Source organism: Acipenser ruthenus, chromosome 9, assembly GCF_902713425.1.
Source record: "Acipenser ruthenus chromosome 9, fAciRut3.2 maternal haplotype, whole genome shotgun sequence".
Taxonomy (NCBI): Eukaryota; Metazoa; Chordata; class Actinopteri; order Acipenseriformes; family Acipenseridae; genus Acipenser; species Acipenser ruthenus.
Window position 1 is genome coordinate 26,708,648 of NC_081197.1, and position 144,179 is coordinate 26,852,826.

Sequence of the window (144,179 nt, forward strand, 5' to 3'; positions counted from 1 at the left end):
TTAATTAAAATCAAATCTCGTAATCCTTTGATTTTTCTGTAGCTTCAAAGTGGTATTTCCCCCCCATATTCTCCCCCATTTCGGAATGCCCAATTATGTTTCCTTTATCACAGAAATCCCCACAACTCAGAAAAACTTCAGGTCAGGGGGCATCCTTATATTTCCTGAGCAAGCCAGTTGTCTCTTTACCCCAAGAAGCTCTTCAGTGGAAGTAGTTCTTCCAGCGACAGTGTGGGCGGGACATCGTGTGAGAAGTGCATCGTTTTAAAAGTGCAGAGCAGTTAGAAGCAGTAAGGAGAAATTAAAACTGGAATTGCTTTCATCAGAAAATACATTAATTGGGAAATTAATGCAGCTTAAATTCTAATTCTGTGTGTCTCTTTCTGATCACAAACTGAAATTCAGAGCAACTGATTCAAATTCAGCGCTGTTCTGAGACAAGGGGGTGGGGCGGAGCTACCAGTACAACAGAACACAACAAAGTGAGGTAGTTCTTCCAGCGCCCCTTGTTAGTTGGTGAGTGTTTGTGAGAGTGAGAAGACCTGTATGAGAGAGTGAGTGGTTCTTTTTGGTATAGTTTGTTTAAAGCCTGTTTTTGTGTTTGTCTTTTTGGTTGGCCATTGTGCCTTTTGTTTTGTGTATTTTGTTTAATTAGAAGGGCGTTCATGATTGTTGGGGAATCCATATTGAGAAACACAGCAAGTTCAATTCGCAGTCTGGACCCCCTTGCTGCCTTCCAGGAGCCTTTGTCAAACACATGACTGAAAACGTGGACAGGCTCCTAGAACAAACAGGAGACGACTCGGTAGAAGTTGTCCACATCGGTACAGACAACATTGGAAGAGACAGATCAAGATCCCTGCAAAACAAATTCAGAGATCTGGAAAGAAATTAAAAGACAAGACCAAAACTGGTATTTTCTGGGACATTGCTGGTACATTGTAAAGTAGCATATGGACAGCTGGAAATAATTAATCTAAACACATGGTTGAAAACGTGGTGCACACAGGAAGGCTTCACCTTCCTTGAACACTGGACCACATTCTACAACAAGGACTATCTATGTAGGCGGGACGGACTGCACTTAAATAAAAAGGGAACCAATCTACTTGGAGAAAGGATCCATGGGTAGGTTCAGAAGCATTTAAACTAGAAAGGAAAGGGGGAGAAATCAACAAAAAACAGAAGGGAGACTACATCAAAACAAGGGCAATAACTCAGGAAAGACAGACATTAAATGTATTTATCTAAATGCTAGACGTCTCAGAAACAAAATGTTAGAACTTGAAGCTACTGCACTAACAGGTGACTACGAAGTGATAGATGTTACAGAAACTTGGTTATCCGAGAGTGATGGAGACGAATATAATATTAGCGGGTATACACTGTATAGGAAAAACAGGCAGGACAGAAGAGGCGGAGGGGTAGCGCTATACATCAAAAATAATCTTGAAGCCCAGGTCTTAAATCTGGAAGAAAAAAACAACACAGAATCAATATGGGTTAGAATAATGGACAAAAATTCAAAGGGCATAATAATAGTGGCATGCTATAGACTGCCAAATTCAGGCACCGAGCAAAATAATCTGTTATACAAGGATATGAGAAATGTGTGCAGCAAAGGAGAAGCCATATTAATGGGGATTTCAACTTCCCTGTATAAAATGGTAAAACCCGGAAGGGAGCACGACAGACGAAATTGAAATGGTGGAAATGACAAATGACTGATTCCTAACGGAGTTTGTCAAGGCACCGACTAGAGGGGAGGCATGTCTTGATTTAGTCTTTTCATATAATGAAGAATAACTAAAATAGAGGTCAGAGAACGACTGGCAAACTCATACCACAACATGGTCTCCTTTTGAAGTGCTTTTTAAAACCCCGAAAGTAATGACTAAAGCTAAGGTTTACAATTTTAGGAAGGCAAACTATGACGGAATGAAACAGAGATTAACAGAAGGAGATTGGAGTAAAATAGAGAAAACATCCACTGAAAAAGTATGTTTTTTTTTTTTTACAAATGTAGTACTGGACAAATCTAAATCTAAAACAAAGAGAGAGATAGAAATGAACATTGCTAAGGGGGCTAAAACCAATTCCAAAAAGTTTTTTCCAATATTATAACAGCAAGAGAACATTCAAAGAGGAGGTAAAATGTCTAAGAGATACAAATGACAAAATCATAGATGAAGAGGAAAAAAATAGCAAATATATTAAATGATTACTTTTCACAAGTTTTTACAAAGGAGGACACGGACAACATGCCCCACATGTCGACCTGTTCCTATCCAGTTTTAAATAACATTAGCATAACAGAGGCAGAAGTGTTACAAAGGGACTAGGAGCTCATAAAATAAACAAATCCCCTGGCAAACAAGTTCTTATTAACAACATATGTTGTTTACAGACAATTAATATTAGTATTTACAAGTATGTTTCAGATATGTGTTTACTTTCTGAAATGGCATTAAACAGAATTATCTCTGTACTGTATGTCTCTGTACTGCCTGGAGCTAAACTCTTACAAATCAAACACACAGCCCAAGAGCAATTTAAATTAGAGATATCATATCTGTGAGACATACAGTACCACACAACACTTTTCTTCTTATCTGTTTAAACACAATGCTGTTCCAGAGCCTCACATAGTATAGAGAGGTAGTATGGGGGGCTTATTCTATAATCCACATGAGGTCTCTTTCCTTTTGTGTTCTTCCATAGATCACAGGTACATAGAGGACAGAATTTTACTGCTACTGTAATTGAGCTGCACAAGTTGAATGCTTTGACCTCTTGAAATAAGTGTTTTTACAGCAAAATGACGTGCCCCATTTGCAATGTTATAATGATAGAATCAAAGGGACAGGTCTCAAATGATTTCCTTTTTTATCAGTTTTTAATTTATTGGAAGTGGGGGTATATAAACGAAATAAGTTTAATAAAAAGTTCAGGAGGAGGGACGGACCCCATGCATTACGTCATCTAATTACATAAGAACATAAGAAAGTTTATAAACGAGAGGAGGCCATTCAGACCATCTTGCTTGTTTGGTTGTTTGTAGCTTATTGATCCCAGAATCTCATCAAGCAGCTTCTTGAAGGATCCCAGGGTGTCAGCTTCAACAACATTACTGGGGAGTTGGTTCCATACCCTTACAATTCTCTGTGTAAAAAAGTGCCTCCTATTTTGCCCCTTTATCTAATCTCCATTTGTGACCCCTGGTCCTTGGTTCTTTTTTCAGGTAAAAAAAGTCCCCTGGGTTGACATTGTCTATACCTTTTAGGATTTTGAATGTTTGAATCAGATCACCGCGTAGTCTTCTTTGTTCAAGACTGAATAGATTCAATTCCTTTAGCCTGTCTGCATACGACATGCCTTTTAAACCCGGGATAATTCTGGTTGCTCTTCTTTGCACTCTTTCTAGAGCAGCAATATCCTTTTTGTAACGAGGTGACCAGAACTGAACACAATATTCTAGGTGAGGTCTTACTAATGCATTGTAAAGTTTTAACATTACTTCCCTTGATTTAAATTCAACACTTGTCACAATATATCCGAGCATCTTGTTGGCCTTTTTATAGCTTCCCCACATTGTCTAGATGAAGACATTTTTGAGTCAACATAAACTCCAAGGTCTTTTTCATTGATCCCTTCTTCAATTTCAATATCTCCCATATGATATTTATAATGCACATTTTTATTGCCTGCGTGCAATACTTTACATTTTTCTCTATTAAATGTCATTTGCCATGTGTCTGCCCAGTTCAGAATGCTGTCTAGATCATTTTGAATGACCTTTGCTGCTGCAACAGTGTTTGCCACTCCTCCTATTTTTGTGTCATCTGCAAATTTAACAAGTTTGCTTACTATACCAGAATCTAAATTATTAATGTAGATCAGGAATAGCAGAGGACCTAATACTGATCCCTGTGGTACACCACTGGTTACCCCGCAACAATTGCAACCTATTGAAATATTTAAATACCCATGTAACTCACCCTCTCTCGCGTTTGATCCATTCACATCCCTCCACCCCTCCATCTCCACCAAGAACTTATCTTAATTACAATCATTATGGGGGGTGTCCTGCCTCGTCCAAATGGCCAGGTAGTGCTCCCTCAAACCAAGCAGGTTTGATGCCAAATTGTTTTTCCAGTCAACCTTCACATACCTCACATTCTTAGCATTTGCATTATCATAAATAAATCTTTAAACTGTGTTGGGGGGTTTGTCCTGGAACTACTGAAAGACATTATTTACATGATGGTTTTGTGGTCATTTCTGTCACATCCTATCTTAAATTGGGCTCTCAAGTAGACATTTTGTAATCTCAAAGTGACCTATAAGTGTCCTAGTTATTTATTTTTTTAAAAGCATACTTGCAGTCTTACATTCTTTTCCAATATTATAACAGCAAAAGAACATTCAAAGAGGAGGTTAAATGTCTAAGAGACACAAATGGCAAAATCATAGATGAAGAAAAAAAAAATAGCAAATATATTAAATGATTACTTTTCACAGGTTTTTACAAAGGAGGACACGGACAACATGCCCCACATGTCGACCTGTTCCTATCCAGTTTTAAATAACTTTAGCATAACAGAGGCAGAAGTGTTAAAGGGACTAGGAGCTCTTAAAATAAACAAATCCCCTGGGCCGGATGAGATCCTCCCAATAGTACTCAAAGAAATGAAAGAAGTTATTTACAAACCGCTAACCAAGATCATGCAACAGTCTCTTGACACAGGGGTTGTACCAACAGACTGGAAAATAGCAAATGTAATACCAATCCACAAAAAGGGAGACAAAACCGAACCAGGTAACTACAGACCAATAAGCCTGACTTCTATTATATGTAAACTTATGGAAACTATAATAAGATCCAAAATGGAAAATTACCTATATGGTAACAATATCCTGGGAGACAGCCAGCATGGTTTTAGGAAAGGGAGATCATGTCTAACTAACCTACTTGACTTTTTTGAGGATGCAACATTGAAAATGGATAACTGCAAAGCATACAACATGGTTTATTTAGATTTCCAGAAAGCTTTTGATAAAGTCCCGCATAAAAGATTAATTCTCAAACTGAACGCAGTAGGGATTCAAGGAAATGCATGCACATGGATTAGGGAGTGGTTAACAGGTAGAAAACAGAAAGTACTTATTAGAGGAGAAACCTCGAAATGGAGTGAGGTAACCAGTGGTGTACCACAGGGATCAGTATTAGGTCCTCTGCTATTCCTAATCTACATTAATGATTTAGACTCTGATATAGTAAGCAAACTCGTTAAATTTGCAGACGACACAAAAATAGGAGGAGTGGCAGACACTGTTGAAGCAGCAAAGGTCATTCAAAATGATCTAGACAGCATTCAAAATTGGGCAGACACATGGCAAATGAAATTTAATAGAGAAAAGTGTAAAGTATTGCATGCGGGCAATAAAAATGTGCATTATAAATATCATATGGGAGATAGTGAAATTGAAGAAGGGAACTATGAAAAAGACCTAGGAGTTTATGTTGACTCAGAAATGTCTTCATCTAGACAATGTGGGGAAGCTATAAAAAAGGCTAACAAGATGCTTGGATATATTGTGAGAAGTGTTGAATTTAAATCAAGGGAAGTAATGTTAAAACTCTACAATGCATTAGTAAGACCTCACCTAGAATATTGTGTTCAGTTCTGGTCACCTCGTTACAAAAAGGATATTGCTGCTCTAGAAAGAGTGCAAAGAAGAGCAACCAGAATTATCCCAGGTTTAAAAGGCATGTCGTATGCAGACAGGCTAAAAGAATTGAATCTATTCAGTCTTGAACAAAGAATACTACGCGGCGATCTGATTCAAACATTCAAAATCCTAAAAGGTATAGACAATGTCAACCCGGGGGACTTCTTTGACTTGAAAAAAGAAAAAAGGACCAGGGGTCATAAATGGAGATTAGATAAAGGGGCATTCAGAACAGAAAATAGGAGGCACTTTTTTACACAGAGAATTGTGAGGGTCTGGAACCAACTGCCCAGTAATGTTGTTGAAGCTGACACCCTGGGATCCTTCAAGAAGCTGCTTGATGAGATTCTGGGATCAATAAGCTACTAACAACCAAACGAGCAAGATGGGCTGAATGGCCTCCTCTCGTTTGTAAACATTCTTATGTTCTTATGTTATCTGCGCTCAAATTTTTTGCATTAATTGGCTTAAACTCAATGCCTACCAGGCATTTCTTACACATTTTATTCTATTAAATTTCCACCAGTCAAGTCTCATCATTTGTTCAATTCTCACCAGCACTGTGACTTCATTTTTTTTTAATTAAATGTACTCACTTTTCTAGTTTTCAGAAGTTAAATGTTATCTAATTTTATATTTCAACAGAAATGTATGTTCTGTTTTATTCTGTTGACCGGTTTCCTGGCAAAAATGTCAGATTCCCTTATGTAAAATGTTCTATGCATGGAAACCATACTCACTTAACTTACAAAACACCATATATTTGATGTAGTAGACATAAAGGCAAAATATGTAAGATCACTGCAGATTACCACCTCCAGAACAATTTAAACACCTTGCAGACTTACCGCATGAAAAAAGTGCCTTCCTGGCTACCCACTGGATATGCGTTTTAGAACTGGTGGAAATGTCACACTCCAGGCATGTTTAAATATATACAAATTCGTCATTTTGTGTGCATTTCACCATCAAAATATACACAGATCAAGTGAGTTTCATAAGGAATAAGACACAGCGGCGCAAAGTCTAAAAATATTTATGTAAGATTCAAAGCAACAAGACAACGTATTGACTACGTCGCAAATCAGATGTACTGTCCTTGGATGTCTTTTTAAAATAAATACAAATAAAATATATTAATCTTCGGCACTAAAATGCTTTCATTCTATTCGACACGTTTAATAGGTCTATTCACACATTATAAATCGTGCTGGTCTCGAACTTAACACAGATCAGACTTGAAAACATGTTACAGACACCCACCCATGCTAATCGGGAAAGTTCCGCCTTTAGTATATTGGTTGTGTAGACGCATTGGGAAACAAAGTTACAGTTGTAAAGGCAGCGCGCTACTGCTTAGCATTTGGTAGCAACTGTTACTTATTAATATAGGGTTGGTAGATTTTTACGTGTATTTACGTTCTCTCTACCTATCTTTAAAGCTGTAATTAGCCTCGTTTAACCATGGGCTGGATTAAATCGAGCTCAAATATTTTGTAGCTCTACATTCCTTAATGAAAACGGGTGGCTTTCCTCTCACTGTGAGGAAGATGTAGTCACTACACTACACACCGCTGATTTTGTAAAATACATATATTCTGTCTGGATACACACGACTTGTTAAAATTAACAAACAGCAAAATGTAGAATTAACAAAGAAATGACTTGAAGTATTAATGATCTTATGTGTTTGCATTAAAAGGGGCGCTATTTAAATCGCAATCCGAGGATACAGAGCAATAAACCTGTTAGCACCCACTTCCTCTATTATAAATGCCTTGCATCCCTCCCTGCCTTCTTTTTATATACGTCTTGCATTTCTTTTTTACATTTTGGAACCCCCCCATTACATCGCAGTCAATTACAAAATATTAAACTAAAAATATAACAAACAACAATGGTCAATGGAAAAACTATTTTCTACTGGAAGCTAAAAATGAAAATGGCAGTTTGTCATGCCGTGGCAAGTTATCCATCCATTAAAACAGACTACTTTCTCTACTTGAATGATCCATTCTAAAACAATCTCTAATTCCAAATACAGTACTAGTATGAGCCTACTAATTGAAATTATCGTGCATCATTGGCCTGGGCTTTGCAGTAACAGTTATAAAAAGGCATAGTGAATAAAAAAAAGAGAACAAAAGAATACGACACAGAGGACAGCACCACTAAAAATACAGTTTAGAGTACGATTTCTTTGGTTTAATTCAATTAAAGTAAGTGGAATACAGAACGTGGACTGGTTCTTACTACTAGTACTAGTAAAAAGAAACACAGGACCCCCAGCACCCCCACTTCCTGTAACACTCAAGTCTCGCGCAATTAAAATGTAAAAGTAGCATTCAGAAACTGTGAAATTAAACTCGAAATTAAAAAAAAAAAAAACAGTACTATATGCAATACCGTAGAATGTACCGGAAATAGAACACATTTATATAACAGACCTAATGTATTACACAGCAAAAGGTGAGTGCATTTACGACCATCACCACCAGAGAGTACAGTTGTCTTGACTACCCATCAGTTGCCGGTTCCATTCCACATGAAATCACAGCTGGAGTGCCTCTTTTCTCTCGCTCCTCTCCCTCTCTCTCTTTCTGCGAGTGGCTTCAAAGAGTCTCCGTTCAGAGCAGATATCAACAGCTGAGGCCTTCAGAGTCACCATTCTCATCAGATCAAGAGAATTCCGCATCTCTCAGAACCACTAAGACAGGAAGCAGTCTGCTAGAGCCAAGAGGAAAGATTACACATGCCAGACGATGCTGATTGCTAGAGAGTGCATTTCTCACAAATTAAGTGTTTGAAGTTGCTTGCAGAATTTCAGAAACTTTATTTAACAAAAAAAAACGTATAAAGTAGAGAAGACTAAGTAAATAGTTACAGAAAATACTGAATCAGTTTGTATATTGAGCTTGTCAGGTTTAAGAAGAGTAAAAGCGAAATGGAATTACCGACGTTGGACGGGATATCCACAGCGGTCATAGAGTGCATGGTGATACAAAGCAACTTCTCTTCTAATTACACAACGAATTTGACTTTGTATTACAACACCACCACCTGTGGAAACGGCTCTGTGACAAGGACAATACCACCTCAACGTCCTAAAGGTAAGAACGAAAGCAAATTCGGTGCAGTTACATTTCACATTAGATTATCTTACAAACTACTGATAATAAAATCCACAAATGCATTTTGTCCCTCTTGTTTGGTGCGTTCTTTCACGCTTAAATCTATATCAAAAATAAGTTTTAAAACATGATGCATACAGCTTACCATCAAACAATATATATTTTATGTTTTTATTAATATGTCTTTTGAAATCGAACGTTTAAAAATATATATATAATACCAGAGTATTACTGAAACAGACTTCCAAAACACTGCAGTACAGATGAAAATTTGAAACCAGGAGCAATTTTTATGTTGGTATAAAAAACAACTTCTAGTTCCGTTATAAATGTTTGCTAAGTAAAATATACATTTGTATATGGCTCTTAGTTATGTTTTGCCAAAATATTCCTGTCATTCGGAATAAATAAAATCACATTTCTAGGGCTAGTTTGACCTAATAGTTTGTAAAAGTAACTGTGGAGTTAAACTAACAGTTACATTATGTTTTAATAACTTGCTGCACCTATTTTATTTAATTGGTTATTTTAAATAGTATATACAACATATACAAGTAGTTAGAAAAACAAATCCATCAAAAGATATCGCTAAAATAGTTGAACAAAATGTATTGTTGATATTTGTATCTGTTTACATATACATCGGGGGCATTTTGACGCAATAACTTTGCGAATTTTAACATACTGAGCCTAGTATAATGACATTTTATTTGCCGGGAGGTCTGTGGTCATACAGTATACTAAGTGGCAACAGCATTTAAAATTGATTTTTTGTCACCGTTTATGAAAGCAATGTTCGCAATTCAACACGCCATTGAATGCAATTTATCAAAATCTGTAGGTGCTCGGGTTTTTTCAAATAGTAGAGCCTTGGATTTATTGGATTTATCGAGTAAAGCAATGTATCTTAACACGTCACACGTTGTTTCAGTCCAGCGGACAAGGCTTTCATATTATGTGCTGTATTTAACAGATCCAATAACAGATGTATATTTTTTCACCAATCTATTACTATATATATATATATATATATATATATATATATATATATATATATATATATATATATATATATATATAAACTGAAGATGAATATACTGTAACTAGTTCAGTTATTTCAAAATGAGCTAAGCTAGCTAAACTGCTTTTTCAATAGAAAGGCAGTTGTGTAACCTAAAGAGGCAAGATAAGCATTTCCCCTGCATGTAATCCTGACATTGAAATCTGGAGTATTTACCAACTGCCTTCTGCATAAAATAAAATTTAAGTATAGAAAACTAACAAGTGCTCTAACAACAAAACTGGAAACTGTTTTTTAGAAAAAGGCTTTAACATATTCGTATTAGTTTTAAAAAGGATTTTAGAACATTGTTAGAACTTAACTTTTATTGTCATTAGAATTTTAACCTTTTTCCAGTCCCTGTTGCACATGCAGCCGTTGCCTCACTCATCTGTTTCACTCCACTTCTTCCTACAGGATTTTTTCTGGACTAGCTAAATAAATCAGTAAAGCAAATTGATAAACTGTAACATGTGCAAGGATAGCAAAAAAATACAAAGTCTTAATTTTATTAGCAAGTCGAAATTGGTATCACACTGTTTTGTTGTTTTCACCTGTTTAGTTGATAATGGCTAATTTAGAAGAGCAGGGAAAATGACCCCGCTAGACACGCCCATGTGCATAATCCTTTCTTCACTTTTATTCCCCCTTTTCAGCATAATTGTGTTTGGCAACTGGAAGCAATGTATACCAAATAGCTATTGGACATGACATTAACTATGTACGTTAGCCTTTAATTATAAGGTAAAGGTTTCTAAAGATATGAACCAAATATCCAAATACAAACAACATAATAAATAAGTATGTTTGTAATTCTGAACACAGCCATGGAAACTTATCATTAAACCACCAGATGTGTACTGTATATGAAAACATATTTTTTTAATAGGATTTTGTGAAGATTATTCTTGTCCAGTTGCCTTCATAGGCATGCAGTGCGTAGATAAACAAAAGAAACATAGAAATAAACAAACACAGTAACATACTCATACACTGTAGCGTATAGAAAACAGAACACACAGATGTAGCGTAAACCACATAGTAGGTATGTGCTGTCTACACAAGTACACATGCACATATACACAATTGTATATGCAATGAGTGCACACACACATATATATAGATATAGATAAATAGATATATACTTCAGGGCTTGAATTTCATTTTTGTGTGCTGGGGGGATTTCCCCCGTAGGCTGCAGACAATAGGGGGGATTCCAAAATTTTAGGAGGGAATGGCAAAAGAAAAGGCACTTTTGCATATACTATATATATATATATATATATATATATATATATATATATATATATATATATTACTGCATCATCATTCACACTGGTGTTGCTTTAAAATAAGCTGCTTTCAGGAGACCTACAGCTGTTCATCACTGTGAGACAGAGCACTCTCCATTGTTTTTGCCATTGTCTGATGTGAAGTTTTTGCATGCAGCAGAAAAAAAGGTGCTTTTCTTTTTAACCAGCGTTCCATTTTTTTTTAACTCTTTACACTCAGCCCTATTTCCTCCTGTTTTTCACTGTTTTTATTTATGTATGTTTAACTACTGGATAGTTTGTATGCATGTAACATATCAAATGAAAGGCCACAAATTGTCCTTTCATATTATGTAAGTTGCAACAGGTACTATATGTGCTAGAAATGAGAAAATATGTAAAATAAATAAATAAATAAAAAAAATTGAAACGTTTTTCCAAAATAATCATGTTTGGTCACTGCTATATTTATATATTGTAATCATAGATGGCTAAAAAAAAAAACCAAAAAAACCCCAAAACACTGCACCATTGAACCGCAATATGAAATTAACATGGGGGGAAGCTGAGCTTCTAAGCTTTCCAACGATACCACCCCTTTTTATCTAGCTGCTACAAAGCAATAGGCTCAAAACGAAACCTAAGCTGTGAACTCTGTCACATAAGAGGCTTAATTTTAGGTGATTGTATTTCCGGCTAGGAGTACCACATACACACACTGAATATGTCTTTGGAAAGCCCTGAGTCTGTACTTTTAAACAAGTAGGTGGCTTTTATGGTGCCCGAGTAATATGTGCATAACCTTCGGTGCCCTGGCACCCCACGGGGCTGAGTTTTAAGAGTTAAAGCGAAAGTCACCACTACAGTTAATCGTGACACAAGCGCAGTGTTGTCCAGGTTTGGTGCTGGCCTTTAGCGACAGCTCCAGATCATGTTAGCCGTCTAATAACAACAAACAAGTATATTTTAGACATGACATAACAAACAAAACACTCACGATAACAATACGGTTCTCCTTCTGGTTCAGCGTTAACCATAACAAAGGAACAGATCACCTCGCTATGTCCCCTTATATACCGTCAATCACGCCCCCTTGGTTAAAGATTGCAACCGCTCCTCCAATCCGCGGTTGCCACATCGATTCTCATCTGGGTCAATGATTTAGTGTACCGTAGCTCCGCCCCCTTTCTAGATGGCCGACTTCCGCCTAACCCTGGGAATGAATTGTCTGGCCATCCAGTCCAGGGCACTCGGGGGGGGGGGGGGGGGGGGGGAGATTTATCACAATGCTTTATGATTTTATTTTATTGTATCAGAATATGTGTTCTTTCTTTATAGACATGTACACATAAATTCAATTGTAAAGGTTGAAAAACCAAATGTATCATCTCAATTGAAGATGTGCAGCTAAGATAGGTTGGTTGGCTCAGCGTTGGTCATACACCTTTCGCCGACCGTGATGATTAGCCAACCTTATGCCAATGCTGGCCCAACGTCGTTGTGCTGTCTGGGGTATATCCAAGTGCTGACTGTAAATACATATGATTTGCAATAATGCAACAACCTTCACACTCAGTTTACTAACTTTCTCAAGTTATTATCATAAATATCAGCCTCAATCAAGACTCCAACATCTCGAGGTGAACCTATAATTTTGAGAGTGTTCTTACAAAGCATTAACAAACGCATATTTGCATCTGCAGCTGATTCTCTGATTTCCCGCTGTGAAAATGCACATCACATTCATGCAGAGCTTGCTCGGGCGCTAGTGAATCTACTAGTAGTACAGGGTGGGCGAGGCAGGCGTCTGACGGCTCGGTGATGCTTTGCAGTTTTCAACTTGTCATATAATTGAATACTAATCAGTGAAGCACAATCTTTCTGCATTATTTAGAAGTATAAATACTTTGGTAAACATAAATAAAAATCACAATACTCATACTTTGACAGTTTTTGTTTTATTTCTCTTTTAAAACATGGCCATTTCAGAAATATCATCATCTTAAGCGTTTTGAAACTGGTAAAAATGTAATTAAAATATTAATTTAAAAGTTGAAAGTAAACATTTAAGTATATAGTATACTAATTGAAGAAGACATACAATGTGCATTTTTTTTGCAAGTTTATTCATATGACTTCGCTCGCACGGCTCTGCTGAAACTCAACATGGCAGCTGCACCAACGTTTCAGTAGAAGACAGCTAAAAAAAACTGATTATCTGTATGAGGATGGTGGGATACTATTATTAAAGTTTTGCTGTCATTCCATTGATCATGTATGAGTCTAAACCATTAAAAGATCATATTGCCAGTCGTAAACATGTAGAGAACAAGAAAGCAAATAAGATGGCAGCAATGGCAAAGCACTGCATTCTTCTATGCTGGAAAAAATAGATCTAAGGTACTTGTACAGTGCTCAAGGCAGGGCTTTCCCGAAGTAAATGAGCCAAATTTATAGCATGTTTAATTATTGTTTAGTTTATTTAGTTCCATGCTACCTGCCTTTAATAAAGTCATAATTAGCAATGTTAAACTGTGGCTGTTTCTTAATTGAATTATATTTTCTGACAATGAAGAAACATTTCTAGCTATCCATTCCTGTGGTAGAAATACAATGATTCTTGGTTGTAAATCACCCTCCCAACCTGTGAGGGCGCTAAGCAGCGAGAACAGAATTCTTTGGATGGGCTGGGCTGACAGTTTCCCAGGGTTCAAGGGAAGTCGGCCAGCCAGGAAGGGGGCAAGACCCTGTTGCAATAACGCATTGACCCGGAAGGGAAACGACGTAGCAGCCGCAGATTGGAGAGGCGGTTGCACTTGTTTACCAAGGGGTCATGTGTGACAGCATAAAAGGGGACGGAGAATCATAATATGTTCCTTTGTTTTGTTTTGTGTAAATAAACTGAGAAGGACTGTGAGAGACCCCATTCCTAATCATAAAAAGTACCGTGAGTGTTTTGTTTGTTTTGCCTTGTAATTGCTGCTGGAGGCGATGGACAGCAGACGGGAGACAGAGGAGAGAAAGAGGGAGAAGCGCTACACTGTGCTCATTCAACAGGTAGGGCTGGCGTTTTCCACAGCACCAGCCCCTACAGGAACACCAAAGATTTGGCCACGGGAGTTCTGGGCGAGTCAGCTGGGACCCTGCCTGATCGGGGAAGCTCAGGCAGTCTACCAAGCTATGAGCGACCTCAACGCCGCCAGTTACGACCTGGTCAAGCTTGCCATCCTCCGTCTCCTCAACATTACGGCAGAGACCCACCGGGTACGGTTCAGGGAGTACCGAAGATCCCCAGAGACATGCCCCAGGGTGGTTGCGGAGCAGTTGTGTGACCACTTGGTATACTGGCTGACCCCCGAGAAGAAAACCAACCTGCAAATTGGGGAGGCAGTGGTTGTGAAGCAATTCTGCCATGTGGTCAGCGCTGATACCCAAGCCTGGATACGCCGTCACAACCCACACACCCTAGAAGATGCTGTGAAACGGGCCGAGGATTATGAGGACTCCCTAGTCTCCACCCGGACAGGGATACTGTCGGTTCCCGCCCTTCAAAGCAGCCGAGCCCCTCCTCTCTCTCCTCCACCACCATCACCATCAGCCCCGGGACCCAGACCTCCAAGACCACCGACCCCAATGGGCCCCCTTGCCTCCCCTTCATGGAGACCAAGGTTGGTCCCAAGGTGGGATAGAGGTGCTGCCCCTGCCCTGTTGCCATACCAGCAATGGGACATATCTAACCAATGCCCCCTCTGTCCCCCCAACTTGTTTTAGGTGTAACCAATCGGGACATCTGGCCAGGTTATGCCCCGCTGCCATGGAGTGTGATGAGGCCATGTGTAATTGGGGAGGACCTTGTATGATTGATGTGGTTTTAGGAAATGCCAGTCAAAGGGAGTTGGAACGCAGTGTGACCGAGAGGGTGAGGTTACTGGGCCATCCAGGGCAGATGCTGCTCCAGCCCCTCTCAATATACCGGACATGTGGTACTCAAGTGCAGACATAGTGTGGGGCCAACACAATGACCCGTCTCTAGTGCACGCTTGGGGGCAGGTCCGGTCGATTGAAGGTAAGGATGTTGATGGTGCTGGAGCACTAGTATTTCCACACTTCAGTATCAAGGGGCAATTACTGTATAGGGTAAATCTAGCTGCGAGCACAGAACAGCCTGTAACACAATTATTGGTTCCCCCAGCTTGTCGGACCGAGGTCATGAGCCTGGGTCATTTTATCCCTTTTGCGGGGCACCTCAGAGCTGACAAAACAAGGGAGCGGATATTGGCTTGATTCTATTGGGTAGGTCTTCATACTGATGTGTCGAAATATGTAGCCACATGCCCAGACTGCAAGCGAGTAGCGCCGGGTTGAGTGCGCCCCACCCCTTTGGTTCCACTGCCAATTATTTCCACTCCCTTTGAACGCATTGCAATGGACATAGTGGCCCTTTGGATAAAAGCGCTGCTTATTTGTTATTGTTTTTGTGTTTTTAAAAACCTCGTGCGGATGAGTGACTGATCAACTAGTGATTTATTTAGCTGGCTGACAGTCACGCATCCTTATTAAACTCATGCAGACGGTGACCATCTCCCGAGTTAATTCATTGATTAATTGTTGCTAATCGGGAGATGGTCACTGTATATAAACCTGCAGCTCTCTACCCTCGGGGGAGAGTGTATTAGGAGTGAGAGCGGAGAGAGCGAGGAGAGAGAAAACGAAACTTAAAAACAACTGCTAAACCTTATTTGTTTATTTATTTGGCCCTTGTGCCTTTTTGTTTGTTGTTGGTTTAAACCTTTTGTTTTATTATTTAATAAAACACTGAGCGCCGTTGCGTTCAGCTTCACCATCCATTCCTTGTTTTGGTTCCTGTTTCTGGTCCATGACGTCATCGCAGCAACAGCTGCCATCGCCTCCCGAGGGTGTCCTGCGTGGGACAAACATCGCCTCCAGGAGCCAGGCCAGGAACAGCAAAGGCCGTTTTTTTTGTTGTTTTATTTCAAAAAGTGTTTTTTTGTGTTTAAAAAAATAAAATAAAATAAATAAATAAAATAATGGAAGGCTGGAGCTGGAGAAACGGCTGCAGGGAACTGGAGGACCTCCTCGGTGGTCTGGAGGACCAAGGCTGATGCCTTGCTTGCGGGGTGTATGGGCACACAGTAGCGATCTGCCCCTTCCAGGACGAGGAGGAGGAACCGGCCCAGGAGAAGAAGGCAGGGAGAAGGAGCAGGAAGAGAAGGAGGAGAGGTAAGCCGCAGCAGCAACAGCAACCACAGCAACAGCAGGAGGAGGTCGGGAATGATGGCTGGGAGGTATATGTTACAAACCTCGTGGCGGAGTTATGCCCTGGCTGTGGGGCATAAGGGCACACGTTGGCCATATGCCCCACACAATACGAAGAGGGGGAGCGCGAGCAATCAGCACCCAGAAGGAAGGAGCGCGAGCATCCAGCGACCAGAAGGGGGGAGCCCGTGCATCCAGCACCAAGAAGGGAGGAGCCCGTGCATCCAGCGCCCAGAAGGGGGGAGCCCATGCATCCAGCGCCCAGAAGGGTGGAGCCCGTGCATCCAGCGCCCATAAGGGGGGAGCCCATGCATCCAGCGCCCAGAAGGGGGGAGACCGTGCATCCAGCGCACAGAAGGGGGGAGCCTGTGCATCCAGCGCCCAGAAGGGGGAAGCCCATAGGTCCAGAACCTAGGCCTCCAGCAGCAGAGGAAGAATACCTGCTGCCTCTGCCTCCGCCACCTCCACCACTTCCACCAGCAGGAGCAGAGCAGCGGGAGCTGCCTCTGCCTCCGCCACCTCCACCGCTTCCACCAGCAGGAGCAGAGAAGCGGGAGCTGCCTCTGCCTCTGCCACCTCCACCGCTTCCACCAGCAGGAGCAGAGCAGCGGGAGATGCCTCTGCCTCCGTCACCTCCACCGCTTCCACCACCAGGAGCAGAGCAGCGGGAGCTGCCTCTGCCTCCGCCACCTCCACCGCCAGGGGCAGAGCAGCGGGAGCTGTCTCTGCCTCCGCCACCTCCACCGCCAGGAGCAGAGCAGCAGGAGCTGCCTCTGCCTCCGCCACCTCCACCAGCATAGGGTGAATGCCTGCTGGTTCCGCTTCAACTGCCGTGGGAGGGCTGCTTGCCCCTCCCACCTTCACCAGCAGAGGGTGAATGCCTGCTGGCTCCATCTCAATCGCCGTCAGAGGACAGCTTACCGCTCCCACCTCCACCAGCAGAGGGTGAATACCTGCTGGTTCCGTCTCAACTGCCATGGAAAGGACTGGTCCTGCCCTACCTCGCTCTGCCTAAGGATGTCTGCCTCGCTCCGCCCAAGGATGCCTGCCTCGCACTGCCCAAGGATGCCTGCCCCGCATCGCCCGGGGCTGCCTTTTGCTCCGCATCGCCCGGGGCTGCCTGTTGCTCCACATCGCCCGGGCCTGCCTGTTGCTCCGCATCGCCTGTGGAGCCACCAGTTACAGGGTACGAGGGAGAAGTGGAGCTCCCACTGCCGCCTCCATGGCCAGGGGCTCCCCTCCCGAGTTCGCCTCCGGAGGGTCTGCTGCTGCTGCCGTCGCCTCCCGAGGGTCCGCTGCTGCTGCTGCCGTCGCCTCCTGAGGGTCCACTACTGCTGCTGCCGTCGCCTCCCGAGGGTCCGCTGCTGCCGCTGCCGTCGCCTCCCGAGGGTCCTGCTTCGCCTGGGGTCGTCAAGAGTTCTGCTTCACCTGGGGTCACTACCAGTCCTGCCATGCGGCAGGAAATACTGTGGCTGGAGCCCCCGCGGACGGGAGTTGCCGACCATGAAGAAGCGGGGAAGGTCAGGAGACCAGCTACCCCAGCCGCACTTTCGCGGCAGGGAGAAACTGTGGTCGGAGCCCCACGAAGGATAGTTGCCGGCCATAAAGACGCGAGGGAGGTCAGGAGACCAGCTCCCCCAGCCGCACTTTCGCGGCAGGAGAAACTGTGGTCGGAGCCCCACGGAGGGGAGCTTCCAGCCATGAAGAAGGGGTGGGAGGTCTGGAGACCACCCCCAAAATTTCCTTGGCCGGAGGAGCCGGCCGGAGGAGCCGGCCTGTGCGCGGTCCACCGGTACGCTACAGCTGTTTGGGTGGGAGGAGGACATCCTGCCGTGGCCGCCCCCGGAGACACCTTGCTTCCCCTGTTCCTGGTCCAGGACTGCTAGTCGGGACTTTGGGGACTAAGGGGGGAGGTGGCCTTTTAAGGCCATGTGTGCTGCGCACAAGGGGGGGGGGGCATGTGTGGCGATATATAGAGTGTCCTGCCCCTATATATATATTTGTACACTGTTTTATTATTATTTGTATTATTGTTTGCGGCACGGATAAAAGCGCTGCGTATTTGTTATTGTTTTTGTCTTTTTAAAAACCTTGTGAGGATGTGTGACTGATCAGCTAGTGATTTATTTAGCTGGCTGACAGTCATGCATCCTTATTAAACTTGTGCAGACGGTGACCATCTCCTGAGTTAATTAATTGATTAATTGTTGCTAATCGGGAGATGGTCACTGTATATAAACCTAAAGCTCTCTACCCTCGGGGGAGAGTGTATTAGGAGTGAGAGCGGAGAGAGCAAGGAGAGAGAAAACGAAACTTAAAAACAACTGCTAAACCTTATTTGTTTATTTGTTTGGCCCTTGTGCCTTTTTGTTTTTTGTTGGTTTAAACCTTTTGTTTTGTTTTATTATTTAATAAAATGCTGAGCGCCGTTGCGTTCAGCTTCACCATCCATTCCTTGTTTTGGTTCCTGTTTCTGGTCCGTGACGTCATCGCAGCAACAGCTCGGACACAATCGTCCACAGATGGACGGTTTGGTGGAATGATTTAATCAGAACTTGAAGCAGATGCTGAGAAGTTTTGTAACACAAGAGCAAAAACACTGGGCATCGCTTCTTCCCTACCTCACTCCCCTTTTTGCAGTGAGAGAGGTGCCACAGAGCTCGACAGGATTCTCCCCCTTCAAGCTCTTGTACGGCTGACAGCCTCACAGCATCCTTGATCTGTTGAGTGGGAGGAGCACAAAGGCTCGTCCAAAAATGTAGTGAAGCATGTGCTCCTACTGAGAGATCACCTGGATTTGGTCAGTCGTTTGGCCCAGGACAACCTCAAATTGGCTCAGCACCGGCAACAGCAGCAATACAATAAAAATGCACTAATTCTGACCTTTCGACGAGGAGACAAGGTAATGCTGCTGCTTCCCTCCTCAGAATCAAAATTTTGTGCTAAATGGCAGGGGCCATATGAAGTGATTCAGACTATAGGAAAGGTGAATTATGAAATTAGACAGCCCATTCACCATAATGAAAGTGAAATTTATCATTTAAATTTATTAAAGCCCTGGCACGTAAGGGAGGTCTTGTTTATAACCCCAGGTAATATAGAGGATGATTTATGCCCCTGTCCAGAGAATCTGAGCATTAAAATAATTTCGATGAGGGAACAATTGGTTCCAGATCAGCAATGGAAACTGTGTAAGCTTATTGAGGAGTTCAGCGATGCTTTTTCTGCCGTGCCTGGCAGGACTAACTTGGTTGAATATGACATTGTCTCTCCCTCAGGTATCACAGTACAAGAGAGACCTTACCGGATCCCGGAAAGTCGACAAAGTGTCTTTCGCAAAGAGGTATGTGACAAACTCGAACTTGGGGTGATTGAGCCTTCCAGGAGCGAGTGGTGCAGTCAAATTGTCAGCGTGGCCAAGAAAGACAGCACCAATCGCTTCTGTGTGGACTTCCGGAAGGTAAACGCTATTGCCAAGTTCGATGCGTACCCTATGCCTCGGGTCTACGAACTTCTAGATAGACTGGGAAAGGCGAAGTTTATCTCTACTCTGGACAGATACTGGCAGATCCCCTTAACCCTCAGTGCTAGAGAGAATACTGCATTTTCAACACCAGAAGGGCTGTTTCACTTTAAAACCATGCCGTTTGGGCTACATAGTGCACCCACTGCCTTTCAGAGACTGATGGACCAGGTTTTATGCCCAAATCATGTATATGCAGCAGTATATATTGATGATGTGGTGATTTACAGCTCCACCTGACGAGAGCATTTGGTTAGGGTTACAGCCATCCTTCAGTCTCTAAGGGTAGCCCGGCTGACAGCGAACTTTAGAAAATGTGTGTTTGCCAAGACAGAAACTCAATATTTGGGATTTTTAATGGGAAATGGAAGGGTGAGACCCATGGTCACCAAAATCCAGGCTTTGGTCGGTACGGCGATCCCCAAAACCAAGACTCAGGTGAGGTAACTACAGGGATTAGCTGGTTATTACTGCCGCTTTATCCCCAAGTATGCCACAGTGGTTAACCCTTTAGTCGACGTCACCAAATTTAATTAAGTGGTCAGCTGAGTGTCAGGGGGTGTTTGATACTATTAAGCGTAAACTGTGCCAGGCCCCCACCCTTATCACACCTGATTTCAACAAGAGCTTCATCCTCCACACCTATGCGTCGGACGTGAGTTTGGATGCAGTCTTGTCCCAAAAGGTAGACGGAGTAGAACACCCAATACTGTATCTCAGTAAAAAGATGCTACCTTGGGAGCGCAACTACTCCTTAGTCGAAAAGGAGTGTTTGGTCATTAAATGGGCTACTCACTCTTTACGATATTATCTGCTGGGACATTCATTTGACCTTGTCACAGACCACGCCCCACGCCCCACTCAAGTGGTTAAACACAGTGAGGGACAGCAATGCCCGGATAACTCGGTGGTATCTGGCGTTGCAACCCTTCATGTACCACATGGTACACCATGCGGGGAAAGACCACCAAAATGCAGATTATTTTTCCCGGGATGGGGGAGCAATAAGAAAGATAGATTCAGCCGAGTGTTCCTTCGGCTCCACTCTGAGCAGTGATTCTTGATTAGCGCCCTGTGAGGGCGCTAAGCAGCGAGAGCAGCGTTCCTTGGATGGGCTGGGCTGACAGTCTTTCCCAGGGTTCAAGGGAAGTCGGCCAGCCAGGAAGGGGGCGAGACTCTGTTGCAATAATGCATTGACCCGCAAAGGGAAACGGCGTGGCAGCCTGTCACACGGCTGGCTGAGTGGTCCCGTCAGATCCAGGAAATGAGTAACACACAGGACAGATGAGATGAAATGATGAAGGCGCTTGCTTGCGCCGGTTTATTGTAAAATAAAAGGTTTGAACAAAACAAAACACAGGACATGGCACTTTAGCCAAAATAAACAGACAAACAAAACGAACAGACACTGCCACACAGGGACGAACACTAAACAAACACGTACTGTGCTGGTCCTCCAGCACCACGTAGAAATTGATTATATTTTCTCTCCTCACTCTCTCCCGTTCTTTCGCCCTGAACGCACAACCCCGAGTGAGTGAAACGTGCACCTATATATACTGTTGTGCCGGGATTCAATTACTAATTAATTATTCACTTGAATCCCAGCACGTGAATTAATTATGTGCAACCTTGTGCTCTCATATTAAATACTTTAAATGCACGTGAAGTGATGTGCAATCCTCGTGCTTAAATACAATTATACACTTTAAATAACTCGTGCTGCACACAACCATTTATATCCCGTGCAGCCATATCTATACACCAACATTAACACACCACACGCAACATACAACACAGAAATGCACACAGGGGCGGGGCACATTGCCACACAGCCGCAGATTGTAGAGGCGGTTACACTCGTTTAGCAAGGGGTCATGTGTGACGGCATAAAAGGGGACGGAGAATCGTAATCTGTTCCTTCATTTTGTTTTGTGTAAATAAACTGAGAAGGACTGTGAAAGACCCTGTTCCTAATCATAAAAAGTACTGTGAGTGTTTTGTTTGTTTTGTCTTGTAATTGTCTTGTCTTGCACATTACCAGACAGCTAACACAGTTCCGGAGCTGTCGCCTAGAGCCAGCACTAAGCCAGAACTTCACTTCACCAACAGTCACTAAATAACCTGTATCACCCACCACGAGCACTACTGCACGCACCCAGAACTGGTGACCATGTATGTATCATTGTGGGTCAGATATTGTGTTTTATTAGTTGGGACTGCTATCCCCTTATTGGTTACCGCGTGCAGTACACATTGTTGCGTATTGCCGGGGATTATTGTTTAGGTCACCAGACCTGGAATATAAAAATAAAGTTTACTATTCCAAACTGGATTACAAGGCTCTGTCTGTTTAATTACCGCACAGTATTACTCCTGCACCTGTTCTCACTCACTTTGTCACAATTACTTAAAGGAAATAGATTGCTTTGCTGTGTATAGGATGTAGTTACTACACTACAGACCATTTGTTTCATAAAGACATTGTCTGGAGACACACCTCTTGTTAAATCTTGCAAATAACAAGGCAGAATTAGGGGAGAAACAACTCGGAGGATTATTCGATGCGTTTACATTAAAATGGGCACTATGGGGTAATACACAGCAGTGAACCTGTTTAGTGCAACGATTCAGCCAACATGCTTTTTTTATTTTTATCTGTGTTTCATATGACACCCTGGGATCCTTCAAGAAGCTGCTTGATGAGATTGTGGCCAAATGGCCAAACAAGCAAGATGGGCCGAATGGCCTCCTCTTGTTTGTAAATTTTCTTATGTTCTTATGTTCTTATATTTTAACCTGGTTATTGTAATGCCAGTAGTAGGCCACCTATGCAGGCCACCAGTTAAGCATGCAGTCTATCTATTATAACAACTGACAGGGCTGCAGTTATGATAGGATCTCAGGCAGGCTTCATAACGGTAAATATACGCTTCATAAAAATTCTGTATTATATATATATATACAGTGCCTTGCAAAAGTATTCAGACCCCTGACCAATTCTCTCATATTACTGAATTACAAATTGTACATTGAAATTTCGTTCTGTTTGATATTTTATTTTAAAACACAAATTCAAAATCAATTATTGTAAGGTGACATTGGTTTTATGTTGGGAAATATTTTTAAGCAAAATAAAAAACTGAAATATCTTGCTTGCTAAGTATTCAACCCCTGTGCTGTGGAAGCTCCCAGTTTACACCGATGAAAGAAATTGCCCTAACAAGGACACAATTACCTTACCATTGGCCTCCACCTGTGAACCATTAAAGTTGCTGTCACATTTTCTGGATAAAAACCCCACTGTTGAAGGATCATTGGTCAGGCTGTGAATCTGAAGGAAAAAAAAGACCAAAGAGCATTCTACAGAAGTTAGAGATAAAGTAATACAAATGCATAGATTAGGGAAAGGGTACAAAATAATATCCATGTGTTTGGATATCCCAGTGAGCACAGTTGGATCAATAATCAGGAAGTGGAAGCTGCATCACACCACCCAGGCACTGCCAAGAAAAGGCTGTCCCTCAAAACTCAAACAAGAAGGAGACTTGTGAGAGAAGCCACAGAGAGGCCAACAATCACTTTGAAGGAGCTACAGAGTTCAGTTGCTGGGAGTGGAGTAATGGTGCACCAGTCAACCATATCAAGAGCTCTGTATGGGAGGGTGGCAAGAAGAAGCCGTTACTCAAAAAGTACCATCTGAAAGCACGTCTGGAGTTTGCCAGAAAGCATGAGAGTGACCCAGCTGCGATGTGGGGAAAGGTTTTGTGGTCAGATGAGACCAAGATAGAGCTTTTTGGCCAAAACTCAAAGCGCTATGTGTGGCGCAAACCTAACACTGCCCATGCCTCAAGACACACCATCCCTACAGTGAAGTATGGTGGTGGCAGCATCATGCTGTGGGGAAGCTTCTCATCAGCAGGGTCTGGGCATCTTGTTAAAATTGAAGGAAGAATGGATGGAGCAAAATACAAGGAAATACTGGAAGAGAACCTGCTTCAGTCCGCTAAAAAACTGAAGCTTGGGAGGAAATTCACCTTTCAGCAGGACAATGATCCCAAGCACAAGGCCAAAGTCAGTCAAAGTCCTGATCTCAATCCCATTGAGAATCTGTGGCACTATTTGAAAATTGCGGTCCACAAGCGTCGTCCAAGCAACCTGAACAACCTGGAGCAAATCTGCCAAGAAGAATGGGCCAAAATCACTCCGACACTGTGTGCAAAGCTGGTACATACTTACCCCAAAAGACTTAAAGCTGTTATTGCAGTGAAAGGTGACTCTACCAAATATTAATGTGTGGGGGTTGAATACTTATGCAAGCAAGATATTTCAGTTTTTTATTTTTCTTAAAAATATTTCCCAACATAAAACCAATGTCACCTTACAATAATTGATTTTGAGTTTCAGTGTTTTAAAATAAAGTATCAAACAGAACGAAATTTCAATGTACTATTTGTAATTCAGTAATATGAGAGAATTGGTCAGGGGTCTGAATACTTTTGCAAGGCACTGTGTATATATGTATGTACAGTGCCTTGCGAAAGTATTCGGCCCCCTTGAACTTTGCAACCTTTTGCCACATTTCAGGCTTCAAACATAAAGATATGAAACTGTAATTTTTTGTGAAGAATCAACAACAAGTGGGACACAATCATGAAGTGGAACGAAATTTATTGGATATTTAAAACTTTTTTAACAAATAAAAAACTGAAAAATTGGGCGTGCAAAATTATTCAGCCCCCTTAAGTTAATACTTTGTAGCGCCACCTTTTGCTGCGATTACAGCTGTAAGTCGCTTGGGGTATGTCTCTATCAGTTTTGCACATCGAGAGACTGAAATTTTTGCCCATTCCTCCTTGCAAAACAGCTCGAGCTCAGTGAGGTTGGATGGAGAGCATTTGTGAACAGCAGTTTTCAGTTCTTTCCACAGATTCTCGATTGGATTCAGGTCTGGACTTTGACTTGGCCATTCTAACACCTGGATATGTTTATTTGTGAACCATTCCATTGTAGATTTTGCTTTATGTTTTGGATCATTGTCTTGTTGGAAGACAAATCTCCGTCCCAGTCTCAGGTCTTTTGCAGACTCCATCAGGTTTTCTTCCAGAATGGTCCTGTATTTGGCTCCATCCATCTTCCCATCAATTTTAACCATCTTCCCTGTCCCTGCTGAAGAAAAGCAGGCCCAAACCATGATGCTGCCACCACCATGTTTGACAGTGGGGATGGTGTGTTCAGGGTGATGAGCTGTGTTGCTTTTACGCCAAACATAACGTTTTGCATTGTTGCCAAAAAGTTCGATTTTGGTTTCATCTGACCAGAGCACCTTCTTCCACATGTTTGGTGTGTCTCCCAGGTGGCTTGTGGCAAACTGTAAACGACACTTTTTATGGATATCTTTAAGAAATGGCTTTCTTCTTGCCACTCTTCCATAAAGGCCAGATTTGTGCAGTATATGACTGATTGTTGTCCTATGGACAGAGTCTCCCACCTCAGCTGTAGATCTCTGCAGTTCATCCAGAGTGATCATGGGCCTCTTGGCTGCATCTCTGATCAGTCTTCTCCTTGTATGAGCTGAAAGTTTAGAGGGACGGCCAGGTCTTGGTAGATTTGCAGTGGTCTGATACTCCTGCCATTTCAATATTATCGCTTGCACAGTGCTCCTTGGGATGTTTAAAGCTTGGGAAATCTTTTTGTATCCAAATCCGGCTTTAAACTTCTCCACAACAGTATCTCGGACCTGCCTGGTGTGTTCCTTGTTCTTCATGATGCTCTCTGCGCTTTAAACGGACCTCTGAGACTATCACAGTGCAGGTGCATTTATACGGAGACTTGATTACACACAGGTGGATTCTATTTATCATCATTAGTCATTTAGGTCAACATTGGATCATTCAGAGATCCTCACTGAACTTCTGGAGAGAGTTTGCTGCACTGAAAGTAAAGGGGCTGAATAATTTTGCACGCCCAATTTTTCAGTTTTTTATTTGTTAAAAAAGTTTGAAATATCCAATAAATTTCGTTCCACTTCATGATTGTGTCCCACTTGTTGTTGATTCTTCACAAAAAATTACAGTTTCATATCTTTATGTTTGAAGCCTGAAATGTGGCAAAAGGTCGCAAAGTTCAAGGGGGCCGAATACTTTCGCAAGGCATTGTATATATACAGACGTGCTCAAATTTGTTGGTACCCTTACAGCTCATTGGAATAATGCTTCATTCCTCCTGAAAAGTGATGAAATTAAAAGCTATTTTATCATGTATACTTGCATGCCTTTGGTATGTCATAGAATAAATCAAAGAAGCTGTGAAAAGAGATGAATTATTGCTTATTCTACAAAGATATTCTAAAATGGCCTGGACACATTTGTTGGTACCCCTTAGAAAAGATAATAAATAATTGGATTATAGTGATATTTCAAACTAATTAGTTTCTTTAATTAGTATCACACATGTCTCCAATCTTGTAATCAGTCATTCAGCCTATTTAAACGGAGAAAAGTAGTCACTGTGCTGTTTGGTATCATTGTGTGCACCACACTGAACATGGACCAGAGAAAGCAAAGGAGAGAGTTGTCTGAGGAGATCAGAAAGAAAATAATAGACAAGCATGGTAAAGGTAAAGGCTCCAAGACCATCTCCAAGCAGCTTGATGTTCCTGTGACAACAGTTGCAAATATTATTAAGAAGTTTAAGGTCCATGGAACTGTAGCCAACCTCCCTGGGCGCGGCCGCAAGAGGAAAATCGGCCCCAGAGTGAACAGAAGGATAGTGCGAATGATAGAAAAAGAACCAAGGATAACTGCCAAAGAGATACAAGCTGAACTCCAAGGTGAAGGTACGTCAGTTTCTGATCGCACCATCCGTCGCTTTTTGAGCGAAAGTGGGCTCCATGGAAGAAGACCCAGGAGGACTCCACTTTTGAAAGAAAAACATAAAAAAGCCAGACTGGAATTTGCTGAAATGCATATTGACAAGCCACAATCCTTCTGGGAGAATGTCTGTATATATATATATATATATATATATATATATATATATATAATCTACACAGTGCACTCCATTTATAAGAATCAATGATATAAGAATCAACCGCATATAGTGATCAAAACCACTGGGACAAAATCATTCCTTTACAAACCAATATAAAATAATCTGCTTGTAGGAATCAAGCAATCCACTTATAAGAATCATTTCGGGGCAAACTGACCACATGTAATACAGTGCTTGATCAAGTGCAATGACGTGTACAACCAATAAAACTGTTTTTGAATTTGATCACATCTCACGTGATTAGGCATGTATGCAGCATGGGTAGTGCAATGATATAGGAAACACTGCATTGTTTGTAATCAGACAGTGACTAGGTATGTTTTTTGTGTTCTCTGTAAGTGAAAATTTGTTTCAATAAAGTGAATACACATTCATTGAATACATACACTTTCACTGAGTACAGCAGTGTTATTGTGTGATATACATGTAGAGGGAGTGGGATTGCGTAGCGGCGCGGTGAGGGGTGGGGGGGTGGGGGATTGCGGAGCTTTGCATCTCTTTTTAATAAAAAACTGTGAGATTTGCATTACAACAGCAAATAATCAAGCCACAGATGCTTAAATGCAGTGGCAGTCCTGACAGTAAAATACTGTACTGTAATGTCATTTTAATTCAAAGGCCATTATACGTAATACTGCACAGCAGTTAAACTAGGCATCCTCACAAGACGATTGCTTCTGAAGTTTACTGTAGTAAAATAGAATTCTGCAGCCTTGAGTAAACATAATCGTGAGCATATAACAAGTGCTTACACACGAGGACTTGTTTTGATTGTTTCGATGTATTGAGCACCATTGACATTTGTATACTGTATTTAAACTGTTGACATGTGGAGGCGCTTTTGCTAACTGTAATGTGACCTGGCCGAGGGCAGTGTAAATGATCAGGCTGGAGTCTTTATTTACAGCTTAAAACCAGTGTTGGTTTTATTTTTCTTACAGTATGGTGGGGAAACAACTGCTAATAAAACAAACAAACAAAATAAACCTAGCTTTCAGTGGGCGCTCTAACTAAACAATACTTTGTGTGGTCCCTGTGCATATACAGTGTCGTGAAAAAGTACTTGCCCCCTTTCTGATTTTCTGCATTTTTGCTTATTTTTGACACTGAATCTTATCAGATCTTCAACCAAAACCTAATATTTGATAAAAGGGACCCTGAGTGAACAAATAATACAAAATTGATACATATTTCATTTATTTATTAAAGAAAGTTATGCAACACCCAATGCCCCCATGTGAAAAAGTAATCGCCCCGTTAGACTCAATAACTGGTTACGTCACCTTTACCAACAATAACTGCAACCAAACGCTTCCTGTAGTTATTGATTAGTCTCTCACAGTGCCGTGGAGGAATTTTGGCCCACTCCTCCATGCAGAACTGCTTCAACTCAGTGACATTTGTGGGTTTTCAAGCATGAACTGCTCGTTTCAGGTCCTGCCACAACATCTCAATGGGGTTTAGGTCTGGACTTTGACTAGGCCATTCCAAAACTTTAAATTTCTTGTTCTTCAACCATTCTGATGTAGACTTGCTTGTGTGTTTCGGATCATTGTCTTGCTGCATGACCCAGCTGAGATTCAGCTTCAGCTGACGGACGAATGGCCTGACATTCTCCTGTAGAATTCTCTGATGCAGAACAGAATTCATGGTTCCTTCAATGATGGCAAGGCGTCCAGGTCCTGATGGAGCAAAGCATCCCCAAACCATGACACTACCACCACCATGCTTGACCGTTGGTATGAGGTTCTTACTGTGGAATGCAGTGTTTGGTTTTCACCAGACATAACAGGGCCCATGTCGGCCAAAAAGTTCCACTTTTGACTCATCTGTCCATAGAACATTGTTCCAGAACTCTTGAGGATCATCCAGGTGCTTTTTGGCAAACTTGAGACAAGCATTCATGTTCTTCTTACAGAGCAATGGTTTCCGCGTTGCTACTCTGCCATGAATCCCATTTTTGCCCATTGTGTTTCTGATGGTGGAGTCATAAACACTGACCTTAGCCGAGGCGAGAGAGGCCTGCAGATCCCTGGATGTTGTTCTAGGGTTCTTTGTGACTTTCTGGATGATTTTACTCCTTGCTCTTGGAGAGATTTTGGCAGGAAGGCCACTCTTGGGAAGATTCACTACTGTCCCAAACTTTCTCCATTTGGACAATATGGCTCTGACTGTGGTTTGGTGGAGCCCCAGAGCCTTAGAAATGGCTTTCTAACCCTTTCCAGACTGATAGGCATCAACAACTTTTTTTTCCTGAGGTCTTCAGGAATTTCTTTTGTTTGTGGCATGATGTGCCTCTAGAACCTGTGTGCTGACAACTTCACTCTGATGGTAAGGGCCAAAGTTAGTCAGATTTATATTGGGCAGGGCTGGCCCAAATCAGGCCTGGTTGTTAACCAAAGTACCCAAACAGCTTACCCTAATTATCCCTTTAATTGGGTTGAGTTAACTAGAGAGGGGGGCAATAACTTTTTCACACCTGAAGATTGCATGTTTGATTACCTTGCACACCAAACAAATGAAAGAAGCACCAAACTTTGGTGTCATTTTTTCTCTCAGACTCCCTCTATATACTGGGGGCAGCAGTGTGGAGTAGTGGTTAGGGCTCTGGACTCTTGACCAGAGGGTCGTGGGTTCAATCCCAGGTGGGGAACACTGCTGCTGTACCCTTGAGCAAAGTACTCTACCTAGATTGCTCCAGTAAAAAAAAACCAACTGTATAAATGGGTAATTGTATGTAAAAATAATGTGTAAAAAATAATGTAATTGTATGTAAAAATAACATGATATCTTGTAACAATTGTAAGTCGCCCTGGATAAGGGTGTCTGTTAAGAAATAAATAATAATAACAATAATAATAATAATAATAACAATAATAATAATAATAATAATAATAATAATAATAATAATAATAATAATAATAATAATAATAATACACTACTACAACCCACAAAAAATCTGACCAAATACAATGTGAAAAATGTGCAAAAATGCAGAAAATCAGACGGGGGGCAAATACTTTTTCACGGCACTGTATGTGGGAACTCAAGACATCTAATAGTCAACCCATTACACTGCAGGGAACAAAGCTTTCATTCTCAAACTAACATACTGATTCTGCAGCACTTCAGCACAGTAATCATCTCGGTCCTCTTTTAAGAATCCACCACTTATAAGAATCAAATCACCCGGAATATATATATATATATATATATATATATATATATATATATATATATCAGAGGATGATTCAGAATCAGAGGTAGACCCACAATACATTTCTTGTTCAAAATTGTATAATGCAACAAAAATAATACATTAAAAAGGTTAATGTGTGGCCAGAGGTTTCTCACTGATAATTTACACATTCTCAGACAAAACAGCAAGATTGTCAGTATCTAAATCCATTATATTGCTCAGAACGCAGGCAGAGACAGCATAGCAGCAGGGGCAGGGGGGCGTGGACTCTGTGTGTGTGCCTTTATTTCACAGCAAGATGTTACAATATGTAACATGTTAAAGTAGAAAAATATCGCAGGAGTAAAGAATATGTTGTGTAGGCCTTACTTTACCCCAGTGAATTAACTACAAAACAAAGGATGACTGTGGCAATGTGCCCCGCCCCTGTGTGCATTTGTGTGTTATATGTTGCGTGTGGTGTGTTAATGTTGGTCTATTGTAGTTGGTACACGGGATATAATGCGGGTAATGAGCACGAGTGTTTAAAATGTATAATTGTATTTAGGCACAGGGATTGCACTTCACGTGCATTTAAAGTATTTAATAGTATGTAAGCACGGGGTTGCACAAATGAGTTCACGTGCTGGGATTCAAGTGAATAATTAATTAGTAATTGAATCCCGGCACAACAGTATATATAGGTGCACGTTTTACTTACTCGGGGTTGTGTGTTCAGGGCGAAAGAATAGTAATAATAACAGTAAATAACAACTGCTACGAGTGCTGGAAGCACCAGCACCGTACTTGTTTTGTGTTTAGTGTTCATCCCTGTTTGTTAGTGTCTGTTCGTTTAGTTTGTCTATTTATTTTGGCTGAAAGTGCCGTGTGCTGTTTTTGTTTAAATCTTTTATTTCTTTCAATTAAACACACTGAGTGCCGCAGCGTCTCAGTTTCACTGCAAGTACTGCCTGTCTGTGTGTTTTCTTTCTGGCCAGCCTGTTCACAATGACAAATAGCAGTTCAAGTTAAACGTTGTTTTGATTATTCCCAAAATAATTAGTACAGAAAGTTGACACTTTATTTATTTTAAACTTTTTTTTCATTCCTTGCCATTTCTTCACAGTAAACAGTGGCTATAGACACATTTTCATAAAGTAATAACATGAGGTTTACTTGTGCCTTTTTGTAACTGAACAAACAAACGAAAACTGAAATTTAACTTTAACACTTTAACGTGGAAATGGCGTTGGAATACAAAGGGGAAAAAACTCACCATTTTGCTTCTTGTATATTACATTCCACATAACAGAAAGTTGCAACAAAAAATATACAACATTTCCAAAGTTTAAGCGAGGCATTTCAGAATGACGTGCTTGCCTTTTTTTCTGGCCCATGAGATTCTGACTCACTCTAAAGCAGCACAATGCTTTTTTGACCCAGATAGCCTTCCATAGCAGGGGTGGCCAATTTGTATCGCCTGACGCCCGGGACAACAAGATTTGTAGGATGGACAACAAGTTTTGCCGTCGGACAAGTAGTTTTTATTGATTTATTTTTCCTAAGTTCGCTCTGTTGCTAGAAAGGCACTCTGGGTATATTTGTAGAGAGCCACGCAAGTTTTTGAGGTATGAATTGCGGAAGTCTAGCACATACACACAAACATTTTAAAAAGTGTTTACGTCCCACCCCTATTACTTCTGATTGGCTAGCTGTGGAAGAAGCTGATCTTCTGTTGGTTACAAAGAAACCCAGAAATGGCTGTCTCAGGATGAGAGCCTCTGTTAAGACACACGTAACTTAAGGTATTATTTACGTTTTTTGTAAATGAGCAAATAAATTATACTGCTTTCTTACATGAACCTGACATTTAAATCCAGCAATCTAGTAAAGTTACAAAAAACAAATACACCATAGTCGTTATCTAGTAAAGTTATTTATTGGACATGCACAATCCATCGATTTGTGAAACCTGCATATTCTACGTAACATTGTTGCTAGGTGATTCACTCCCACTGGCTCTAACAGTGCAAGAGTTTAAGATGCTTTGTTGGGATGAAGATGATTAATTATTAAGTAATTCATTTAAAGTCAAATTGTATTTTTTTTTCACAAAGCTAGTCATTAAGCATTTAACAGCCCAATTTGTGTGCTATCAATTTAATTTCGAGTGTTTTTTTTGTACCTGTGTGAGTGCGTGGTAGTAAGGAGAAGAGAGAGTGAAGAAAGACAAGAGTCGGGTGGTTAAGACATCACATGTAGTAATGTAAATACTGTTGAAGAATATTAAAATATCCACAGTTAAAAGTGAATGAAGAGTCAGTTTCACAAAACGATACCAACTAAAAGGAGTAAAATAAAACTGAATATCTGACAACTGGATCCGACCGAAGTTACAGAAAATGACTGGTATGTACTACAAATAAAATAACAAAACAGCGTTTTGTTTAAAACAGCAAACTGGGGAACTTTGGGTGTCGTCACCATCTTAATGGCTGCTTTCTAGCGTATCTCCCGTTGTAGCTAAAGTCAATCCGCCCTCATCCTTAAGAACCCCAGACACAGTATATGCAAGAACAAATAACCTCAGCAAAAATGAGTCAAACTGCAAAACCAAAAAGAGAGAAGCTTAAGACAACCCTGGATGAGAAAACAAAAGATGTGAATATGCGCGGCACATCTCCAGTTGAACCATGAGTCGTCCCCGTCAACAGACAAAATGAGTGAGCTGGCGACTGTTCTGGCTGAGTTAAAAAAAACTCCGCAAAGATGTCAACACCAGTCTTGAAAGAGTATAAGAATCCGTGAAAGAAATAAAACAATCAGTTTCAAGACTTGACAAAAGAACTGGGGAAGCCGAAAGCAGAATTAGTGAAATGGAGGACAGTCGTATCAGAGGTGAGATGCTGTTAACATATTTGCTTAAGAAGGAAAGGTTACTGATGGAAAGCTGTGAAGAAATTGAAAATCAAGCAAGATGTAACAATTTACGAATTTACGGGGTGCCAGAAGGAACAGAAAGGGAGAACATGATTCAATTTACTGAAACCTTTCTTAAAGAGCTCCTAAAACTGCCACCTGATCTTGAATTAAACATCGAGAGAGCGCACAGATCACTATTATCACGGCCAGCCGACCCAAATGCACCTCCAAGGTCAGTTGTCTTGAAATTTTTTAATTTTCAAAAGAAACAACAAATACTTTTCAAGGCATGGGGCGAAAAGGAGCTAAGGTACGAAGGGAAACGAATCTCAGTGGACCAGGACTACTCTACAGGATTGCAACTTAGAAGGAAAGAGCATGCAGATATCAAGAAACAACTCAGAGAGCATAACATCAAGTTCCAGTCTCCCTACCCCGCCAGATTGAAGGTGTTCCTGGACGGCGGCATGAAAATATTCCACTCTGCCTGGAAAGCCCTTGAAGGTCTACAACATCTGGGCATATCAGCAAAACTTTCTGAACCTGAACGGTTCGAGAGAGAACTGCACCGGAGAGGATGGCAGGCAACCGGGAAAACTCACCGCAACGGAAGCAGCCTAACAAGCAGTGTGGTTCGTGACATGCATATCTTGCTGGGAAAGAAAGATTGAAACATGCGACTGCAAGTATCACAGTGACTCAATCCAGTAAGATAGTATCAATGTTTAGGCTATAATAATATTGAGGTTGTGCACAAGATCTTATTTTGTACTATTACTACTATTTTTATTTTATTGATTATTGTTACCCTATATGATCCTGCATTTTAGGCATTTTTTAGATTTTAACGTGAGGCCTTAGAAAGTTCAGTTAGTCTCTTGAACTTGTAAAAGTAGCACAATATACAGCAATAGGCCTACACAAGGATCTTGTATTCAGTAAGACATTTTCTTTTCTTTTTTGTAAACTATAATCTCCAACTAATCGGGGAGGAACTAAGGCTTTTTTTTTTTTTACTTAAATGGAGGCTTTATTAATTGGAGGTAGCTTCTGCCGTGAAGTCCTATGGAGCCGATCGTTTTTTGTTTTTTTTCCCCACCCCTCTGTTATATTACTTACTTTGTGGGAAACTATTTATGCTCAGGACAAACCTGGTTAATAGGCAGTGTTAACTACTCCGCTTACAGTTTAAATTCTTACTATCAAGGAGTTAAGAGCAGATAATTTGTGAATGTTGTTGGAGCGGGGGTTAGGTGGGGGGGGGGGGGGGGGGGATTGCTTAGCAGCGGTTATCTCCTACGTGGAAGCGGTCGTGATTGACACGGTTTCTGAGCTGAACTTAGGTTGAGACCCAGACTCTGTGTGGCTGCTTTAAACAACATGCAGCCAAAGGCCCGGGCACTACAGTTGTTGCTCTGGCTATTCCTAATTCCCTTTGACACACAAGATAAATGGCAAATAGCATGCGACTGCTTGCAATTAGTAGGCTGTCTGGGTTATGAAGGACTGTGTCAGGGGAGACCCACAGTACTGTGGGCCAACAGTGTGGAAGTCTGTAAAAAAGAGTTTACAGTGTACATAGTTGTTTTATCGTTGACATTTATGTTAAGTGTTACATATGTTATCTTGAAGTTAGGGGTTGTACTCAGTACGCAATTGGAATGCAATGGAATTACCTTTGTATGTATCTCATGTAAAAATATTTGTGTTTGGTTTAACTGCTTGATTCCCAATGCCCGACAGGGGAGGCACGCATATTTTAGTACTGTTAATTATACAGTGGGGGGGATAAAGATGGCAAAGACAATCCTTGGCATCAAGAACACACTATGCAAGGTTTGAAAGTAGTAACGTATAATGTAAAAGGCCTGTATAGTCCTATTAAAAAGAAAAAGATACTCACCCAACTTAAACAAATGCACTGTGAAGTGGCCATTATGCAAGAAACCCATCTTTCTAATGCAGAGCATTGTAAATTATCCAAGTCTTGGGCAAATCAAGTATTTTTTTCCTCCCATCACTCAGGCAGAAGGCGGGATGTGGCAATATTAATACATAGCTCAATTACATTCTCCCTCCACTCACAGTTTAAAGATAAAGAGGGGAGGTTTGTGTTGGTTAATGGGACTTTGGCAGGAGTAGCAGTTTCCCTACTTAATGTCTACGGTCTGAATGAAGATAATCCTCACTTTATAAAAACATTGTTTGATCTCATAACTGTAAAAGCAAATGGGATCTTACTGGTAGGGGGAGACTTTGTACTGTCGCAAGTCGTGGCTAGGCTTCCAGCTTGTTCAGCCCCCCTCCCTAGAATGAGCACTTAAAAATAACTGTGCAGAGTTGGGGTTAATTGATGTTTGGAGATACTCAAATCCAAGAGGACGCGACTTTTCTTTTTATTCTCACCCACATTCTTCCTACTCCAGAATAGATTATTTCTTTTTGTCAAAAACAGAAGCCCATAGAATTTTGGACTGTAAAATTCTTAATATCACCTTGTCTGATCATGCCCCTGTGGTTTTAGACTGGGATCTGGGTAAACAGAGCACTTCTAGCCGCTGGCGCTTAAACACCTCACTATTGGGTGATGCCATATTTCAAGATTATGTCAATAGTGAATTACAACTGTATCTAGAATTTAATGAATCCCCTGAGGTTTCTCCTGTTATATTGTGGGAGGGTGCAAAGGCTTTCTTAAGGGGGCGTATAATTGCATATACATCAGCAAGGAAGAAAAAAAGAGGCGCTGAGAGTAGAGTTAGAACAAAAAATACAGAAACTGGAACAGCAACATAAACTGTGGCTGTGTTGACTGGAGCTGACCAGCCCCAGTGTCTTATGTTGCTTTAGTGAGCAGCTGGTCAGCATCACTGTGACAGGTGAGGTCTGTGCTGGCTATCTGGCGCATCCGTGATCCTGCAGGTGGAGATCAGAATCCCTGTTTTGACCCGCCTGTCAATAATGGCAATGACACAAAAAGGTTGAGCAAGGGTGTGGTGCGGGGATCTCTTTGATTGGTTGAGGTGCGGGTCCTGGGGGGATGGTTGATCCCATAAAATGTAGTATGGAGAAGGAAAAAGAAAGACCACAGAGACGGTGGAAGAAGACAGCCATTACATTTGTTTTACTTACACAAACTGGGATGTTATTTAGTTTAGCTCGGAGAATCTGGGCAATCCCATTAGTGATAGTGAGGGAGTAGGAGAGCATTACTGGAATTCGGGTCTCACCGATTAGCGGAGGCTGCGAGACGCTGCGTGTAGCAGCACCTTTTATTTGTAGTTTTATTAACAGTGTTTATTTTCTCTTTTGCTTTCGTCTTTTGTTTTTTAATATTATTTTCAAGCACGTATGTGCTTGCATCATTGTGCACCCGACTACCATTGTTGGTAAACCCCTGGAAACTGTGTAAAATAAAGTCTTACCGTTGCCGGTATTGGAGCATGGCACAAGAGTGCCACCTTTGTGGACTAAACAAATCAGTGTGCTGAGTGGTGTTTCAACTAAATGTTCTGACTCCCTAGTCCCTCAGTGAATCACCCACACACCCTACCACAGTCATTTTATCGAAGGCTGCTAGTAAGGAACTAGTTAGCTGGCAGAACCAGGCCCCTGCCAAGTGGCATCCACAGAACATTCACCTTTCTGCACCAACTGCCTCCACGGTTGGTTCGGTACCGAGGCCGTACAGATCGGCTCTGAACCCCGAGGCCGGCCCCCTAGTCCGAGACCAGTCACCAATCGGTTATGAGAAACCCTGTTCGGTACCGATCAGCCACCGAACCTGTCCTCCACAGACATTTGGCTATTGCATCTGGTTCTCAGCCAGCACCCGAATATAAAAAAGACAGATTGCTCTTTATTCCAGTACATCTCTGCATGTGCTTCAGTGTGTCTTTCAGCACCTGGACAGCTCTGCAATACATTGTAATGCTGGGTGATGCACACTTTGCGTCTCGAATGAACTGAAGAAAGAATAATAGACAAAAATGAAAAGAAAAAAGTAAAAATAAACACAACACATTTATTATTTGTGTTCTCTGTATTCTTTCATGTTTATTATTCTTTGTTCTCTCCCCTTCTCTCTCTTCAGTTTCTTTGAGCCTGCATGTTCACTGCAGGACATTTCATCATATAGAGCGTATTTCGATCACTTCGATTGAAAGCCAGATGTACAGTTCAAAGTGAATTTCATAATTTTGAATTAAGTGCTTGTTCGTTTCGTGGAGACAATGGCACTGAGCAAACCCTCCACGGGTAATAAACAAAAGTATGAGGCTTTAAGCCAGAATGGGAGGAAGAGTTTGCTTTCACTGAAAACAGTGGTAAACCTCTGTGTCTCATCTGTAACAAATTGCTTACACACTGTAGTCTCTACAAGGCGAGCAACCTCAAATGTCATTATGAAACAAATCACAACACATTTTCATCTGAATATCCTCCTGGATCGGACTTGAGGAGAAACAAGCTGCCTGAGCAGTCAGCAGATGCTCCTTTTGGCATTGATTAAAGAAGCTGATGTAACGACTCAAACGAGTTTGGCATAGATAGGGCTCTTTGTTTTCGGTTTTTTTAATTAAGAGCCGACTCTTAATTAAACTCTTGGAAAAGCATTGATTGTGAAACAAGATCTCTTGTTTTTTCTCCTGCAACTTCAATGAGACTATGATTCTGTTTCATTGATAATGTTAAAAAAAAGACAGCTCCTTATTTGAATTAAAAATAAGGAGCTGCCTTTTTTTACATTATCAATGAAACAGAATCACAGTCTCAATTAAGTTACATACTTTATTCAGGTGAATAAATATTTGTATAAAATTGGAGTGTTGGCACTACACTAGAGAATGCATGAGTATAACCGCGGCGGTTATACTCGTACCTAAAACCGCCGCCGGCAGTCATTATGACGGTTACATTTTAAACAACATCAATATTAAAACGAGAGACAAACTATCGGATACAACTCAAAAGTTTTATTCAAGCACATCATATCAAACATCTGCACAGCCGAAACACTGTATTTAAATGAACAATTAAACATAATAAAAGGGTTTATTTTCTAACTTACCACATATAAAGCACCTTTTCAAAAAATAAAAAACTATAATAAAATAAACAATTTAAAATGAAAGCAACATGTTTTCTCTTGCGTGTGTGTCACTCGGTACAGCACAGAATCCAGGTTGAGCTGCTGCAGCCTGCTGCTTTGCAGTTTTCTGATCTAAATGTTTTTGCCAAAGCACTGTGGCTAGCTTCAAGATGAAATCTCTCCTACTGATATTTTCCCTGGTGCATTCTTTGTACAAAACAAAGGAATTGACGGCTGCTAGGTCCAGTAGAGATAACAACAGGCTTGTATATAAAAATAAAATAGAATATTGCAGGTTATATTCAAAATAAAAAAATGTATTGTAAAAGGCTGTCAAAGTGATGGCTTTGGTGGTTCTAGGTAGAGGGGATTTTCACTTTGTTTATTTCTGCGATCCTGCCTTTCAAATGCCATCAGGGTATTTAATACATGTATTTAGGAAACGTCAAGAACGGACAACTGTGTATCTTTCACACATGCAGAGTCATTTAAATTTTAAAAGTGAAAACTGTTAAGCACTACCAAACACTGACACTCCAAGTCCTCTATTGGCAGAAACCAGGTTCCTAGCCAAATGAGCTCTGTACAGTCATGTCTCACCAGCAGACATTCTAGTCAGAGGCCCTGCAAGGCCCCACTGCTGCACCGGCCTCCCTGGGTACTGGCAGACTTTTTGTAGGCGGTGCAGTCCTACTGGGGCAGACCAGCAACCGCTCCTACTGTCTCCCGAGCGATTGACAACCTTTATGGGGTGCACGATGCAGAGAAGCTGGTCCTTGTCCACATCCTGCCTGTTGAGGCTTCTAGTGCCACGCTAGTCCAGATGCCCAACCTGCCGTTGTTTTCTAAGGATGTTTCTTACCCTAACAAGCAATGCCATATCATGGCTATGCGGCTACTGTGTTTGACATGTACCTGGGCTACTGTGCTTGACATGTACTTACAGCAGCATACTACTAGCTAACCAGTCTACGCTGCTGCAGTCGTTGTCAGCGGACCACAGGCGCGCTGAGCCTAGTTAATGACCATCTTCTTCAGCTGTCAAAATACAGTGGGCAAGCTTTGGGCAGGAACATTGCAGCGCTGGTGGCTGCCCATAGGCAGCTCTGGCTCTCAGGCCAGTCCCGATGGGGACAAAGCATATTTGCTTGATTCCCCAGTTACACCAGGGCACACATTCAGGCCCACTGTGGATGGGATACTGCAGTGTTCTCACTAGGCATGGGAGTCCTCTTAGGAGCTGGCTCGCCTTCTTCTTAAACAGGGGACCCAAGCTCTGGGCCCACGAAAACCTCCTGTCCCTAAAGGCAGTTCATCTGCCAGGGGTGACGAACTGGGCAACAGACTTCCTTTCAAGAGGTAGGCCCCACAGTTCAGAATGGTGAATTCACCCAGAGGTTGTGATTCGGGCACGCAAAAGTAAACCTCTTTATGACCCAGGAATCCACTCACTGCCCCCCTGGTTCTCTGCACTGGTCCAGCTCCTGGACAGCCAGTCACCACATTTTCAATCTGACAGGGAGAGGAAGCTCCACTCACTCTGCTCAGTTAGAGTATTAGTGTACGATGTTGACTGGACTTAGGGTTGGCGGCAAACAGAGCAGCTTTTTATCTGCTAAGGGTCTAAGTTACATGGACAAGCCCTGTCCATACAGTGGCTGTCGAAGTGGATTGTCCGGATTGCTTATGATCTAGCCAACCTGCCCCCACCAGAGAAGGCCTCTGGTCATTCCACAAGAGGCCTTGCAACCAGGGTGCATCTGTCTCTGATATATGCAATGCTGCAGTGTGGGCGATGCTCCATACTTTCACAAGGTTCAATAGACAATGTCTTAGATCCCCAAAACCATGGTTTTGGGACCAGAGTGCTAAGGGCAGCGACTCAGTCTACTCTTTGATAGACATATACCATACTGTGGGTTTATCCTACACTTTTATCTCTAGTGTATATACACTAGATGTCATAGATTGCTAAGGGTAGCTATTCAGCCTACCTTTTACAGCATACACACTGAGGTGCAGGTTATCCCCACACTTTTTTAGGTTCTGTGGACCCCTTTTAGCACATCTGCTAGTGCAAGTCCTGCACTTGGGACAGCTTGGGTATACTATCCCAATCAGTAATGGAATAACATTTCATACCTGAATGGGACATGGCAGCTTTGACTCAGGTAGATTGGGCTACACAGAGGTATATCCAAATTGGTAATGGATAACATTTCTATTTCAAGGAACCAGGGTTATGGTATATTACCAAATATTTTCTAGTTTGCATGTCACCAGTATCAGTACACACGGTTACCATAGATATATCATACTCATAAATGAATAAACACTAACACTGCCCTCTTTCATTACTGTCTTTCTTGCAGATTTGGATTACTCTGTGAGAATTCTGCTATACTCACTGATTTTCCTGCTCAGTGTCTTTGGAAACACATTGATTATCATCGTTCTGATCTTGAACAAACGATTGCGAACTGTCACCAATTCCTTCCTGCTCTCGCTGGCCCTAAGTGACCTGATGGTGGCTCTTTTTTGCATGCCATTCACCCTCATCCCCAACCTGATCGGGGACTTCATCTTTGGGGAAGCCATGTGCAAAACTGTGGCCTACTTTATGGGTAAGTGCTGCTGGCAGCTGGGACCTGCTTTTTTATACGCCATGTAAACAGGGCTATGTGTATGGATTTGAAAATGCTCTAGTCTTCTAAAAGATCTGTTTTTCTGTTTATATTTAGCTGTGTTTAAAGGGATTAAAAGACAACAACACTGACATAATAATATAATCTAAAATAAGTGTTCCTGACAGGATATTTGAAAAAGTAACTTAAGTACAACTAATTAAAAAGTGTAAAAATTGTATATTATTTTCTGAGTTATTGTCTGATAGCAAACTACAGACTCTCTGTTTAACTCTTGCTACTGTCTGACTTCTTGTACACTGTGCTTCTCATAATATCCAAAAAATCAATCAAGCTGAGAGATTAGAAATATCTCTGGGAATAGCAGTCAAAAAGGTTGCACATGAAAGGATGGAACCCTTTAAAATTCTCCACCACCAAACTCCTGCTAGGCTCTCAAACATACTGTAAATGAAAAATATATATTCTATGTTACCATGGCAACAGATCTCTAAACTGGAATACGTATGAACATAACTATCTACTATTATAAATCACATATGAGAAATCAGCAGAGCAGCATTTCACATTCCTATACCTCTTATCTTGTGTATAAATGTCATCCCGTACATAGAATGATCAGTATTTTAAAAATAAAACGCTCTAAATAAAAAAAACAGAGCAAAACGGAAAATCCTGTTATTAACTTCGACCTTTGTTTTAATTTGGATAAGTAATTGTGACATATTACGTACCGATGTCACTGGCCGTGAATATGTCACTCAAACATCAGCATTACAGACAAAAAACCACCAAGGTGGTCTAAAGACAGTCCCAATATCACTGATACAAATGTACTCGCAGCCAGATTTCGAAAATTGTCCTGTAAAAAGCATTAAGCTGTACGTTTCCAAGCTTTAAGCTGTACAGCCAAGGTTTTTTCAGATTCCACAAAAAAAAGGCAGTTACTAACGACGCTTCAGGTCACTTACGGTGCTAGTGGTGCAAGCTTTACAGGATGTACATTTGTTTTTAATAAATAGTTTTGTCACGATTAACTAGTCTGAAAACACAGCACAGATCGGCTACTGTACGTCAGTTACGGTTGATCCTGGACCAAACCATTATTAAATGGGGAGAAGGGTGGTTGAATGTTATATTTAACGAAAATAAAAGTTATTTTCACTGTAAAGATATTTGTGTGTCTAATCCTTTTGTGTGTGATTTACAATAACTTAATATGTGAGGTATGACACAGGCCCGGTTTTAGGGATGGAACCGCATAACAGTCTCGCGTTTTGATTGGTCCATGTCTGTTACATGAATATGTCGTCACACGAGCGGTAAAGCTTGCAGGCATTTTTAACATTGTGATCAGAGCGAGAGAGTGATCTGCTTTCCACAACCTTTGCATTAAAATATAATGTGGTATTACGCTGTACTGATATAACAAACTATGGGTAATTACTTTATATGAATTATCATGTTATGCACGAATGTAAGAATTGGCATTCTGTAATATTAGCCTTTAATAAAGGAAAACAACTGCTTTAATTAATTTTCATGTATCTATTTCAGTGCAATGTAGTTTCTTCACGTAATAAGAAATACGTTTTTTCTAACATTTACATTTTATTTCTGTTTTTTCATAAAAAAAAAAAAAAAAAAGATTTCTGGGGAGAGTAAAAAATACATTAACTTTGATTCATGTACTAAGGGTTACTCTCAAATGAATTCACAATCCAGTTTATGGTAAACTGTGCATGGATGACTTAGAAACTCGGCTGTCAGCTGAGTCCCCAAAACTGGGCTGAATTCAAAAATGCAAAGCGGCCCAGAATTTGGGACGTTATCTAAAAACCAAGGCGGCCCAGAATTTGGGACGTTATCTAAAAACCAAAGCAGCCCAGAATTTGGGACGTTATCTAAAAACCAAAGCGGCCCAGAATTTGGGACGTTATCTAAAAAACAAATCAGCCCAGAATTTGCGATGTAAATGAAAACAGGGGCAGTCTATGTAAAACTGTGATTACATTAGAGATAAACTAATGTATCCTCTAACAAAACTGCAGTAGTGTATACATTTTATATTAAAATATATCGCAAAAACGATTATAGATATATGCTACTTGAAAGAAAAAAGTACACCACCACAGAAAGACAATTCTTACATTTATGCATAACATGATAATTCATATAAAGTAATTACCCATAGTTTGTTATATCAGTACAGCGTAATACCAGAGAGATCTGCGGAAAGCAGATCTCTCTCTCTCTCTCTCTCTCTCTCTCTCTCTCTCTCTCTCTCTCTCTCTCTCTCTCTCTGATCACAATATTAAAAATGCCTGCAAGGTTTTTCACTCGTGTGACGACATATTCATGTGACAGACATGGACCAATCAAAACGCTAGACTGTTATGCGGTTCCGTCCCAAAAACCGGGCCTGTGTCATACCGCGAATATGTCGTGTGAAGGGTGTCTTTTATTGTATACATCATTTCACGCGGTTTGTGCAACCAGAACCCAAACTGCGTGAGACGACATATCTTATACAAAACTTAACACAACGTATTAACTTATTGACCGTAACTAACCGTAACGTGACAAAACAATTTATTAAAAACCAATGTACATCCTGTAAAGCTTGTACAACTAGCATTCAATTGTCCTGAAGCGTCGTTAATAACTGAAGAGTGCTCGAATCCCACCCAAAGTGCCGGAACACACTAACATTTCAAGCTAAAAGAAGCAATCATTGAATGAATTACCAACCCGTTGGAGAGCACGTGCAGGGATTCATTATTAAATTACTGGATTGCCCAAGACTGCTGTGTTTTATAAAGTCTTAATTTCTACTGAGTTATTATCTTAATAAAAATGTATGATGTTTATATGTTTAATGCAAATTGCTGCTATGTTTATATTACATGTAAACTGGGTGTTTAATCTTTTGGTTTTCACTCTGTTAATTGTTTTATCTACTTTCTTGCTCTTGTGTGTGTGAAGACACAACTGTGATAAATGCACTTTATTAATACAAGTTTCTATATTCTATCTGTGGTTAAAGTAATGCAGATGTTTAACTTATTAATAGGTGAAAAGAGAATAGAGAAAGAGGATGGTTGTTAAATTGTGTTTGGGTATTATTGTCGTTTTCTTTATATGCAATGCATTGCAACTGACCATGTACTGTTTCTGGAAATGCAATAGTGAATGACTGGCATTTTGTTATTTGATAACTTATGTATATATTTGTGTCAATGAAGTAAAAGTTGTTACTTATTTCGCTGTGAAATTACAGTGATTGCAGAGGAAGAAATGTATAGCATATTTAGTGGTCAGGGTCCATAAAATAAGGAATGTGCAGATTGTTTACCCATGTGTTCAGCAAACTTTAATATTGCTGGGAAATAATGTTTTCTGTATATTAAAAAAATATTTATACTTCCCTGTGGGGGAAAAGGTTAATTAGTTTATTGTTGTTAAGTGTGTGGGTAATTAGGTGCAGTAAATATTACAGTGCCATATCAAGCTTGCTTTCGTCCCTTTTCTTTTGTGGGGGTCAAATTTCTCTATGCTAATAATTTTGTAGTGGTGATGGTTCCCTGGCTTAGGATAGGGTGTAGTAGGGTTAACTTGTTTTATATGGGTTTACCACTATGTCCTAGTGACAGTTTCGTTGAGAACTAATACACTATGTAACACAATTTTTGTTCCTGGGTAGTAAGTGTTATTTCCTAATTGCTTATGCCTCAAAAGTATAGAAAATGGCTATTATTCCCCACAAACTTTGCTTTTGTGACCAGGACAGTGATATTTTGAAATGTACCTATTTCCAATGAGAAAACAGGCGAATTTGTGCCTATTCGTTCACATAAAGTCAGAAAAAAACAACATATGAATCCAAATTAACATGTACAGTACTGTGCAAAAGTTTTAGGCAGGTGTGAAAAAATGCTGTCAAGTAAGAATGCTTTCAAAAATAGACATGTTAATAGTTTATATTTATCAATTAACAAAATGCAAAGTGAGTGAACAGAAGAAAAATCTACATCAAATCAATATTTGGTGTGACCACCCTTTGCCTTCAAAACAGCATCAATTCTTCTAGGTACACTTGCACAAAGTCAGGGATTTTGTAGGCATATAGTCAGGTGTATGATTAAACAATTATACCAAACAGGTGCTAATGATCATCAATTCAATATGTAGGTTGAAACACAATCATTAACTGAAACAGAAACAGCTGTGTAGGAGGAATAAAACTGGGTGAGGAACAGCCAAACTCAGCTAACAAGGTGAGGTTGCTGAAGACAGTTTACTGTCAAAAGTCATACACCATGGCAAGACTGAGCACAGCAACAAGACACAAGGTAGTTTTACTGCATCAGCAAGGTCTCTCCCAGGCAGAAATTTCAAGGCAGACAGGGGTTTCCAGATGTGCTGTCCAAGCTTTTGCACAGTACTGTATTTATACTAAAGTAATACAAAAATGACTACAAAAGATTTAGAAGTGAGTAGTTTTTTGAGATTTACGATTATACTGTAAATCACTTTCACGAATCAGCCCCCAAATGTAGTCTCCCATCATGTTCTCGTTATACTGTCCTTGGTAGCGGCGTTCAAAGTCCAGTATATCCTGGTGGAAGCGCTCGCCTTGCTCCTCCGAGTACGCTCCCATGTTCTCCGTGAATTTATCAAGATGAGCATCAAGGATATGGACTTTGAGGGACATCCTACAGCCCATTGTGCCGTAGTTCTTCACCAGAGTCTCAACCAGCTCCACATAGTTTTCAGCCTTGTGATTGCCCAGGAAGCCCCGAACCACTGCGACAAAGCTGTTCCAAGCCACTTTCTCCTTACAAGTGAGCTTCTTGGGGAATTCATTGCACTCCAGGATCTTCTTTATCTGTGGTCCGACGAAGACACCGGCTTTGACCTTTGCCTCATACAGCTTAGGGAAGAAGTCTTGAAGGTACTTGAAGGCTGCCGACTCCTTATCTAGAGCTCTGACAAATTGTTTCATAAGGCCCAATTTGATGTGCAGTGGTGGCATCAGCACCTTCCGGGGGTCCACCAGTGGCTCCCACTTGACGTTGTTCCTCCCCACAGAGAACTGGGTCCGCTGTGGCCAGTCCCGCCTGTGGTAGTGCGCCTTGGTGTCCCTGCTGTCCCAAAGGCAAAGATAGCAGGGAAACTTGGTAAAACCGCCTTGGAGACCCATCAGGAATGCCACCATTTTGAAGTCTCCTATGACCTCCCAGCCGTACTCATCATACTTCAAGGCGTCCAGCAGCCTCTTGATGCCATCTCAGAAAAATGCAGATATGTATCCACTTAGGCAGCTGGAACTAAACTGAACTGGTGGGCTTAAGGCCCCTGTATTTATATTACTATTTATATTACTGGAAAGTTCTAGAAAGTTCTAGAAGTTACTCCAAGTTTACTCAGCACTGAATCTATCTGGAATGTTCTGGAAAATAGGTAAATTTCAAAATATCACTGTCCTGGTCACAAAAGCAAAGTTTGTGGGGAATAATAGCCATTTTCTATACTTTTGAGGCATAAGCAATTAGGAAATAACACTTACTACCCAGGAACAAAAAAAATAAATAAAAATTGTTACACGGTGATATTAACAAAATGCCCCAAAAACTTTAAATGAAGAAAATTATTATAATGAAGAGCTGAAATGCAGCAAAAAGGTAAAAAAAATAAAAAAAATAAAAAGAGGTGAAAATGTTACCGTACCAAGCTGAAAACAGTTTTCATTATGGACTCCAATAAATCAATGTTTTTGCCAGTCAAGACGTTGGGTACCTAAATAAAGTTTAAGTCAACACATCTGTAGCAGCCACATCTATCCAAAATATATACAGGAGTTTAGAGGTTATTTAATTGACATCTCTTCAACCAAAAAAGCAGGCACTGCAATTAAATACATTACCATAATGAAAAACAGTTAATGTATCGTGAGTTTTGTACTCAAGCACGGTCAGCTATTGCAGGGAAAAGGGTTTATTTATTTATTAACCTGACCATTTGAAGAATAGCGAAAGCAGAAAACATCGAAATACTTGGGACTGTAATTAGGAAGTGTTACCAGTAATGTGCGACTGAAGTAACTTCTGGGGGAAAAAAAAAAAAGTTATTTGAATTCAGCTTACTTGCTTGCAGTAGAAAACCTTCCATTCACTGCTGATGAAAAATAATGGTTTGGAAATATCTATATATGACAATGTGCTTGCATAATATATAAAATATAAACATGCTGTTTTCATTGTAGTCATCAGTTGCATAGATTAACCATTCAGCAGAATAAGGGAATAAACAAGTGAGTACCAACAAAGTTACTGTTTTAGTATCTCTTTAGTGTCATAAGAAGTTGTTGTAGTTGCAGTTGAATATGGTAGCTACAAAGTTGCTCCTAAAGTGGCACCCAAAAATTGGATTTCGTGACCAATTGCTTTGGCCAAGGAGCCATTGGCTCCTAAGGCAATGTTTGCCTGGAGCCCTGAACATAGCAGCATTCCACTGACACAGAGAAAGAAGGCAGGTGGCAGAGCATTCAGCTTTAGAGCCCCTAAGTTGTGGAATGATCTGCCACGATTTGTAAGGGAGGCACCATCCCTCGGTGCTTTTAAAGTAAGATTAGACACAATTTGTTATAATTTAGCATATGTATTTGTGACAGGGTACACCCCGCCCCTGTGTGTATTTTGTTTATTTTGTATTTGTATTGTGTTATTATGATTTAAATGTTATTGTGCAGTGGTGTTTTAGGTCGGCAGGAAAGGGTTAATTGCCTTCACTGCTTCACGTGTAGAATGTGCACGAGCCCGATTGAATGATTAACAAGCAATTGAGCTCAGGCACAGCTGCATTAAAGAGGCAGGAACCTCTCAGTCTGGGTTGGGTGTTCAGGGCGTAAGAACGAGAGAGAGACATGAGTGAAAAGAAATATAAACAATTGCTAGATTTGGACCAGTGCGATACTTGATTGTTCACTGTGTTTTGTATTGTCTGTTTTGTGTTTTAAACCTTTTATTTATTAATAAATGCCCATCAGCGTCTGATTCTTCCTGGTCTCCCGTCACCCACAAGCCTATCTGCCACAAGTGTTGTTAAGAGTGGGATACAGCGCCTCCACATACGCAGGCCAGGAAAAGTACTGCGGGTTAATTTTATGTGAGAAATTATTTTTGTGTGTATTTTGTGTATTTTTTTCTTTTCTTTTTTTTTTAAAAATTTTAGTCATTGCCAATTATTTTCTCCCCAATTTGGAATGGCCAATTATTTTTAGGCTACCACCCCTGCGCTGACTCGGGAGGGCGAAGACGAACACACGCTGTCCTCCGAAGCGTGTGCCATCAGCTGACCGCTTTCTTTCACACTGCGGACTCACCATGCAGCCACCCAAGAGCTACAGTGTCGGAGGACAACACAGCTCTTGGGCAGCTTACAGGCAAGCTCACAGGCGCCCGGCCAGACTACAGGGGTCGCTGGTGCGCGGTGAGCCGGGGACAACCTGGCCGATCTAATCCTCCATCCCCCTTGGAAGCTCCCGACCTCGGTCGGCAAAGGAATAGCCTGGACTCAAACTTGCGATGTCCAGATTATAGGGCACATCCGGCACTCCACGTGGAGCGCCTTTACTGGATGCGCCACTCAGGAGCCCCATTGTGTGTAGTTTGGAGAGAAGAAGATGGAGAGAAAGAAAATGGAATGGGATGGGTGGTGCTTTGCCTATGGTGAGGTCAGGCACATATCACCTGACTACCCCAAACCCATGGCAGGAGGTGGACTTGGCTGCCTGAACAGGGCTGAGTGAGGCACCATGCAGTGGAGCGGAAGGGAGAGAAGAGGAAAAGCAGACGTTCATGCAGCTGGCCCAAAAGGGGGGAGCCTGAGCGTCCAGCGCCCACAAGAGGGGAGTCTGAGTATCCAGCATCCACGAGGGGGGAGTCCGAGTATCCAGCATCCATGATGGGGAGCCCGAGTGTCCAGCGCCATGAGGGGGAGCCCGAGCGTCCAGCGCCCACGAGGGGGGAGCCAGAGCATCCAGCGCCCACAAGGGGGGAGCCCGAGCGTCCAGCGCCCATGAGGGGGGAGCCCGAGCGTCCAGCGCCCACGAGGGGGGAGCCCGAGCATCCAGCGCCCACGAGGGGGGAGCCTGAGCGTCCAGCGCCCATGAGGGGGGAGCCTGAGCATCCAGCGCCCACGAGGGAGGAGCCTGAGCATCCAGCGCCCATGAGGGGGGAGCCTGAGCGTCCAGCGCCCACAAGGGGGGAGCCCAAGTGTCCAGTGCCACAGTTGCCACATCCGGAATACCCCACACCCCTGCAAACTATACAGCAGGAGAGCTGCTAGGAAGCCTACTTCTGGGCACTCGAGATCTCGAGTGGGTGCCCTGCCTGCGGGGAGTGGGGGAAATTCCCGACCAACTACACCCTCCTAGAAATGGAGGATGAACCACTGCTGGAGGGACACTGGGACACCTACCTTCGCCTTCTCAATGTCTGGAGTTGGTGTCCTGTCTGCGGGGAGTGTGGGTACTTCCCGGTCAACTCCTCTAGGAGGAAGGGGAGGAGGAATAGTTGCCGGTCAATATTGCCGCTGTCTCCACCACTAGAGGGAGACTACCTAAAACTCCTGCTTCCATCACCAGAGGAAGACTACCTACAACTCCCACGTCCACCACCGGAGGAAAATTACCTGCTGCTCCTGCCTCCACCACCAGAGGGAGACCACCTGTTGCTCCAGCCTCTACCACCAGAGGAGCTAGAGCTACCTCCCGGGGGTCTGCTCCTGCCATCGCCTCCCGAGGGTCTGCTCCTGCAACACCTATTGTTGGAGAGGGAGATCCCTGATTAGAGAAGGCCAGGTTGCTGCAAACCAGGAAGTGTTGAACATGCCTCTGAAGCCTAGTTGATGCATCTGTGTATAGATGGCGCTCGACTAATGAGGAGATTTCATCATAGAAAAGGAAATTTTGTTCAAATTTTGCAAAAAGGATACTGACACTTTCAAGCCTGTACAACTAGAGCTGGATAGGTTAATGTGGTGATGTAGTCCACTGAGTTAGCAAGATCCAGCAATCGAAATATGAATGTCTGGCCCAGGGAAATTATTCTGATGGCGTATTAAGGGGCCAAGAAAGACAGCAGTTCTCGTTCAGTGCAGACTTTTCTGATTTGAAATTTTGTGAGATGATCTAGTTATTGTGGTAAGTGAACCTCCATAGCAACAGTTGATGCTTGGGACATTTTGTTTGTGGGGTGCTGATAGATCAATAATTAGATGTTTTTTCCCAGTGTATTTTCTTGTTGCCACTCTTATGGTGCTGATGTGATAGACAGGAAAAGGGTTGAGTGGGGTTGTTGAAGGGGCCAGTCATGAATCCTTTATTGATTTATTTTTTAAACAGGTTCAATGATGCACTCACAAGCCTGATTCATGGCCCCCACTATTATTAGAAATTGCACTGTTCAAATCATACTGTATTTAGAAAAATAGAATGCAGTGTATTTGACATCACGAGAGAACCCAGAAGAACGTGAGAGTGAGAGGAGGCATTTGCACAGCTGTCAGATACAGTGAGTGTAGATAAGAGGGTGTGTGTCTGCAGTTGAGGAATGTGTGAAAACTTACAAGGAGAGGAACAGCTATCACAGTTAAGTAAAACAAAGCTTACATCTAGAAAAACTAAAAAAAGGCTTCCAAATGACACAAAGTCGATAGTGAAAATTGGCAATTTAATTCCGAGTGGACAGAAGAATACGTGTATTTTGCCAGACTTCAAGGAATGCAAAGCCAATGTGAATGTGCACTCAAATGTTTACAGTCTGTAAAGTTGCAAACATCCGGAGGCACAATGAGACGAAACACAGTCATTAATGACAGCTTTCCTTTTAAATCTACAATCCTCAAAGAAAAAATGTAAAGCGTAACCCTTTGAGTAGTGAGCTCTAAAATGCACTGCCGTCTTTTTTTCTGTCTACTGCATGCGCTTGATTATTACGAGTACAGCGTACAAACAAGCTGAAAGCTATATGTTTGTATGTATGTAATGAAAACTGACGAAATACAGACAAATAACTTTTACCATAAATAAATAAAACAAATAAATATAATGTTTTATTTTGTCATAGAGAAAGGTTTTAACTAAAAAATAACAGGTAGACAATAAACAATAAGCAACGGGGTGGAACACGTCCTAACAAAAAAAGCAAAAAAAAGCTGAACTAGAGGGAGAGAGCGAGCGAGAAAGAGAGAGAGAGACACGAATAAATCAGATCTGGGTAAACAGGTTGTGGGGGTGGAGGGAGTGAGAGTGTCTAATGCTTCAGCATATGATACTCCTTGAAGCATGGAGCAACACACAGAGCTTGGCACCACCTCTTTGCTGTCGCTTGATGTTGATGGTAAATATTCTCCAATTACATCTTCACTTACACACTCGCTGACATCCGAATCACTGGAAGAATTGTATGTATTTGAATATAAATTGGAATCTGAATTCAGTATTATTTCAAATACTTCTTTCTCACTGAGCAATTTTCACCAGTTTACAGACATTGCTGTCATTTTTGTGATGGTTTGTAATTCATCTAATTCAGTCAAAATCTAGAATATTGACTGAATTACATGTAATTCAGTCAATATCTAGCAGAGGGCACAAGAGACCAATAAAAGGTGTTATAGAAACCTAGTGTTACAATATCTTGTTATCAGGAGTTTTGTAGGCTCGGTAATTCAAGTTTAAAGTTGCAGAACGTACCAATATGTTCATACTCCCTGGGGACCAGAGAGCAGTGAACGTACCAGTACGTTCGTACTACTCAAAGGGTTAATTTATACTCACTGACATTCTACCCTTATGATCAGCCGAACAGCATCCCAACAGGAAAATGCAACAGCAGCATCCCTTTGGGTAGCATGGCATCTTTCAGAAAACTAAAAAACGTTCACTGAAGTGGAGCTTGTTAAGGCCTGTGTAATAGAAATGTTGAATGAATTTTTCAGTAATGCTGAGAAAATTAGAAAATCAACTACAAATCTCATTAAACAGATTCTGTTGTCTGGCAATAGCTCAGTAAGGCGCGTGGAAGTGTATGGGGAGGATTATTTTTCTTCTTTAATTTCTGAAAAAGGCTTTTATTTTGCAATTGATGTATCCTGCGACAAACAACGTTGCCCAGTTGTCAACTTTTGTCCGCTTTTCTATTTGAAAGGAGCTGTTATGTTTGAAACCTTTGCATGGCTAAACTACCAGTGAAATACTTTTTGGAGAACTAACTTTTATATTAACAATCTGGATTTGTGTAAAATAAACTCGATTGTGACTGACGGAGATCCATCTATGCTCGGTTCTCAAAAGGGTTTAACCAGCCGGCTGGCTGCACAAAACCCAACGGTTGTTTCTTCAGCACTTCAGAGCCATTTTGGAGGACGTGTTGGTTAACTACTTGTTGCTACACCATGATGTGCGTTGGTTAAGCAAAGGTAAAGTACTGGAGAGGGTATGCACTCTTCAGAATGAGATTCATGTTTTTTTAACTAAACATAGTAGCTAAAAGGCACAAGCCTTTCTAGAGTTTGTAATTGACCGGACAGCAATGACAAAAGTGTCTTGTGTGACATCACTGCATAGCCAAACCAGTTTAGCCTTAAACTTCAAGGCCGTGATCATACTGTTGGTGAACTTTATGAGGCTGTAGTCGCCTTTCGAGACAAACTGACTGTGTTTCAAGCAGACTTGCTGTCTGGAAGGAGGGTCCATTTGAAGACTTCATACTCTCCAGTGAGCTGTTTTTATTCCTCTGTCATCCATTTTCCATTTATGCCAATGGACCTTGGACGGCAGAAGCAAAGCAGCTGCTTTCTACACTGGATGAGGGATCTTTCCAACTAGAAATGGTTGAGCTTCACAATGCAGAGGTACTGAAAGCCAGGCTCAGTGATGTAAGTCCCTGTGAATTCTGGGTTAATGTTATTCCTTTGTGTGACAAAGAGGGAATTAATCCGAATCAGCAATCTCCCTCTTGACATGTGAGGGTGCTGTACAACAGGAACTGTGTGCCTTGTACTGAATGGTTGGGCAGTTCATTCCAGGGGAAGTCAGAAGCTGGCCATTCTGGAAGGGGGTGGTGTCATGGTACCAGGAGTCCTCGTCATAGTACGGTGAGCGAAGTTTCAGTCATGAATTGGAGGAGACGTGATTGAACTAGCTATCGGAGGGAGCGGGGCTGAGGATACTTTAGCTGGAAGTGACGCCATAATCGGCTCCTTTGTTGTGGTTAATGGGTAGAGCCAGCATTATTATTTAAACGGTCAAGGAGACCAAAAGGAAAATAAAAGAACTTGAACCGTGAATTTTGTGTTTGTCGTTTGTCTGGAGCACCTGCATCACCCTTTCACCTACGCACTGCAACTCACATGTTCACACTTTTTTAACCATGTTTGGCTCAACATATCTTTGACAATCTGGCTTCTCTACATTGAATCTCATAAAAAAATTTGCAACAAAATCGTCTCACAGATGACCACCTTCACGAGTGCCTGTGTATTGCCACAATGTCATACCAACCCGACTTATGTAAAGCTACAAATTGAAACTCCACTAAAACTGCAACTGGCATGCTGGGTTGTGTGATATTCCACTCAAGCGTTTATTTTTGAAAACATATCACAATTAAAATGTGTATCACAATATATTTCCTGATAGAGGTAGCTGTGTCTGAGTAACTTATTGATTCAGTATTTGTAGTGTTTTGCCTATTTTTCAGTGATAACATTTAACTGGTTATTTTCAGAAAAATTCCCCAACAAGCTCAAGCCCGGCCCTTGGCTGAAGTGACCCATTGTGGAAAATAATTTGGGACTACTGGTCTCGGTGATTTCAATATATTTGGATTCGATTGAGAGGGGTGGTACCAAGGGGCATAAGATGGCAGAATGGCTAAGTGAGCTACAGACAGCACAGGAGTTGGCTCGAAGATCTGAGAAAACTCAGTTGAACAAGTCGTAATCGATTTGAGCCCAGTTGATGATAATGTTGTCTTGAGAAAGTACTTCAGCAGCTTTGGCAGAGAAGGTGCTCTGGTATTTCATTTTTTTTTAAATGTGGCAGATACTTCTCCACAATCTACTGTGTAATGATTGATTGCATCAATGGAGGAAATTAAATTAACATCTTTGAAATAAATTAAATTGTTTCTTCAGATTGGGTGAAAGGGAGTGTATTCTTGTTACAGTAAAACTGGAAGAGGAATTACTTTTAGCAGAAGCCAGAGTGAAGTCAGAGGTGTCAATAGATGAGCCTTCACATTGGTTGCTGGTTTCCCGTCTGGGAGAATGAGAAGAATGGGAGTGATGATCAGACCTATGTTGTTCCAGGTCTGTGATCCTGATTTCCAGACAAGAGGCAATTGTCCACAGCAGCAGCAGACTAGTGAAGAGGAAGCATGAGTTTTGAAATGTCCTTCAGAAGTGCAGAGTGCCTAGGATCTGCTAGGGGGAGCTCTACAGCTGCGGGAACGTCCGGTTAAACCTGGGGAGCATCTTGATTGATAGGCGTATGGTGTTTGACCTTTGACCTGGAGGCAAGATGGTAGCTTGGGTATATAGGAGTTACTCCAATAGTTTTGCACTTCAGTTGAAAGAGAGAATCTCTGTTTTATTCAGCGGGGATTGGCACTTTTAAGTTGATGCAGACAGCGGTCTTGATTGGTTGTAAACATTACCAGTTCAGTAGCTACTTTCAACCTAACGCGGTAGAAAGACTTATACAAAATTTTGTGAAAGGTGGGCTTGGTTTATATAGTATTGGGTAGCCAATAGGTTTAGTGTAGCGGGCTAAGCCTTGCCCCTAGAATTATGTCAAATCTCCAATTAAAGTTTAAAAAGTAAAAAAAATAACATTTGAATGAAACAAACATTATTGTGCCAGGCAGAGTCATTGTTATGTTTAGCAGAGATGGGGTTAGAAAAACCAGTTGAGAAATGTGGTCAGGTTAATTTGATTAATTGATTACCAATTTAACCTGGCCACATGTATAAAAGAACCTACCCAGAGGAGGAATGTTAGTTCAGCGAGGGGCTTGTCGAAACAGGATAGCTGTATGGCTACTTTCAAAGGTCTTTTGTTAAAATTATTTTGTTTAGAAATTAAATTGTCGAAAAGGGCATAGTTGCAGATATTTGTTTATGTAGTTCTCACCTTGTCTGCCTGACATTTTGCTGCCCTGTCACAGGGTTGTTTTGTTACTTCATTGTAAGTGCATCCTATAGGATCAATTCCATTATGTTGCCTGAATGTCCCCTTACCTTAAACCTATGATCTTTCATTATTATTATTATTATTATTATTATTATTATTATTATTATTATTTATTTCTTAGCAGACGCCCTTATCCAGGGCGACTTACAATCGTAAGCAAATACATTTCAAGTGTTACAGTACAAGTAATACAATAAGAGCAAGATAAATACAATGATTTTGGTTCAAGCAAGTACAAGTGTGACAAAATACAATTCAATAATACAGTGACAGTGATAGTTACATCAAGATATGATTAAATACAAAATACTACAGATTAAACACTTGGCAGATTACAGTACTCTGAAGTACAGGATTAAATGCAGTAAAATAGGGGGCAGATAAGAGCAAATAAAGCGCATTTAAGGAAGGGTGATAGTGTCCCAGGGGAAAAACAGAGGAGTTCTACAGGTGCTGTCTGAAGAGGTCTTAAGGAGGTGCCGGAATGTGGTCAGGGACTGGGCGGTCCTGACATCTGTAGGTAGGTCATTCCACCACTGCAGAGCGAGGGTGGAGAAGGAGCGGGCTCTGGAGGCAGGGGAGCGTAGAGGAGGTAGAGCCAGTCTTCTAGTGCAGGCGGAGCGGAGAGGTCAAGTGGGGGTGTAGGGAGAGATGAGGGTCTGGAGGTAGCTGGGTGCAGTCTGGTCAAGGCATCTGTAGGCTAGTACAAGAGTCTTGAACTGGATGCGAGCGGTGATCGGTAGCCAGTGGAGTGAGCGGAGTAGTGGAGTTGCGTGGGAGAAGCGAGGCAGAGAGAACACCAGGCGGGCAGCGGAGTTCTGGATGAGCTGGAGCAGACGGGTAGCGGACGCAGGGAGGCCAGCCAGGAGGGAGTTGCAGTAGTCTAGGCGGGAGAGTACCAAGGCCTGGACCAGGAGCTGGGTGGCGTAGTTGGTGAGGAAGGGTCACATTCTTCGGATGTTGCTCAGGAAGAATCGGCAAGTGCGTGCCAGAGTGGAGATGTGCTGGGAATAGGAGAGGCAGGGGTCCAGGGTGACTCCGAGGTTCTTAGCGGAGGAAGAGGGAGAGAGTGTGGTAGATTCCAGAGGAACAGAGATAGAGAGATCAGAGGAGGGGGAGGGGGAGGGAAAGAAAAGGAGGTCAGATTTAGAGAGGTTGAGTTTGAGGTGATGCGAGTGCATCCAGGAGGAGATAGCAGACAGAGGTGGGGAAGGAGAGGACAATCTGAGCATCATCAGCATAGAAATGGTATGAGAAACCATAGGATGCGATGAGGGGGCCCAGGGAGCGGGTGTAGAGAGAGAACAGGAGAGGACCCAAGACTGACCCTTGGGGGACTCCTGTTAAGAGAGGGTGAGGTGTGGAGGTTGCTCCACGCCAGGTTACCTGGTAAGTGCGGTTGGAGAGGTAGGAGGAGAACCAGGCCAGAGATCCCCAGGTCAGCGAGAGAGGATAGTAGAATAGAGTGATCAACAGTGTCAAAGGCAGCAGAGAGGTCGAGGAGAATTAGGACAGAGGAGAGAGAGGCAGCTCGGGCAGACTTAAGTGAGTTGGTGACAGACAGGAGGGCGGTTTCAGTGGAGTGAGCAGACGGGAAGCCAGATTGGAGAGGGTCGAGCAGAGAGTGGTTGGACAGGAAAGCAGAGAGCTGGCGGTGTACAGTCCGCTGGAGGGTTTTGGAGAGGAAGGGTAGGAGGGAGACAGGACGGTAGCTCTGGAGGAAGGTGGGTCGATGGTAGGTTTTTTGAGGAGGGGAGTGATAGAGGCTTTTTTGAAGGCAGAGGGAAAGAGACCAGAAAGTAGAGAGGTGTTGAGAAGGGAGGAGATGAAGGGAAGTAGAGCAGGAGCAGCAGCTTGAAAGAGGTGAGTGGGGAGGGGGTCCAGGGCACATGTGGTGGGTTTGTGACCCTGGAGCAGGGAGGAGAGGTCAGAGTCTGAGAGGGGCAAGAAGGTGGAGAAGGAGGGTGAGTTAATAGGGGATACAGTGGGTGTAGGGGTTGGAGCAGGAGGGGGTGCGGGGGAGGGAGAGGTGTTAAAGAGTTTGCGGTTTAATTCATTAGCATTAAATTCATGAGAACTAAAATACAACATTAAAAAGGGGGGTCCAGCTTTTATTTTCTGTGGTCTGACATACCTACAAAGCTCACAGTTTCAACAAGTACTTAATAATATCTGAATAATTATGGAAGGCAGAATGGCTTACGGATCCCCCCAGTCCGATGGAGCCTTCAAGTTTGGGGAGATGGGACATCACCTCCAGAGTGGGGCATTGTTCCAAAGGTGCTCTGCCTCCCTAACCTCAACAATAACCTTCATTAATTAATAATAATAATAATAATAATAATAAGAAGAAGAATATTTGTATACTACGGTACATCTTTAGAGTTACCTGGATTTTACCATTTACATTGTAACTACAGTTATATTACAGTAAGTGCAGTTTAATTGTAGATGTGCTTAATATGAGAACATTGATTATAATTACATGTAGTTCCTCAGATGGCATCTGCCTGTTCTATCTCTATATTTTGTCTTGATATCTACAGTACCCCTGTATGTTATTATATGTTTACTGTTATCTATTGTTTTGGTCTTTTCAGGAATCTCAGTAAGTGTGTCTACCTTCAGCCTGGTGGCTATAGCCATTGAGCGTTACAGTGCTATCTGTAACCCACTCAAGTCTCGGGCATGGCAGACCCGTTCTCATGCCTACCGTGTCATTGCCTCCACCTGGATCCTGTCTCTGATCATCATGATCCCATACCCTGTCTTCAGCACCCTGATGGCATTCCCCAAGGCCAACAACTCCACTGGACACAACTGCCGTCTCATGTGGCCCAAGGACCAGGTGCAGCAGGCCTGGTAAGACCAGCAGTATTACACTGCTCCTCAAAGTTAGGGACTGTAAACATTTTTTTTATTGCTATCTCAGTCATAATATTGCTTTCATATTCCTTGTGATTAAGGCCCTGTGTAAATCGTGATTTCTTCAATATTCTTAAGAAATAAAAATACATTTTCATAATTTGTATTTCATACAAAAAAAATCACATGAACTAAACTGTACAGCTCTGCTGTTATGTGCCTGCATGTATGTACTATTCGGCATGAACATAGTGCTGTGCAGGGATTATGTCATGTATGCAATCTAGGTGGGAAATTAAAATACTGCACACTAAACAAGAAAATTGATGTCTCTAAAAAGGCAAAAAATATGTCTGCAGCAGCTCGCATAAAGAAGTATTCAGTAAGAGTTTTACACAACGATGGAGGTAAGCTCTTCTGTACATCCTGCAACATTACTGTAGATCATTACACATAAAGTATTCACATAAAGAGAAATCCAGAGCAGTACTGCAACTGCTTTTCTTGTAAAGAAACAAAAAACGGTGACTTCTGTGTTTCAAACATCCACTCAAAACAGTGAAGCATGAAACACAAATATCCTTCTTGAAAAATTGAACAAACGAAAGTTACATAAATTCTTTAGACTGAATGTATCAAATGGTGGAGCGATTCCTTCATCAGCCCAGCTGCGACGTGAATACTTAAAGTTGCCAAGTATCACAAGCAGGAGATTATGGAATTGGTAAACCAGTCTGGTTGCTTGTCAGTGGTCACTGACGAGTCGACTGATGCCTAAGATCAGTATGGGTTACACATTGTATTTGTCTTGCAAGGCCTAAATGGTGAACATGCATCTGACATAGAACTGAAAGCTGTGCTCGCAGTTACACTTTACCTAAAGGCTGTTAATTACAACAGCACTTGACAAGCTATTGTAAAGTGCTTGAATAACTTTGATGCTGATTTTGATGATGTCAATGCATTTATCTCTGACAATGCATCCTACATGTCAAAAGCTTACAATCAAGTGCATAAGGGACTACTCGGTTCATCTTACGTGCAATGCTCACATATTAGCCCTTGTCAGTGATATCTAGAGGACCGGTTTTCCAGAAGTTGATATGCTAATAGCAACAGTCAAAAAGGTTTTCAAAAATGGTCCAAGCAGAAAACTGCATTTTAAAGGGCATCTACAAAACGCAGTCCAAGCTGCATGTTCAAATCTTCCTGTAAAATTGCCCCCTGAACCACTTAAGACGAGATGGGGAAGCTAGTATGCTGCTGATTACCATTCAAAGTACCTTACGTTTTACTTAAGCTTTGTGGAGGATGAAATGGAAATGACACTAAACACAGAAGTGTTAAAGCTGAAACGTCTGCTGGACAATTCGGAAATGTTACAGATGCAACTCAACTTAATAACAAGGTATGGCAAAAAACGTTAATTTGATTTAATCAATTAGTTTGAAAGCCGTGAGATTTGTGTTCATTAAGCCTACAATATAGTTTCTGACACATACCAAGCACCAAGTGGTGATGCAGGGATTCAAAGCCAATGTATTAAAACATTTACTGAAATTGTAGATAAGCTTACAAGCTCCTAAGACCCTGATCGCAGTGAAAGAAAACCCTGTTTCAGCCAGCCAGCACACTACTTCCTTAAAGCGGTAAGGGTGTATGAAACCCTGCAAGCACTTACGTTAAACTTGGATGCTCTCCCTTGGATTCCATACTTGGTTTCAACAGGAGCTGCAATACCTAATTAGAAGGCTACCGGTTTCATGCAAAGGAATGCAGTCGTGACCTTCCTCTGATGACTTCTTTGAGGTCTGCAGAACCACGCTTTCCTAACATTGCAAAACTGGCCAAGCGATATTTGTATGTTGTCCCTAATTCTGTGGATTTTGGCATATGGACAGTTTTTTACTGCGCAAAGGCAATCTATGACAGAGGAAAGAGTGAACCAACTAACGATGCTGAACTTTACTTAAAAAATATGAACAGAAATAACTGAAGATTACTGCAGAGTTTTGCTGTAAAATGTCCACGCTTTAAAATAAAACAGTTTAATGTTAGTTTTGAATCAATGTGACAGAGACAGAATGATTCTTGGTGATAAATCTCCCTCCCGACCTGTGAGGGCGCTGTGTAAAGGGAACAGAGTGCCCTGGACTGGATGGCCAGACAATTAATTCCCAGGGTTAGGTGGAAGTCGGACATCTAGACAGGGGGCGGAGCTACTGTACATTAAATCATCGAACCGGAAGAGAAACGATGTGGCAGCTGCGGATTGGAGGAGCGGTTACAATCGTTAACCAAGGGGGCGTGACTGATGGTATATAAGGGGACGTAGCCAGGTGATCTGTTCCTTTGTTATGATTAAACTAAACCGGAAGGAGACCTGTATTGTAATCGTGAGTGTTTTGTTTGTTTTGTCGTGTCTAAAAACTGTTTGTTTGTTGTTATTTGTCGCTAAAGGCCAGCACCAAACCCGGACAACATTGCACTTGTGTCACGATTAACTGTATTTGCACCATGAGCACTATAACACTCACTGTGGACTTGTGATTGTGTTACGTGTTACGTGTGGGTATTTAAATATCGGGACTATTATTTTGGGGCCAACCCATGGATTAATTAAACAGAGCAATACACAACCCATGGTGTATTGTCTGATATCATTATTGCTTACTGTTTTGTCATCAGACTTTGTATTACAAAAATAAACCCCCATTTCACCAGTACTTTGTTGTCTGTCACTGTCTTGAGCAATGCATCACCCCTACACCTATGCACTGCCAACCACTTTGCCACAATCAACAAGCCATTTTTATTATTTTTTAATTTTGGCAATTGGACATTTATACTTTAAGTGGGGATCAGTCCAATCGGCAAATGATGTTCAAAGTAAACTTTCTAAGTACAGTACAACCTCATAGTTACGAACCCCTTGGGAATGGAGGTTGTTTGTAAGTATGAAATGTCCGTAACTCTCAAAATTAGTTTTCAGTGGTTTTAATAAATGTGTACACCTGCTATCTACACCCTCAATCTGAAGAATACTACAAGGATACAGAACAGTAATGCAATACTCATATTGTTATGATCATACTATAAATGGAAAAAGGCTCAATTGAAGTTACCATTGAAATCCTAACTGTAGCAAAAACACAGATTTAAACATCGAGGAAAACCTGGGATAACGTTGTGCTTGTTTTTAAACAAAATGCATTCATGCAGCTTGCTCAGTCATCCAGCCTCCTTTGGCTTGAAAAAAAATCTGTGCTTTGTTTAAAACTAAAATGTCCCCAGTAAAATTGCCTGTACTTTGAAATCTGCCTCACCTTTCTGAATACATTTGCTGGTACAGTAATTTTGCCTTCTCCATGACCAGCACGCCACTTATGTAGGGGCGCCTATCTGGTTGCATTGCACACATGATTGAGTGACTGCATACTTCCTGTTGAAAGCGGGGGTTCGGTCAGTTTGTAAGTTTGGAGTTCGTAACTCTGGGGCTCTATTGTACTCATCTTTGCTATTTAAAAAAAAAATCTGTATACACAATTTATAAAATAGTTCCGTGCACATTCCGCTAAAATACAATCATTTACCTGTGACACTGCCGTGAATTAAAAAAAAAACAAATCCTCGATTTTTACAAGGTCGTACTCATGATCTATTCTCTCCTGCAGTAAATACACAACACCATGTGGCAAAGTGGTTGCTGATTATGCACAGGTGCAGAGGTGATGCAGTGCAGGAATAAACAGAAAGAGATTTGTAATCCGGTATGGAAAAATAGTCGTTTTATTTTCATTATAATCCAGGCCTGGTGACCAAATAATAAACTCTGGTTATACACAGCGATGCGTAAAACACAGAGAACAGTAACAGGGATTGCAGCCCTAAACAATAAACACAGTATCTCTCCCACAATATACAACCACGGTCACCAGTCCTGGGTGCGTGCTGTAGTGCTCGTGGTGGGTGATACAGTTTAAAGAGTGACAAATAGTGCAGTGCTGTTCCGGGTTCAGTGCTGGCCCTTAGCGACAGCTCCGGAACATGTTAGCCGTCTATAAACACACAAGTAACAATTATAGACAAGACAAACAAAACAAACACTCACGATACTCTCAATACACAGTGCACGGGTCCTTCCCGGTCTATTTCAAAACCAAAAGCGAAGGAAAAGATTTACAATTCTCCGGCCCCTTTATGCGATCATACATGACCCCTTGGTAAATGATTGCAGCTGACTCTATTGCCTGCAGCTGCTACCTCGTTTACCTTCCGGGTCAATACATTCCTGCAACGGAGTCTCGCCTTCTTCCAGGCTGATCGACTTCCCGACCCAGGAAATGAACTGTCAGGCCAACCCGTCCAAAGCCTTTCCCTTTCGCTACTTAGCGCCCTCACCGGTCGAGAGGGAGCTTTACAACCAGAACTCATTATATTTCTGTCACACACTCTCAGTTGATTAGAGGTCTCAAAACATCTTTAAGCCACAGCTACAGAGGTAAAACTATACAAAACTAGATACAGTTTTAACAATTTTGTGCACCTTAAATTACTATCAACCAATAGATTTTTACTTGCAAAATTATGTGTTAATTTTAGTTACTTTTATTGTATCATTTTAAAATAAAGTTGTGTTTCGTGGATATTTCAGTAGCAATGACCTGGGAAAATGCTGAATCTGCTTAGGCAGCTGGATGGAGCTAGGATCTCAAAGAAATACCCAATGTTCTGTATCCCTTTAAGAGTAATAAACCAGGTAGAAAATAAGAAAGGTAATATTACTCAAACGTAATGAAGTTGCAAAACTTAATTGTTGGTCAACAAAATTACAATTTCAAAGCAAAACAGTTATTGCAAACACAAAAATCTGTTAACACATAGAAACGAACTGAGGTGTTATAGTCCTTTCTACAAGTTAAACATAAATGAAAAGCTTACATTGTCAGTCAGTAAACCAAAGTATATAAATTCTTAGAACAAAAAACACAATGTACACCACATAATTTGACAAATCCAGTTGTAATTCTATTCCCCATTGCCTTGCCTTTCATTTCTGTGAGGCCACAAGTTCTCATCGACATCACACAACACATTGTCTCTTGCCATACACCTGGGGAAAAAAGCCTTGCATGGTGGATCCACCCTTGACAGGCCTCAACTGTGATGTCTTCACAGGCAGCCTCCATGGCCTGGATAAGGGTAACCTGCTCTTGGGGATGGTGGTCATAAACCTTCCATCTCCATGCCGAGAAAAACTCTTCAATGGGATTCAAGAATGGTGAATATGGTGGAATGAAGAGGATTGCACATCTAGCATGCGCTTGAAACCACTATCGGACAAGTGCACTGTGATGGAATGGAACATTACCCCAAATTATGATGAATTCTGTTTGGTGTTGCCCCTCTACTCCAACATCTCCATCAGGAATCAAATGCTCAAGCAGCTGATGCAGGAAACTCAGCAGTGTTGTATGGGCCTATCATTGCTCTATGGCAAATTACTCGAGATATAGCTGCACACATTGTGATGTTACCACCTCGTTGACCAGGGACTTGAACGGTGGCACGATGACCAATCACATTTCGTCCACGTCTCCTTCTTTTGGACAGATTGAATCCAGCCTCACCCTCAAAGATATATTCCTGGGGTGCAATACTGGCATCAAGCTCCAGAATCCTCTAGGGGGGATAGAAATGTATCATACAATCCAAGATCGATAGCATTATAATCATATTGCACAGTTGTACGGATAAGAACACACCACAGAAAATGACTTACTTCTACATACTGATACCGCACATCCTTCACCATGTCGCTGTTCATCTCACATGACACCCTGTACACTTGTTTTGTCCTGATGTCACTTCTTATCAGGACATGATCAATAGTTGCCAAGCTAAAACTATGAATACTGTGAAATACTTTATTGTCCTGCATTATTCTTGCCTGAATGTCTTTTAGGCGGATGGTGTTGTTTTCAATGACCATGTTTACAATAGCCGTCTCCTGTTGTTCAGTGAAAATACGTCCGCGGCCACCAGAATGAGATCTTCTATCAACTCTGTAAAATAGATACAATGTGTGATTGAATTACGGTATTTACATATTGCATCTTACAGTATAATAAAACAATGCATATCCTGAAGTACTTTACAAATGTGCACACTTTGTAAGACCTTACCTGTTCTCCCTCCTGAAAATACAGATGATTGATGACATGATCAACTATTATTGCTCTAATCTCATTCGATATATTACTCACTCTACTTCCTGGTCTTTGTTCTCTTGGCAGTACTCTTGCTCCCCCTCTCATTCGGGCCCCAGCTTGTCTCCTACGTTGCTCCATTTCACACCCTCAACTGAGAGTCTACCTCGAGCTCCTTTTATTTACTGATGTATTAATTAAGAGTTAATTATTATTATTATTATTATTATTATTATTATTAATTTCTTAGCAGACGCCATTATCCAGGACGACTTACAATTGTTACAAGATATCACATTATTTTTTACATACAATTACATTTTTTTTTTTACACATTATTTTTACATACAATTACCCATTTATACAGTTGGTTTTTTTTACTGGAGCAATCTAGGTAAAGTACCTTGCTCGAGGGTACAGCAGCAGTGTCCCCAACCTGGGATTGAACCCACGACCCTCTGGTCAAGAGTCCAGAGCCCTAACCACTACTCCACACTGCTGCCCTACCACTACTCCATGTATGTAGCATCTACACATGCGAAGTGTTAATGGATTCAATTGAAATGAATTTTTCAATTACAAACAATATGCTGTAATGTGAGAACAAAACACACTCAATTGAATCATATTTTCATTGTAAAGTGTTTCAAAGTGTTAAATGTTTTTCAAAACAAATATTTGGATTTGCAATTTGTGTGAAATGAACAAGAAAATACTTGTGGTTGTGCAAAAGGAGTGTATGGTTTTGATGGTGAGGCTACTGTGTTTTACAGTTTTTCTCAATTGCTTAAACGCAATTCTTGAAACAGTGTTCACATTTTAAAACCAGTTAACACAAACCTCAAAACTCTATTTCATTTAGCCCTAAGACACTCAAAATATTTAACACGTTTCAAAATCAAATAAGTACATCAAACAGAACAACAGTGTCATATAATGGAAAGCTCTCTTTATTAGTGTTTAAACAAAGGCACAAAAATATGAACTATCAGCATCAATATGACACTGATTGCTGTTCCTCTATCTTATGGTCTAATTGATACTGGTGATCATTGAAACTATAATTACTGTACAAATACTGTAATTAAGGATGTTGCCACACACAAAAGAACAAAACAAAAAAATGTTTATTCAGGAACAGGGTTCCCAATATTTTTCATTCAGTAAAATGAAACAGATGCAAATATGTAAAGCAAAACAATGTTATATTGTAAACAGTAGTGTTACAGTATATAAATCCAATAAGTCGACAAAGGCAGGTGGTCCAAACTATAGAAGTGTAAAAGAAAACACACAAAGGATCAATTGTAACGTCTCACTGGCCATCCAGTCTCTCCTCTCTGTTAGGCCACAGATTTTCATCCACATCGCACCTAATGTTGTCCCTCACAAAGCAACGAGGGAAAAACCTTCTTGCATGCCGCAGCCATCCCCTGCAATCTTCTGCCGTGATGTCCTCACAAGCAGCATTCACTGCATCCACCAAAGACAGCTGATCTTGAGGCCGGTGGTCATAAACCTTCCACCTCCATGCAGAGAAAAACTCCTCAATGGGGTTGAGGAAAGGGGAATAGGGTGGGAGGAATTTTATGGCCATGCGTTGGTGGGCAGCAAACCATTCCCTGACTAGAGTGGAGTGGTGAAAGCTGACATTGTCCTAAACTACTACATAATTTGGCAAGTCAGCCCTCACCAGCTGTCTCTCATCAACAGGTACAAGACGGTTGTAAAGAGCCTCCAAGAAAGCTAAAAGACGACCAGTGTTGTAGGGCCCAATGGTGGGGATGTGGGCAATGACACCATTATCTGATATGGCAGCGCACATGGTTATGTTACCCCCACGTTGGCCTGGCACAATCAGTGTGGCTCTGTGTCCAATAAGGTTTCTGCAACATCTCCGGATTTTGTTCAAGTTGAAACCAGCCTCATCTACACACACAAATATATGTGGTGACTCATTGGCCTCTAGCTCCATTAATCTCTGCAAACCATTCAATTATTATTATTTATTATTATTTATTTCTTAGCAGACGCCCTTATCCAGGACGACTTACAATCGTAAGCAAATACATTTCAAGTGTTACAATACAAGTAATATAATAAGAGCAAGAAATACAATAACTTTTGTTCAAGCAAAGTACAAGTGTGACAAACCACAATTCAATAATACAGCAGATAATAGTGATAGTTACATCAGGATATGATTAAATACAAAGTACTACAGGTTAAACACTTGGCAGATTACAGTATTCTGAAGTACAGGATTAAATGCAGTAAAATAGGGGGCAGATAAGAGCAAAATAAAGCACATTTACATGAAGGGTGATAGTGTCCCAGGATACAACAGAGGAGTTCTACAGGTGCTGTTTGAAGAGGTGAGTCTTAAGGAGGCGCCGGAATGTGGTCAGGGACTGGGCAGTCCTGACATCTGTAGGAAGGTCATTCCACCACTGCGGAGCAAGGGTGGAGAAGGAGCGGGCTCTGGAGGCAGGGGAGCGTAGCGGAGGTAGAGCTAGTCTTCTAGTGCAGGCGGAGTGGAGAGGTCGAGTGGGGGTGTAGGGAGAGATGAGGGTCTGGAGGTAGCTGGGTGCAGTCTGGTCAAGGCTGTAGGCTAGTACAAGAGTCTTGAACTGGATGCGAGCGGTGATCGGGAGCCAGTGGAGCGAGCAATGTATTGTAATCACACAATAAGAGTAAAGTATTTCCCACATATTGTTATCTATTCCAAAAGTAGGTCTTAGCCAGGCAATATTACTGTAAAAGGAAAGACATTACTGTACTCTGATGAGGCCTTACCTGTACATATTGAAATCTCCTTCACCCTGTTGCTGTTCCTCTCGAAAGGGACCTTGTACAGGTGCTTCATACGGAGCTGGTTTGTTTTTAGCACTCTGTCAATCGTCGAAAGGCTCACAGAATTTATGTTTTAACATGGCTTCATCCTGTACAATTGCGCTCTGAATCTCCCTGAGACGAATGGTATTGTTTGCTATGACCATGTCAACAATTGCCGTCTCCTGTTCAGGGGTGAAAACTTTTCCTCTGCCACCAGAATGGGGTAGTTGTTCAATTCTATAAATGAATACAGTAAGCATTGATGGACAAAGTCAATATGTAAATTGCAAAACGGCATGCTTTGACAGAGTTTGTACTGTAATACTGTGAAGAAATGTGTTGTATGATCACATACCTGTTTTCATTCCTGAAAGTCCTTATAATTGATGCAATAGAGGATAGGCTGAGATAGGTTGCACCCTCTGCCCAGCTTCTGTCATTGTCAGGCCATGATTTATGACATGGTCTACAATTGTGGCCCATATTTCGTTCAAAATATTTGGATGCCTTCGCCTTCCCCTTCCCCTTCCCCTTTCCCCAGCTCTACCACCATGCATACGGACCCCTCTTCCTCTTGCACCTCCAGGTTGTTGTTCCTGTCTTTCTCCTACTTGTTCTTGCTCCATTTTTCAGCAACACCAACTCACTGGTAAGCTAATATATATAGAGTGCCTTGCAAAAGTATTCAGACCCCTGACCAGTTCTCTCATATTACTGAATTACAAATGGTAAATTGAAATTTCGTTCTTTTTGATATTTTATTTTAAAACACTGAAACTCAAAATTGTAAGGTGACACTGGTTTTATGTTGGGAAATATTTTAAAGAAAAATAAAAAACTGAAATATCTTGCTTGCATAAGTATTCAACCCCCACACATTAATATTTGGTAGAGCCACCTTTCGCTGCAATAACAGCTTTAAGTCTTTTGGGGTAAGTATGTACCAGCTTTGCATACAGTGTCGGAGTGATTTTGGCCCATTCTTCTTGGCAGATTTACTCCAGGTTGTTCAGGTTGGTTGGACGACGCTTGTGGACCGCAATTTTCAAATAGTGCCACAGATTCCACCGTGTAACAATTCTTTTTTTTTTTTTGGTTCCTGGGTAGTAAGTGTTATTTCCTAATTGCTTATGCCTCAAAAGTATAGAAAATGTCTATTATTCCCCACAAACTTTGCTTTTGTGACCAGAACAGTGATATTTTGAAATGTACCTATTTTCCAGAACATTCCAGATAGATTCAGTGCTGAGTAAACTTGGAGTAACTTCTAGAACTTTCTAGAACTTTCCAGTAATATATAGTAGTATAAATACAGGGGCCTTAAGCCCACCAGTTCAGTTTAGTTCCAGCTGCCTAAGTGGATACATATCTGCATTTTTCTGAGATGGCATCAAGAGGCTGCAATGGTGGCATTCCTGATGGGTCTCCAAGGCGGTTTTACCAAGTTTCCCTGCTATCTTTGCCTTTGGGACAGCAGGGACACCAAGGCGCACTACCACAGGCGGGACTGGCCACAGCGGACCGAGTTCTCTGTGGGGAGGAACAACGTCAAGTGGGAGCCACTGGTGGACCCCCGGAAGGTGCTGATGCCACCACTGCACATCAAATTGGGCCTTATGAAACAATTTGTCAGAGCTCTAGATAAGAAGTCGGCAGCCTTCAAGTACCTTCAAGACTTCTTCCCTAAGCTGTCTGAGGCAAAGGTCAAAGCCGGTGTCTTCGTCAGACCACAGATAAAGAAGATCCTGGAGTGCAATGAATTCCCCAAGAAGCTCACTAGTAAGGAGAAAGCGGCTTGGAACAGCTTTGTCGCAGTGGTTCGGGGCTTCCTGGGCAATCACAAGGCCGAAAACTATGTGGAGCTGGTTGAGACTATGGTGAAGAACTATGGCACAATGGGCTGTAGGATGTCCCTCAAAGTCCATATCCTTGATGCTCATCTTGATAAATTCAAGGAGAACATGGAAGCGTACTCGGAGGAGCAAGGCGAGCGCTTCCACCAGGATATACTGGACTTTGAACGCCGCTACCAGGGACAGTATAACGAGAACATGATGGGAGACTACATTTGGGGGCTGATTCGTGAAAGTGATTTACAGTATAATCGTAAATCTCGATAAACTACTCACTTCTAAATCTTTTGTAGTCATTTTTGTATTACTTTAGTATAAATACATGTTAATTTGGATTCATATGTTGTTTTTTTCTGACTTTATGTGAACGAAAAGACATAGATTTGCCCGTTTTCTCATTGGAAATAGGTAAATTTCAAAATATCACTGTCCTGGTCACAAAAGCAAAGTTTGTGGGGAATAATAGCCATTTTCTATACTTTTGAGGTATAAGCAATTAGGAAATAACACTTACTACCCAGGAACAAAAATTGTGTTACATAGTGTTCTCAATGGGATTGAGATCAGGACTTTGACTGGGCCACTGTAGGACATTCACCTTTATGTTCTTGAGCCACTCCAATGTTGCTTTGGCCTTGTGCTTGGGATCATTGTCCTGCTGAAAGGTGAATTTCCTCCCAAGCTTCAATTTTTTAGCGGACTGAAGCAGGTTCTCTTGCAGTATTTCCCTGTATTTTGCTCCATCCATTCTTCCTTCAATTTTAACAAGATGCCCAGTCCCTGCTGATGAGAAGCATCCCCACAGCATGATGCTGCCACCACCATACTTCACTGTAGAGATGGTGTGTCTTGAGGCATGGGCAGTGTTAGGTTTGCGCCTCACATAGCTCTTTGAGTTTTGGCCAAAAAGCTCTATCTTGGTCTCATCTGACCACAAAACCTTTTCCCACATCGCAGCTAGGTCACCCTCAAGCTTTCTGGCAAACTCCAGACGTGCTTTCAGATGGTACTTTTTGAGTAACGGCTTCTTTCTTGCCACCCTCCCATACAGGCCAGTGTTATGCAGAGCTCTTGATATGGTTGACTGGTGCACCATTACTCCACTCCCAGCAACTGAACTCTGTAGCTCCTTCAAAGTGATTGTTGGCCTCTCTGTGGCTTCTCTCACAAGTCTCCTTCTTGTTTGAGCACTGAGTTTTGAGGGATGGCCTTTTCTTGGCAGTGCCTGGGTGGTGTGATGCAGCTTCCACTTCCTGATTATTGATCCAACTGTGCTCACTGGGATATCCAAACACTTGGATATTATTTTGTACCCTTTCCCTAATCTATGCATTTGTATTGCTTTATCTCTAACTTCTGTAGAATGCTGTTTGGTCTTCATTTTCCTTCAGATCCACAGCCTGACCAATGATCCTTCAACAGTGGGGTTTTTATCCAGAAAATGAGACAGCAACTTTAATGGTTCACAGGTGGAGGCCAATGGTAAGGTAATTGTGTCCTCGTTAGGGCAATTTCTTTCATCAGTGTAAACTGGGAGCTTCCACAGCACAGGGGTTGAATACTTATGCAAGCAAGATATTTCAGTTTTTTATTTTTCTTAACAATATTTCCCAACATAAAACCAATGTCACCTTACAATAATTGATATTTTAAAATAAAATATCAAACAGAACGAAATTTCAATGTACCATTTGTAATTCAGTAATATGACAGAATTGGTCAGGGGTCTGAATACTTTTGCAAGGCACTATATATATATATATATATATATATATATATATATATATATATATATATATATATATATATATATATGTGTGCGTGTGTGTGTGTGTGTGTGTGTGTGTGTGTGTGTGTGTGTGATTAAGTATTGATTGTTTATTGAACAATTTAACAGTCACAATTTGCACCTGTGAGGTAAGGTTGAAAACATGTGGGATTGGTTGCTTTCAGCTGTGAACAAATTAATTAATTTAGTGTAACAAAACTTACTCGATTAATTTTTGAGATCTGTATTCATTGATCTGCAAAAATGTTCTTGACATTTGCATTTTGTGTGAAAACAAACATAAATGATATAGTGTTTTGCAGAACACGCTACTATTGTGGGGTTTTCATTAATTGTTTTGAAAATGTAGATAACGTTTCAAGAATTGTGTTTAAGCAATTGAGAAAAACTGTAAGACTTTTACCACAGTTTCATTCACAGTGAGTTAGCGATTGGGAAAAACTGTATTACAACTTCTGGACTGTATTTATTTTGTTTAGTAGTTTGTTACCTATAGGCATATTGGCATATTATGTATAAGGTAACATAGGCTGTAGTCTTTTTCCACTGGAGCTGTTAATTCGCTAAAAGGAAACATTTAAACGAAAACTGTGATTTTACCAATGAAAACAGCCCTCATTTACATAAATGTAGCTATTATGTGAATTTCAAAACCCTGTAGACTCCATAGTATTTTGGAAATTCTATTTACTGGTTCATGCGAATTAATTCAATGCATAATTTCAATGGAAACGAGTATAAATGTAATGGAAACTAGTATAAATTCAATGGAAATAAGTAGAAATACAATGGAAACTAGTATACATTCAATGGAAACAAGCATAAATCTAATGGAAACCAGTATAAATTCAATGGAAATAAGTATAAATTAATTGGAAACTATTATAAATTCAATGGAAACTAGTATAAATTCAATGGAAACGAGTATAAATTCAATGGAAACTAATATAAATTCAATCGTATAAAAAGAAAACATGGTGCATTCTAAAGGAATTAGGTTTAATTGGGAAGCAGAAGAAATGTCTGTTTTTTACAGTTCATTGAAGAATTTGATGTGGCTACTGCAAAGTAGACTTTATATAAAAAATAGACAATTAAGGCTTATCAGTCTAAGTGATACAGGGTTCCTAGTTGGAGAAGTTACAGTTTTTCTCAATTGCTTAAACACATTTCCTGAAACACTATTCACATTTTCAAAACAGTTAACACAAACCCCACAACAGTAACATATTTTGCAAAACACTATATCATTTATGATTGCTTTGACACATAATTCAAATGTCAGGCACATTTTTACAAAACTCTAAATACAAATCTCAGCACTTGACACAAAAGTCTATCAAGTATGTCTCGTTAAACAAAACAAATTAATTTGTTCACAGTTGAAAGCAACCACTCCCAGATCTGTTTATCTTTCTCTCATTGGTAGAAATCCTAATTTTTAAATTGTTCAATCAATTATCACTGCTGAGTTGATGATGAAAAATGGATCAGCAAATTTCAAATCAGCATTTTGAATGACATACGGGCTACAATTGTAGACCATGTCATCAATCATGGCCTGTCAATGGCAGCGGCTTGGCAAAGGGTTCAGTCAAATCTCAGCCGAACCTCTGTGGCTTCAATTATCAGGACTTTCATGAATGAGAATAGGTATGTATGAATATAGTATGTGATCATGCAAAAGAGCCACATGAACACATTTCTTCAGTTTTACTGTACAGTACAATATATGTTAGAGCAGTTTTGCCATTTATGTAATGACTTTGTATACCCATGTGTTTTTGTTTACAGGATTGAAAGACTACCCCGCTCTGGTGGCAGAGGAAAAGGTTTTACTGATGTACAAGAGACAGCAATAGTGAATATGGTTATTGCCAATAATGGTATCCGTCTCAGAGAAATTCAGAGTGCCGTGCTGCAAAATCAAGACATGTTTGCAAATGTGCATGCAGTAAGCCTGTTTATGATAGATAGGGTTTTGAAGAGAAATCAGCTGCGTATGAAGCAAATGTACAAGGTCCCTTTTGAGAGGAACAGCAACAGAGTGAAGGAGATAAGGTACCAATATATACAGGTAAGGCCTCTTGAAAGCACAGTAATTTATTTACTTGTAATATTGCCTTGCTAACACTTACTTTTGGAATACAGTAACAAATAATGTTGCTTTACTATTGTATTGAATCTTTTTCAGAGAATAATGGAGCTGGAGGCCAATGAATCCCCTCATGTGTTTGTGTATGTGGACGAGGCAGGGTTCAATTTGGCCAAAGTGCGGAGACGTGGGAGAAATATCATTGGTGAATGTGCCAGGACAGCTATTGCCGCACACATCACAATGTGTGCGGCAATAGCTGAAAATGGTGTAATTGCACACATCCCCACCCTTGATCCATACAACACTGTTTGCCTTTTGGCATTTTTGGATGCTCTCTATAACAGCCTTATACCTGTTGAGGAGAGGGAGCAAGTGAGGGCTGACTTGCCAACCTATTTGGTGGTGTGGGACAATGTCAGTTTCCACCACTCTACTCTGGTGAGGCAGTGGTTTGCAGCACACCCTCGCATGATAATGGAATTCCTCCCACTCTACTCCCCCTTCCTGAACCCTATTGAGGAGTTCTCAGCATGGAGGTGGAAGGTGTATGATAACCATCCTCACGACCAAATGTCACTACTGGATGCAATGAACGCAGGCTGTGAAGCCATCACAGCAGAAGATTGCTGGGGATGGATGCGTCATGCCAGACGATTTTATCCTCACTGCATTGCAAGGGAGAACATTAGATGCAATGTCGACGAAAACTTGTGGCCAAACAGAGAGGAGAGAATGGCTGATCCCTGAAGTCCCATTTGAATTCAAACAGAAATCTCTATTGTTCTTTTGTTTTTCTATTCTTCAGTATACTTTTTCGCCTTATTGGATTTGAACAGAATTTACAGAATCCAATATATATATATATATATATATATATATATATATATATATATATATATATATATATATATATATATTCATTTACATACTGCACAATATGTAAATTGACATTGCTGGATGTAAAATATATGGAGCCTGGTTCCAAAATAAAACTTTTTTGTTGATATAACATATTGTGTGCGGTAACATACTTACAGTATTTACAGTAACAAAGTTTCAAGTTGACTACAGCATGAGGAAGCTTGTATTTAGGATTTCATGTCATATTGAAGCTTATACTTAGTATTTTTTGTAGCCTTTGTTTAAATACTGATAAGGTGAGTTTTTCATTTTATGACATTGTTGTACTGTTTGATGTACTTATTTGATTTTGAAACGTGTACTATATTTTGATAGTCTTAGTGCATTTTGCAGTTGATATGTGTCGTTTTGCAAAATGCGATACTGTTGTGGGGTTTGTGTTAACTGTTTTGAAAATGTGAATAGTGTTTCAGGAAATGTGTTTAAGCAATTGAGAAAAACTGTAATAGGATTCTTAAAAATACACACTAATAAGCATAAAAAGTTAATAACATCATAAAGCACACATGATGATTACATATTCAGTAGAAAACAGGAAACTAAACCAAGTGCATAAATATAAAAAAGGAAAAAAATATATGTGTATAGCTATAAATATACTTTACTAAATGAGACCCGCATACTATAACCCACTGTTATACTATAACCCACTGTTATACTATAACCCACTAGCCACCCTGTCTCCCATTGTTAATAAGCCTTGTTAAAATAGGACATATAAAACTAAAAGGCTACGTTAAATTAGGTTAAAAAACAAATTAACATACAATTTAAAGGAGCATACTTAAAACAAATAGAAAGATAAAACTAACCCTGTATACATTACAATGCTCAAACCAATGTGGTAGAATAGGTGTTCCCAACCCTAATCTGGAGGCTTTAGGACCCTGAGGGCTAATTATTAGTTAATTGAGACACCTGTGCACACTTGGCCCCTGCATAAAGGGAAGGGAAACCTGTGGACAAGAAGAGTGAGGCTAAGGCCTAGGAACACACACAGAGAGAGAGAAGGGCTGAGAGCAGCAGGTTGTGATTTCTACCCTGCACCGGGATAGCAGTAGCTTGGGTGCCATTTTGTTCATTTGTGTAAGAGTTTGTGTTGGGTAAGAGTTTTGTTTAAATCTTGTATTTGTATAAAAAGTATTAAAAATGCGCGAAAACGTTTAAACTGCAGCTTCTGTGCTATTCTATTCATGCCGTTGACCAGCCTTGACCGCCCGCCACGTTGCCACATATGGTGAAAATGGTAGAATAGTGCCCCCTACTGACCCAGCTCAGAACTGAAGAAAAAAATAAATTAATTAAAAAAGGAAGTTATGTTAAAGGCTTTATTAAAGGCCACTGCTGCGCAACAAGAGGCCAACCACAGACAACGAGAGTTGCTGCTGTGGCCAGATTGGCTGCTAGAACCAGATTGCTGCTGCTGGAGCCAGAGTTTCTGTTGCTGTCTCCAGAGCCAAAGGGGGAGAAGCCGCTGCCGTCTTCAGAGCCAAAGGGGGAGGAGCTGCTGCTGTCACCAGAGCCAAAGGGGGAGGAGCTGCTGCCATCTCCAGAGCCAAAACGGGAAGAGCCGCTGCCGTCTCCAGATACAGTAGGGAAAGAGCCACTGCTGTTGTCTCGAGAGCCTGAGGAACCAGTCCAGCGCTGCTACTGCCAGGGTGTCCTGTGTTGCTGCCAACACTGCCACTTCCGGAGTACCCTGAGTTGGTGCCTGTACTGCCACTGCCAGAGTACCCAGTATTGTTGCCACTGTCGGAGCTATCCTCAGAAGAGGAGCCCCAAGAAGGGATAAAGGAGTGTGACAAGGCTGGCTGAGTGATGACGTCAGACCCAGGAAAGGAAACACACACAGGACGGTGAAATGATGAAGGCGCTTGCTTGCGTCGGTTTATTTCAAATAAAAAGGTTGTACAAAACAGAAAACACAGACTGAACAAACAAAACGGCGCGTTGGCCAAAGTAAATAGACAGACAAACAAAGTGGACGAACAGACAAACAAGTACCGTGCTGGTGCTTCCAGCGCGCAATAGCAATTGTTATTTCTTTTTAGTTTTTACCTCCTCTCCACACCTGTTCTCCACTCACGAACACACAAACCCTGAGTGAGTAAAACGTGCATCTATATATACTGTTGTGCTGGGATTCAATTACTAATTAATTATCCACTTTAATCCCAGCACGTGAACTAATTCTGTGCAACCCTGTGCTCAAATATTATACACGTGAAGTGATTACCCGCATTATATCCCGTGTACCAACTACAATACACCAACATTAACACACGCAACATACAACATAAAACACAAAAATACACACAGCAGCAGGGCACATTGCCACAAGGAGACACTTGGTTTAGGGGGTAGGCTGAGGGTTAAAAGGGCACCTCCTTATAGACGCCAAGTAGAAAGTATGGAGCTATGGTTAGGGTCAGGTGGCATCAGAGGTCTAGTCTTTGACCAGGGCTGGCTGAGCCTTAACATTCCCTCGCACCCACCCAGAATGAGCACAATTCAAAGGGGGAGGTGGCCTTGAAAAAGCTGTATGTGTTGTACACATGGGTGGAGGATATGTGGTAGAGCAGGTGTTCCTGGCCCTTATGTGAAGTCTTTAGGATCCTGAGGGTTAATTATTAGTTAATTGAGACACCTGTGCAGACTTAGCCGCTGCATAAAGGGAAGGGAAACCCTGTGGACAAGAAGAGTGAGGCCAAGGCCTAGGAACACATGGAGAGAGAAGGGCTGAGAGCAGCAGGTTGTGATTTCTACCCTGCACTGGGATAGCAGTAGCTTGGTTGCCATTTTGTTAATTTGTGTAAGAGTTTGTGTTGGGTAAGAGTTTTGTTTAAATCTTATATTTGTTGAAGTATTAAAAGTGCATGAAAGCGTTTAAACTGCAGCTTCTGGGTTTGCTTTTCCTGTGGTTGACCAGCCTAGACTGCCCGCCACGTTGCCACACCAAATATAAACATTTCAATATCGTGTGTGTACAGCTATGGCCAAACGTTTTGCATTTTTTCATTGATCAATAACATGAGAAAATAATATTACAGCAGGATGCTGAAAAGGGACGTCCACTTGTTTGTAACAAGTTTGATTCATTCATTTACCGTAGTATAAGGACGTGCTAGGTATAATTGAATACACATTGGGTTGGATTCTGTACAGGGCTCTGTCGTCAGGTGCAAGTGGTGTGGGGAACAAAGTGAATGTCCAGACAGTAATTTCTCCCAAAACGATCTGTGTTTTTTATTTAATAAACAAAATAATCTGCCCCTCTACCAGCAATGGTATTGGGGGTTATGTGGTGGGCTTGCAAACCCGAAACAATAATAATAATCATAATATCAAAAGGACTTTGTCCATCTTGCGTCCTCGTGTGTGTTGTGCCATGAAAGGAAGTGCTCAGGGTTGACTGCTGGCTCTGAAGCGACAGCTCCTGGGTGCTCACTCCTCTTCTGTAAAACACAAAAAGAATACACGTAACAAAACAACAAACAATACAGGCTCCGGCAGTCTGTTACATTTTCAGCGCAAGGGGCTATACTCACGCAGCTGAATCCCCTTTGCACTGCCTGACTTCCCTGCAATCAGCTCGGCGCAACCAATCGCTGCCTGGCCGTCAGCTGAACGCATGGGATTCGTTTAGAGTACGTGCAGCTACGTGCTTCCTCCAGATGGGGAAGTGAACTACCAACCTTACACGGCACCCTTTTTGGTCGGGAGGGAGATTTACAACATTGATTCTTTCTCTCTTTATCACATATCTCACCCTTCAGAGTGATGTAGAAGGAGCACTCAGCCAACTTTACATTCCCCAATGGTCCCCCCTCCCTTGAAAGAAAATCAGCGTTTTGATGCTCCTTACCTGCACGATGTTTCACTGTGTAGTGGAAGGGTGGAACGCCAGGTAACAATGAGTTGTCTGGGTGTTGTTGTCCTTCATCATGTGTAACCACGTTAAAGGAGCATAATCAGTGACAAGAGAGAAAGAACATCCCAATAAGTAATAGCGAAGAGCGTGAGTAGCCCATTTGATGGCTAAACACTCCTTCTCAATGACGGAGTAGTTAATCTCCCTAGGAGCCATTTTTTGCTCAAATAAATGATAAGGTGTTCTACCCCATCAACTTGTTGGGACAGGACTGCCCCCAGACCAATCTGGGAGGCAACAGTCTGAAGGATGAACTCTTTGCTGAAATCTGGCGGGAGCTTGACAGTTGCTTCTTAATCATATTAAATGCCTCCTGACACTGCACTGTCCACTTAACTATTTGTGTTGCAGCCTTTCGGATGAGATCTACCAGGGGGTTGACTATGGTGGCATACTCAGGGATAAAATGGCGATAATAGCCGGCTAACCCCAATAGTGATCTCACCTGTGACTTGGTTCTTGGGATCGCCGTATCCACCAGCACCTGGACTTTGGAGGCAATCGGCTTTACCCGGCCATTACCCATAATGTAGCCAATATATTGGGTCTCTTGCTTGCCAAATGCATACTTACCTAGCTTGGGTGTTAGCCCTGCCTCCCTTAGAGACTGTAGGACACTGTAGGATGGCTGAAAGTCTAATAATATGCTCCTTCCAGGTGGAGCTAAAAATCACCACATCAATGTATGCAGCTGCATACTGATGATGGGGAGCTAAGACCTGGTCCATCAGTCTCTGAAAGGTGGCGGGAGCTCCATGCAACCCGAAGGGCATGGTCCGGAAATGGAACAAGCCATCTGGGGTAGAGAAAGCAGTTCTCTCTCGAGCTCTGAGTGAGTGGAATCAGCCAGTATCCCTTCGTCAGATCCAAGGTCAAGATTAACTGTGCCTTACCCAGTCGGTTAAGGAGCTCATTAGATATGCAGCAAACTTGGAGATGGCATTAGCCTTTCTAAAATCCACACAGGACCAAGGGGAGCCGTCCGCCCACCATCATCATAGGACTGCGCCACTCGATCCTCCACCTCCTTGCGAACGGGAGCCATGTGGCTTTCTGGGAGCCAGTACGGTCTCTCTCGAACCTTGACACCTGCTGGAGTAATAATAGCAAGTTGAATGGCATTAGTTCTACCGGGCAAGTCAGAAAAAACATCATTAAACTTTTTCACTAACTGGTAGAGCTCGAGTTTTTGATCTGGAAGTAACTGTTCCCCCATCGGAATGTTAGTTGTAGCTGGCAGACTGACAGTGGGACCAAAATCCTCTTCTAAACTGTCACAAGCTATGAATAGGGCCTCCCTTTCATTCCGGGGTTTTAACAAGTTAATATGATAAATTTCTGCCTTATTTCAGCGATCTGGTTGTCTAATTTCATAGTTCACTTTACCAATGTTCCTCCCACCCTTCTTTCACAAGATCAAGGATACCTTGGGGTTGCCTCCCATACAGCAGCTCAAAGGGAGAGAACCCAGTTCAGCTCTGAGGCACCTCTCTAACTGCAAACATCAGGTAGGGGAGGAGCTTAGCCCAATGTTTCTGTTCTTGGTTGACAAACCGCTTCAGCATCTGTTTCAAAGTCTAATTAAACTGTTCCACCAAACCATCCATCTGCGGATGATAAACGGAGGTCAGAATGGACCGAATTTGCAATAATTTATACAATTCCTTTAAACATTGTGACAAAGTTCGTTCCATAATCAGTTAGAATTTCTTTTTGAATCCCTACTCTTGCTATAATCTGCACTAACTCTAGAGCAATTGCTGCGGCAGTAGTGGATCTCAATTGTACTGCCTCTGGATATATGGTCGCCTAGTCCACCACTACCAAAATGTGCGTATATCCAGTCAGACTGGCTCAATGGACCCAATATATCCATAGCAATGCGTTCAAAGGGAACTGAGATGAGGGGCAGTGGAACCAGCGGGGCCAGGCAAACCCACCCCAGCACTGTCTGCTGGCATTCCGGACACTCTTCTACATATCTCGTCACTTCACTAAAAACTCCCATCCAATAAAAACGAGCCAATATTTGTTCCCGAGTCTTGTCGCTACCTAAATGGCCCGAACATGGGACATCGTGAGCCAAGTGTGTTACAATCTGACTTGTGCTCGTGGCTTGGGATACTCTATATAGTAAATGTCCGACAATTTGTGTGATGAGGATATGTAAGCGGCCGGTTATCCTCTACATCTTTCCCCTCGATAGACTGGACCTGCCCCCAGATGTGAGCCAGCGATGGATATTTTTTTGTTCCAATGCTAGGTCCACATCTCGGTCCCAGAACTTCGGGGTATTGAGTGAAGCTAAAGTAGTTTCAGCAAGAGGAACCTCAGTAACCCCAGCCTTGTTTCATTGACATTCCTTCCCATTTTTCAACCCTTTGCTCTTTTTTTGTTTTTTTCGAGCCTTGTTTCATTGACATTCCTTCCCATTTTTCAACCCTTTGCTCTTTTTTTGTTTTTTTCGAGCAAAATCGGGAATGGAACAAATCAGCATGCAGTGGGAAAAGTTTCCCAATAGCTTCCCCCGCTGCTCCCATGGACTGGCTTTACTGTTTTATTAATCATTGTTTCAAAATACGGCCAGTCTCGATTATAAAATAACTGGATATGGCAACTTTGCAGCCACTGCCACGATTACGTGGCGAGTATGACATCCAATAGTCAAATCTGATTTTGTGAGGGGGTAGTCCTTGTTATCCCCATGAATACAGGAAATAACCACAACCCTGCTTGACCACCAAGGTACCCCTGCCAATAGAGCTTCAATTAATTTGCCCACATCCTGAGTCCACTAATGCGTGGGTGCTCACATCACCAACCTGTGCATCAACAATGTAAGACCCCTCCCAATCATTACTCCTGGACTTACCTGGTGCTGTTATTACGTAATGGGAGGCCGCACCACATTCCATCACCGGCGGACAATTCCTGGCAAGGTGGCTGACCTCATCGCACCGGTACCAGGTGGGGTGAAAGGGCGCCCACCTTGCTCTCCATTGTTGTGGAGGAAGGCCACCCGAGGAGTACTGATGAGAAGTGGATCCATGGGGGGAGGGGGTGAAGTGCTGTGGGGGTCCTGTCCTTGGGCCTGTCATTCGGGGTCGGTTGGAGGGAAGAGTGGGGTGTTCTGGGTGTCTGGCCCCAGCACCTTCACAAATTGCTCAATAGCAATTAACACTTTTTCTGCGTTGATCTACTAGCTGCTGCACCACCATACGGGGTTGCAGTCCTGAGGATCGCTGGTATTCCCAGAACAGGCGACAGTGCGTCTCCTCTGTGATGTCAGGCTGCTGGAGAATGGCCTGCTTCACCTGATCATAAACCAGGGCTTGGTCGTGTGTCAGGGCTTGGTAGGCTGCCTGGGCCTCCCCGATCAAATCGGGGCCCAACAGGGTAGCCCATCACTCCCGAGGCCACTGTGCTGTTGTTGCCTGCCTTTTGAATGTAACCAAGTAAGACTCGGGGTCATCCTCCAGTGACATCTTCACTACCCTCGTCCTCGGTAGTGGCACTGTTGGTTCAGCCGCCGGTTCCCTACCCCCGATTAGTCTCCAGGAACATGCCGTGCATCCTCTCCATCATGGTTGTCAATGATTCCTGGCGTCTCCGCTTCTGCATCTCCAACAGCGCCGCCAATGCAGTTGGATCCACCTCCGTCCAACTTCTGAACAGCAAGTGTCATCAGGTGCAAGTGGTGTGGGGAACAAAGTTAATGTCCAGACAGTAACTTCTCCCAAAACTATCCGTGTTTTTATTTAATAAACAAAAGAATCCACCCCTCTACCAGCAATGGTATTGGGGGTTACACAGTGGGCTTGCAAACCCTAAATAATAATAACAAAAGGACTTTGTCTGTCCTGCGTCCTCCCTGCACAAAAGTGTGCATGCTCAACTCCGGGGGATCGTGGTGTGCGTGTTGTGCCGTGAAAGGAAGTGCTCAGGGTTGACTGCTGGCTCTGAAGCGACAGCTCCTGGGTGCTCACTCCTCTTCTATAAAACACAAAAAGAACACATGTAACAAAACAACAAACAATACAGGCTCTGGCTGTCTTATGTTTTCAGCACAAGGGACTATACTCACGCATCTGCTGCCTGGCCCGCAGATGATCGCATGGGAATCGTTTCGAGTACACGCAACTACGTGCTTCCTCCAGATGGGGAAGTTCACTACCAACCTTACACTGCACCCTTTCTGGTCGGGAGGGAGATTTACAGCATCGATTCTTTCTCTCTATCACGGGCTTCAATGTGTTTACCTACCTAAAGCTTTATTAAATCAGTCAATCCGTTTAGCTAGATATTCACTAAAAATGCAAATAATATTTTTTTTGTTTTAAAGTAGAGAAATTCTATGGAAATGGCTTAGCAAACAATTTTCTAACGTATATTTATTTATTATTGCTAATAACCATAATGCGTATTATCTTTTTTTTTTTCTTCGACATTTCAATGGTAACATAGCCACTGATGTATTGCTAATGTGTCAGTTTATAGAGCAGAATTACACACAGGGCCAACACCTCTAGTAACAGTATGTACTTCTGTCAATTTGTTGTAATAATTTAGGTTTTCCTCCATTTGATTCCACTAAAAGGGTGAATGCCACCACGTGATCAGTTTTAACTAAGAAATTCTGAAACACCTTTGTTTAAAGTTTGAAAAAACAAACCATGGAACAGCCCAGAATGCTGTTTTGGAGAAAGTTCATGCAATATTCTCAGGATTTTATTTTTCTTGCAGGTACCTGATGCTGCTGTTTACTCTGTTCTTTATCCCTGGTATTGTGATGATAATTGCCTATGGACTAATTTCCCGGGAACTGTATAGAGGAATCCAGTTTGAACTGGGCCAGAAAAAAGAAATCACTGGTAAGTTTGACTCCACCTCAAAGTGTAACCCATTCATGCTATGATCTTGCATGATGTAAGTGTCCTGCTTTCTGTGTTGCTCTGAAGGTAAAATCCCTGCCTTATAATGCAACACAGAGATTAAAAGGTACAGACATAAGCAAGACACAGGGTGGAGATATGAATCAAGCAGAGGGATGAACGTGGTTGACATATATAAAAACATAATCCTGTGATATACAGAATGATCTATAAAGAGCTGTAAGAGTTAATGAAGCATCTCACTTTCACCATCCTCTGTAGCAGTCAGTGCATCCAATTTTTCTATTTGTGACTTGTCATAATTAAACATTTTATTATCACATCCTAGGCAACAGGAATTTAGTGGAGATACCCACGGATGAAACTTGCTACAATTTTTTTCACATATTTTTCACACATACTAATTTTACAATGTTCCCTTTATTTTGCTATTTGATTTATACATAAAAAATTGAGAAGGACCCTCATACAGTAAAATATAGTACTTATAATATACCAGATGTCAAATTGTGGTGAAACTTGCCATGAACCTGTGATGAAACTTGCTAAGGGATTGAGGCTGTCTGTATGCCAGACTTAAGCTTGTATATATCGACACAATATCTTATTCAGTGGTGATAAAAATTGGTCTCAACATTTAACACAAGCTATTTAGAGTACAGTTGTAGTCAAAAGTTTACATACCCCAGTGGAAATATATAATTTATAGAGATTTCTCGAACAAAGAATTTTAGGAACATTTTTTTAGCAATAGTTTTGCTTTTGTGGATGAGGAAAAAAAGTTTTAAGAAATAGATTTACAATTCTCTACAATTATTTTTCAGCAATCTTTTTGCAAAACTCCAAAAATTAAAATTCAAAAGTATTCATACCCTTTGGTGCTATGATAGTATTGTCTACAAGGTGCTAGAAATTTCAATATGGTAATGCAGAACCTAATTCTAGAAAAGTCTAGAAAATGCTGGATTGCAGGTGAACATTCTTAGAGCGTATAAAAGGGTTAGTGTGACAGAAGTAGAATGATTCTTGGTGGTAAATCTCCCCCCCGACCTGTGAGGACGCTAGGTACAGGGAACAGAGTAACCTGGACCGGATGGCCTAACAATTCATTACCAGGGTTAAAAGGAAGTCAGTCATCTAGAAAGGGGGCGGCGCTCCGGTACACTAACTCAGCGACCCGGAAGGGAACTGATGTGGGAGCCACGGATTGGAGGAGCAGCTGCAATCGTTTACCAAGGGGTCATGAGTGCCGGTACAAATAGGGGACGGAGATAGGTGACCTGTTCCTTTATTGATGGTTGTGTTACGAAACCAGGAAGGACCGAAACGTATTGTATGGTGAGTGTTTTTGTTTGTTTTGTCGTGTATGTTTGCTTGTTATCACTGTTAGACGACTGACATGATCCGGAGCCGTCACCAGTGGCCAGCACAAAACCGGACAACACTGCACTGTGAATCACAATTAATTGTATATGCACCACGAGCGCTACAGCATGCACTAGTGGACTGGTGACTGTGTTTGTACATTGTGTGTGTTTTATAGCATGTTACTGTTTGCGGGACTGCAACCCTTTATAACTACTGTGCAATACACATTGCTGTGTATTGCCAGATCATTATTCTTTTCTGTCTGGTCATCAGACCATCTGGCTTATAAATAAACAAACCATTTCACCCGTACTTTGTTGTCTGTTTGTTTCAATTGAACAGTGCAAATGCTCTCCACCTGCATATCACTTACCACTTTGCCACAGTTAGGCATAGGATTATTGCTGTCATTAGCAATAAATCAATATGAGAAAAAGTAAAGCGCTATCTGAAGAAAATTATTTATTGTCATAAAGCTGGAGAAGGATACAAGAAGATTTCCAAGAATTTGAGTATCTCAATTTCAACTATTGTTTCTATTATCAAGAAGTACAAGACTCCTGGCACTGTCACAATGCTCCCTCTGTCTTGAGGAAAGAAGGTTCTTTCACCAAGAACAAGTAGAAGAATTGTGAGCAGGGTTAATAACAATCCGAGATTGACTGCCAAAGATATTCAAAGTGAATTGGCTGCAAGTGGGACTGGGGTTTCCGTTTCAACCATAGGTCGAGTATTGCATTGTGAAGGTCTCAATGGCTGCAGGCCAAGGAAAATGTCACAAGAACAATCGCTTAAAGTTTGTAAAACAGCATTTGAATGATGGATATGAGTTCTGGTCAAAGGTTTTGTGGAGTGATGAAACAAAAAATCAAGCTATTTGGTCACACTGATAGTCATTACATTTAGAGAATGTCTGGTGAGGCGTACAAAGAAAAGAACATTATTATTATTATTATTATTTATTTCTTAGCAGACGCCCTTATCCTGAGCGACTTACAATCGTAAGCAAATACATTTCAAGTGTTACAATACAAGTGATACAATAAGAGCAAGAAGTACAATAACTTTTGTTCAAGCAAAGTATAAGTGTGACAAACCACAATTCAATAATACAGCAGATAATAGTGATAGTTACATCAGGGTATGATTAAATAGTGATAGTTACATCAGGATATGATTAAATACAAAGTACTGCAGGTTAAACACTTGGCAGATTACAGTATTCTGAAGTACAGGATTAAATGTAGTAAAATAGGGGCAGATAAGAGCAAAATAAAGCACATTTACATGAAGGGAGATAGTGTCCCAGGATACAAACAGAGGAGTTCTACAGGTGCTCTTTGAAGAGGTGAGTCTTAAGGAGGCGCCGGAATGTGGTCAGGGACTGGGCAGTCCTGACATCTGTAGGAAGGTCATTCCACCACTGCGGAGCAAGGGTGGAGAAGGAGCGGGCTCTGGAGGCAGGGGAGCGTAGCGGAGGTAGAGCTAGTCTTCTCGTGCAGGCGGAGCGGAGAGGTCGAGTGGGGGTGTAGGGAGAGATGAGGGTCTGGAGGTAGCTGGGTGCAGTCTGGTCAAGGCATCTATAGGCTAGTACAAGAGTCTTGAACTGGATGCGAGCGGTGATCGGGAGCCAGTGGAGCGAGCGGAGTAGTGGAGTTGCGTGGGCGAAGCGAGGCAGAGAGAACACCAGGCGGGCAGCAGAGTTCTGGATGAGCTGGAGCGGACGGGTGGCGGACGCAGGGAGGCCAGCCAGGAGGGAGTTGCAGTAGTCTAGGCGGGAGAGTACCAGGGCCTGGACCAGGAGCTGGGTAGCATCATACCTACTGTCAAACATGGAGGTGGTAATATCCTTCCTCTGGGGATATTTTTTCTCTAATGGCACAGGAAATTTAGTTCCAATACATGGTAAAATGGATTCCATAGCATACCAAAAGATATTGGCCAATCATCTGAAACCCTCTGCTACAAAACTTTTTAAAGCACAACTGGACATTCCAACAGAACGATCCAAAGCACACATCAAAATCTACTTCAGAATCGTTATAGAAGAATAAAATCAAGGTTCTGGAATGACCTAGTCAAAGCTCCGATTTAAATCCGATTGAGAATCTTTGGTATGACTTGAAGAAGGCTGTGTACAAGAGAAGTCCTCGGGATTTGAAAAACTGGAACAGTTTTGCTTTGAAGAATGGTCAAAAATCACTAAAGAATCATGCCAAAAGCTCAGGTTAAGAGGTTATTATTGCTAAAGGTGCCTCAACTATTAATTTAATTTTCCTTGTCAGGGTATGAATACTTTTGAATTAGCATTTTTGGAGTTTTGAAAAAAAAAAAGCTGCAATAAATTGTAAAATCAATTCATCCACAACAGCAAAACTTTTGCTACAAAAGATTTTTCCTATAATGAATTGTTTGAGAAATTTCTAGAAATTATAAATTTCCATTGGGATATGTAAACTTTTGACTACAACTGTATATGAATATGGGGTACATGAAGGCATCTGTTTTATTTTTTATTTTTAAGGCATTACATTTTCACAGGTGCATGCAGTGGATGCACAGCTATGGTCAAAAGTTTTGCATCACCCTAGAATTATCTGATTTTGCTTCATAAAGTCGAATGAAACCTGCTGAATAATGTTACGTTAACATATGAAATTACCGTTTTGTAGTTTACCATATACTTAACGAAAAACTGTCAAATTGAAAAATGTGACATTTTGAAATCTAACATGAAAACGCACAATTTCCGGAATGACGTTGGAAATCTTGACACATGTTATTCAATTAGAAGTAATGAAAAGGTCACAATTGGAAGTGGCACATGTAGATTTAAGCAATATAAGCATCATTTTTACATAGATTTTGTAACTTTAGAGTAAGCCATGGGGAAGAGCCTAAAATTCCAGGGTGATGCTAAACTTTTGGCCATAGCTGTAGGTGGATGGTGATCTAGTGTTTTATATTACTGATAGTTCTGATCATTCTGTATGTTTATGTTTATTTTTTAACATAAAATGTCCGTCTTTCTTAGCCCACAAAAATGGCCTCAATGTAATGGGCAATCTGGCAACCAGCAGTGACGAGGGAGATGGCTGCTACATTCAAGTGACGAAGTGTCAGAACACGGTGGAAATGTCCACTCTGAACCCTAGTGGTGGAACCAAGATGGACAGAGCTCGTAGCAGCACCTCTGAGGCCAAGCTCATGGCCAAGAAGCGCGTGGTCCGCATGCTCATCGTCATTGTTGCCATGTTTTTCATCTGCTGGATGCCCATCTACTCTGTCAACACCTGGCGGGCCTTCGACCACCACACTGCACACAAGGTCCTCTCTGGGGCTCCTATTTCTTTCATCCACCTGTTGTCTTATACATCTGCCTGTGTCAACCCCATAATCTACTGCTTCATGAACAAGCGTTTCCGCAAAACATTTCTAGCTACGTTCGCCTGCTGCTGGAGGCCTTGCTGTCATTTTCAAGAGACAAAAGATGACGTCGCCGGTACTGGGGCCTCGCTGTCTAAATTCAGCTACACCACTGTCAGCACACTGGGTCCCTCATGACCAGTCCCTGTGAACTGAGAGACAGGGAAAACCATAGGCAACTGTATGATACTGGACAAGACATCCTCAGCTGTATGACATTTTTTTTTTTTTTTTAAATGTCTCTTGATCACCATATTCATTTTTTTTTGTTTGTATTGTTTTCTTGTAGTAGCTCATCATGGAAGCCAGAATACTGGGTGGATTTGAAAAGTCAGATAGCAAGTTTCCTTTGTTGAGAATATTTGCTGCATTTTTTTCAGGACCCACAAACCTGCTGCTTCTGCTTTCACCAGTATTATCTGGTTTATTTTACTTCTTACTTTTGGTTACAAATGGTACAGTTTTGTCCAGTATATCATTAAGATTGTTATGTAGACAGAAGTCTGGGTTATTCCACTCAGTGAGAACACTATAACAATTTTAAACAATACAGCCAAACCTATACAGTACTAGTATCATATTCAAACAAAAGTCGTTTTAAAAATGCTGTTTGAGTATTATTTAATGGAGTATCTAAGAGTAGTATATAGTATAAAAGACTATACTTGCAAAATTGCCACTGCTTTGGAATTTACTAATTCCAGTTATCCACATAGAAACATATTGAGATTACTTGAGATGCGATCGAGATTGATTGTTCCCCTGAGGTCTGATCTGAGATCATTTTACCTGAACTGCACAACAATAACATGTAAGATTACTGTTCAAAATCACACCACCCTGCAATCTAAAATAAGAAAAATAACAATTTTAAACTACAGATTAATGAAACCTCTAACTTTCTAAAAGTGCATTTCTCAAAAATGTAAATAATAATAAAAAGTTATTACAAACTTGTAAGAGCGGGATACATTTTACAGGAAACCGAAATAACTGAAATGGGCATTTAAAACCGTATAACTGAAATGGGCATTTAAAACAGTATAACTGAAACGTGCATTTAAAACAGTTTAACTGAAATGGGCATTTAAAACCGTTTAACTGAAATGGGCATTTAAAACCGTTTAACTGAAACGTGCATTTAAAACTGTTTAACTGAAATGGGCATTTAAAACCGTTTAACTGAAATGGGCATTTAAAACCGTTTAACTGAAATGGGCATTTAAAACCGTATAACTGAAATGGGCATTTAAAACAGTTCAACTGAAATGGGCATTTAAAACCGTTTAACTGAAACGTGCATTTAAAACCGTTTAACTGAAACGTGCATTTAAAACAGTTTGTATAAACCATGTGGGGTTGTAGAACTTAACTGGGAGTAAATATATTTCATTATGCATGGATCGCTTGCTTGGGCTTGCATGAATACACAAGTTTAACCCACTAAACCATCAATATTAATAGAATACTACTCGTCAGTATTAAATTTGGACCAAACAATTTCATCTATTTATTTGAATACTTGCAAAAAGTGTATAAAGTAGGGTTACATTTAGATGTGTTATCATGTTGCACTAATTGCTGACCGAAAGAAAATGTTATTTTTCATATATGTAACATATACCGACAATTATTAATGAACAACATTTGAATTGAAATAGCATTTGTATGGACAAAAGTTTTAAATATAGATTTTTTTGATTTTGTAGTTTAATTGTTAATCAACAAATTCATTTTTAAAATGCAGTACATCTGGTACAGTACTCACATGATACCCCTACATAGAGAGAAACAATCTAAAGCACAAATCATCTTGTTAAGGAACAAGTGTATACAGCCCATTAACTTCCTAAAAGCTCTGTTACACTCTGCTGGAAGAAGAAGGTATTGGTTTTACACTTCAAGCTGAACTGCACGATAAGCGCTGTATTCTGTGACGTGCATCGGGGTACCGCAAGTTTACTTGTATGTTAATTAAAATAATCTGCAGTGTGGGGGATTAGCTGCTGCTGGGAACAGCTTGCTTCCACCTGCCCCCTTTCCTTGTCATTCCAGAGCACATTTATTATTAATATGACTATTTAGTAAATGTTGGGAGATACAGGACCCAACTGCTAACTGCTTTATAGGGACTGGGTACATTTGAAAGTATTACATATTGTATAATGTACACAATACACTTTTGGTTGTAATATAATAAAAATTATATCAAAAGTGCCTGAAATGATATACAGTCGCAGACAAAAGTATTTGGGCAGTTTAAAAAAAAAAAAAATTAGAAAAACCATAAAGTGATTTCTATAATTTTGATTTGTTCTATTGAAAGATATAAAGTAGAGATTCAGCTTTATAATAAAACAAATTATTACATAACATGCATAAAATGAAAGATAACAAGCAAAAACGAATTTCATACTTTGACAAAAGTATCTGGGCAAATCAACATATTTCATATGAAACCCATTTGTTGCTAATTATTGATAATGATCATGATTGAAAACCAAATGTGGCGGAGTGTCCCGCCACTATATATATATTTATTATTATTTGTATTTTTGTTTGCGGTGCAGATCAAATCGCTGCGTATTTGTTGTTGTTTTTATAATTTAAAAACCTTGTGAGGATGCGTTGCTGATCAGCTATTGATTATTTAACTAGCTGATAGTCACGCATCCTTACTAAACTCGTGCAGACTGTGGCCGAGGGGTAATAAGATAATTAACAGCTAGTTAACCCCTCGGCCAGAATATAAGAACCTGCAGCTGTCCGTGCTCGGGGGAGAGTGTACAGAGGAGAGTACAGGGAGCGGAGAGAGCGAGGAGAGAGAAAGGAGAGAGAAAGGAGAGAGAAAAGAGAGAAAACACATTTAAAAACAACTGCTAAGTATCGTGCTGGTGCTAAAACCAGCACGCTTATTTGTTTGATTATTTGTTTGGCCAACGTGCACTTTGGTTTTGTTGTTTGTTTAAATCTTTTGTTTTGTTTTATTATTTAATAAATACGCTGAGCGCCGTAGCGTGCAGCTTCACCCACCCATCCATTGTTTTGTTTCTGGTACTTCCTGGTCCGTGACGTAACCACACACGCCACTCAACAGCTGCTCGACCACACCAACACTTGATGATAATTATAGAATAAATAAATACATAATTATTAAGTGCTGAAAAATAATTTGTTAAGTTGTGATTTAAAGCAATAAAAATTATTAAAACTAAAGAGTACAGCAACAATCTCAAAATGGCAGTGATACAACTAAATGAAAAAGGAGAAACTACCAGAAAAATCGCAGAAAGACTCGGTTTACCAAAAAGCACTGTGTGGGCTATTATTGACAAACACAGGAGAACAGGAGCTACTGTAACTAGCTGCAGGTGTGGAAGACTGTGGCAAAGTGGCTGTGAGTAGAACAGGTGCAGAGGTGATGCAGTGCAGAAATAATCACATATGGAAACTGTAAACCGATTTGGAAAAAGGATCTTTATTTTATAAAAATCCCGGTCTGGCAACCAAACAATAATCCTCCGGCAATACACACCAATGTGTAAAGCTTTAATATTTATTTATTCTGTAATTATCATCAAGTGTTGGTTTTCAATCATGATCATTATCAATAATTAGCAACAAATGGGTTTCATACAAAATATGTTGATTGCCCAAATGCTTTTGTCAAAGTATGAAATTAGTTTTTGCATGTTATCTTTCATTTTATGCATGTTAGTAATAATGTGTTGTTTTAGAACAATTCAAAATGATAGAAATGCTGTGTCCTGCATTCTTCCTGCTTCGTAGTGATGCTTTAAAGTTTTATCATTAACATTGACGGTCTTTGTTTCTGCATGCTTATTAAAGTCTACAGTAATAAGTCTAATTTCAGAAAGAAAACTACAGTAGCTAGATGTATTGATTAGTTCTAAAATGAAATAATGGCAGATAAAAGGAGTTGCATGATAAATCAGGGAAATGAGAGACACTACGCTTTTAAAATGGTCCCTTTTCATTGAGGATAGCATGGAACCATTGGCTAGGGAGTCACTGACACATCAATAAAGTGTATTAAAATTCTAATTTTTTCTTGCGTTTCTGTGCTACAGTAAGTAGAACCATATTTAAAATAGTTTGAATTACAGTGATAAGATACTATGGCCCATATTCATAAAAGATGGCGGTAATTTCCGGCCAGTAAAAAAAAAATTACCGGGCAGTATTTAAAACGTGATTTATAAAACTACGGGCTGGTTATTTTACTGGCTGGTAATGGTTTTAGATGTGATTTTCTGTCATGGTTAGTTTATGTAACCAATTGTCAGAGGTATACAAATGAGCGGTGACCGGCAGTATAAGTACCTGGGATGTGTGGAACGCGGGAGTGGGAGGGCGAGACAGCGCAAGAGACACATAGTAAGATGGACGGACAGAGCAACAGCGTGAGAAACTGAAGTTACCCAACCTGCGGTGTGACAGACGAGAGAGGCTGGGAACCTGTGTTATGGTTGGGGAACATGCAGAGAACGGGGAAACTACAGTTAGCTAGCTACAGGGGAGTTTGTTGTTTTGGTGGCTGTAATGTTGTTATAATACTGTGGCGCTGTTTGAGTCCAGTCCATGTTTTGAGTGAAGTAATGTAGCTGATTGTTACGTCGCTCCAGTCCGGGTTTTCGGTATAGCGGGGAGTTGCAGTTGCAATCTGGAAGCGCAAGGTTGTTTGTTTAGGTTTAACAATTAAATGAATACAGGTTATGAATATTCATCATACTGGTTTTGGATTGTTCTTCTCAACACACAAGAACACTATAGTGGCGTGGTCCTGGCCCAAACAGGGACTGTGGGAGATATGTTCCAGAATAAATTACTGTCATTAAGCCCTAAAAACCTTGACTCCAGTGTCATCCATCCGGCTGAAAGCATGGGTCGTCACAATATTTTACTTTTGGTTGTGAAAAAAAGGATCCTCTCAGGTTGGCACACGTTTCCTGTGGAGCACACAAGAAAGTACAGGAGGCACAAGAGCGTCAGCAAGATCGTTATTTTTCTCATAATATTATGTTTAAAACTTTCGTTTGAATGACAAATGTCACAGAAAGACAGCACTGCAAGGTTATATTGAAATAGGAGTAATTGTTAAATGACAGAAAAATGGCCTATGCTTTTATTTGTTACTGTATTCCCTCAGTTTGCACATACCTGCAACAATTCATTCAAATACAACACAATACATACAATAACATCTGAAATCTGTTTCTCACACAGTACACCTTAACATACAACAAGCTTCTTTTAAACTAAAATAAATACAGCTAGGTTGAAAAATCTTGTCACACAATACTACTCGGTTTCATAGTGAAATTGGATTAGAAAACCCTATATGTTTTTTGCAATTTATTTGTAGTTTCAACTTCTTGAACTAACTAACAATCCCGTTTGACATGAATATGTATTTCAATATACAGCTATGGCTAAAAGTTTTGCATCACCTAGAAAGCATTGAAAAGATAAAAGAGTTTGGTTGTATATATGAAAGTAGATGGCTGGACCAATTGTGTCTTTAAGCCATTTCTGTCCAATAGCTGTGAATGAGCATATATTAAAGAGTTAAATATATGTCTATTGTCAGCTTTAAAGCAGGAAAGTGAAAATCACCTCAGTCATAGCTGAGGTACTGTCTGACATAACAGCATGCTTCTACCATCCAATAGAAACCAACTAGTGCAGGAAGCTGATGGTACTGAAACTGGGATTCAGAATAAGCAAACAAATGTAGGTTTATATTTTATAGAGTAAAGTCAAGTAGAAAGGTAACAAGGGGAGCTCTCAATAATTACATTTGCTCTGTTGGGAAGCATGCATTGTATCTTCTAAAACTAATCACACTGTATTCTTATTTTCAATGGCCATTTGCTACAGAAAAACAGGACTTGATGGAACAATGACTAGGAACAGCTGCCAATTCCCAGCCCAAGCCTGTTTCTATAAGTAACAGGGTAAATTGTACAGATAATGTTATTACACAATGAATGCAAAGAACTTGACATACATTCTTTGTTGAAGATGTGAAGTTCAACAATTATGAATCAAGTAGTTAAAAAAGAATACGATTCCCAATAGAAAGTAATACAAATTAAAAGTGATGTTTTTGTCAGAAGTTTGTCTGAAAATGCTAAAGGAATTCAGTGAGTTTAAATGAATCTTCCCTTTCTGAGTTTGCATACTTTCATTTATTATACAGACACATTGTGCACACTGTAGGCTGTTGGTTAAACCCCAGAGGGAAGTCTAGCCTCTAGCAGCTATTTTTATTGCAGTATTGTGGTTAGTATTACGTGAACATGACTACAACGACTTGTTAAGGCCATCAAAGTGATTTCTGTTTTCTCGAGCTCCTAGGATAAATGATCTCATAATCACGAGATAACGGAATGGTAATATCGAGATCCTGAGGCAAATTATCTTGTGATCTCGACATAATAAAGATTTTTTAATTTGATGGCCTCACGAGCCGCCTTACATGACAGTATCTGAACTTCAGTTTTAGAGTGAATTATTACAGTATTTATGTTGCAGTCAATGTCAATGTGTGGCATTGGTATGCATATCTGTTTTTTTCTGTGAACAGTTCCAGTTTTATTTGTACTCAGTGAAGTTTACGTATGGTGCACTGCTGCCTTTTTATGCCAAATGCTATCTGTGTAGATTTGTATAATAACTGTATTAAGGTATTTATTATACGTTTGTACAATGTTGTGGCATGGCAAAGCTTTTTAAGCACTTTAAACCTTGATTTGTGTAGCTGCATGGTACCTGAATAAGGAACCTATTAATATTTTCTATTAAAAAGGGTGATTAGAAAGTAAGTTTACCACATCAGTGTTATGATGCGTTGATGTGGTAAACCTACTTTCTAATCACCCTGTATATTTGAGACGCTTGAGTAAATTCCCCATCCACATATCTAGCCTCCTGGCTGAACCCAGTCCATTGAGATAAGAGATTCTGAAATATCGCACAATCAATACAGCCTTTGCTTACGGCTCTTGAGATCTATAGCCAGTCTGAATCAGGGCTATTTTATTGGGATGTAGGTGGGGCATTTGCAGGATGTTTCTCATGGAATGATCTGTGGAATGGATAAACTTTTGCCTTGGTTTATATACAGTACCTTTCCTTTTTTGAATCTTTGTAATCAGTTTGTTTACAGTGTGTTACTGCTTTTAGAAGCACATATTATGTTTGACAAGATGTTTAAGCTTACATGTACAATGTTGTAAAGCTGGTGCAAAATAAATGTATCTCTTTCATTCTGTGGCTTCATTGGGATGTGTGTGAAGATCAACAAAAAAACAAACTATGAAGAAAGGGGTCTGTTGTCTGGATTGGAATTCCAAAATAATTTACTAGTATTCTAGTTGGAAAGGGGTTCACTAATTTCAGAAAATGTTTTCACAATTTTCAAAGCTAGGTAAATGTATACTTAACTTAAAATTTTTGTGAGTCAATTTACTTTGTCTGATTGTACAGAAAATGTAAATGTACACATTTTAAAGACATTTTGTAAATTGAGTTACTAATTGATTTTTCAAACTTGTTAAGGCCAATCTTCTGAAACTTTTGAGTAATTTCCTTTAGAATTTTCTCTTCTTTTTTTAGTTTAGATTGTTTGTTTTAGAATGCACTTTAAGACTTATATTTTAGCCTACTGTTGATGAAAATAGAGGTGCAACACACTATCAATTGTGATCAATGTTGGGAAACTGATCCCGAAGGTAGCACCCGGTAATGGAAATAATTCTGTTATATAAAATAGTCAGTGTGCGATATTAACTACATTGTCCGAACTTTACTATCTTTTCCTTGGGCCTTTTTTATCTCACCAGACATGTAGTGGGGAATGTCGCTCCGGTACTGGTTTTTGGTGGGGCACCGCTCTATCACTTATTTATTCACTAAAGTCGACATTTTATTTTGGTACGATAGTCACTTTTCATGGATCACAGCTTTATCTCACATTGGTCAAGGGTGCATTGCCTACTACTGTCATACACTGTCAGACTGTGAATATGCTCAGTAACACAGCCAGGCTAGTGGGCAAAGCACAGGGTGATTGGAAAGTAAGTTTACCACATCAATGCACCATACGTTGATGTGGTAAACTTACTTTCTAATCACCCTGTACATTGTTTTTAATTTTTATTACTGTACATCGAACAGGTTAATGTATCAAGCCTCTGTTTTTTTATCCAACAATGGGATACCAATAACTTATTTATACTGTATCATAGCTGATGGTATTGGGACACAACATTCATTGTAGTAAGGCTGTGTTAACAGTACATTCACAAACATAAAGCACTTTATTTAATATGCATTAAAAAAAAAAAAAAAAAAAAAAAAAGCTGCATTTTCTGGTTATACTCTAATTAGGGCATTTGTATTGTATTTTTAACTGTTTTATATGCTTCAAGTGATAGCAAACATTTGTTCCCTTTCAAGTACGAAATGTAACCATTACCGAATCATATAGCCCGAATCAAAGCTTATATCAAAGCTGCTCCTTTAAGAGTCCCATCTGCATCAGGTGGCATCTCTGCCCTCAGGGATAGGGATCAGCACCATTTTTCTTTCAGCTTGCCTGAGAAAGGAGTGAGTTCTGACTTTTCAGTCAACCTATGGAGATAAGTTGATATTTCACTTGTTCTCTCTTATATCAATTCAATTAGTTTTGCTTTAATATGAAGCATATAATTCTATCTTAGCCTAGGTTCTGATTAAGCCCCATCACGGCCTTGTGTGCTGAGCGAAGCAGTCCTTTTCTGTGGCTAAGTTTCACGCTCTCTTCCTTGCTGCTTGGCTCTTCAAGAGTTGATATCTCTTACTAGCACCTTTTCATATTTTATATATATATATATATATATATATATATATATATATATATATATATATATATATATATATATATATATACAGACGTGCTCAAATTTGTTGGTACCCCTCCACAAAAAACGAAGAATGCACAATTTTCTCTGAAATAACTTGAAACTGACAAAAGTAATTGGCATCCACCATTGTTTATTCCATATTTAATAGAAATCAGACTTTGCTTTTGATTTTTTATTCAACATAATATTGTAAATAATAAAACAAATGAAAATGGCATGGACAAAAATGATGGGACCGCTAACCTAATATTTTGTTGCACAACCTTTAGAGGCAATCACTGCAATCAAACGTTTTCTGTAGCTCTCAATGAGACTTCTGCACCTGTTAACAGGTAGTTTGGCCCACTCTTCCTGAGCAAACTGCTCCAGCTGTCTCAGGTTTGATGGGTGCCTTCTCCAGACTGCAAGTTTCAGCTCTTTCCATAGATGTTCGATAGGATTCAGATCAGGACTCATAGAAGGCCACTTCAGAATAGTCCAATGTTTTGTTCTTATCCATTCTTGGGTGCTTTTAGCTGTGTGTTTTGGGTCATTATCCTGTTGGAGGACCCATGACCTGCGACTGAGACAGAGCTTTCTGACACTGGGCAATACGTTTCACTCCAGAATGCCTTGATAGTCTTGAGATTTCATTGTGCCCTGCACAGATTCAAGGCACCCTGTGCCAGGTGCAGCAAAGCAGCCCCAAAACATAACAGAGCCTCCTCCATGTTTCACTGTAGGTATGGTGTTCTTTTCTTTGAAAGCTTCATTTTTTCGTCTGTGAACATAGAGCTGATGTGACTTGCCAAAAAGCTCCAGTTTTGACTCATCTGTCCAAAGGACATTCTCCCAGAAGGATTGTGGCTTGTCAATATGCATTTTAGCAAATTCCAGTCTGGCTTTTTAATGTTTTTCTTTCAAAAGTGGAGTCCTCCTGGGTCTTCTTCCATGGAGCCCACTTTTGTTCAAAAAGCGACGGATGGTGCGATCAGAAACTGACGTACTTTCACCTTGGAGTTCAGCTTGTATCTCTTTGGCAGTTATCCTTGGTTCTTTTTCTACCATTCGCACTATCCTTCTGTTCAATCTGGGGTCGATTTTCCTCTTGCGGTCGCGCCCAGGGAGGTTGGCTACAGTTCCATGGACCTTAATAAGTTACTGATTGCAGTAAAAAGCAAACCTCCATAATGAACAGAACGCTGTAGAAGGTGACTGTGAACACTTATAACACGATTTTAAAAGGACGTTTTTTTTTTCAATATTTAGAGAACACATAAGTGTAAATAAATTATGTACAGGCTTTAATTTACCAGTACGCTTTTATGCAAATCATTTGTTTAAAAACAAATGTCCTCGATATCTATGTAATTTGTCAACAGAAGGGAATATTAAATAAAATAAAAATAAAAATGGATTTCCCGTTTGTGGCACCGATCCCTGAACAGTAGCATTAATATAACAATGTATTTGAATCTGTGCATTTAATAGATTCTGTAACATGTGTAAGCTGTTTTATTTATTTATTTATTTATTTATTATAATTTGTTTTGTTTTGGTCTTTGAATATAATATAATGTAAAAAGAAAAAAAAAATGTAGTTTAGTTTTTAGTTTATTCACTTCTTCCAGGTTGTCCGACTTCCCAACCCAGGAAATGAACTCAGGCCAGCCCGTCCAAAGCCTTTCCCTTTCGCTACTTAGCGCCCTCACAGGTTGGGAGGGAGATTTACAACCAGAACTCATTGTATTATTACTTGCACTGTGATTCTTGAAATGTAATTGTTGACGACTGTAAGTCGCCCTGGATAAGGGCGTCTGCTAAGAAATAAATAAATAAATAAAAATTATATTTCTGTCATCTTTCTATATATATATATATATATATATATATATATATATATATATATATATATATATATATATCTTTCCCATTACTCCCCCCTCCCGGGAAAAATAATCCACATTTTGATGGTCTTTCCCTGTATGGTGTACCATATGGTACATGAAGCAGTGTGGAGTAGTGGTTAGGACTCTGGACTCTTGACCGGAGGGTCGTGGGTTCAATCCCAGGTGGAGGACACTGCTGCTGTACCCTTGAGCAAGGTACTTTACTTAGATTGCTCCAGTAAAAACCCAACTGTATAAATGGGTAATTGTATGTAAAAATAATATGATATCTTGTAACAATTGTAAGTCCCCCTGGATAAGGGTGTCTGCTAAGAAATAATAATAATAATAATAATAATAATAATAATAATAATAATAATAATAATAATAATTTGAGCGGTAGGCTAATACCGCGTCATGGTCCCGAGACTTCTGGGCAAGCAAATTAGATCGAGTCCGCCCCGCCCCTTTGGTCCCACTGCCGATTATTTCCACCCCTTTTTGAACGCATTGCTATGGACATAGTCGGCCCTTTGCTACCTTCTGATTCCGGGTATGCGCATATATTAGTGGTGGTAGATTACGCAACACGATACCCGGAGGCAGTTCCATTGAAGTCCACTAGTGCCGCTGCGATAGCCAAAGAACTAGTGCAGATTATGGCTAGAGTAGGGCTCCCCAAGGAGATCTTGACTGATCATGGAACTCATTTATTGCCTAATACGTGACAGAAAGTATACAAAATACAAAGAATACGTCCCATCAGGATGTCTGTTTATCATCCACAGACGGTTTGGTGGAACGCTTTAATCAGACCTTGAAGGCAATGCTGAGACGATTTGTAAATCAAGAGCAAAAACATTGGGCATCGCTTCTTCCCTATCTCTTTTTTGTAGTGAGAGAGCTGCCACAGGAAGAGGGACAGAAGCCGCTGTACCAGGCATTCTGATATTACTGACCGGGTTGTGGGGCAAATGGAGAAGCTTTACGAAGCTATGACCCAGCAGCAGTCCCTTTTGACAGAGTTACTGCAAAGCCCCTCCCGTTGTCTCAGGTACCAGAGGCTGACCCAGAGCCCATGCAGGAGGACACTCTGTTCATTGCTGCATCTGAGGACCTGGATGCTCAAGAATTAATTTTACTGACTCAGGACATGGAATCTGCCCCGATCAGATGAGCTACCACACTGTTGCAGGTGCCTTGGCCCATGGAAGATGAGCCAAAACGCTCTATCTTCGATAGGGTGCCCGCTGCTGTATGCCAGTGTTTTTTTGCATGAGGGGCAATCGTCCTGGGCGAGTCAGGCGACTGACTGCCCCTGCTGTCTCAAGGTAATTGGATAGTTTATATAGGGTGCACAATGCAGATAAACTGGGCCTTGGCCAGTTTCCACCTGTTGAGGTTTCCATTGCCTCTTTGGTGCAGATGCCCAATCTAGACTTGCTGCAAAGGGACGTCTCATGTCCCAATAAACAACCTGCTCCAGTTGTCAAAGTACAATGGGCAAACATTGGTCAGGAGCATGGTCGCGTTGGTGGCGGCAAGAAGGCAGCTCTGGCCGGTACCTGACAAGGACAAGGTGTCTTTGCTACATGCACCTGTCACACCAGGGCATACATTTGGACCTGTGAGTTGGAGTTTGTGAGATTTACAGATGCTGTCTTAACAGGTGTGTCTTGAGGAGAAGCCGGAAGATTGCCAGGGACTGAGCAGTCCTAATATCCATGGGTAGGTCGTTCCACCACTGAGGGGCAAAGGTGGAGAAGGAGTGGGCTCTGGAAGCAAGGGTGCAGAGGGGGGTACAGCTAATCTGCCAGTGGCAGAAGAATGAAGGGGGCGAGAGGGGGTGTAGGGAGAAATAATAGTCTGGAGATAGGAGGGAGCAGAAAGGTTGAGACAGCGATAGGCAAGTACAAGAGATTTGAATTGGATGCAAGCAGTGATAGGGAGCGGAGTAGCGGTGTAGCTTGGGAGAAACGAGGAAGGTAAAAGACGGGCAGCAGAGTTTTGGATGAGCTGGAGTGGATGGAGAGCAGAGGCAGGAAGGCCAGCCAGGAGGTAGTTGCAGTAATCAAGGCGGGACAGTACCAGGGCCTGAACAAGGAGCTGTGTGGAGTAGTCTGTGAGGAAGGGGCACATTCTGTGTATGTTGCTGAGTGACAGGAGCGCACCAGAGTAGAGATGTGCTGAGAGTAGGAAAGGGATGGGTCGAGGGTGACACAGCGGTTCTTGGTGGGTAGAGATAGAGAGATCAGCAGTGAAGGAGGAAGAGGGGGGATGACACAGAGATCTGATTTGGAGAGGTTAAGTTTAAGATAATGCGAGTGCATTCAGGAGTTGATGGCCGAGAGATGGCCGAGAGATACAGGAGTAAATGTCGGAGTCGGAGGGGGAAAAAGAATGGAAGGTCTGGGCATCATCAGCATAGAAATTATATGAGAAGCCATAGGAGAAGCCATCAGAGTTCTCAATTACCTGGACGACTGGTTGATATGTGCCGAGTCACCAGCACAGGCAGTGTTGCACACCAGCCACCTCCAACAGCTAGGCCTCACGGTGAACCTTTCAAAAAGCCGACTGACTCCCTCTAATGGGTTGTCTATCTCAGTGCAAGCCTCGATTCCGCTAGCATGATTGCTACTCTGTCGGATGACAGAATTCAGAGCTTTTTCAGACCAACGCAGCGGTGAGGGTACTGACATTCCAGAGACTTGGGCCTGCTGAGCCAGGCGCGTGAGACTCCAGACACAACAGGCTTGCAGCTTTGGGTCTGGCCCCTGAGTGGAGACACCTCGGGTTATCTGACAAAGTCATTGAGACTCTTCAGAATGCCAGGGCAGCATCTACATGCTCCCAGTATGGCTACACATGGGGTGTCGGTCGCATTGACTGGACCCCATTATTTGCCCCTGGCAGATGTACTGCAATTTTTGAGGAAGGGGAATCTCCTTCCACACCTGGCAGCTATATTGGGTTGCCATATTAAAATTGACTCAGTTTCCCCAGGAGCTTACTTCCTGGCGGGAAAGTTTTTGAAGTGTGCTCGGAGGTTAAGACCCTCTAGGAGGGACCTTGTTTCTCGTTGGTGACTCAGTGTAGTGCTGGACACACTTACCATTCGAGCCCCCACCGGAGAAGGTCACTGGTCACTCCACAAGAGGACTTGCAACCTCTTTAGTGTTATTCCAGGGTGCATCTGTGTATGGGCCACACCTCATACTTTAACTAGATTCTTCCGACTGAATGCCATAGATCAGCAAAACCCTGGTTTTGGGACCAGAGTGTTAAGGCAGCAACTCATTCTGCCCTTTAACACACTTTTCATTGTGTTCCACTTTAAGTCCTGGTGGTAGTTAGCTACGCACATTGATTGAACTTCTGGTATTTAAATGCCAAAGTTACTCAGTGTAATCTTGCAGTATATACACTGCATGAGGGCCCTCCCTGACTGTACTGTGGACCATATGCCATGGACCATGGAATGCTGAAGGCAGTTTACCCTCCTTTAGCACATCTGCCGGTGCTGCAATTCCATCACTTATGACGGCTTGGGTATTGTATCCCATTTGGTAATGGTTACATTTCGTGCTTGAAAGGGAACGTTAGGTTATTATCATAATCCTGGTTCCCTGAAATAGAAATGTAACCCTTACCCTTCAAGGTCTCTGCGTTCACTCCAAAGCAGCAGGCCTGAAGAGAAAATGGCACTGATCCCTATGCGACAGTCATTGATATCTCCTGGTGGCAGAGACAGTGCCTGACACAGATGGGACTCCTAAAGGAGCAACTTTAATATAAGTGCTCAGGTAATTCAGGCTATAAGAGATATATCCCATTCGGTAATGGTTACATTTCTATTTCAGGGAACCAGGGTTATGACAATAATCTAACGTTAGTATGTGTATTTTAACTCAGTTGATATTTACATTTTTGTTAAATGTAAAATATAGTAATTGTTAATTGTTTTTAATGTACCATTATTTATTTTAGGACAGTAGTACTTTTTTTGTAACAATTACAATTAATATAGTTCATAGAATACACAATAAATTGGGCTTAGACAACGGTTGGACTTGGAGAGTTTATGCTTAGTTCATGCACCCAGGATGATCCATTTTAACATTGTTTATTAATCACAAAAAAAGAACTGCACTGAAAACCAGGAACTTTATTTTAAAAGATCAAGTAGCTTTAAGTAACATTTTAAACCCTTTTTTTTAGATTCCCTTAACTTTTTTTGCAATCGTTTTAAATGCAGTTGTTTGTTATAAGTTTTGGTATTTTTTCATATGACCTTGGAAAGTACTTTGAACTGTTTTGAAAATCCTAGCTCCTTATTATAGATACATGAACTTCTAATTTCTTATGCACTTCCTCATTCTGGTAATATTCCATGACTTCCAGTAGCGTCCCTCGACGTCTCAGTGATGTTGCTCTTAAAATCCAAAACAATCAGATTCTGTCAGTAATTCCAGAGACAGGACAATAAATCATATTGTATAAAAATAGTGGTCTGATAACACTCTTTAATTTAAATTCATGCATATGTATTCGTCAGATAAACTACATATTGGATAAAAAAAAAACTGTTAAAATTTAATTTCACGCTACTTGCTCTTTAACCTGATTTGGGTATAATATACTGTGGCAGTGCTGAAGCCCTGCACATGGGAAATATGTAGTTTATTGTATATTTTTGGGTTAATAGCTGTAAATAGATTGATTTAATTAATTGTTTAACTGCTGTTGCGCTTCGCCGGGGACGATTACCTGTCTGCTGCAAGGCCTGCCTTTTTCACACCTTTGATGTATAGTTTGTTGTATTGTGTTTTATTTTTAGTGTTTTTACAGTTTTTACAGTACCGTCATCTGTGCGCTACCATTGCTGGTAGCATCACATGACATTATTGTTTATTTTTTTGTTTATGTGTTCATAAATACTGAGCGCCGTGCTGGTGTGTTTCACTGCACCTGTGTCTCCGTGCCTCCAATCCGGCTCTCACCTGCCTGTCTGCCTGCTTCAGTGAGGGAACAACACGCAAGAATGCCACACGTACTCACTAATGGAAAGGAAACACTAGCTTTACTTTTGTTTTTTTTTACATTATACTCTCCATTTGAGTATATAAAACCTCAAGGAAGTGCTTTATCCACCCCAAACATAATATTAGGTAACATATTTTAAGTTAAAGCATTAGTAGTTTTAAATGTAATTTTATCTTTCAAATCTGCTAGTCCCACCTACTTTACTGTCTTTATAAATCACTCAAGCAGATATGTTTTTTAAATGAATGTATGCACTTAATCACCTAAGTAGTGAGACAGTTGATTGGATATGGAGTGATTTCAGCTGTTGAAATACAAGCTTGAATAAAAGCAATAAAGAAAATCACAGAACAAAACCAAAAACAATATGTCTGTCAAGAGAGCAGCGCCTTCGTGCAGTTGGCATGTTGGAGGCTGGACTAGGGCAGCATACTGTGGCTCGTTGTCTTGGGTGCTCACAGCCAGCAAATTCAAACCTGGCAAGACGGTATAACCAGACACACTCTGTCAATAACAGGCCACGAACTGGGAGACCAACACCTGCCCAAGATCGACAGATCATTTTGCAGCATCTTCATTGTTAGTTCTTAATCAGCACAATAAAAAGTCACTGCACCTGCTCTAAAACAGAGTTTGTCATTTTTAGATCACATCTATTTCATGTCACCTGAACCCAGAACCACTCAGAAGAATATAACTCTAGACAGTTATTATAAATAAGTCGACACATTTTGAATGTGGACACTAAAATCCATGTCATTAAACAACTTTTGTTTGGGCATTGCACTCAACATACTTTACTTATTGGCACTAAATTGTCCTGTAACAATTTAGCTGAACACTGCACTTTATATGAAAGTGGCAATTTATTCACAAAGAAAACTTTTATTGATGCAGTTTACAATGAGTGGGATAGAGAGAGCTCATAGAAGCCTGTTCATAAACAGATGAAAGTAGTTTGTTTGGCTAAAGAATTTATGGAGAAGTAAATTATAAGCTTTAGCCCACTAAACACAATAAAAAATATGACGTGGGACCTATAAGTCAATGGCCACAACCCTCTGAGACTGCATTAACAAATAATATAATTATAAAGTATACAGCAAGTATGTTCAATATGCACCAGAGATTAGACCTGTCTGGCAAATAAGACAGCCTGTCTTTTTAGTTGGAATAGGTCATGCTTCGACATGTGACAGGGACACGCAAAAAGTACACGTGAGGGGTGGAGCCTGGATAAATTGTGTCAACTTCAGCTCCACTTCTCTTAAGACTACCTCAAATCTATACCTTCTGTCAGACTGGACAGTCCCAAGTGAAGTATAATGCACAGAAGGCTATAATGGGAGAAAAGTAAACCAAGTATAAAATGTAACATGATTGTAAAACAGCTTTCAAACAGTTCAAACTATAACACTAGGGAAATGAGTAAGGTACATTTTTTAAGCATTAAAGATCGATGTATATTTATGAGAAAGCATTAGGCACTTAAACAAAAGCAGAGACTAAAGAAAATGACTCACAAGCTCACTAAGTGTCTTTCTGGCTTCTGTTTCTGTAGAGCTGTATCACTGTTCCACTTAATGGAGCCCTGGACTCATTTTTAACAGTTAAATATTTTCACTTAGGCAAGCAATTATAATGCCATGTGTATGTTAAAATAGCTTGTGCAGACATTAGTGTGTTTTTCCTTAAAAGGAGAGTGACAATCTAAGAATACAATGAGTTCACACTGAGAAATGTGCCCACTTTTTTACAACAAGCTGCAGGGCACTTTCCACATTATCTTTCCTGTGCAATTTGGCTCTATTTAAAAAAAAAAATAGAGCAGAGGGACTGAGTGTTCTGAAGAACCATAAATCCCTACCTTGGTTTAAAAACGTAGCCTTTTCACCCCTCTTGTACAATCTGTTGGTCCCTGTGGATGACCAGGCAGAGAATAAAAAAACACAAGAACAAAAAAATAATGTTGCCAAGAGGGTCTTTAAACAGAATAATACAGATTCTTCAATTCATAAACAGACAAACATCAAGTCATCCCAAAAAGCTACACTCTTGCTGCTGGCCAAAGACAGTCAAATCCAGTGACTCCTATGCCGGAAAGCTGAACTTTACCATGGCTGACCTTTTTTCCTCTGTCACATATCCCTCTCCTATGAGTGGAGCTGAAGGCACACGACTGAAGCCAGCTCCCCCCTTCTTGCAAAAAAAAAAAATCTGTGTTTAAGTGCAGTTTCCCCGCCTGATGTTGCACCTTAAATGAAAATGGTTGGAGAGCAAGATACCAGCGAGTGACCCTAGCATTAACATCCTTCATGGAATGAAGCCTCTTCAGAGGTGGGTGATCTATGACAAGAGTGAATGGTCTGCCCAGGAGACAGTACCTCAGGGATTCCATGCACCATTTAGCAGCCAGGCACTCCTTTTCTATTACAGAGTACCTGGTCCCCCTTTGAAACAGCTTTCTGCTGACATATATGATTTTATGTTCTTCACCGTCTTACTCCTGGGAGAACACTGCACCCAGACCAACCTCTGAGGCATCAGTCTGCAGTATAAACTCCTTAGTAAAGTCTGGACTTATGCATAAAACCTCCTCTAGCACTCAGTGGTCCACTTAACTTTCGCTGTCGCAGTCTTTTTGGTGAGATCATTAGGAGGTGGAAGAAATTGCCATAAAACGTTGATAATGACCTGTCAGACCCAAAAACCACCTTACCTGTTTTTTTGTTCTGAGAATTGTCGAGTTTAGGAAGGCTTGCACTTTGCTAACTAAGGGGTATACTTGACCATTCCCCAAGACACACCCCAAGTACTTAGTTTCTGCCCTTTCAATCATTTGCCCTCAGGCTTGCCTTGTTGGTGCGGTGGATGACCACATCATAGATATAGGCTGCTGCATACTCCCTGTGGGGGTGGAGCACCTTGTTTATCAGTTGCTGAAAGGTGTCAGGGGCCCTGAGCATGGTGTGGAACTGGAAGAGACCGTCAGGAGTTACAAAGGCAGTCTTCTTCTGGGCGGTGCGAGTTAGGAGAATTTGGGCATATCGTAAGCATCGAACTTGGATGCAGAATTTACATTTCTGAAATCTATACAGAACACATGGTGCAGTCTGACTTGGCCTTCAATGTCTCCCAGCTCAAGCATATACTTCTAACTTCCACTCGGACCGACTCCCTTCTGCTCTCGGGGATCTGGTACTCTCTAACCTGGCGGAGTGATAATGTCATGCTCAGTCAGGTGTGTTAGACCTGGCACACTCGAATACACATCCCAAAGCTGTTCTAGCAAAACCGGACCCATTGATACCTCCTAAAAACTCAAGGGCTATAAACATGACTTCCCATTCTTTCCATGGTTTAAGGAAGTTGACATGATACATTTGCAAAGTTTTGCGGCGCCTAGGTTATTGGACCTCATAATTGACTTGTCTAATTCTCCTTACCACCTCAAAGGCCCTGGTCACTTAGTAAATAATTTGCTTCCTGTCTCCAGGTTGGAATACTCTTAAGGCGAGCATTCCAGTTGTAGGACTGCTCCTGAAGATGTTGCATGCTTTGCAGGTTTTCCTGAGTGAGCCGGGCTAGCAGCTCCAGTCTCTCTTGAGGCTGAATGATATGCCGCACAAAGTTTTGGGACTTGTTTTGCTCTTCCCACCCCCCCTTCACCAGATCAAGGATACCTAAAAGCTGCCTGCCATACAATAGCTTGAAAGGGGAGAACCCAGTCGAGGACTGAGGCACCCTTTTGAATGGCTAAAAGGAGATGGGGAGCAGCTATCTCAGTCATGAGAATCCTTCTTTGCAAAATAATGCAGTATGTTCTTGAGAGTCTAGTTAAATCACTCCATCAGCCCTTCAGTCTGTGAATGTTAAACCGATGAGCGGATGGAGTGAATCTTCAGAAGCTTACATACCTGCCGTAAAACAACCTTGATGTATAGTTGGTCCCCTGGTCAGTAAGGATTTCCCAGGGTAACCCTGCCCAGGAGAACACCTTTAACAACTATGTGGTCACTGTGCTTGTGTTAATGTTACACAAAGGCACTGCCTTGGGATATCTAGTGCCATAATCCATGATCACCAAAATGTAGCGACTCGACCTGTGAGGGCACTGTGTAACGGGAACAGAGTACCCTTAACTAAATGGCACGACAATTTATTCCGTAGGGTAGGTGGAAGTTGGTCATTTAGGAAAGGGGCGCAGCTACGTGTAGGTTCTATAGACATTGTCATCTCAAATATATTGCAAATGTCATGGTTTGTGAAGAATAATAATACATTATTATTATTCTTATTACTATATCATGTTTTTCTGGCCTGGTCAAAATAACTACTGCACATTCTAGCAGCTCTTCAGAACTGTCATGAAGCCGGGCACGGATTCTAGCAGCTCTTCAGAACTGTCATAATTTCTTATGTTATGTTCTTATGATATTGTATCAGGAATCTACATTGAATGAACTTTAATCTAATTTGTCTAGCTTTGCCTAGAGATAACGATCAACCTAACACCTTGAATGCACCAGGCACTCAGGAAACAAAAGGCTAATCAAACCCGTCTCTGTGATTTAATTAACCCGTCTAGTGAGAGAGAGGTGGTTTAGCAGAGGAGTTGAAAGAGAGAAAAGTAGCTTAAAGATTTAGAGATTTAAGACACATTTCACATCATGTTGATTTAATGCCACTATGAGTACAAGATGCAAACGTTTTTATTCTTAAATTGCCTAACAAGTATAGAATAACCCAGGTAATAAATCCCTAAGAGAATTAAAAGTCGCAACCAGACATGTTTGGTGTCTAAAGAAATGTAATTTCTTATGGTAAAAATAATGGGAATTCAGAATAAAATCTGAATTATTTAGTAAAAGTTATGCATGTTTTAAAAGTTTCCCCTTTCCAGATTATGATAATGAACTAATCAGACAGAGGAAGGGGGGAGCAATCAATCAAAATTGCAAGCCCATTCGCTACAAAATAGCCAATCGGAGCATGCAGCAGGAAATTCAAATAATCTCTTTGTTTGAAAAGTATAAAACCCCTGCTTTAGCCCCAGCTCCTTGTCCCCAGCTCTACTCCGCTACGCTTGCCCCAGACCTGCGTTGGCCCTCTAATCTGAGTCCCCGGCTCTACCCCCCTATGCTTGCCCTCTAATCTGAGCCCAGCGCTATCCAGACCTGCTTTAGCCCCAGACTGGCTGCTGATCCCTGCTTGCTCAGACTCTAAGAAACTACAAGACTGCACCTGGAGCCCTCAGCTCTCAGTATTTATCCATCAAGGTTGGGGGCCCTGACACTCGGAGAAACACAAGGTAACATAACTGCTTTTCAGGCTAGGTAACAATACTCTTAAATATCTATTCAGGTATTGTGTGACCCCTTGTTGTGTCAGTATGTACTAGTATTTTGTTGGTAAATTGTTGTTTTAAACCTTAGTTCTCATTGTAATGCTTTTAATGTGACTTTAATTGTGTAACTGTTTTGTGTGATTTTCAAACTTTTATATTGTTGCATGCTTAATAAATACCATCTTTCTAAGAAGAGATTCCCAGTATTGAGTCATTTGCTCATGTTGAACAAACACGATTTATGAACTTTGAACAGTCTGGAATGTGTTCTGTTTTTGGCTTGTTGTAACGTGTAAATGCGCCATCGTTTTCAGAGAGCGATATTAAAACGGACACTGTTTATTGTAGAGGTCCCACCGAGATCTTGACTATCGAAGGTATCTCTTTATCTCCTACAGTTTTTGGAGGTCCTTTAATTTATTGCTCTTAAGAATATATTAACTGCCTACAATAGTACCCACATACGGTATTCAAACTCAATGACCCAGACGATAAATGGTGTGGCATCTGAGGACTGGAGGAGCGGATGCGCTCGTTAACCTAGGGGTCATGAGCGAGGATATAAATAGGGGACTTAGCATACATGATCTGTTCCTTGGTAAATGGTTAGTGTTGAAAACCTACAAGGAGTCTGTGTGCTGTTTCATGAACCGTGAGTTTTGTCTTGTGTTTATTAGTGTTTTGTTAACTGTCGTCTGTTTTTAATAGACTACCAGTTGCACGATCCGAAGCTGTAGCGAAAGCCAGCATAAACCCAGACATCACTTTCACCCCTGCATTTCACAGAGAACTGTATTACACCACTTGCATGTATTCACTATCACTAAGAACTGTGTTTGTGTTTTGTGTTTAGTGTTGGTGTGTAAAACTGGACTTTTTGGTTACGGGTCAAACCCGGGGAATTACAAATACTGAGTGATACACGCCGCTGTATCACTCCAATATTATTATTTACAGGTGTATGCCATAAGGCTCTAGACATTGTTAATTAAATCAATAAACACCCTTGCACCTGGAAATCATTGTCTGTCTGTTTTATATTCTCTCTGCACTGCACTCACCTGTATTCACTCACCACTTTGCCACAGACAGCCACAATTACATGCGCTGCCCTGCTGTCAATTACCAGCCTAATTTTGGTTGTTGGGTATCTCCTAATGTCTCCATGTAGGCTACCAGGTCTCCCCATCAGCCGCAAGATTTGAATGAGAGTTTGCCTACACCCATAGTCCACTAAAGCATGGGTGCTCTTTCCCCCTACCTGTTCTGGCATAAGATAGGGGTCCTCCTGACAATCCCCAGAGCTCTTACCTTTAACATTGTTGCTTTTGTGAGACAAGCAGAATGGAAGAGGGGGATTTTGCTCAAGTAGTGGCCATCCTAGCCCTCACTTTAACCAAGGACAGATTGGTACATTTAGGCTTGGGTGCTTTTGCAAGCTCAGGACCCATTCTTCTTTCTTCAGTGTTCCCGACGTCCCTCTGGATCTGTTAATGTAGCACTCTGCGAGATGAACAGCCTGGATGACGGTAGTGGGCTGGTGTCGGCAAACCCACAGTTAAACCTCTGCGGGCAATTTGTGCAGCAGATGAACTCCATGATCTGCTGGCTCATGCAGACATCTGGGTCCTTGAGCCGTTGACCCACAGTGCAGGGTCTCTCTCCGGAGCGTTTCACTCCGAGTCGGTCCAAGATGTTATATCCTTCTGTGGCAAAGTGGCTGCTGAGATGAACAGGTGTAGAGGTGATGCAGTGCAGAAATAATCACAGGTGAAAATTGTAATCCAATTTGAAAATGTTATTTTTATTGTAAACACAGATCCTGGTCTGGCGACCAAACAATAATCCTCTGGCAATACACCCCTGGTGTAAAGCTTGGCAGGAAAATGATAATAATGATTTGTAAACAAAACAAATAATAACACATTATCCGGTCCCACAATACTACTAACACAAATCACCAGACCGGGGGAGTGCAGTAGTGCTCAAGGTGGGTGATAACAAATAACAGTGACTGTTATTTTATTTTATTGTTCCGGGTAGTGCTGGCCCAAGGCGACAGCTCCGGAGACGTGTTAGCCATCTAGTGAATTTACAAACAAAAGACAATTACTAACAGTGACAAAAACAAACAAAACACTCACAAATACTTTATTTTTAATTCTTTCGGGAACTCTCCCGGTCCTTCCAGTTCTGTGCTTCTCTGAACCCAAGCGAAGGAAAAGATTTACGATTCTCCGGCCCCTTTATGCCATTCCGCATGACCCCTTGGTAAACGATTGCAGCTGACTCTATTGCCTGCAGCTGTTACCTCGTTTACCTTCCGGGTCAATACGTTCCTGCAACAGAGTCTGGCCTTCTTCCAGGCTGACCGACTTCCCGACCCAGGAAATGAACTCAGGCCAGCCCGTCCAAAGCCTTTCCCTTTCGCTACTTAGCGCCCTCACAGGTCGGGAGGGAGATTTACAACCAGAGCTCATTATATTTCTGTCACACATTCACATGAGACGTAAAACCGAGGTCCTATTGTAATTGACTCTGCAGATACTTAGTTCACCCCCTAGTCTCTGTAATTCACTATGGATAAAAGTGTATGCTAAATGGCTAATTAATAATAATAATAATAATAATAATAATAATAATAATAATAATAATAATAATAATAATAACAAAATATTGCTTCCTTCATGGTAACATAACTGGGCACTGGTATCATCAAGGGCCTGATAGGGTGCCTGTGCCTCTCCCATCAAAAGTGGGACAAGATTGTGTGGCAAGGTCACTGTCTGACCATCAATAAAGTATTAGAGAACATAAGTTCACAAGAGAGAGGAAGCCATTCGGCCCATCTTGCTAATTTGGTCGTTAGTAGCTTATTGATCCCAGAACCTCATCAAGTAGCTTCTTGAAGGATCCCAGGGTGTCAGCTTCAACAACATTACTGAGGAGTTGGTTCCAGACCCTCACAATTCTCTGTGTAAAAAAAGTGCCTCCTATTTTCTGTTCTTATTGCCCTGTATGGCATCCAGTGCCACTGCATTGGTCCTCTCATGCGGGGGTAGGGCTAGCACACAGTTGCGGGCCTCGTCCCCCAGTGCTGAAACGAGCTGGGTTCCCTTCTCCTGTTCCGCCCACCCATTAGCCTCTCCGATAGCCTCAAACATATAGTAGAATGCCTCTCAACTACCTGTGCCATCGAATTTCCCCACTTTCACCCGGGGCGCACCATGGGAACTTCCAGGCTGTGGGTATGGGGCTGTAGTGTCCCAGTTCAGGGCCTGTGACTTCACCACCTCCTCAGGTCCACCGCCGTTGTTGACATCCCTTGCCTCTGCCCATTGAGCCAGAATGGCTGCCTTTACTTCGTTCCGCTGTTCGCTGGTAAGGCCCGAGTCCCTGTAACTGTCTCACTGTAACTGTCTCACTGTCATGGGAGCTGCAGTCGCTGAGGTCGTCATGGGAACAATCAGCCATTTTTTGTTTTGCTCCACGAGGTCCCCATGATGCGTCGGCCATTTTGTGTGTACCAGGCTGTCCTTGTGGCACGTCAGCCATCTTGTGTGTTGCTGTCTGCACCTGCCTCCTCTCTGAACCCTCTCTCTCCACGTTTCAAGCCAGGCCGGCTCATGCTTCATCTGGTCCCGTCACCTCTACCGGTCCTCAGTGCGATCGTATCCCCGTACGGCTCCATAAGGTCACTTCTGACACCAGTGTAACATTTTTGGGTTCCGACCTTATGGACTCAGGCGGAGGCAGTGATTGTGGTGAACGGATGAGGTCAGCCTGTATTTATTTAGAATAAGGATAGAGAGGTGAAAGAGCACAGGGTAGGCAGAAGTATGGGGGGGGGGAGGGTCAAGCCACGCACACACACACGCTGCTCCGCAGCCGTAGCTCCTCTGGCTCGTCACTCGGACTCCAGTCTGGCTCCTTCCTTCTATCAGTCGCTCCCTTGTCCCAACAGGTTGACCGTCCCCTCCCTCTTTTCCTCTCACTTCCCTCACCAAGGTTCATGGGAGGGCGGGTTAATGACACAGCTGTAGTCGGGGCCCGTCTCACGGCTGACAGTAATAATAGTGGGTGTGTGAGGCGTGTGAGTAATAATGGAATGTCCAGAAAATAATTTACGTGCAACAAAATAAAATTTGTTTTATTAATATTATTTGTTACACAATAAAATAAAACAAAACAAAAAAAGAATGGCGTGAGGGAGGGGGTGCTGGAATAATGATAAAAAGAAGGGTTCGGAAACTCCTTAGTCCTCTTCACAATATCCCCGGACATAAAAAGGGATAAAACAGAAAAGAAAACATTAATGTGTATTCCGCCCCGTGATAACAAAATCAAAACAAAACAAGCCAATGCTCCGTCTCTCCCTCCAGCCTATTCTCCCCGCCTATGCTTTTTAGGATCAACCTCGAACACAGTAGCACGTTCCCTTTAGTATGCAAAGCCCCGCCACTGTAGTCAGTGGAACACCAATCCCAAACTGACAAGTGTCCTTACATCTCACTTGACTCGAGTGACCGGGATTTACATACTCGCACTTCCGCCCCTCACCAAGGTGCCGTCCCTCATAAAGATGACTTTTGTCATGGTCACGAGACCTTGGTAAGGGAAGTCCCGAGTTGATGTCTTCTACTGTCAGGAGGCTGAATTACAGACCGAAACCCCTTTGACTCATCACAGGGTGGTTCTCTTTCTCTCTTACTATCTCCTCACTCCTATCAGTTTGCTTGTCGTCTCTCTCTCCCCCTCCTCGTGTCATTCCTGCCGCTCTTATATGCTGGCCCGCCCCCCTCTCGCTTCTCAGACCCGGTTGGAGGAGACCTCTTGGTGGCCTTTCCCCTCCGCCCAATCAGCGTCTTCGCCACCTGTCCATCACGCGGGTCCTCCCACCACCCGCCATCTCTCTAGGTCGTTACAATACTTTTATATGTGTGTGCATTTATATGCAGAGAAGATTACATTACTTCCAGATTGGCTAGCCTGCGCAGTGAAGTATATAAATATTTCGGTTTTGAGGTGGCTGATGGAATAGTAAAACAATATAACAAGACCTTGCTTTTCTCCATGGATATTGTGAAGCAAAGCACCACTAAGTTAAAGTAAGTTATTGCTTTTCTTATGTAAATATCTGTTAACATCTATATGTATATATGTTTCATATTGCTTTTGTGTTATTACATTTTTCTGTGTTTTGGAAGACTTCGATATTATCGATATTGATATTGAAATATGTGCACAATCTCGATATACAATTTTCATATCGATGCCCACACCTAGTTTAAATAAAAAATTGCTTAAACCACTGGTATGTGTTGTGCATGGCTTTCACTAATTCCTTTTAATTATCATATGTATGATTTCAATGTTATCTTCAAATAAAAAACTAAAATTAAAACTTATATATTACAGACCACAGGGTCATTTATTCATCATTAGCAAATTAATATTTTAAACTTCAGGGTACATTATGCTGTCAAAGCTTGCTAATCTATTACGAATTGACTCAATGCCAAGATGCTGCAACAAACAGATTTCTGCACCATTATCCTAGCAGTTATGATGTGTTGGATTGCAACATCAACACTGTTCAAGTTAAAGGTAGGTATTATCTACTGTACACAGGTACAGATTAACGCAGAGGCAAACTAGGCATGGGCCTAGACTTGAGAGGGGGTCAGAAATGTACGCCATCGTTTGCCCACCCCCCTCTCACATGTGTCTGTCTCTTTAAATAATAACGTAAGCTAGTATTCAAGTAAAATAAAATATCAAAGGTGCATGACTGCATTCCAGTTTACAGTAGACAGACCTGTCAACTCTCCCGTATTCACCGGGAGTCTCCTATATTTTAGACCCTTCTCCCGGACATCTCCCGGGACAGATTTTCTCCCGTATCTTGCTCAAAACTCTCCTGTTAAACCCCCTTATGTCAGCAAATCTTTAATGTCTGCAAAAGTAATTATGTGGTTACTGCAATCTATGTTTGTACTTAGCAGGGTTTAGGACCCAGGGGAGCCCTGTGGCAGGCATGCATTGAGTGCACGAGGCAAGTTCACATACTTAGCCACGCACCTGCAGCCCCCCTACACCAGCCCGCTCTACAAGGGAAACAGTAAAAAAGGTTGCACCACCCCCACCCCCCACTCCCGATTTTGTATTTTCAAAAGTTGACAGGTATGAGTGGATGTAATGACAGTTTATAAACAAATCAAGATTATTTGGCCACTGCTGCATATTCACAAATAAAAGAAATATAAATAACTGCGACTGTAAATAATAAAATAATAAAATACTTCCGTATTTACTTAACACAAGTGATATACATAACATCTACCACCCTAGTTTTCATAGAATATTCTTCACCCATAACTATTAAATACAGAAAAGGGGTAAATTCATACTAAACAAATGAATTCAGTGTTGAACATTTCGACTAGAAGTGTATAAGGAAGGCAGTCCTTAAAAAGAGGTAAGATTGTAGATAATCACACTCTACCAGCACTTGCATTCTCCTTATTAGGTGGAACACAAACAGCAGTCTTTTAACTGTAGCTGTCTACAGCACTACACTGTAAAATGGTAGCGCTGTATCTTTCTAATGAATCTTTTTGACTATACCTCATTCTAAGCTGCTCACTATGCAGGAAGTTATTTATCCCTGTTGTATCAATAACAAGGCACAGTATTTATTATGTCTCCCTACATGCAAGATATGTCCCCTTTTAACAGAGCTTCTTAGTACTAATTTCTGTTGTGGAAATGTACACTTTCATAAAACAGTAGTGTAAAGGAGTTTCACCAAGGTCCTATTACAGACTTACCGTCAATTCAAAATAAACCATTGCAATGGTTTTCTGTAGTCTATAATAATGTTTTTTTTTATTTATTATGTTTTATTATTATTATTACTAACATGTGTAGAGTTCTGTTTATTGAGGGTGTCAAATATGCTTTCCTTAAAGTACATTTATTCTTAGATGCCTGAACCCATTAAGGTTAAAGTTTAAAGTGACATGTGGCTCCTGCAGCCCTCTGAGAGATACATATACACATGACAAAACAACAAGCCTCGGCCTGGATGGTCTGACAATTCATTCCAAGGGGAAGGTGGAAGTCGGCCATCTAGAAAGGGGGCGAAGCCACCGTACACCAAATCATCGCCCCAGAAGGGAAGCGATGTGGTAACCACAGATTGGAGGAGAAACGGTTGCACTCGCTAACCAAGGGGGTGTGTCTGACAGTACAAAAGGGGACGTGGCTAGGTGATCTGTTCTTTTTATTATGGTTAAGGTTGAACCGAGAAAGGAGAACTGTAAAATAACCGTGTTTTGTTTGTATGTTGTGTCTAATTATACTTGTTTGTTCTTGTTAGATGGTTAACACGATCCAGAGCTGTCACTTAAGGCCAGGGTGTCCTCGACTCACCACGCACCAGCTACCCCTGTAGACTGGCCGGGCACCTGTGGGCTTGCCTGTAAGCTGCCCAGAGCTGCATTTTCCTCTGATGCTGTAGCTCTGGGTTGGCTGCATGGCGGGCATGCAGAGTGAAATAAAGCAGTCGGCTGATGGCACACGCTCCGGAGGACAGTGTGTGTTCATCTTCGCCGCACCCAAGTCAGCACAGGGGTGGTAGCAGTGAGTTGAGTTTAAAAATACAATTGGATATGTCAAATTGGGAGAAAAGCAGGGTAAAATTAATTGGCGACTACTTAATAAAAAATTTAAAAATTAAAAAAAAAATCTCAGAAGTTAAAAGCACCTCGGTGGTACACCATTATCCTGCCCACAGTGTTTGTAAGAAATATCACATTTGTTTTATGTGGTATTCCTTGCTGATGTATTTCTTACATTCACTGGGGTCATAGTGTTGCCGGGGGACAGGTTAATGGTTACACTGTGTTGTACCAGCTGAACTTACAGAGAATACATATTTTAGAGCTGTATTAAGACCACAGATGTGTTTTTAACTTCTGATTTAAAGACTTGATGAGTGGAAAATAAAATTATATACAAAGATAACTTAAGATAACTGTACCAAGATAGATGTGTTATGCTGCTATTCAAAGAAAAATGATTGAAAATCCAATAAAAACTAACAAAGAAGACTGCGCGGCGATCTGATTCAAACATTCAAAATCCTAAAAGGTATAGACAATGTCGACCCAGGGGACTTTTTTGACCTGAAAAAAGAAACATGGACCAGGGGTCACAAATGGAGATTAGATAAAGGGGCGTTCAGAACAGAAAATAGGAGGCACTTTTTTACACAGAGAATTGTGAGGGTATGGAACCAACTCCCCAGTAATGTTGTTGAAGCTGACACCCTGGAATCCTTCAAGAAGCTGCTTGATGAGATTCTGGGCTCAAGAAGCTACTAACAACCAAACGAGCAAGATGGGCTGAATGGCCTCCTCTTGTTTGTAAACTTTCTTATGTTCTTATGTTCTTACTCAGCAGCCTAGAACAGACTGGCTGCTTTCTTTAAATACCCTGCACCTGGCTCTAATGGTAGCCAAGTGCAGGGGATAATTGCTAATAAAACAATTAACCAATGTAATTAAACAATTAAAGAAATTAATGCTTTTCATCCAATGACCTTCTGGGAGGTGTAGTCCTTTGCTTCCCAGAACTACACTTTCTCACTATATATATATAGTGACAAAGTATTGATCTGTAAAGTCTAACTTAAGCACACTTCGGTCAGAGAACAGAAGCAACACACAATGGTATCACAGTTAATCAGGACAGTGCCTGTTGGTTTATTGTCTCCCTGGGCCCAGGCAGATGGGTTGTTGAGTTGGGTCACAAAGTTCAGTACACAAAGCAGGTTATCATACAAACATGGTCTCACCGCCGGCAGAGTAGCTCCTCATCACATTCCTCCCAAGACACCTGTTTCCGGCGGGTAGTTTTCCCCATCGGCCATTTTGTGACTGTCGGCCATTTTGTGTGAGGACACAACCCCGACAAAATGTCTGCCCGCACATACCTCCCATTGATTACCTCACCCCCTGGGATTGCCACAATATATATATATATATATATATACACATAAAGGGGTATTTAATAAGATTAATATTTTCCATTACAGTTTGCCTCTGAGAGCTGTAAGATAAGGAATTGAATGTTAAGAAAGTTATTAATCTCTTTGTTCACAAGACGACTCTATTAACAAATGTATATTTGTACAGCAGTTGGTTTTAATGGAGATTTAACATATAATACACCGACTGTCCAAAACATTCGAGAATATAAGTAAAATTAAAAAACCCTTGTTCTGTACGTGGTCATCCATTTGACAAGCAATAGACTTGTTTCAGTAGCTCAAATCACAAAAGCCTTCAACACTGGACAAGACCCACCCGTGCATTGGGAACTGCACATAGTGTGCTTTTTCTGCATTTCCATTATTTTCTGTTAATAATTACAATAATCATATTATTATTTTATTTAGTTTCCAGAACCATAGTATCGTATTATTTTATTTCTGGTTATGAAGTACCTATGGAAAGTGACTATCAAATCCTGTGTGAGTCTGTCACCCCTCATGCTGTGCAATGATAAATTAAAGTAACTTGGCTTAAGCCAGGGGAGAACTGTCTGTGGAATATCTGGTTAAGTGTTAAAATGGCATAAGAGGGCCCTCCTGATCACAGCCTTTTGTAAACAGGGAACCATTTAACTCTAGACTGCCCAATTAATAAAATTCATTTCAGACAAGGAAACTAGTTTGTGAAATGAATTTTAAGTACAGTTCAAGAGCTGCACAGACATTCTTAATTAGTAAGGAACAGCATAATAATTACAGTGTAGATTAAATCTCCATTTCTTGACTCTTCAAATCACAATTTTAATTAGAACCATTTTACATTTATAGGAGTTTAGGCTCTTTTACAAAATGATGAATTCAATAACAGAGACCTATTAAAATTTTTATTTAACAGCGCTAATATTTCCTTATTCCTTATTCAAGCTGAATAGGGGAATGTTTTTTTTTCTTGCATATTAGACACATCCAGGTAAGTGTTCCAGGCAAAATATATATATGTTGCGAATAAAGAAATACATTTTTTTATGCTGAGAGAGAAGGGCACTGGGCACCTGCTATACAGAGTTACCCACGCTCTGGGCATGGGACAGCCCGTAACACAGTTATTGGTTCCTAAGCCATTTCAGCCGGAGGTGATGCGCCTTGCGCATGTGTGGCAATGTGCCCCGCCCCTGTGTGTATTTTTGTGTTTTATGTTGTATGTTGCATGTGTTAATGTTGGTGTATAGATATGGCTGCACGGGATATAAATGGGTGTGTGCAGCATGAGTTATTTAAAATGTATAATTGTATTTAGGCACAGGGATTGCACTTCACTTCACGTGCATTTAAAGTATTTAATATGTGAGCATGGCGTTGCACATAATTAGTTCACTTGCTGGGATTCAAGTGAATAATTAATTAGTAATTAAATCCCAGCACAACAGTATATATAGATGCACGTTTTACTCACTCGGGGTTGTGTGTTCGTCCAGTTTGTGAGTGGAGAACGGGTGTGGAGAGAAAGTAAAGTAAACTAAAATAATAATTGTTATAAGTATTTGCACTCACTGTGTTTGTCTGTTTATCCAGTTTGTTTAGTGTTAATCCGTTTTGTTTGTCTATTTATTTTGGCCTCAAGTGACGTGTCCTGTTTTCTGTTTAAACCTTTTATTTTGTTTAATAAATGTGCTGAGCACAGCCATTGCAGCTCAGTTTCACTCATCATTACTGCCTCTATGCGTGATTCTTTCTGGACTGATGTCATCACTGCAGCTAGCCTGTCACAGCATGATATACCATTCTCCAGTCATCTCGGATATGAGTAGACTTTGGAGCAAATACTGGCTTTCTTTTATTGGCTGGGGATTTATGAGGATGTGAAAAGATATGTGGCGGGATGTCCGGAATGTCAAAAAGTAATGCTGGGTAGCCTTTTGAGGTGATCAGGGCCATAGGCAAGGTTAATAATGAAATCAGACAGCCCGGTCACCGAAATGAAAGACAAATTCATCATATCAACCTCCTCAAACCGTGGAGAGAATGAGAAATCTTGTTCATATCCCCGGTTCAAACAGAGGAGGATTTTGGCCCCGAAATTGAGCCAGCTAGCACACCTAAGATTGAGATTGGGGAACAATTACTTCCTGGTCAGAAACAAGATTTATTGGAGTTAATTGGAAGGTTTGACGATGTCTTTTCTAATGTGCCCGGTAAAACGGACAATATTGAACATGCTGTTGTTACCCCGCCAGGTGTCAGGGTTAGAGAGAGACCTTACCGCATCGCAGAAAGTCGAAGGGAAGCCATACACAAAGAGGTAAAATAAATGCTCAAATTGAAAGTCATTCAACCTTCCCAGAGCAAATGGTGCAGTCCCATTGTGCTAGTGCCCAAGAAGGTGTATTCAGGAAGGTGAATGCAATCTCTAAATTTGATGCTTACCCTATGCCTCACTGGGACAAGCACGGTTAATCTCAACCCTAGACCTGACGAAAGGGTACTGGCAGATTTCTCTGACTCCGGAGTCTCAAGAAAAAACAGCTTTCTCCACCCCAGAGGGATTATTTCATTTCTGGACCATGCCGTTTGGCCTACATGGTGCAGGGGCATCCTTTCAGAGACTAATGGGCAGGGTATTAGGTCGTCATCGAAAATATGCTGCTGCATATATAGATGATGTAGTCATCTACAGTTCCACCTGGGAGGAACGTCTTGAAAGAGTATCAGCCGTCCTGCAGTCTCTGAGAGAATCCAAACTAATGGTGAATTTGGGTAAGTACGCATTTGGGAAAGCTGAAACACAATACTTAGGTTTTATGATGGGTAATGGTCAGGTGAAACCAGTGGCTTCCAAGGTGCAAGCCTTAATGGACGCTGCGGTCCCCAAGACCAAACATCAGGTAAGGTCCCTACTGGGGTTGGCAGGCTATTATCACCGTTTTGTTCCCGAGTATGCCACCATCGTCAATCCCCTAGTTGACCTTACTAAAAAAAATTTACCCACTACAGTGAAATGGACAGAACATTCAGGCCCCTGTTTTGATTACTCCAGATTTCAGTAAAGAGTTCATCCTCCAGACCGATACTTCAGACGTTGGTCTGGGGTCTGTTCTGTCCCTCAAAGTAGCAGGAGTTGAACACCCTGTTCTATTCCTCAGTAAAAGATTGCATCCCAGAGAACGGAAGTATTCTGGCAGTCAAATGGGCCATGCACACTCTGAGGTATTACTTGTTGGGGCGTTCATTCCTCCTAGTCACAGACCACACCCCTCTAAAGCGGCTTAACACGATGAAGGACACGAACGCCCGTATACCTCGGTGGTACCTGGTGCTCCAGCCCTTCGTCTTCCAAGTGAAGCATCGTGCCGGTAAGGAACATCAAAATGCAGATTTTTTTTCCCGGGGAGGGGTGCGATTGGGGATGTTAGGGTCCACTCTGAGGTGTGGGATATGTGACAGGGAGAAAATGAATCTGAGCTGCAAATCTCCCTCCCAAACTGAGAGGGCGCTGGGCAAGGCTAGAGGTACCCCCAACAGGAGATGCACCGGTTCAAAGGTCACCGTAGGGGCGGCAGTTAGACCGGAAGTCAGCCGTCTTTCTGTGGGGAAAATCTGTGGAGAACCCGGATTTATTTACTGTGATCAGCTGTGTTGTTTGCAACAATTAGACTGGAGGCTGTGACACACTGATCACAGGGAGGAGTCTGGTAGTATTTAGGGAACACAGTTTTGCTGAATATCACTCTTGTCCTTTGGGAGATTGGTGCGTAATGAGCTGGAAGCTGTTCTCTTATCTCTTGTACACAGACGGCAGCGGGAGCCCTTGGAGCTGGAACTGAAATTCACGGACAACCACTGCAGCTGGAACTAAGAGGCACGCCACCCAACCCTACCTCACTACCCCATCACGCACGTCTGAACCCGCACTTATTATTTGTTTTTCTTACCTGTTGGTATGGACATTTTGTTTTGTAACATTGTAAAATAACTTGCCTCAAATATTAAAAGTGTTAAAAACGTATTTTGAGACCTTTTGTTTGTTTGGACTGCACCTACACCACATCACCCTCCACACTCTGACAGGGGGGCTGTAGGCAAGCTCAGAAGAGTAAAGCATTGTAAATATTTATGGATGGAATGGGAACATGTGTATTATTGTAATGAGAGTTGTAATGAAGTATTTTGATGAACTTTAGACATGATATATGGAAATATGCATATGGTAATACTAGTTAAGTATTTATTTTGTGGTGGACTAGTCCACGGGTGGGGTTAACAAGGTAAACCTTGTAAATAAGATTTGGTAGCTCACTTGGAGAGAATTCCCAAAGAGGATAGAAGGTAGCCGTGTACCTGCAAATTATAAATTTGACTGAAAGTGAAAGTATAGGACAGTAGACTACCTGGTCATACAATTTTATACCTGTGGGGCTTATTTGTTTTTTGTTTTGTACAAGTTTGAAACTTTTATTTTCACTGTTATTTAATTTTGAAAACTGTGGCCTGAAACCATTCAGTGTGGCCCACGAAGCTTCAATAAAATCCAGCTTTTTGCACTTTAACCTTGTCTCCTGATGTCTTCCTGCTACAAACACCAACCGCCCGATCGCTTAACTCGAGGTCCTGACTCCTGCATGTGCTAGTCCGCCATTAGGTACCTGCCCACACCTCCTAGCAGTGTGGAGTAGTGGTTAGGGCTCTGGACTCTTGACCGGAGGGTCGTGGGTTTCATCCCAGGTGGGGGACATTGCTGCTGTATCCTTGAGCAAGGTACTTTCCCTAGATTGCTCCAGTAAAAACCCAACTGTATAAATGGGTAATTGTATGTAAAAATAATGTGATCTTGTTACAATTGTAAGTCGCCCTGGATAAAGGTGTCTGCTAAAGAAATACATAATAATAATTGCAGGAATCATATTACAATGTATATTTTGCAGAGATTTATATACCGACCATTTTAATTAACATCTATACAGCGTGTGTGTGTATATATATATAGTGCCGTGAAAAAGTATTTGCCCCCTGTCTGATTTTCTGCATTTTTGCACATTTTTCACATTGTATTTGGTCAGATTTTTTTGTGGGTTGTAGTAGTATATAGAGGGAGTCTGAGAGAAAAAAATTTGGTGCCAAAGTTTGGTGCTTCTTTCATTTGTTTGGTGTGTAAAGTAATCAAACAAGCAATCTTCAGGTGTGAAAAAGTTATTGCCCCCCCCCCCCCTAGTTAACTCAACCCAATTAAAGGGATAATTAGGGTCAGCTGTTTGAGTACTTTGGTTAACAACCAGGCCTGATTTGGGCCAGTCCTGCCCAATAAAATCTGACTAACTTTGGCCCATACCAGCAGAGTGAAGTTGTCATCACACAGGTTCTAGAGGCACATCATGCCACGAACAAAAGAAATTCCTGAAGACCTCCGGAAAAAAGTTGTTGATGCCTATCAGTCTAGAAAGGGTTACAAAGCCATTTCTAAGGCTCTGGGGCTACACCAAACCAAAGTCAGAGCCATATTGTCTAAATGGGGAAAGTTTGGGACAGGAGTGAATCTTCCCAGGAGTAGCCGTCCTGCCAAAATCTCTCCAAGAGCAAGGCATAAAATCGTCCAGGAAGTCACAAAGAACCCTAGAACAACATCCAGGGATCTGCAGGCCTCTCTCGCCTCGGCTAAGGTCAGTGTTCATGACTCCACCATCAGAAAAACACTGGGCAAAAATGGGATTCATGGCAGAGTAGCAAGGCGGAAACCATTGATCACTAAGAAGAACATGAATGCTCGTCTCAAGTTTACCAAAAATCACCTGGATGATCCTCAAGAGTTCTGGAACAATGTTCTATGGACAGATGAGTCAAAAGTGGAACTTTCTGGCCGACATGGGCCCTGTTATGTCTGGTGAAAACCAAACACTGCATTCCACAGTAAGAACCTCATACCAACGGTCAAGCATGGTGGTGGTAGTGTCATGGTTTGGGGATGCTTTGCTGCATCAGGACCTGGACGCCTTGCCATCATTGAAGGAACCATGAATTCTGTTCTGTATCAGATAATTCTACAGGAGAATGTCAAGCCCTCCGTCCGTGAGCTGAAGCTGAAGCGCAACTGGGTCATGCAGCAAGACAATGATTCGAAACACACAAGCAAGTCTACATCAGAATGGTTGAAGAACAAGAAAATTAAAGTTTTGGAATGGCCTAGTCAAAGACCTAAACCCCATTGAGATGTTGTGGCAGGACCTGAAACGAGCAGTTCATGCTCGAAAACCCACAAATGTCACTGAGTTGAAGCAGTTCTGCATGGAGGAGCGGGCCAAAATTCCTCCATGGCGCTGTGAGAGACTAATCAATAACTACAGGAAGCGTTTGGTTGCAGTTATTTCTGCTAAAGGTGGCATAACTAGTTAATGAGTCTAAGGGGGCGATTACTTTTTCACACGGGGGCACTGGGTGTTGCATAACTTTCTTTAATAAATAAATTAAATATTTATCAAATGTTTGTGTTATTTGTTCACTCAGGGTCCCTTTTATCTAATATTAGGTTTTGGTTGAAGATCTGAAAACATTCAGTGTCAAAAATAAGCAAAAATGCAGAAAATCAGACAGGGGGCAAATACTTTTTCACGGCACTGTACATATATATATATATATATATATAATATATATATATATATATATATATATATATATATATATATAATCTTTACAAAGATTGCAAACTTAATTGCTTTTGTTCTGGTTTCTTATGCTCCTTGTATATTGTTCCCTTAGTTCGCTGACTTATTCTTTCCACGACTCACTATAAACACACCAAGTTAAAAGCCCATAATATAAAACAATTTTAGCAGACACAGTGTATGCTTCTCAGGAAAGTAGAGACATTTTCTTGGGCTGCTGACTGATAGAAATAACTACAACATATCTACTCTTTTTCTTGTGATCAGATGGATGTGCTGAGTATAGAAGCGCTCTAAATGCTCAAGAAAACACCACAGGTCTAGGTTCAGTGTCAGATGTCAGAGGAGACATCCCTGCTAATGGAAAAATGTTACAGCTTGTCAGCCAGTGTATTTTATCTTCACAGCTCCAGGTATTTTGAGACTATTAGTTTCTGGCACCACCGGAAGGTCATTTTTGCAGCTTTGGTCAAAATCCACTCTTCAAAGGCTCTGCTGTCATGTATTTTGTAAAGAAGCTTAATTAGCCCAATTGGATCGTACATGGTTTTTGATTTGACATGTGGTGGGTGGTGTGCAAAAGGAAAGGTCATACAGCATTATCAACCTTCAATTGAGTGAGTTTGTGTCCTAGACAAATCACATATACACATGGCAACCATGATGGGAACTAAAGCAATGAGCCTTTAGTTCCCGAGAATACAGCAAATGTTTTTCAACCAATAAATGCTGTTTTTGATAGCTTAGTCAGTATTTCTTTCAGGGACTCACATGTGGTGGTATTTACTGTTAATCATGTTTATTAGGCAGTGTATAACTTTAACAGCACAGTTCTGGAAAAGATATTTAAAGCCATACTGCCCCTGGGGTTGTCCAAAAGTATCATCAATTAATTTAATTAAGTTTTAGTCTTAGTCTAGTCGACGAAAATGGTCAAGAGATTTAGTCTTAGTCATAGATATTGGTTTAATCAGTCAGTTAGTCCATTGCCAAGGACAGTAATGTTTTAGTCCATATATACTTTTTAAGATGGTTTCACAGACCCAGATTAGCTCTAATCTTGGACTACCCTACCTAAATTAACATTGAGTAGTCCAAGATTGTTTCACAGACTCTGATTAGCAATAGTCCTAGACTCACACCTAAAAAGTCAACATTGGGTTGTCCAGGATTTGTGCTAATCAAGGTCTGTGAAACCACTGGTTTGTGCAGCATATCAGTGTAATTACATTTATTTTTGAAAAAATCCTTATCTATTAAAGTACACACCAAAACAATTTAAAGAGCAAGTAAATTAGGCAGAAGCAATATGAATAATTTAAAGAAAACAACTCATACACTTATTCAATTTAAATATTTATTTGATATATTTATTATTTTAAATATGTCAGAATAATTGTCAGATTTCAGACCATATTTAGAGCCCTTTTAAGTTGGAAAGCATTTAAAGATGGAAAAACAAAAAAAAAATACAGCATAATTGTCATGAACATATATATATATATATATATATATATATATATATATATATATATATATATATATATAGCTATTAAGATACTGTATTTAAGGTTAAAAATTCCTCCCTACAAAAAGTTAAGGATTTGTTATAGAAAGGCAACTCCTTAGATAACTGGAGTACACACTTTAACGTAAACGTGGATGGTAGAGGTTATGAGCTTTGATATTTAAAATTAAGATAAAATCTAAATTATACAAAATAGAAACTTTAAATGTTCATTTTTAAAAATGCACATCTTTCCAGGTGAACTCTGCCTCTGTTTCTTTTTCCCTCTGTAAGACAGTGTGGGGCGGCAGTGTGGGGTAGTGGTTAGGGCTCTGGACTCTTGACCGGAGGGTCGTGGGTTCAATCCCAGATGGGGGACACTGCTGCTGTACCCTTGAGCAAGGTACTTTACCTAGATTTCTCCAGTAAAAACCCAGCTGTATAAATTGGTAATTGTATGTAAAAATAATGTGATATCTTGTAACAATTGTAAGTCGCCCTGGATAAGGGCATCTGCTAAGAAATAAATAATAACCACCAGTAATGCTGAACACTCTTTCAGTAAATGCTTGAGAGGCTGGCATGGCAAGTAAATCAAGTGCATACGGCTTTAGGACTAGAAAAGTAACAGGACTTTGATTTCCAAAGTGTAACTCCATTTGGATCATTGCTGCAGAGCTCTGACACAATGTGCTTGTACTTCTTGATTTCATGCCTGACTGAAGGAGCAGATCCTGAAACTGGTAACTTCTGTGGTGCTTTTGAAAATAAATGGAATCTGGCTCTTTTTGGTGAGGAACAGCTTTGGGATCATTCAGCAGATGAAGTCGTTTCCGTGCTACTGTCATTTTCAGAAAGAGTTTGGGCTGAATCAGCAATGTATTCTTCAGCTTTCTTCAGCACCTCTTGTAACTCATAGTCTTCATTTTTAATGAGTGTCTCTACTGCAACAGTAGGGTCTAGGAAGCAGGCTGCGCCCACAAGTATCTCATGGCATATCTCATGAATACAGACACCACATAGATAACATAAACAAACAAGATAGCTGCTTCTGCATCCAGCGCTCAAAGAATATCACAGACATTTGCAGAGCTTTTCTTAGATGTTATAGTAATAAAATAATGACTTGGATCGCATTATTGAGGAGTTTGGTGATAAAACGAGTGATCAGGAGACGATTTATCGGTATGCACAACTATGAATTATAACAGCAAGAGAACATTCAAAGAGGAGGTTAAATGTCTAAGAGACACAAATGGCAATATCATAGACAAAGAAAAAAAAAAACTAATATATTAAATGATTACTTTTCACAGGTTTTTACAAAGGAGGACATGGACAACATGCCCCACATGTCGACCTGTTCCTATCCAGTTTTAAATAACTTTAGCATAACAGAGGCAGAAGTGTTAAAAGGACTAGGAGCTCTTAAAATAAACAAATCCCCTGGGTCGGATAAGACCCTCCCAATAGTACTCAAAGAAATGAAAGAAGTTATTTACAAACCGCTAACCAAGATCATGCAACAATCTCTTGACACAGGGGTTGTACCGACAGACTGCAAAATTGCAAACGTAATACCAATCCACAAAAAGGGAGACAAAACCGAACCAGGTAACTACCGACCAATAAGCCTGACTTCTATTATATGTAAACTTATGGAAACTATAATAAGATCCAAAATGGAAAATTACCTATATGGTAACAATATCCTGGGAGACAGTCAGCATGGTTTTAGGAAAGGGAGATTGTGTCTAACTAACCTGCTTGATTTTTTTGAGGATGCAACATCGACAATGGATAATTGCAAAGCATACGATTCAGATTCGATTTAGGTATAGTAAGCAAACTTGTTAAATTTGCAGACGATACAAAATTAGAAGGAGTGGCAAACACTGTTGCTGCGGCAAAGGTCATTCAAAATGATCTAGACAGCATTCAGAACTGGGCAGACACATGGCAAATTACATTTAATAGAGAAAAGTGTAAGGTACTGCATGCAGGCAATAAAAATGTGCATTATAAATATCATATGGGAGATACTGAAATTGAAAAAGGAATCTATGAAAAAGACCTAGGAATTTATGTTGACTCGTAAATGTCTTCATCTAGACAATGTGGGGAAGCTATAAAAAAGGCCAACAAGATGCTCGGATATATTGTGAGAAGTGTTGAATTTAAATCAAGGGAAGTAATGATAAAACTTTACAATGCATTAGTAAGACCTCATCTAGAATATTGTGATCCGTTCTGGTCACCTCATTGCAAAAAGGATATTGCTGCTCTAGAAAGAGTGCAAAGAAGAGCAACCAGAATTATCCCGGGTTTAAAAGGCATGTCGTATGCAGACAGGCTAAAAGAATTGAATCTATTCAGTCTTGAACAAAGAAGACTACGCGGTGATCTGATTCAAGCATTCAAAATCCTAAAAGATATTGACAATGTCAAGCCAAGGGACTTTTTTTACCTAAAAAAAGAAACAAGGACCAGGAGTCACAAATGGAGATTAGATAAAGGGGCATTCAGAACAGAAAATAGGAGGCACTTTTTTACACAGAGAATAGTGAGGGTCTGGAACCAACTCCCCAGTAATGTTGTTGAAGCTGACACCCTGGGATCCTTCAAGACGCTGCTTGATGAGATTCTACGCGCCCCACCTGATATGGTCACCTTCCAGTTTACACCTACCACCGAGGTGGTAGATCTAGGAGGCAGCATACCTTCCCCCTTACACAGCGCCCTTTCAAATCGGGAGGGAGATTTACAGCATCAATCCTTTCTCTCTCTATCACACTGCTATACCATCACTGCTGAAATCCATCACTGCTATACCATCACTGCTGACATCCATCACTGCTATACCATCACTGCTGACATCCATCACTGCTATATCTTCACTGCTGACATCCATCACTGCTATATCTTCACTGCTGACATCCATCACTGCTATATCATCACTGCTGACATCCATCACTGCTATATCTTCACTGCTGACATCCATCACTGCTATATCAGCACTGCTGACATCCATCACTGCTATATCATCACTGCTGACATCCATCACTGCTATATCATCACTGCTGACATCCATCACTGCTATATCATCACTGCTGACATCCATCACTGCTATATCATCACTGCTGACATCCATCACTGCTATATCATCACTGCTGACATCCATCACTGCTATATCATCACTGCTGACATCCATCACTGCTATATCATCACTGCTGACATCCAACACTGCTATATCATCACTGCTGACATCCATCACTGCTATATCATCACTACTGACATCCATCACTGCTATATAATCACTGCTGACATCCATCACTGCTATATCATCACTGCTGACATCCATCACTGCTATATCATCACTGCTGACATCCATCACTGCTATATCATCACTGCTGACATCCATCACTGCTATATAATCACTGCTATATCATCACTGCTGACATCAATCACTGCTATATCATCACTGCTGACATACAACACTGCTATATAATCACTGCTATATCATCACTGCTGACATCAATCACTGCTATATCATCACTGCTATATCATCACTGCTGACATCCATCACTGCTATATCATCACTGCTGACATCCATCACTGCTATATCATCACTGCTGACACCCAACACTGCTATATCATCACTGCTGACATCCATCACTGCTATATCATCACTGCTATATCATCACTGCTGACATCCATCACTGCTATATCATCACTGCTGACATCCATCACTGCTATATCATCACTGCTGACATCCATCACTGCTATATCATCACTGCTGACATCCATCACTGCTATATCATCACTGCTGACATCCATCACTGCTATATAATCACTGCTATATCATCACTGCTGACATCAATCACTGCTATATCATCACTGCTGACATACAACACTGCTATATAATCACTGCTATATCATCACTGCTGACATCAATCACTGCTATATCATCACTGCTATATCATCACTGCTGACATCCATCACTGCTATATCATCACTGCTGACATCCATCACTGCTATATCATCACTGCTGACACCCAACACTGCTATATCATCACTGCTGACATCCATCACTGCTATATCATCACTGCTATATCATCACTGCTGACATCCATCACTGCTATATCATCACTGCTGACATCCATCACTGCTATATCATCACTGCTGACACCCAACACTGCTATATCATCACTGCTGACATCCATCACTGCTATATCAACACTGCTGACATCCATCACTGCTTTATCATAACTGCTGACATCCATCACTGCTATATCATCACTGCTGACATCCATCACTGCTATACCATCACTGCTGACATCCATCACTGCTATATCTTCACTGCTGACATCCATCACTGCTATATCTTCACTGCTGACATCCATCACTGCTATATCATCACTGCTGACATCCATCACTGCTATATCTTCACTGCTGACATCCATCACTGCTATATCATCACTGCTGACATCCATCACTGCTATATAATCACTGCTATATCATCACTGCTGACATCAATCACTGCTATATCATCACTGCTGACATCCATCACTGCTATATCATCACTGCTGACATCCATCACTGCTATATCATCACTGCTGACATCCATCACTGCTATATCATCACTGCTGACATCCAACACTGCTATATCATCACTGCTGACATCCATCACTGCTATATCATCACTACTGACATCCATCACTGCTATATAATCACTGCTGACATCCATCACTGCTATATCATCACTGCTGACATCCATCACTGCTATATAATCACTGCTATATCATCACTGCTGACATCAATCACTGCTATATAATCGCTGCTGACATCCAACACTGCTATATAATCACTGCTATATCATCACTGCTGACATCAATCACTGCTATATCATCACTGCTATATAATCACTGCTATATCATCACTGCTGACATCCATCACTGCTATATCATCACTGCTGACATCCATCACTGCTATATCATCACTGCTGACATCCAACACTGCTATATCATCACTGCTGACATCCATCACTGCTATATCAACACTGCTGACATCCATCACTGCTTTATCATAACTGCTGACATCTATCACTGCTATATCATCACTGCTGACATCCATCACTGCTATACCATCACTGCTGACATCCATCACTGCTATATCATCACTACTGACATCCACCAGCTTTCTAGACCGCTGAATTGTTGGGCCATTCCTTTGTTCCAGCAGCAGTGAAGAAACCGTTTGGATTCCGTTGTTGAGTTTTGGACTAGTTTGTTGATTGGTTGATATTGGTTGAATAAAAGTTGTTGTATTATACTTTGTCTACTAGAAAAGGCAGCCTGGCTCAACTGTAGCACCACTTTAGATGGAGAGAAATTCCAAGTACGATAAGGGAGGAACTAATAAGAGAGGAATTCACAAGTGTGTCCACGTCTGTGATTTGTACCATGCTTTTATATTATATACAATATTTACTGTGCTTTACCACGATATACTGCAAGAAGATTGATTAGAAAATAAAACAAATATATCTGCTGTTTCCCTTTCAAGTCGAAGACGACCACCAACATTATGTATGGGATATTCCTGCCCTTGAGGTAGGTAATGCTGAGCTCTCTATATCAGAGCTGCCGAAGACCCCTTCCTGGGATGACGCACTCGGTCCCACCCACCGAGTGTATAAAACTCACTCACCGGAAGATCTCCCTCTTTTTCCTTCTCAAGACGGTAAGGTAAGACCTCTGTGTTTAGAACTGAGCGTGTTGATAGGAAGAGCCCTGGAGTCGATTCGAGTCGGTTGTAGTTCCTAGCATTCGTGCTGAAAGCTGGCTTGCCGCTTTCCTGGAATCAACGCTCTTGAAAAAAGACCGAGTTCTTTTATCTTTCTGTCTTTCAGCGGCCCCCCTTGGTGGGCCCCTCTCTTTTTTACCTGTCTGTCATATGTGAGCGACTGTCTGTGCAGTCATCCGCGAATAAGTTGTTTTTTCTTCTTGAGAGTAACACAGTATCCTCCTCGGGGCCAGGCCTGGCCAGATCCCCGCTGTCAAGTGACCCAGCCGCGCTCTCCTCCTCGGGGCTAGGTACTGCCGTTGTCGAGTGGAGCCGCCGGCCGTTTGTGTGCATTCGGTGTACTCTCTCTCTCCTTCACTTCTTTCTCATTAGAAATTGTGATATTTTTGTCTGAATAAAACATCACCCACTGCGGCTTCGGCCTCTGTCCACCCCCCTGGTACACGCTCCGCGCTGACCAGGTGTGTGTGTTGACCACGCGGTAAGGGTACGCACTTAGCATTGCGGCCTCTCCGGTGCTGCGGTACCACGGCACACACGAGATTCTATCTTGGTGCGCAAGTGCGCAACGCAGGCTGCGTATTTTCCAATGCTCCAGCGTAGGACACGATAGTGTAACACGGTACGTGGTGTACGTAGTGCCCCAGTTCGCAGTGCTCGGTATTCACAGCGCACGTAGTGCGCAGGTGCTAGTACCCCTGCCTTTATAGTGCAGTTACGCACAGTGCGCACGGTTCACGCAGTGTACGGTACCAATTGCACAAGGCGTTTGGAATGCTCGAGGCAAGCAGTGCTGTGCACGTTGCACTTGTTGCGTAAGTACAGCTCTACTAGCGCATAGCTCGTGGTGCTGCACGGTAATACCAGTGCGCACTGAGCTCAGCTCAAGCGCTGCACGCGGTGTACATATTACACGGTGCAGGTGTAGTTGGTTGTGCACTAGTGCCCACGGTGCACTTGTGCCCACGGTACCCAGCGCAGGGTAAGCGATGTTAAAACCCTTAGCTGTACCGCTAGCAAATTTTACACTGTGTTAGTACCTGTGGGTCAAACGCAGTGAAAGCAGTGCTTAGTGCTATGCACAAGCCAGACGCCCTGTCTCAGGACTCCCTGCCTAGCATCTCGAATGCAGTACACAGTGCGCTTGGGGAGCACAGGTTATTGCGGCATATAGCTCACAGTGCTGCACAGTATCTGTGAAAACAGGATACTCGGTGCGCACGGGGCTCAGCATACCTTCTGTAACGCTAGTGAGTGGACACACTACGTTAACACTTACCAGTGTTCAACGTAGTGCGAGCAGTGCCTTAGTGCTAATGCACAAAGTCAGCACCATATTGGGGTCCCTTCCCTGTACAGCCTGCAACGCATCATACCCACAGGACGTATGGTGCTCGGTAGGCAGGTGCTTAGTACATCAGGGCGCATAGTGCCCTCGGGTGCTCGATGCACGAGGTGCCTCGTTGCCTTCTGCCTGTAGAAGGTGCTCCACTCCGCGATAGGCTATGCGCTGCCCCGGTCGTGTGACTGCACGTAGTCCAGGCTAGACACCCCTAATATCCAGTTACTACGCTGTGTTTACTCTTTTTTTCTGCGTAACAGCCTACATCGCGTTACGATTGCAGTCTGCTGAAAGCCTTACAGCGATCACTGTTTTCTATTTTCCTCTGCTATAATGTCGCCTTGGATAAGGGTGTCTGCTAAGGAATAAAATAATAATAATGTTGCAGTTTAAAAGAAAAAGAGAGGTGGTGTTCCTCCACCAGACCCCGCCTCTGCCGTGCCACGCTGTGGAGTTGACTCTGCTGGACTGCCTCAGTCCACCCTCTTGGTGTGCTTAAAATATTCAGTTCACCCGAGCTGCCGTGGTGTCTGCTTTATTATCCTCACAGCTTGCTCTTGTGTGCGTGTATGTGTGGTTTTATTTCACTGCCTTGCGTTTTTAAAAATAATAAAAAACGATACAAGCGCGATTCCTCCATCGGGACCCAGCTATGCTGAGCCCCGCTGTTGAGATGCTTAGACCGGCTTGTTTCAGCCCGCCTACTCGGTGGGCTGTTAAAAACAAAACAAAATCAGTTACCTGCGTTGCCGTGGTAACTATTCTTTTTACCCGCACAGCTTGCATGGAGTGTGTGTATTTTCTTTTTTTTAATGCCTTGCAGTATAGACCCTCACCTCAACCTTGCTGTTGTGTGTATGTATATGTGTTTTTTCTTTACTGCCCTGCAGTTTTAAAAATAAAATGTAGTATGATATTGTAGCGAGCGGTGGTCTCACTCTTTCGGGCGATACCGTTTAGTGCAGACAGACAGACAGACACGTTGCTTTTGAACAGCGCTCCGGTTTTATTGTCTTTTATTTCACAAATCCCTATCGGCTGGGACCCACGCCTCTAACACAAATAATCTCCCAATCTTTTCTGTATCTCGCTCCCTTCACCTCTAAGCAGCTGCTCTCCACCCCCAGCCCTTTTTCCTTCTCTTTTTCAGCACGCCCACCAATCCCTGCTCTTCACCCGCCTGCATGCCAACCGGACCTGACATAACACAACCTAACCTCAGCTACGAGAAGAGCTGACTGGTCAACTACATACAAATCCCACCCCCCCTCCCCCATCGGCGTGGGCTCGCCTCACAATACACAAACCACGAGCAAGACACACAGCACACAAAAGTCCCTTCACTTCGGCCAGGTCGCTACACTGCCCCCCCACCAGTCCCTCGCCCCCGAGGGAGCGCAATGTCCCGGAAGCAACCTGGTCTCTGACGGAGTCTCCGAGGCCGGGAAGGGGTCTCAGGGGGGCACGGTGGGGGGTAGGACGGGGGCGGTTGACGGGGTCGGGACATGGGCGAGGGGTGCAGGAGCTGAAGAGGGAGATGAGACCAGGGCAGGGACCAAGGGTGTGGGGGCAGAAGAGGGAGGGGAGGGCGTCTGGACGGAGGAGACCCTTCCCAGGTAGGGGGCCATCCAGTCACGGTGGAAAACGACATGGCGGCCCCGGGATGGCATCTTGATGCGGTAGACCACCTCGCCCACCCGCTCCACCACCTCGCAGGGACCCACCCACTTGCTCTCCAACTTGGGGCAGCGGCCTTTTGTCCTCTTCGGGCTGAAGACCCAGACTTTCTCCCCGGCGACAAAGTGACGTCCCTGTGCCCGGTTATTGTAGTTTCTCTTCTGCCGGATTCCGGCGGCTTGGAGCTGCCTCCGGGCGAAGCGATGTGCCTCCTCCAAACGATCCTGCAGCTGCCGTGCATATTCCGGTCCAGCAGGGGCAGCTGGGGCATCGGGTGGCCGGCCATAGGTGATCTCCGGGGGGGTGCACAGCTCCCGTCCGAACATGAGGAGCGCTGGTGTGCAGCCGGTAGACTCCTGCATTGCGGTGCGGCAGGCCAGAAGCACAAGGGGCAGATGGACGTCCCAGTCCATCTGGTCCTCAGCTGTGGAGAGGGCAAGCTGAGCAGCCAAGGTCCGATTGAACCTCTCCACTAGGTCGTCGCTTTGGGGATGCAGGGGGCTAATGCGGATCTTCCGGATCCCCAGGCGGTCACACATCTCCTTGAACACCCGCACCTCAAAATTCCGCCCCTGGTCAGAATGCAGCTCCTCCGGTACTCCGAACCGGCTGAAAAACCCGTTCACCAGGGCCTCACACATCGTCACCGCCTCCTGGTCTGGAAGTGCGTATGCCTCCGGCCACTTGATGAAGTAGTCCATGGCCACCAAGACAAACCGGTTCCCTCTGTCAGAGTGGGGAAAGGGGTCCAAGACGTCCACCGCAACCCTCTCCATCGGTGCCCCGACCAGGTACTGCTGCATGGGGGCTCGAGACTGTCCCTGGGGGCCCTTCCAGGCAGTGCAGGCGTCACAGCGGCGACAGAAGTCTTCCACATCCCATCGGCACTGCCCCCAGTAGAAGCCCCGGTGGAGACGTCGCAGCGTCTTCGTGACCCCAAAATGCCCAGTGCCAAGTGCCCCATGGTGCTGCGCCAACAGCTCCTCCCGCAGCCCCCGTGGGACCACCACCTGCCATCGCTCTACTCCTGTGGCTGCCTCCAGGAACTGCCGCATTAGTACACCATCTCGGACCGCCAACCCAGGCCACTGGGCCCACAGGCCCTTCACGGCCGGCGACTGTGCAGCCACCTCCTCCCAAGGTGGCCTCTGCTGCTTCTCCACCCAGCACAGCACCGCTTCCAGCTCAGGGTCCTCCTCTTGGTGCGTCCGCCAGTCGGGGAAGTCCATCGGCAGCACCCCTCGACAGGTGGGCTCACCTGACCCCCGTAGCCCGGCCTCCCTTTGATCGCAACGGCCGCAGTACCGGCATCCATCGTCCGCGCAGGGCCTCCGGGACAGGGCATCTGCATTCCGGTGCTGCTTGCCCGGCCGGTGCTGAATGGTGTACTGGAAGGCCTGCAGCTGCTCTATCCACCTGGCCACCTGACCCTCCGGCTCCCGAAAAGACATCAGCCACCGCAGGGCTGCGTGGTCCGTACGGATGGTAAAGGGGAGACCACACAAGTAGTGCTTAAAGTGCAGCACCGACTCCACGACCGCCAGCAGCTCCTTCCGGGTCACGCAGTAGTTGCGCTCAACCTTGTCCAGTGTCCTGCTGAAGTAGGCGATGACTGCCTCTCCTTCGGTGGTCTGCTGGGCCAAGACTGCGCCAATCCCCTCGTCGCTGGCATCGGTGTCCAGAATGAACGGCCACTGTGGATCTGGGGCAGCCAACACAGGTGCACGGCAGAGGGCTCCCTTTAGTGCATCAAAAGCCTCCTGTTTCTCCCGGGACCACGAAAAGGCCACGTTCTTGCGGGTCAGGTGGTTAAGTGGGGCGGCGATGGTGGCAAAGTACCGTGGCCTGCTCTGCGTCTTCCCCCTCAAATACAGCCTCCCTGCTACTGGCGGAGCAGCGGCCATGTCGGGCCCTAACTAAGCTCATTTCATCTAAACATGCTATCACAGTCTCATATGCAACTGTCTGTTTGCCCAAAGCCCGGTCTACTTCTTCAAACTCCTCTTCACTTAAACATCTTGTTAACTGCATCAGTTTCATTTCGCCATTCCAGTTATTTAACCTGGCTTTCTCACCCCATGCTTTCCTGCTATCGCCTCACCGACCTCTTTTCCCCGTTGCCGCAGCTCCTCCAGCGCCGCTCTCATGCTCTCTCCTTCCCCTCTGTGTCTGGGCACCGCTCCAAAGCGCTCCGCTGCCTGCTCCATCTTGAGACCGGCTGCGCGGATCAAATCCCACGCTCTGACACCAGCTGTAGCGAGCGGTGGTCTCACTCTTTTGGTCGATACCGTTTAGTGCAGCCAGACGGACAGACACGTTGCTTTTGAACAGCGCTCCGGTTTTATTGTCTTTTATTTCACAAATCCCTATCGGCTGGGACCCACGCCTCTAACACAAATAATCTCCCAATCTTCTCTGTATCTCGCTCCCTTCACCTCTAACCAGCTGCTCTCCACCCCCAGCCCTTTTTCCTTCTCTTTTTCAGCACGCCCACCAATCCCTGCTCTTCACCCGCCTGCATGCCAGCCGGACCTGACATAACACAACCTAACCTCAGCTACGAGAAGAGCTGACTGGTCAACTACATACAAATCCCACCCATTGAGATGTTACGTGCTTAGGACAAGAGCGTTGCGTCAATCTGACCAGCTCTTTTTCTGTCCCGGAACACGGACCCTAGGACTGCCCCTCTAAGCAGCATCTGTCACAATGGATTGTGGACACAGTCTTGACTGCGTATAATGGTGCTGGCTTGTCCCACCTGGTAGGATAGCCGCACACTCAACTAGAGGGTTGGCTACATCTTGGGCCCTTTCTAAGGTGCCTCGATGTCTGATATTTGTACTGCGGCTAGCTGGGCTACGCCGCATACTTTCACCAGACTCTACTGCATTAATGTGGTAGATCCTGCTGTGCCATCTGTGCCATCAGGGTGTAAGTTCACAAAGCTAACCTCTTGGTTAGACAGTGTTGTGCGTCTCTCATATGCTGCCATTCCTTCTCCCTCGCGACGGCTGTGGTATACATTATCCCATACATAATGTCTTGGTGGTCGTCTTCGAATTGAAAGGGAACGTTAGGTTACTTACCGTAACCCTGGTTCCCTGAAAGAGAAGACGACCACCAACCATGAGGTCGCTTCGGTCGCCCTCACGGGTTCGACGGAAAAAGAGGGAGATCTTCCTGTGAGCGACGGTTTTATACCCTTGGTGGGCGGGACCGAGTGCGTCATCCCAGGAAGGGGCCTTCGGCAGCTCTGATATAGAGAGCTCAGCATTACCTACCTCAAGGGCAGGAATATCCCATACATAATGTTGGTGGTCATCTTCTCTTTCAGGGAACCAGGGTTACGGTAGGTAACCTAACGTTTTCTACTCCCCTTAGAGCAAGTATGAAATGTCATAGTTATTAATATATTACAGTCTAGATTTACTTTGTATATAATTTTCTGTTTTAATTTTCACATATCAGGTGACTTTTTAAAAATCAGATGTTTAAATCACCCCAGTGGCAATATAACTCTTGGAAATATGTCTAATCTCTTAATACACCTCGTACACCAGTGTAACGATTAACCTGTTCCCCAGTGAATACAATATGTTCTTAGTTATGTATTTCATATATCTTCCAGGTGCAGAAGGGACATATTCATTGTTACACCCTGGTGTACTGGTTGTACTGAGATTGCACACATTTTAGAGCTCTGTTGAGGCTACAGGGGTACTTTAAATTACTGAGTTTTAAAGTCACAGGAATGTGAAACAATATGATACACAAAACGTATATTGTTTTTCCAAGTGCAGATATGGATACTAGTGCAACAGAAAGAGTGGCCACCTGGGGAGCAAGGTTTAATTAATTTATGTGGAGACGTGTTCCTGTATAATTATTTGCATACATTTCAACATCTATTTTAGAATCTATTAATCACAAAAGAACCTTAGACCTTTGGTAGCAATTAAAATGAAAAGGCTCTCCAGACTGGCACATGTGGAGCTAATTAGAGCAGGTTCAGAAGGGCCAACAAAAATGATTAGAACTCAATTGGATTGACTCCCAAGAGAAGCAGGAGATGGAGGGCAGAGAGGAGAGGAGAGTATATACACAGGTTGGGCAGGGGAAGTTAGAGAAAGATAGAGCATAAGGATAAACATCTGCACAACCCCACACAATATTGAGAGTTAGTAGATGGGATGGATCCAAATTATCCTTGAAACAGCACAACATCCCCACTACTCTGGAAGTGATGGTAAATTCTATGGTGATACATTCATGTGTTTCAACCATATATTTTGTGCTTCTCAGTATATTTATAACTAGACAACTTTTCACAGATCTTTCTATAAACAAAATAACAGGGTGCATTTCAAGAGATTTACTTGGTTAGATCAACTTTTGTATGCATAAACACTAAAATAGTGAAGTGGAGAGCCATCTCTAGTATTTTAATTTAGTTTTTCCATATGCACTTGGAACACTGTTGCAGGTTTGCAAATGGAACAGGACAAACAGTCTGACCCAAATCACAGCTTTGTCTTTTTTTAACTTCATTTATAGTCAGTTATGTGTTCATTTAAACAATGCTGGATTTTCACTGGTGGTGTTCTGGTGAGCAGTTATACTGGTAGTTAAGCCCTGGACACACTGCCTGATATGATCAATGGGGGGCACATGTGCGGTCAAGATTTATCAAGCTAAGGGACATAGATGCCCCCACCAGCTGCTTCTTCAGCCTGGAGAAAAAGAAAGCAAACAGCAAGCAGGTGCACTGTGTCCAGCTACCCTGTGGGAGAGAGTTGCTGGAACAGGAGCAGATCAAAGAGATGGCAGTGCAGTTTTATACTGGACTATTTTCCAGCGAGCCGTGCAGTCAAAATGACAGAGAATTACTGCTGCAGGGCCTGGCCACCCTGAGCGAGGAGAAGGGGAGTCTGGAAGGGATCATCACTCTCCAGGAGATGACCTTGGCAGTCAAGCAAATGGCCAGCAGGAAGGCCCCAGGGACTGATTATCTACAAGCAGAGTTTTTCCAATATTTCTGGAAGGAACTGGGGCCAGATCTGCTGCTAGTGCCACAGGAGAGTTTGGGAGATGGAGAGCTACCGCTTAGCTGGCGCAGAGCTGTAGTGACTATGCTGCCCATAAAAAGGAGACCTGTGCCAACAAAAAAACTGGAGACCCGTCTCAATTTTATGTGCCGATTTAAAAAAAATTTCAAAATGTCTGGCCATTAGACTGAGAGTATTGAACAGTATTATACACCCGGACCAGACCTACTGTGTGCCAGGATGAACAATATTTGATAATATATTTTTAATTACAGATTTTTTAACATGTACTCAGATGGGTGATTTTAATGTGGGACTGGTCTCCTTAGATCAGGAGAAAGCTTTTGATGGGGTCGACCACCATTACCTGTTTACACTGGAGGCATTTGGGTTTGGGCCCAGGTTCATTAACTATGTTAAAATTGTGTATAGTAATGTTTTTAGTATTTAAAAAAATAATGGGGGTCTGAGTCGGCCCTTCCCGGTGTGCAGGGGCATCAAGCAGGGCTGCTCCCTGTCTGGCATGCTGTATTCCCTCTCCATTGAGCCTCTGCTGAGGTGCAGGCTGTAGGGATGGGCAGTGCCTTGTTTTGCCCCTGCTGTGGCAGTAAAGGTGTCCGCCTATGATGATGATGTTAATGTGTTTATCTGCAGTAACCAAGACATCTAGCTGTTACAACAGAGCCTTGTGACATTCCAAGAGCAGGCTGTCTGGAGTAGGGATGGATGATGTGGTCGGGCTTCCTGGAGAGGTGGTATGTGGGAGACATAATGTGCTCTGTAGATGAGGAGGGAGAGCTCACTGTGCTGCTGTAAAATAACTTTTTAAACAAAAGTAAAGTGTATTATGTTTTTATTATTTTTACAATAGATGCTGAGTTTGTTTTACTGACTCCACACTCAGCACAAATATAAACCTGACCTTTGTATTTGGATGTTTAATTATTTGTAATTAAGTCTCTCTCTCTCTCTCTCTCTCTCTCTCTCTCTCTCTCTCTCTCTCTCTCTCTCTCTCTCTCTTATTATTATTATTTATTTCTTAGCAGACGCCCTTATCCAGGGCGACTTACAATTGTTACAAGATATCACATTTTTACATTATTTCACATTATACAGATTCACATTATTTTACATACATTATACAGATATCACATTATTTTACATACAATTACCCATTTATACAGCTGGGTTTTTACTGGAGCAATCTAGGTAAAGTACCTTGCTCAAGGGTAAAGTACCTTGCTCAAGTCCAGAGCCCTAACCACTACTCTACACTGCTGTCTCAGATATATTGTGAAAAGTGTAGAATTTAAATCAAGGGAAGTAATGTTAAAACTTTACAATGAATTAGTAAGACCTCATCTAGAATATTGTGTTCAGTTCTGGTCACCTCGTTACAAAAAGGATATTGCTGCTCTAGAAAGAGTGCAAAGAAGAGCAACCAGAATTATCCCGGGTTTAAAAGGCATGTCGTATGCAGACAGGCTCAAAGAATTGAATCGGTTCAGTCTTGAACAAAGAAGACTACACGGTGATCTGATTCAAGCATTCAAAATTCTAAAAGGTATTGACAATGTTGACCCAGGGGACTTTTTCGACCTGAATAAAGAAACAAGGACCAGGGGTCACAAATGGAGATTAGATAAAGGGGCGTTCAGAACAGAAAATAGGAGGCCCTTTTTTACACAAAGAATTGTGAGGGTCTGGGACCAACTCCCCAGTTACGTTTTTGAAGCTGACACCCTGGGATCCTTCAAGAAGCTGCTTGATGAGATTCTGGGATCAATAAGCTACTAACAACCAAACGAGCAAGATGTTTGTAAACGTTCTTATGTTCTTCTTATGTTCTTATGTTCTTCTTCGGATCCAGTCTAGTATCTCCTTGGTCCTGTTCTTCTTGCTACATGTCCGGCCCACTGCCATTTCAGTTATTTTGCTCTTATAATAACATTCATACTTTTGTTTGCGCTCTTATCCATTCCTTCCTTTTCCTGTCTCTTCTTGTTATTCCCAGCATGCATCTTTCCATACGCTGAGTCATTTGTAATTTTTGAGTCATTTTTACATTGAGAGTCCAGGTTTCGCATCTGTAAGTTAGCACTGGCAGCACGCATTGGTCGAAGACTTTCCTCTTGAGGCATAAGGGTAGTTTCCCTTTCAGAACCATGCTTAATCTTCCAAAGGCACTCCAGCCCATTTTTGTTCTTCTGTTGATTTCGCACATTTGGTTCTCCGTTGCCGAAACTAACTGTCCTAAGTATACATAGTTATTGACTTCAAGCTTGATCCCATTGACTTCAATTGCCTGTGGAGTAGTATGTTTATTGAACATGACTTGAGTCTTCAGGTTAATTGTCAAACCTGCTTTGATGCTAGCCTTGTGTAGTTCTTGTATTCTTGTTTGTAATTCTTCTGGGCACATTGTAAATATGAGGATGTCATCAGCAAATCGTAGAGTGATTCAAGCAGGCTCCATTGATCTTCAACTCCTTATTTTTTCAATCTAGTGTTTTGAAAGTGTTTTTTTTTTCAATCTTGATTTTGTCACTGTTTTTATGGAGTCTTACTGTGGATGTTGCATTCTTGTATATGGTACTGATCAAGTCTCAATTCCTTGTTTTTTCAGACAGCTTAATACATATCTTGTGTAAACAGAGTCAAAGGCTTTTTCATAGTCCAAGCAAAGTGGTAGTTCATATTCGTTGCTGGTTTGAATCACTGCCATACAACTTGAAGATGATCCATTGTTCTAAATCTACTCCTGAATCCTGCTTGCTCATTGATTGTGCCAAGTCAAATTTATCTTGAACTCTGTTGGTGAGTATCTTGGTAAAAATGTTGTATCACCGGTGTGTTGTTCCAGTTGTTTGGCACTTTATTTTGCTTAATACAATCTGTAAAAATATGTGACAGTATTTTTGTCAGTTCTTCACCTCCTTCTTTCCTTTTATGCCGTCTTCTCCGGGTGCCTTTCCTGTCTTCATATGTTTGATACCATGTTTCACTTCTTCCGGTAGAACGTCTGGAACTTCTTCCTCAGGTTGCGTTTTTTCCGTCTCGTCTTCATCATCTGCTATGTTGCTCTTTTCATCTTGATATCATTTTCTTTAAAAGTCTTCGACTCTCTTCAAAATCAATTTGTGGTTCTTGATGACAGTCCCGTCCTCTTGTTTGATTGCTAAATCTGTTTTTTCCCTGACGATTGGTCTTTGTTTTGCTTTTGGTTGCTTTCAATAGTTTTCTCTACCGACCTACAGTTGAACGACCGTATATCCTCAGTAATGTGCTTTCTTACTGTCTTGCAGAGCTCAATGTATTCAATCTTTGACTTCAGAGCTGCAGTTTGTTTCATTTCCCTTCTTTTCTTAATGAGGTCTTTTGTCTCTTGTGTGATCTTCTGGTCCCTTTTTGTTCCACCGATGTTTTTTGCTGTTTCTGCAGTTACTCGCTTCACTTCCAGTTCACTTCATAGATTGTTTATCTTGATTGCTTCATCTTTTTGCAGATCTTGGAGCGCTGAATCTATTCTTCAGTTCCAGTTGAAACACCAGGCTTTGCTTCTGGAGCATTTCTGCACTGATTGTGTTGGATTTCGTAATCACATATTTTGCATCTTACGAGTCTGTGGTCACTTCCTGTGTTAAAATTGTTTAGTACTGAGACATCTTGTGCGGTGTGCTTCTTGTTGGTGAGTATGTCAATTTCATTCTTCGCTCTGTTGGGTCCTCTTCTCTATGTCCATTTCCTGATGGGTTTCTTCTGGAAGAAGGTGCTCATGATGAATAAATTATTGTTCTCTGCAAATTCGATAGTCTGTCACCCCTCGGTGGTCGGTGGCAGTCCAGCCTCCGGGGAATGAGGGCCATGTTTTTGTAAATTGTAGATCCATGTGATAAAGTGGTTTGCAGTATACAGGTGCAGGAGTGATGCAGTGTGTAATTAGCAGACAGAGATTTGTAATCCAGTTGGAAAAGTATTTTATTTTTAACAATCAAGGTCTGGTGACCAAATAATGATCCCCGTCAATACACAGCAATGTGTAGTGAACAAGGTAAATAATAACGGGTTTGCAGTCCCAAATAATAAACACAAGTATCCTTCCCACAATGTACAAACATGGTCACCAGTCCTGGGTGTGTGCTGTAGTGCTTGTGGTGGGTGTACAGTTTATTGTGTGACAATAGTACAGTGCTGTTTCAGGTTTTGTGCTGGCCCTTGGCGACAGCGCCGGAATGTGTTAGCCATCTACTAATACAACAAGCAACAATTAGAGACAAAACAAAACAAACACTCATGATACGCTATCACAATACTGCACAGGTCCTTCCGGGTTATTTTCTCATAACCAAAGTGAAAGAACAGATTGCATCTCTCCGTCCCTTTTTATGCCGTCACGATGGGCGCTCCAGCAGCCACACTGCCAATCCTGAGGAGACGGGACCCCCGCCCAGTCCCCTGCACAACCGCCAGCAGAATTGGATGAACCAATGATGTACCAGACCCAAACCAGACCGGGGCCAAGCTGCTACTGCCCCAAGAGGATTCAATTAGAGTTTCCTGTGTAAGGATGCT

General features: G+C 41.8%; 1 protein-coding gene across 1 annotated transcript; it reads left to right on the top strand.

The window, feature by feature from the left end:
* The first annotated feature begins 14,186 nt into the window (after positions 1-14,186).
* Positions 14,187-89,555, top strand: LOC117406227 (cholecystokinin receptor-like). The gene is made up of 7 exons (XM_059030584.1): positions 14,187-14,459; positions 19,751-19,815; positions 39,502-39,596; positions 40,610-40,861; positions 57,743-58,004; positions 82,387-82,514; positions 86,938-89,555. Exons 1-7 carry the CDS (start codon positions 14,187-14,189, stop codon positions 87,465-87,467), a joined length of 1,605 nt encoding a protein of 534 aa, XP_058886567.1. The 3' UTR covers positions 87,468-89,555.
* The last annotated feature ends 54,624 nt before the right edge of the window (positions 89,556-144,179 follow it).

Excerpts from the sequence above, each read along its gene's own strand:
- LOC117406227 (XM_059030584.1), top strand. The coding sequence starts at position 14,187 with ATGGACAGCAGACGGGAGACAGAGGAGAGAAAGAGGGAGAAGCGCTAC. Across the intron at positions 39,597-40,609 it reads AACAGACTTCCTTTCAAGAG|ATTTGGATTACTCTGTGAGA; the intron begins GTAGGCCCCACA and ends TCTTTCTTGCAG. Across the intron at positions 58,005-82,386 it reads GACCAGGTGCAGCAGGCCTG|GTACCTGATGCTGCTGTTTA; the intron begins GTAAGACCAGCA and ends TTTTTCTTGCAG.